Source organism: Monodon monoceros, unplaced genomic scaffold (genome assembly GCF_005190385.1).
Source record: "Monodon monoceros isolate NGI ecotype Baffin Bay Population unplaced genomic scaffold, NGI_Narwhal_1 Super_Scaffold_8, whole genome shotgun sequence".
NCBI classification, from domain to species: domain Eukaryota; kingdom Metazoa; phylum Chordata; class Mammalia; order Artiodactyla; family Monodontidae; genus Monodon; species Monodon monoceros.
In genome coordinates this window covers 70,609,537-70,718,326 of record NW_021703785.1, presented here as the reverse complement: position 1 = coordinate 70,718,326, position 108,790 = coordinate 70,609,537, and the positions used below count along the sequence as shown (strand labels likewise).

Here is a 108,790-nt window from a genome sequence, read left to right as displayed (position 1 = left end):
AGAGATTCATTATGAGGAATTGGCTCATGCAGTCATGGAGGCTGAGAAGTACCAAGATCTGCAGGGTGAGTCGTCAAGCTGGAGACCCAGGGGAGGCAATGGTATGATTCTGGTCCAAGTCTGAAGGCCTGAGAACTGGGAGAGTGAGTGTTGTAAGTTCCGGTCAGAAGGCCAGCAGGCTCTAAGCCCAGGAAGAGCCGATGTTTCAGTTCAAGTCTGAACACGGGAAAGAGCCAATGTTCCAGTTCAAAGGTTGTCAGCCAGCCTTTCAGTCCTATCCAGACCTTCAACTGATTAGATGAGGCCCACCCACATTAGGGAGGGCAACCTGCTTTACTCAGTCTACTGATTTAAATGTTAATCTCTTCCCAAAACACCCAGAATAATATCTGACTAAATACCTGGGCACCCCGTGGCCCAGCCAAGTTGACACATAAAATTAATCATCACGCCTCTTGGTGGTCCCCCTCTACGCTTCATTGGCCAGAAGTGGGTCAGGTACCCACTCATGAACCAATGGCTGACAAAGGAAAATGGGGTACCGTGATGCCTCCAACACTCAACTAATCCCCCAGGACTGCACCCAGCTTCTGAGTGGATACTGCTACTAGCATTGGACTAAACAAAGTCAGTGTTCTTCACCTATTGGGTAGGCAAGCAACAGCGCCACAAAATCGAGATCCAAATAACTATGGCTCTTAGCTCCCACCTCTACCACTAAGCCCCCTCCATGCTCCCATTCATTTCCAGCAGTCCCAAAGTACTATCTTTTGCTTCCTCACATGCAATCCAGGGTGCCACCAACCACCTCTACCCTCGAGCCCAACACTGCCATGCAGCCTCCACTACTCCAAGCTATAGATCTCTGTTGATGGACCTCAGACTCTGTGTGACCTAACGGCCTGGCAGACCCTGAGAAGTGAGAGTGAGAATGGCTCCCTCATCAGGTGTGTCTGGCCTTAAGAGATAAAGTGCTGGGAATTACAGGACAGTTCCATGGTTTAGGACTACAGTCTTTTTCTCCCCATAACACACACCTCATCCTTAGGGCTGGGTCAGAGCAGATCTACACACCACCCTCCGGCCTGTCCTGAAGACACCACCCCCGCCCCCCGTCTGTCTTGTACAGAACCCTCAATGAATCCTCTCGAATTGCCTCAGAGCCCCTCTTTACACTATGACTACCCCCCATCAGCTCACGCTCTTGCCTTGGTCCCAGCCTCATTGCTAAACACCCCCGAACTGTATGGAGCCCAGTTTCAGATGTAGTTTGTTTTCCACCGAGAGCTTTTCTGCCCTCATTTAAATCAGTAGCCATAAATAGATACTTGGGGTGGACGGGAAGAGATACCACGTATTCTGTGAGCCAGACATACCTCATCTCAGCTGTTTCAACATGGTATATTCAGTCATACATGAGTACGCAGTAATTTTTTATGTGGGTAAAGGTGGAGTGGGGGCTATGTTAAGAAATGAAGTTCAAGCAGAATGGAGGGGCCAGAATATTCTTTCACCCAGAAATTCAACAAGCAGTCAAAAATTCACGTCCAACTTTAGAGTCAGCCCTCCATATCTGTGGCTCTGCATCTACATATCTGAATCCACAGATTCAACCAACTTCAGACTGTGTAGGACTGTCGTAGGTTTTTATTGAAAAAAGATCTGCATATAAGTGGACCCGCACGGTTCAAACCGGTGTTGTTCAAGGGCCAACTGTATTAGAAAAAATATATCTAAAATCAATAATTTAGGTATCTGTCCAAAGAAACTAGTAAAAGAAAAACAGATCAAGCCCAAAGTAAATAGAAGGAAATAATAAGTGTCAGAGAACAAATCAATGAAACAGAAAACAAACACAACAGAGAAAATCAAGCAACCAAAGCTGGTTCTTTGAAAAAGTCAAGATTGATAAACCTTTTGCTAGACTAGCCATGAAAAAAGGAGAGAAGACATAATTATATGTCATGAATGAAGCACTACTACAGACTCTACAGAAAATAAAAGATGATAAATAGAAACAGAATAGAGCATTATGGATAACCTGATGCCAACTCCGATGTGTGCTTTTTTTCCCCACATCAGCAAGCAGTTCTCCAGCACCAGCTGGGCTCAACTCAATTCTGACACTATCTACCTGGAGGCAGCATCAGATTCTACAGGTTAAAGGTTCAGTCCTACAAGACTGCTCACCCTTCCCCCACTTCAGGAACCCATCGCAAGTCCAGGTTGTCACCTGTGCTTCAGACTGACTGGCCGTAGACCAGCCAGTGACACCCATGACCCCTGGTAGGGTATGATCAATTTGCTAGAGTCACTCATAGAACTCTGAGAAACATTCCGCTCACTAGAGTACCGGTTTATTATAAAAAGATATAATTCAGTAGCAGCCGGCGGGAAGAGATGCATAGGGCAAGGTATGGGGAAAGGGCCACAGAGCTTCCACGCCTCCTCCAGGCACACCACTCTCCCAGCAAATCCACATGCTCACATACCTGGAAGCTCTATGAAGCCATCCCTTTGGGGTTTTATGGCGGCTTCATTATGTAATCATGGTTGATTAGGTCATTGGCCATTGGTGATTGAACTCAATCTCAAGCCCCTCTCCCCTCCCCTCCCATGAGGGGGTGGTGGGTGGACTGAAATTTCCAACCTTTTAATCATGGGTCTGGCAACCAGTCCCCATCCTTAGGTTACCTAGTGACTTTCTAAAAGTTACCTCATTAACATAACAAGAGACACCATTATCACTCTCATCACTTAGGAAATCCCAAGGGTTTTAGGTGTTCTGTCCAGGACCAGGGATGAAAATCAAACATATATTTCTCATTAAAAACCATATCACACCAACAAATTACACAACTGAAATAAGACAGAAAAATTCCTAGGAAGACACAAATGATCAAGACTGACTCAAGAACAAATAGAAAAATCTGAAAAGACCTATTAAAAAGTTAAAAAGTTGAATTAGTAATTTTAAAAATTCCCACAAAGAAAACCACAAGCCTAAAGGTTGTAAATTCTGGTGGTAAAGTTCGTAATTTTTACCAAATATTTGGAAGGAAGGAAGAAATAATACACATTTACACAAACTTTCCCAGAAAATTGAGGAAGAAAGATTATTTCCCAACTCACTCTATGAGGTCAGCATTATCCGATACTAAAACTAAAAGAAATTACAAGAAAAGAAAGCTACAAACAAGTATACAAATTGTTAAACAAAGTATTAACAAATAGAATCCAACAATATATTAAATGGATAATGCACCATGGCCTAATGGGATTTGGCCCCAGGAATGCAAAGTTGATTCAACTTTCTGTATAATACTGTATAATTCACCATATTAGCAAAACACGGTAGCTGTGGCACCGGACACACAAAGGGACCAATGGAATAGAGCAGTAAATTCATAGATGATCCATGTGTGTACGACTGTAACCTAAGGCACTGTCATTGTCTTGGTGTTTCAGCCAAGGCCCCGTGGCCGAGAACAAGAGATGACAGGTACCCACGTATTCTAGAGATGCCGGGCCATCTACGTGGACATCGCTCAGAGGTGCCCCAGACACAGTCTCCATCGAGGTGGGGCAGTGATGGGAAGAGAGGGGAGGGAGGTGGTCAGCGGGGACTTGTCAGGGCAGCGGTACTGCCCCTCGCTGCCAAGGAGGAGGAGAGGTGCAGCTCCCCGCCACCACCAGCGAAGGGACTGCAGCCCCTGCCCCGGAGCAGGAAGCAGTGCCGGGGTGGGGGGCGTCAGACCCTGCGGAATGCGAGGAAGTTTGACGGAGCAGCTGAGGAGAGATTATTCCCTCTGCTTCTAAGCAATCCCCGACAGCTGAATGCGGGGTTAGCGTGCTCCTGGGGGTGTGCTGTGCTGGGGGGGGACCCCTCCCCGGCCTCTCCAGTCAGCCTCCTCCGGGATAAACCCGGGCGGGGGCGGGGGGAGGTCAGGTTACCAAGATGCCATTGCACCCGCCAGGGCTCTTCCTGTCCTGCAGCCTCTCTGAGCTTTCCACCTGGTCTCTAGTGAAGACAGGAGGCCGGCTGGCGTCACCTGATCCAAGTAAGCCCCAGGAAAGGAGTCCCGCCCTCTGCTCCCTCCAGGTATGGATTTGTTGGCTTTTACTGGGGCATTTCGCACCAATGTTAATACATTCACTCTGCTGTACGGACCCAGGATTGCAGCTGGGAGGCTCCAAACTGCTGACCGGCCCTAAGCTGGTCGGACGCCCAAGCAACACCGACAGAGGCCAACACTGGACGCCAGGAGCCCCAGATGATTCACTCGTCTTGACAGATGTGTGGTGACCTCCTCATGCCGACGCCTTTGGACATGTTTTTCTCTTGCTTGTAACTCCCACCTCCCGACTCCGCCCACCCCAAATCCTCGCAGCCCCAGCGCTTTCCCCAGGATACCTTCCAGCCTATGCCTCTCACCCGTGAGTCTGCCCAGATCACGGACACCTGGGGGTGTTTTCTCCAATTGTCTCCGGTTGGTTTTATCTCCAGGTCCCACTTCCCAGCTGGGTTTTTGTTCGCTTGCAGGATCTCAGTTCCCTGACCAGAGACTGAACTCGTGCCCCCTGCAGTGGAAGTGCAGTGTCCTAACCACTGGACCGCCAGGGAAGTCCCCCCCACCCCCAACTGGGTTTTTGATGCTGGCCCTAGCGTCCTTTCCTGACTGCCAGTCCCTGGGCTCTCCTACATGATGAGCTCCAGGTAGATATTTTCAACATTTAAAGAAGGAACATTTGTGTATGTTTGGAAAACTACATAATAAAAAGTCAGTTAATACATAAATGTGAGGCTCCTCAAAATATTAACACTGGCTCCCCCCTACACTCCACCCTGAGTCACTCGGGGCCACGTGGTGAGATTACTAAGTAATCACCAAGTAAACGCAGCTGACAAACCATTGCCAAATACAGTCCGTTGTGCTTCAACGTGACATCTGTGTTCCTAAAAACCACTGCTGGGCACAAAATCACTCAATAAACAGCACCGGGCTTACGGGAGTAAATGGGGCCCAGAAACAACTAAATACCAGGGACGCGTTCAAAACAGACAGGACCCGAGCGAAAACGGTAGCAGTTTTAACATGATAGATGGCTCATAAACACAAACACAGGAAAATGAGCACGGCACTTTACCTTGGAAATGACCTGAAGCGGGCTTGCGAACGGGGGGCTGGGCGGGGCTGCAGCCTCCGTGTCCTCGAGGACGGTGCAAAGTGTGACACCCACGGGGAACGGGTAGGGCCCCGCTGTCCTCGGTTTTCCTTGACACTGTCAAAGGGAAGCAATGTTTCCAGCCTTTTATCCTGAGGCATGTGTCTCTGCCTTGGGGAGAGAGGGCCTTTGAAGCAAGCGTTTACAGTACATATCTGTTTCATCGAAGTTGAAAATCTAAGCCAACATTATAGACTTCTTCTACAATTAACTTGGGAATCACTGCTGGACATCTGTCTTCGACCTTTTCGTTTTCTATCACCGGCGCTCCGTGCTTTGGCAACTGCAGCGAGGCCTGAAACCACTAAGCCAGCCAGGACGGCGTGGAAACGGATGGCTCCTGCAGCATTCGCGGATTTGGGTGAAGGTGTGCACACACAAACGATGCCTTCCCCGCACGTGCTCCCTGGAGTTGTGAACCTGGAGCCTTAGACGTGGGCGGCGTGGAATGACTGTTTCTTCGTTTTTCTTTAATGTAGAAAAGCTCACCTGTGCAAAAGCAGAGGAAAGCCCAGCCTTTTGGGACCACAGGCGTGGTGAAGTGAGCTCGCCAGGAGCTGCCTGAGGCGTCCGGCTACCTACGTACGCGTGCATTGTGCGTGCTCGCGCCTGTGCGTGCGTGCGTACGCGTGCGTGCGTACGCGTGGACGCGGGCTGTGCGTATGTGCGTGCGCGCCTGCGTGTTTGTACAGGAGTGTGTGCGCGTTGTGCGTGTGTGCGTGCTCGTGTCTGTGTGTGTACGCGTGTGCACGTGCGCATGTTGAGAACTCCTGCCCCGCTCAGTTCAGTTGGATACGGCTTGATGCTCACGGGCAAACGCAAAGTTCACGTTATGTTTTTCCCTAACCTATCAGTTGCTTTGGAACAAATTCACAAGAGTTATTAACAAAACTAACTGCAAGTGGAAACTTACACGGAGACATCCTTTCTTCTGAACACCACTCTCTCTTCGGTATATTATTTACTGATTTTGATCAATAAATACTTTATTTCATCAACACCTGTAACCCTCCTGAATATAGGTTTTATCAACTAGAAAAAAATAGATTTTTTTTTAAAAAAAACTTTAAAAAACAGAAAAGGAGAACAGGAGGAGGAGGGAGGCCTGGAGGAGGGGCTGCACCTGTTCCTGGTGGCCTGCACGTGTTCGAGGGGTGTGTGTGTGCACTTGTACATCTCTCTCCACATACTAAGCATAATTCCAGGGTGTTGATAGGAGCTTGCAAAATGCTCCGTCCTATCAATAGAGCATGCACAAAAGATACTGAAGATGGCATTAGTGGTATCTAGATGGCATTCTTCTCCTTCAGGCTAGGTACTCTCAAGTCATATCCAATTTCAGCCCTAAAGTTACCTACTCATAATGAGCGTGTCCTCTAAAATCCCACTCTCCACTCTCTTCAGTGACCCTGGGCTCAGCTCTCTCGCCCTCAGCCCTCACCAGCGCCTGTCAGCAGGAGAGTTAGTGTGTTTAAATACCCACAGACGTGTTTACAGTTTAGACATTTCCCAGGAGAGGCTGCCTCTGTGCTCTGCCCGAGTCCCGTGCCTTGAAGGTAGTAAGTCCTTTCAAAGACCTTACTATTCCTGGTGATAATAATCCCAATAATCACAATAATAGTGACAGTCACCTTGTTTTCAGCACATCCTCTGTATGTGCTGGGGTCAGAGATAAAGGTTTGAGGCACATGGTCACATTCTACATTTGCCACGACCCTGTGAGCCAAGTATTACTATCATCCTGGTTCAACAGATGAGCAAATAGACTCAGAAAAAGTAAGTAAATCACTTGCCCAAAGACACACAGTTAATAGGTGTGTGTTAAAAAGTCACCAGACACTCCGATTGCTTGCTGCTGCCTCTGCCCTTCCCCTCCCCCCATCTGGTAACCTATCTGAAACCACACCTCTTCCTCCATCTTTCCTTATCCCTTCCTCTGCTTTATTTTTGTTCACCGAATTTACCTGACCTGACCTCATATCATATCAATTATTTGTTTATTGTCAGTCCCCCCTTGAGACTATTAAGTCCTCAGAGGTGGGGACTTGGTTTTGTCGCTGCTGAATCTCCAACATCTAGAAGACGCCGGTCCACAGAAGTCACTCCAAAAAGATTTGTTCAGTGAATGAATATATCTCACACTAATTCAAATTAGGCAAAGTTGAAATGGTGTCATGCAAAATATTATTAAAGCTTCACTTTGCCAACGATTCGAATGTTTGCAGATCGTAAGAATTCATCAAGAAGCACACAATTTTGGGCTTCCCTGGTGGCGCAGTGGTTGAGAGTCCGCCTGCCGTTGCAGGGGACGTGGGTTCGTGCCCCGGTCCGGAAAGATCCCACATGCCGCGGAGCGGCTGGGCCCGTGAGCCGTGGCCGCTGAGCCTGCGCGTCCGGAGCCTGTGCTCCGCAATGGGAGAGGCCACAGCAGTGAGAGGCCCGCGTACCGCAAAAAAAAAAAAAGGAAGCACACAATTTCAAAGCTGGTAGGACAGGGAAACTAAAAGTTGTGTTTATACTGCAAACCATGGTTAAAAGAAGAACCTCGGCTTCTGTACTCCAAACACTTCAGATACTGAAGTGTGGGTTTTTCCACACCAAGCAACACTGACTGGGTGCCCTACAATTTAACTCATCTCTGACACTGACCGCCCAGAGTCAGCCCAGACACCAGAGGTTAAGGGCCCCATCCCACAAGACTGTCCCCAGCCTCAGACGCCAGTCACAGGGAGTGGCTCCCCAGGTTAGCCACAACTTCTGCCCAGCTTGGCTACAAATTGGATGTTCCCACAACCCCCAGTCAGGTTCAGTAATTTGCTAGAACAGCTCACAGAACCCAGGGAAACAGTTTACTTACTATTACCAGTTTATGATAAACGCTTCACCTCAGGAGCAGCCACATGTAAGGGATGCACAGGGCCAGGTGTGTGGGAAGGGGCCTGGAGAGTTCCAGGTGCGCCTCCCTCCCAGACCTCCAGGTGTTCACCTACCTGGAAGCTCTCCAAAGCCCTTGAGTTTGGGTTTTCATGGAAGCTTCGTTACAAAGGCTGATGGATTGCATCCCTGGCCTTTGGAGACTGGACTCAATCTCTGGCCCTACCCCCTCCCCAGAGGTCCAGGGGTGAGGCTGAAAGTTCCAATCCTTTAATCACAGGGTTGGTCCCTCTGGCAACCAGTCTCCATCCTCCCAGAGCCACCTCATTAACATAAATTTGAATGAGGTCAAAAGGGGCTTGCTATGAATAACAAAAGCTGTTCCAATCACCTCTATCGCTCAGGAAATTCCAAGGGGGCTAGAAGCCCTGTGCCAGAAACCTAGGACAAAACCAAATATATATTTTTATTATACATACAGTATCACCACGGGGGCACCATTTCAGCTGGAAACTCTGGGTTCAGGACCCCCTGAGCCAGGCTGTTCTTAAACATTGGAAATCCTGGGAGTGATTTTGATGATTCGTGTGCTATTATTTTCTCATTCACTAACATTATAATTTAAAGTATTTTGGGTGCCTATAAAAATATCACCCAAGTATTTACCATGTGCACATGGTGAAAAATTTGCCTGAAGTTCACCAACTTTGGAGCAGAAGTTAGATGAGATGAAACACTCTATAAGGAAGCCCAAACCGCACCCTGGACCCTACCCTGTTCATTTAGGGGAGAGGACTCCGAGAAATGTCAGAGCCACTGGCTGAGAAAACGGTGAAAAAGAAATTACAAGCCCCAGATGGAGCCATTTGTGCCTCACCCTCACCCCGCAGCAAACCAAGACTTCATGGCAGTTTCTTTCTTTTTTTTTTTTAAGAGTTTTTGTTTTTTGTTATTTATTTATGTATGGCTGCGTTGGGTCTTTGTTGCTTTGCGCGGTCTTTCTCTAGTTGTGGCGAGCAGGGGCTACTCTTCTTTGTGGTGCGCGGGCTTCTCACTGCGGTGCCTTCTCTTGTTGCGGAGCACAGGCTCTAGGTGGGTGGGCTCCAGTAGTTGTGGCTCGCGGGCTCAGCAGTTGTGGCTCACGGGCTCTGGGATCTTCCCAGACCAGGGCTCGAACCCGTGTGCCCTGCACTGGCAGGCGGATTTGTAACCACTGCGCCACCAGGGAAGCCCCTTAATGGCAGTTTCAATCCCTCCTAGAAATGTCACCTTTAAAGCAGCCAATCTGCAATTTCCTGATCAAGGTTGGTGAGGTACGACCCCTGCCTCCCCTTCTCCCAAAAGAGATCAGCCTGGCCTGGAACAATCCTTTCTTTTCTTTGGCTAATAGCTCCCCTTCCCCGCCCTCCTTCCCCCTATAAAAACCCCTCGAGCTCTCACCTGGATGGGATGCTGCCCAATTCATGACTCAGCTAACACAGCCAATCAGATCTTCAAGTTTACTCGGGTGAATTTTGTTTTTATAACAAAACATAAAGCAACCCTACAGCAACAATAATAATAGTTAATGACTTCTTTGCTTTGTCTTGCTACTTTGTATTTCTGTGGCAAAATAGGTCTTGAATCACGTGAGCCAAAAGTCACCTCTTGCCTGTAACGCGACCACCGGGCTACAGGGCCCCAAGTCTCGCCTTGTCTGTGGTTCCTGACTCAGCTGCACCTGCAGGGTTGGCTGCGGGAGACGGGACCCCGCCGTCAAGCCATAAGGGTAGTTTTCCAGCCACTCTGTACCCCGGGGGGGGGGTCCCCAACCCTTCACGGCCAGCCCTGAGCTGAGGTTTCTTCTCATCTGGATTGCAGGGGGTCCCATCAGCTGCCCAGGATAAGCTGGACGGGAACCCTGCGCAGAAGCCTTCGCTGATGCAAACCCGCGGCTCCCCTAGGCCACCAACCGTACGCGGGGCCCTGTGAGAAATAGGTCACTCCTTTGTCCGGAACCCTCCTGTCACGGGCTCAGCTAAACGTTTGCTGCTCTTTCAAACACAGAACCAACTGCCAACTCATATGCAGAAGAGAATAACTTGAATGCTAACTTCCCCCACCTTCTGGGGCCCCGCACAGGCCTGTAAGGAGGAAACCAGAGTTAGGTTTGAACCTTGAGGCAGCTCAGTCCATCTCCCTCAGACCCTCCCTGCTGCCTGGCTTCATCCATTGGCCCAGATCCCATGGCACTTTCTCCCTCAGGGCTGTCCAGTGATCTGACAGCCTGGGAGACCGTGGCATGCTGAGAAGGCCAGTAGGTGGCCCTGGGGGACAGTCAGGACACTGCGATGTAGGAGGAAGGGCAGGGGGGCGAGGAAGGAGGGAGGCTCTGTCCACAGCGAGCGCTTACCGCATTCCAGGTGGGGCTCGGCCCTGGGGTGCAAAGACAGCAGGACATGACTCGGCCGACCAGAGGGGCACAGCCGGGGGCCTAAGGCTTGAGCACGAGCAAGTGAGGCACCTACCGGGGATCCTGCAGAGCAAGGACTTTGGGCAGGTGTTTGGGCTTCCAGGACTGCCAGGAAAGTGTCCCTCTGTGCAAGGAAGAGTCGCCTCTGGATAGCTTCTCTGGAGAGCGGGAAATGAAACCAAGGAAATGAATAAGACAAAGATGGAAAATATGCCGGGCGGGGTAATGGACAGACCACAAGCCGAGGCCAGAAACACGAGGGCTAACGCTGAGCTCTTCTGGGGACTGGCTAGGGGGGTGGGGCAGAATTCTTCAGGCTCCGATTTCCTCAGCCATGCAAGGCTCTGGCTTGATGAGGAATAAGCCTACTGTGCACAGGGCCTGACCCCCAGGCAGGGCACTGAGAGGCAGCTACGGCTCTTAGCACGGGGATGCTCAGGTCCTGCCCGTGCACTGTCAGATGGGGCTAAGAGACACCCCAAGGATGCATCGACTTCAAACTGAAGTCACTGATTTCCACGATGCCTTGACACTATCCCCACAAACATGTACTGAACACACTCAACTTCAGAGGTAGGAACTCAGGGGGCAAAGCCCAGCTGACCGTGACATCCCTGGGCTGTGGGTCATTTTGCTTTCATCCCTAGAGTTGCTTCCAAGTTAAGGGAGGCGTTCAGCTGTATACCAGCTCCGTGGAGTCATGTCACTCTGACCAACGCCAATACTCACCAGCCATTTTCAGTGTGAAAATTTAGGTGCAGGCAGTGCCTTGCACTGAAGAGCATTTAATAAGTGTTTTGGGGAGAGGAAAGCATGCATCATACGCTCTGCTTCGGAAACAGACGGATTCTGGAGCTCCCATGTCTCCTAAAAAGGAGGAAGTGCTGCAGCCCAACCCAAGGTGGTACCACAGGGTCCATTCTGGAGGCAAGAGCCGGCATCTCCTCCCTGTGTCCCTGGCCGGCATGTCTTCTCTGTGTCCCTGGCGACGACGCACGTGACTGTGGAGGAAAAACTAGTTCTAGATCCCGGGGAAAAACACACAAGGAATGAGATGAAACGTCCTACTTAACTGGCCCCTGAACTCTCACAACCTGTTTTTCTGCTCTTTTCTACTTTATAAGCGTCCGTCCAAACTTTCTCCCGCTGTCACACCCACAGCCCTCAGGCCTGGACCTGCCTTCTCACATGTCCCCACCCTATCCGTCCATGTCCCTGCACACTGGTCCCGGCTCATCCACAAAAGAGCTAAAACAGGTTGTTGCTGTCTCACATCAGCCTCAAGGAGCTAAGGTCCTTTGTCTATAAATTCAAGACAGAATAAGGCCTGGAGCTCACTGTTTTGACCTGCCAAGTAATTTCTAACTATAGAAAAGAGGCATGCAGGCTTCCAAATACCACTCAGTGACACACACACACACACACACACACACACACACACACACACACACACAGAATGACCCAGCATGCACAGCCAACGGGCATCTAGGTCCTTGGGTGGAGATGTCATTTTGAAATTGCATCTGTAGATCTGGAGGAGAATCTAAGTTTACCCCTTTCTTTCCCAAAGAGAGTTTACTGAACAGACAAGAATGCCGGGCCGTTGAGGCCAAAGCACAGAGGGCCTGACTGAAGGAGTGCATTTGGGGTTTTAGGCTCCATATCAGATTTAAGATACATGAAGATTAAAAACACTGGAACTCACGCAATAAGACAGTGTTGGTTGATCCCATACTAGTGAACTTATTACTTACAAGGGCACAATTCCAATGACTGTGGGACCAGGGGACCGCTGATTTGGGGGCTGGAGCGCTCAAAGAAGGTAGGACGTTTCTTGGTGAGGTGGAAAGCCGGGCAGGTCTGGAAGGTCCCCACTTGTGAAGTGCACAGACGCACGTGGTCTCTCTGCTGACCAGCTTTAAGGTGACACTAGGCAGAGATGAGCAAGGGGGTGAGTCAGAATCTGGCTTCGGCCGCCGTGTCCGCAGTGACACGCACACACATGGAAGCTATGACCCGCTGGCCTGGGCCAGCTCCATTCCTGTCCTGTCGCCAAGCCCAAATTCCAGACTCCACCGGCCTCTCGGGGCAGCCGAGGAGCCTGCATCTCGGTTGAAGGGGTCTAGGCTCCTGTTCACTGCCCAGTAACAAGCCCTATAAGCCCCAGAACACCCTCCACCCCAGGCCCAGCTCCTGAGTCACCCACAGCAGAGCCCCAGCCTGAGTCACTCCACTGTCATAAATGCCTTCGCATTTCAAAGCTCCTCCTCTGAAAATACTGTCGACAACCACATCACAGCATAGAAACAAGAGCCTTAGAAACCGAATCTCAGAGCGGTGGGGTGAGCACGTGGAAAAGCCGTGTGTGGGCAGCTGACCCCCCAGCCAGCAGGTGTGCCGATGGGGAGCGCTGTCCTCAAGGCTCTGCTCCCCCCTCCCCGCCTCCTTCCAGTCCCCAGGAGGGTGTGGACTGAGGGTCCCCCAACCTCTCTGAGCCCCAAGGGCCGGGCGGCTCAAGGGGGTCAGCCTGACTCTCTCTCCTGCCCTCTTGGGCTCACTCAGCAAACTCACTCCCTCTGGCTCTCTAGGATCTCTAGGATCCTGGAGGCAACAAGGTTAGAAGTCCAAAACTGACTTCAAAGCAAAAAGCATCCACAGAGGGCTTCCCTGGTGGCGCAGTGGTTGAGAGTCCGCCTGCCGATGCAGGGGATGCAGGTTCGTGCCCCGGTCAGGGAAGATCCCACATGCCGTGGAGCGGCTGGGCCCGTGAGCCATGGCCGCTGAGCCTGCGCGTCCGGAGCCTGTGCTCCGCAACGGGAGAGGCCACGACAGTGAGAGGCCCGCGTACCGCAAAAAAAAAAAAAAAAACAGCATCCACAGAGATAAGAAGGGTCACTTCGTAATGACAAAATGATCACATTTGGACAGTTTCCCACGTGGGGCTGTCCGGTGTTACCGGCAATGCACAGTGCTCTTATCAACATTCTTGCGTTGAAATCAAAATTGTTTTGAATATGATCAATTGCCCAAGAAGATATAACAATCTGATATATCTAATAACCTAGATTTAAGTATATAAAGCAAAAAAAATGACTGAACTAAAAGGACAAATAGACAAATGTACACACATAGTAGGTGATTTTGACATACTCTTCTTATAATTAACAAACATGAAAGTCAGCAAGGATATAGATTTGGACAACCCAGATACCTCTTTGAAAAACAGTCCAGCATCACCTTTAAAATTACAGATATGCAAACCCAGAACTTCCATTTCGCAAGGTACAGCCCACAGAGAAACTGCACATGTGACTCATATTCAGAAATATTCATAACAGCATTGCCCACTGCCAGCAGCCCTGTACAACGGCCAATTCCCAGTCTACAGTCAAATGAATACGTAACTGTGGTCTACTCACTGGAGAGAATCCTATAAGCAGTGAAAACCAGTGCACTAAGTCTGCGCCCAACAGCGTGGATGAATCTCAAAGCACGATGCTTTGAGAAAGAAGCAGGATACAGGAACGGAACGTGACTCCATTCCTGTGCAGTTTAGAAATAACGCTAAAGTACAGTGTTTAAGGTACACACATGCATGCTCGCGCTATAAAGGGCAGTAAAGAGATGGTTATCACAGTCAGTTTGTTGGTCATTCTGGGAGGTCAGGGGGTTGACCAGAAAGACGCACACAGGGGACTCCTAGGCTGCAGGTGTTAAACTGTACCTATATTTTTATGCAACTTTAGGTATGCTGGTTGTTATTTACCAGTAAAAGCAATATTTTCAAAACTTAATAAAAGCTGGTCGAGCGCCCCCAGGAGCTGTCCTGCCTGGAGAAGCGCCACCCTCTCCTCCTCTGGTCCCTTCAGGCACCTGATCCTGCCTGCACCCTCAGCCCCCTCCCCACCCAGACGGCCCAGGGAGGTAGGCAGGCTCATCCTGGGATGGAGGCCCGGGCTGTGGCCTCTCCCTGATGGGCAGGCCCTTTCTAGGCAGGAATGCCTGTTTCCTACCAAGAAAGAGGCAGGTGTGGGCTGCGAAGCAAGGCCCACCTCAGCCTGTTTGGGTTCGGGGCCCTGACCTGCCTCCAGCCCAGGAAAGAGGAATCCCTCACAGGGGCCACACTAGATTGTAAGGACCCACGTGGGGCTTTCTTGTTATAAAAAGCACATGTCTGCCTTCACCTCCCTGTCTCGGGCTTATCAAGGGCAAGCAAGGCTGTGCTGGGGCAAAATTCAAAGATTTAGGATCTTCAACCTGTTGGCATTGGCTGTTCCCAAGGGCCGGAACCGAGGGGTAGAGGCAGAAATGGCAGAAAATTAAAGCCAGGCCGTCGGGGTAACATCTCTGAACCATGCTCCTTCTTCCATCCCTCCAGAAATTCCTGGTCCCCAAGGGTGGCCTGATGCAGGATATTCCCGGTCCACGCTAGGGACCCAGCCAGGTCCTGAGGCTTCCGGGAACTTGCTTTTTTTTTTTTAAAATAGATTGCTGACACCTGTATATAAAATACATTCCCATAACAGACATTTTCCAAAAGGCTTCCAACCGCAGAGCGTCTCCCTAAAGCCTGAGAAGTGTCAGCCTCTGGCTTGCTTTCCCTCTGCGGAATTCTGCTGAGCAGCTTCCACGGGCGGCGCCGCCAAAAATGGGCAAGAGCGGCCTGGGCCCACCTCCCAACGCATCAGCTGCGGAGACGGACGGAAAACAGGCTTCCTCGTCGTCGCTGAACCCAGTCCCGTCATCTTCCCTCTGATGAACTCAAAGGCCGCAGCACCTCGCCCTCCAGGGCGCCCCTCCGCTCCCATCCCCCCAGGACGCGCCCACCAACATCCCTGTCCCTTCCCTAAGCCCCCCCTCCCCCTCCCTTCCGTGTCCATCAGGCCGCTTGTAGGGGTCACTCCCTCCGCCTCCGCCTGCTTCTCTCGCTCCCCCGCACCTCCCTGGGCGTCCGGTCCTCCCTGCTCGTCCTCCTGGGCATCTCTGCCTGGGCCCTGTCTGTGCCATTTGTGACTTCTGGCTTCCACCTCTGCCCCTCTATCTTCAATTCTCCATACAGCAGCAGAGCGGCCTTTTAAAATGAGAAATCAGGGCTTCCCTGGTCGCGCAGTGGTTGAGAGTCCGCCTGCCGATGCAGGGGACACGGGTTCGTGCCCCGGTTCGGGAAGATCCCACGTGCCGCGGAGCGGCTGGGCCCGTGAGCCATGGCCGCTGAGCCTGCGCGTCCGGAGCCTGTGCTCCGCAGCGGGAGAGGCCACAGCAGTGAGGGGCCCACGTACCGCAAAAAACATAAATAAATAAAAATAAAAATAAAATGAGAAATCAGACCTAGCCAGGCTCCTTCCTCCCATCCCTCCCACCACGTGGCTTCCCTCATTTTCTGGGTAAGATCCAAAGTCACCCCCACGGTGACCTGGCCCTGCCGGTGTCTCTCCTCACCCCGAAGTACTCGCCTCCCAACCCGCTCCCCCAGGTTCCTTCAGTACGTCCAGCTCAGGCCCGGCTGGGGGTCTTGCCCCACTGGTCCCTCTGCCCCTATAGTCTTCCCTTTGATCTCCACGTGGCTCTCCACGTGATTCCCTCTCTGCTCTCACGTGTCCTCATTACAGAGGCCTTTCCTGCCCCTGCCTCCTCACCCCATCACCGGCTCTGCTCACCTGCACGGTTCACAGAGGTGCATGACGTCACAGGTATATATCACACGCCTGTTTCCTGCCGACTCCTACGCTGAAATGTACATTCTGAGCACAGGGACTTGGTTGGTCTGAATCACTTCTGCATTCCCAGAGCTGAGAACACTGACACATAGTAGGCACTCAATAAGTATGTGTTAAATGGATGAATCAGTGATTTAAAAAGTATATAAATACTTTAAACATTTTATTTTACCTTAAAACACATATATATGGCCAATTATTTGCCAGTATTTTAACCCAGGGCCAAAGCCTTTTCTTTGCGCAGTGCCCCAACTGGGGATTCTTGCTGTCTCCTTTTTTGCATAAATCACACCTATAATGTGTTATCTACAATTTCAAATTCTGATTACTTTAAACGGGCAGGAGATCTTACAGACTGCTGAAAAGCAATTTCAGTACAGAATGCTTCCGTTCTTAAATTATTTTCCCCCAGTCTCCCCTACACTTACTTTAAAGCAAATCTTTAAGTTACCTGTATTGAATCTTTCCAAATCATTCAACTTAGCTTTCAGAGAAGCAGTTCTCCCTTTTACACTCATTATGTTCACGTACGTAATAGTTAATGGGCTGACTTCTTAGTGTGTAATCACATTTCCTAAGTACAATAACATGAACCACGGGCATCAGCTGGTTTAGGAACAAACCCAGCTCCCCTCAAAGGTGTGCAGGTGAGCTGGGGAGACACCAGGTTCATTGCTACCTGCCAGCGAGTTTGCTCCAGTGAGACAGCATAGAGGAGGTCGGAAAATAGGACTCCTGTAGAAAACAAGTCCCTGACGCAAGCACATGGTTTATCTGATGGAAACCGGTCTGGGTCCCACAGGAGAGAATGAGAAAAGCAAAATTAGGGCGGCTAAATGTAGCGAAGATCCAAACACAGCCTAGGCAAGAGATTTCCTTCTGCCCCTCCTGGCCAAGGAACGAGCGTTCATGAGAAGGAACTAAAGTTAGTATCAGAGCCATACTGAATGCTGGGTTTCAATCAATACAGTTAACCTGTATCATTGGTCAGTAAACAACCTAGCTCTCACTCTCTAGTAAGAAAGACCGGACAGTCATCCTCAATTCTTTGGTGATCCTTTAAATTCTAAATAAATTAATCCTTTTTAAAAGACAGACTTCTGGGGAGTTCCCTGGCGGCCCAGTGGTTAGGACTCGGTGTTTCCACTGCAGGGGGCCCAGGTTCAATTCCTGGTCAGGGAACTAAGATCCCCCAAGCCACTTGGTGTGGCCAGAAAAAAAAAAAAAAAGACTCTGAACCCGAAGTGAACCTAACTTTGAGCTCCTGCTTTCCTCCCTGGGTAACATTTTATACAGCCCCAATGTCTCAGTCACCCTGTTCTTCTGGTCATTTGTCACCCACGTGCTGATGGGGAACGATGGCCTCAGCTGTGGGTCTCCTCCCATCCGGTCACTCACTGACACCCTCTTCCTAATGTCCCCCTGCTGGGAACCCGGCCCGGCAGGATCACATGCACATTGGTCATGGGATGTTCATCCTCTCCTCAGATGTACGGGCTTCAGAAGCTGCTGGGTCCTGGTCCACCATCCCCAACTCGGCCCAGATGTGGAATCAGTAACGAGCTCTACAAGCCAAGTTAAATGTTTATAATCCTTCAGGCAAAATTTTAGCCACAGCTTTCATGGCAGTTTTCAAATCTTCCTTGGGAATGAGGACAGAGCTCAAGGCCCAGGTCCTTTCCTCTGGGGCACTCATATGTATGTTTATGACGCCTGCTCTCATCAAACCAGAGCTACAGGGGCTTCCCTGGTGGCGCAGTGGTTTAAGAGCCCGCCTGCCAGTGCAGAGGACATGGGTTTAAGCCCTGGTCCGGGAAGATCCCACGTGCCGCGGGGCAACTAAGCCCGTGAGCCACAGCTACTGAGCCTGCGCTCTAGAGCCCATGTGCTACAATCACTGAAGCCCATGCGCCCTAGTGCCTGTGCCCTGCAACAAGAGAAGTCACCATAATGAGAAGCCCGCACACCACAGTGAAGAGTAGTCCCCGCTCGCCGCAACTAGAGAAAGCCTGTGCACAGCAACGCAGCCGAAATTAAAAATAAATAAATTTATATTAAAAAAAAAAAAAACCAGAGCCACGGTCCAGACCTTCCCCTTCTCTGATGGAATGACCAATCATTTTGTTAGACACAGATGTGAGCTAGTTCTGCTGCCTTGACTCCCATTCTGGAATCCATTTCTGAATGACCTGATAATGGTGACCTGCAAAGGTGATCTGGAAGCAAACCGACGACATGCCGTGCAGACCGATTCACGGGTGACAAAGGACCTGGCAAAGAGGGCCGGTGCATCCAGCCTTCCCAAAGGGCACATACCCTTCGTGGGATCTCAGGCCAGATGGCACTTGGGGCCACTTCCTCTGTTCCGAGTCCTTCCTCATCATGTGGCTTCCTTAGGAGTTTGCTTAGAGGGAAAAGATGCTGTTCAGGCCAACACGTATACTTGGTCAGTTTGACAGGTATATTTTTCATCATAAATTAATAAGACGACATTCAGACCTCTTCATTTGAATCTCACCATGTGTCTGTCTCTCCAAGACCAATGGCCTCGAGGGTTCTGATAAGATAGTTCTGAACGTATGAGGCTGAAGGCCAGACCCCAAGCGAATACGATTGTGAGGCTTCCTGACGTCTGGTCAGCCTGTCCCAGCTGATTAGGACGCAGAGCAGGGCTTCTCAGCCCTGACAGCGCATTAAGTGCATGCTTAGAAGAATGTGGAAACACAGAATTCCTAGAAGAAGACACGGGCTCTTTGACATCAGTCTTAGTAATATGTTTTTGGATCTGTTTCCTTGGGCTAGGGCAACAAAAGCAAAAATAAACAATTGGGACTACATCAGACTAAAAAGCTTTTGCACAGTGATGGAAACCAGCAACAAAATGAAAAGGCTGCCTACTGAATAGGAGAAGACATTTACACGCGATATATTTGATAAGGGGTTCATATCCAGAATATATAAAGAACTCACACAACTCAATATCAAAAAAACAAACAATCGTTTAAAAATGGGCAGAGGACCTGAGTAGACATTTTGCCAAAGAAGACATACAAATGGCCAATAAACATATAAAAAGATGCTCAACATCACTAATCGTCAGGGAAATGCAAATCAAAACCATAATGAGGTATCACCTCACACCTGTCAGAATCGCTATTGTCAAAGACAAGAAATAACGAGTGTTGGCAACGATGCGGAGAAATGGGACCCTCCTGCACTCTTAGTGGAAATGTGAATAGGTGCAGCGGCTATGGAGGTTCCTCAAAAACTTAAAAATGGAACTACCATACGATCCAGCAATTCCACTTCTGAGTATGTACCTGAAGAAAATGAAAACACTAATTGGAAAAGATATGTGAGCCCCTAAGAAATCTTGCCATTTGTGACAACATGGATGGACCTAGCTGGTGCTATGCTAAGTGACATAGGTCAGGCAGAGAAAGACAAATACCATATGATTTCACTCATATGTGGAATCTAAGAAACAAAACAAACATAACAAAACAGAAAAAGACTCATAGATACAGAGAACAAACAGGTGGTCGCCAGAGGGAGGGGTGGGGGGGATGAGTGAAATAGGTGAAGGGGATTGCGAGGTACCAACCTCCAGCTCTAAAATAAATGTCACGGGGATGTAACGTACAGCATGGAGAATATAGTCAATAGTGCTGTAATAACCTTGTACAGGGACAGATGGCTACTAGATTTACCGTGGTGATGAATTCATAATGTATATAAATTCAAATCACTATGGTGTACACCTGAAATCGTATAATATTGTACGTCAACTATTCTTCAATTGAAAAAAAAAAAGGGAAGAACACCCGGCCTCATCCCGGATCAGTTAAAAGCAGAATCTTTGGGGCTTCCCTGGTGGCGCAGTGGTTAAGAGTCCGCCTACCGATGCAGGGGACGCGGGTTCGTGCCCCGGTCCGGGAAGATCCCACATGCCGCGGAGCGGCTGGGCCCGTGAGCCATGGCCGCCGAGCCTGCGCGTCCAGAGCCTGTGCTCTGCAACGGGAGAGGCCACAGCAGTGAGAGGCCCGCATACTGCAAAAAAAAAAAAAAAAGCAGAATCTTTGGAGGTTTCCCAGGAGATTCTAATGAGCTGCAGAAACTGAGAACCACTGGCTTAGTGTATTTCCCTTTCTACGATGAAGAAAAAGCCCTTGGGTTCTGGAACCAATGTGTACAGTCTTCTAATCTGAGTTCTACTAAGCATTAGTAATAGTACTGGTTACCATAACCTGAGGGCCTAATCTTTGCCAAGTACTATGTTATGCACTTTTATATACAGTATCTGAACACCTACAAACAACCGTATACGGTAGACATTGTTATCCTCATTTTAAATGTTTTAATTTATTTCATTTGTTTACCTGAAAAAATAGACTCAGAAAGGTTAAGTAACTTGACCAAAACTCACACAGCTGGTCAGGTAAAGAATCCAGGTTGAGCTGATTCCAAAGTCCAAGCTTCCCCATTCTGCCATGTTGCCTCTTAGCCTTTAATGATTGTAGGAAGCGTGATACAAATGTTCAGATTAGTAATGTTTTGGCCAAAATTCCATCCATGGAAAATCCAAGCTAGGAAGGCTGTTTCTCCAGAGACAGTTGACGTGAGGGAAACGGCTTGTGTTTAAGAGAGTCAGCTCATTTATGACTGTAATCTAATTTTGTAGAACAGCAAACTAGAGGATGATTTTGAGCTGAATTACATTTGTATTTTTAATCAAGGGGCCAACATTATTGAGTATGTAATAACCCATCCTCTTAGTTTATTTTAATCCTTGAGAAAACAATAATTTCCCCCATTCAACTCACCCCCGCCTTGATTTTGGCGACTCACTGCCTGAGTTTGACAAGACTCCCGCATGGAACCAAATTATGTGCATAAAATATCAAAATGAAGGATTGCTCTGTTGCAGAAGCAGTTGCTGAGATGTAAAGGGTAAACGGCACTAGGCTAGAAGCACTTGTGGGGAGTGGCCTCCCGTCTCTCCACACCCCCAGTCTGCCCGCCCTGTTCCGGAGTCATCAGTGGATCGCGGCACCGGCTCTTGGTTCCATAACAATTGCTGGGAAACCAAAAAGCTGGGCTGAGCTGTGCAAACACTGCCCTGCACGGAACTCTGATCCCGTCTCACACTGCTCACCAAGGTAATATCCTTTCATAAACTGGAGAATTAGGCTTCAGCAGTCAAGGTCAATGACGTGCACAGCGTCAGGGGCGCTGGCGTCCACAGTGCAGGTGCAGGAAGGACCCTCCTTCATGGTTGGATGGTGTGTCCAGACATTTTACTTCCCTTTGCGAGTTTGTGATGATCTCTCCACTTTGATGCTCTCAAACCCTGGACCCGCAGCCTGAACCCCGAGACACTGTTCCATGGAAACAACGGGTAAATCTGATGTTTAGCCCCGTGCCTCGGCGGGAGGTTCGTAAGTATCTGTTGAGTAAACGAGGGAGATGGGGGCAGGTGTGGCGCGTGCCCAGGACTTTGGTGGGGGCCGTATTGCGTTATTGCATCACGTAAACGTCACTGCTCTACCCAGCTGGCCTCGCCGTGGCGGGTCCTGGGTTTGAGAGGCAGCTCCATACGTTCCTGAGGATCCATCCTGCCCGCAGGGGGCCCGGCCGGCCACGGCCCTCTGGTGGCCAGGAGAGCCCAGGACACGACGGCCCAGAGCGGCAGTGACATCCTGCTGAGGGATCCGTGAGGGTACGATGAGGATGAGGGCAGAGGGCACGGCCTGCTCTAAGGCCCGGGGCAGAAAAGCTGGGCCTGGGAGTGGAGGTAGGGTGAGGGCAGTCCACTGTGCAGGCTGCAAACTCGAGCCCGGCGTCTCCGGGGTCCAGATCCCAGCCCCCTCTTTCCCAGCTCCCGCAGGGGAGAAGCGCCAGGCAGTCCGAGGGTAGGGCGAGCCCCGGCCTGCTCACAAGTGCTCCCTAAGTCGCCCCGTCACTCCTGTTCCTGGGGCTGCAGCCACAGTGCGGCATGACTGAGGACAGGGCATGGGCAGAAGCAGCCTTCCACCCCAGCACTTGGCACACTGCTCGGTAGGTATTAGACATTCGTCGGAACACAGCCCCTGAATCTCCCACCCTTCCCAGTAAAACAGAGGGCGTGGCCGCTGCTCCAAAGGGTTGAGGTGGGGATTAAACAAGACGAGACACCTGAAAGCTTTCCTGCACGACACCTGGCCGGAGCAGGTGCAAGTAAAAGCCGCGTGAGTCTGACCTCCTCCTGGGTCAACAGGCCTGCTGGGCCTTTCTAAAGCAAGATGTACAAGTTCAGTATTTCTCAAATCCAGGGAATGCCCTGTGTTCCACGGGACGCCAATAGCGTTCTGTGAAAAAAAAAATCAGTGCCCAAATACTTTCTGAAATGTATTAAATAGAGACAGAAAGCACTAGGCATTCCTGTATGCTTGTCTGTATTATTTTTCACTGAAGTGCTACTAAGACGTGAAGACCATGGGGTTCACAGCTATGTGGTCCTGGGACTAGACAGGCAGGTCTGGAAGCCGAAGAGAGGGCCCCAGAGAGCTCCCAGTTCATGCGGGATTTCAGGACCTGATGGAGGTGGCATTTCTTCAAATCAATGGGGCAAAGAGGTTTTATCCAGGGAATGACATTGGAACAAGGAGCTGGCTGTCTGATTTCTCCCTTGACTACTTCCAGGAAACATTCTATGATGTGCACAGAAGACGGATGTAAAATTTTTAAGCCATTTTTCAAAATCTCCACCTAATGAATATTCAGACATTTGCACTCAGCAAAACACTTGCTCCGTTTAAGACACAGCAGTGAAGCGGCTCGTGTTGAGGATTCCCAGTGAATCAGCCACACGATCTCGTTCTGCAGTAGCTCGGTCCCATTTCATGTGTGCGTTTTAGATGAGTTCTTCCAGCATGTATTCAGGAAGTGTGCGCGCTTTAAAAAGAGCCCTCAGGGGCTTCCCTGGTGGTGCGGTGGTTAAGAATCCACCTGCCAATGCAGGGGACACGGTTTCAAGCCCTGGTCCGGGAAGATCCCACGTGCCGCGGAGCAACTAAGCCCGTGCGCCACAACTACTGAGCCTGCGCTCTAGAGCCCACGAGCCACAACTCCTGAGCCCGCGAGCCACAACTACTGAAGCCTGTGGGCCTGGAATCCGTGCTCCGCAACGAGAGGCCACCGCAATGAGAAGCCCGCGCACCGCAACGAAGAGTAGCCCCCGCTCGCTGCAACTAGAGAAAGCCTGGGCACAGCAACGAAGACCCAACGCAGCCAAAAATAAATAAATTAAATTTAAAAAAAAAAAAAAACAAGAGCCCTCAAATTTCACTGCGGGGAACAGATTTACCGAGGCCAGGACTGGAGGCCGAAATGCTGATTGGGAGGCACAAGGTGGTGGCGACCTGGACCAAAGCCATGGTCTAGAGATATCAAAGTAGGTGGGCTCAGGAGATTTAGAGGGTCGTCCTGAGAGGACTTGAGGTCTGGATGTATTGGCAGGATGGACATAAAGGCACGGAGGACGATTCCCAGTCTCTGACCTGTGTACGTGAGTGAGGGCAGGATGGGGGTTGAGCCAGTTGAGTCTGAGGTGTCTGTGTAACATCTGGATGGAGCGGCCCACGTGACAACTGGCTAGAAGGGCCTGGAGCTCAAGGCACCTAGGCAAGAGGTAAAGAGTTGTCACTAGCATCGCTGATAGTCGGAGGCGTGGCGTAGGTGAGGTTGCCCCACCGGAGCGTGAAGAGAGGGACCAAACGGCCTGCAAGAGAACCCGCAAGAACCCCACCACGGCAGTCACGTCCTAAAGATCCTATCTCAGCATCTGGTGTCCCAAACCCGCCCCCCATCCCCAAAGCCGCCCCTTGGCCAGGCTCTCACGCCTTCTCAGCTGGATGACCACAGCCTTCTCACTGGTCTTCCTCTTCCAGGCAGGAGGAATCTACTAAAAGGCTCTTCGTGAGCGTCGCTCTGAGAAATCAGTCCTCTGCTTAGAACCCTCCCGAGGTCCCCTCTCTGCCTTTTAGGAAAATCCAGACTCCTTACCTGATCAATTACGCTCTTGGATTTACAGCCCCACCTTCCTTGCCTCTTGGTTCTGGCCACACTACAGCCGCACCTCCCAAGGAGGCGACGTTTCCTGTCCACAGCACTTTCTCACATACTGTCTTCTTTATAATCAGAGGCGTCCCCTCTCTATCCCCTCCTTCTTCTGACTAACCCTCACTTCTCCTGGAAAGCTCGGCTCAAGTGGCGTTTCCTCTGGGCGCCTTCCCTGCCTGCAGTCTGATTTAGATGCTCTGCCTCTGTGTTCCTGCATTGTCTTACTTACGTCCCCATCAGGGCTCTCCACACTCTGTATCCTTGCAGTTAATTACTGGCTTGCCTGTTTCCTTCACTGAGCTGCACAAGGCCTCACTCTGTGTTCTTGGAAGCTGGTGGCACACAGTGGGTGCCCAATCACAGGAGCTGCATCAACAGATCCTCGCTGGCACTGGCTGAGCCCCTGCAGTGCAGTCCTCACCCCCTGGGCCCTCAGGCAGCATCCACAGTGATGTCTAGTTCACAGGCCAGGAGCTGAATGAAGCCCGGCGTTTGCTCAGCTGACACGTGCAGCGGGGCTGGGATGCGCTCTAAACCACATGAGTCTCCTCTGACAGCTCCTGTGGAAACTGAAGAACATTTTACTCACGTTTTGTCTTTCTCCTTCAACTATGAGCTTATTTTCTACACTGTGAGCGCCGTGAGAACAGAAATGGTGTCTTAGGCATCTTTACATCCCCTGCAACAACTGAAGTGATGCTTTTCACATAATAGCTCTCTTCAATATCTAAGAAATCAGTACTAGGTTTCCGCTGAAGTTTCTAGACAACGCTGTTGAGGGACTGTCGCCCTGAACTGTACCAGGTGTATCTTACATGTATCTCAATTCCATTTATGACATTCCTACAAGATAGCCTTACTTTTGCCATTTTATAAATGAGGAAAGCAGGCTTATGGGCTATGGGACTGGGTCCTGGGGCTCTGAAGGGCTGGCTCGCTGCCCACTTAATGTGTGTCTGATTAGGTCAGCATATAAAGGAGAAGGCAAGTCACCAAGTGACCACCAGTTCAGATCTAGATTGGTGCCGGGAAAGATACCAAGAGACCTGTGTCAGAGAAACTTGTCGCGTCAGCAGCTATCTCTGACAAGAGATCCCCCTGGAGAGAATGGAAGCATGTTCGATACCAGTGAACCCGGGACTGCAAGGCTGCCCTGGAATCAGCCCTCCTCCTATGGGACTGCAACGCCTGCATCTCACAGAGTGGCACCCGGCTCCTGGGGCAGGTCCATCAGATTCATCGGACTGGACTTCAATCTGTCTAGCAGTAAATTCACTTCACAAAACTTCCTTTGAAAACTTTGCAAGTTGCCCTTCAACAGCATTTTTTTTTCTCTCGTTCTAAAGCCCCTCCACGGTCCTTAAGACGTATCACCTTTCCATAGAAGGAAATTATTTATGCCAGAGCAGAGGATAGATACGATTCATTTCCAATAAAAGCTTTCAAGACACCCAACATTCTTCACCATGAGGCTGCTAAGCTTATCAATCTGTCCTCAGTTATTAAATACCTCGGAATCACTGTAGACCTTGTAACACATTCTGGGAGTTCCCTGGCCACAGAGTAATTATCTCAGAAGTACAAGAGCCATTTCAACTTTGTACCTAATCTCAAATTCTACTGTTAAAGCTTTGCCCCGTGGCATGTGGGACAGAGGCTAACAGATCCTGAGCGTGTGAATTCCAGTGACTCCCTGGCCATCAGGGCTAGGCCTCCCCGAACTGCCAGGCAGTGTGAGTTTGTTAAAAGCAAATGCTTATGGGGCTTCCCTGGTGGCGCAGCGGTTGAGAGTCCGCCTGCCGAGGCAGGGGACACGGGTTCGTGTCCCGGTCCGGGAGGATCCCACATTCCGTGGAGCGGCTGGGCCCGTGAGCCATGGCCGCTGAGCCTGTGCGTCCAGAGCCTGTGCTCCACAACGGGAGAGGCCACAGCAGTGAGAGGCCCGCGTACTGCAAAAAAAAAAAAAAAAAAGCAAATGCTTATAAAGAAACCGTGGTATTCATACCGTGGAGTACTATGACCTAACCCCCAAGCCTGGCCCTCCTCCAGGGTTCTCAGCAGAAGGCTTCTGTCTCGTAAGCTGTGCCAGCGACACAAATCCAGAAGTCCTCCTAGACACTGCTCCCCTCGCCTGCACCCCAGCCAGCCCGCGGCAGAGTCCTGTTGCCCTGAAGCTTCATCACACACACACCCACTCTGGCCCCTCCAGACCCCTCTCCACACCACAGCTCAGGATTTCCTTCTCAGAGCACAAATCTCCCCACCCCTGCCTGCCTGCTTTGGGATAGGATCTTAAGCCTTATCTCACTTGGTAACTACATTTAGTAAATCAATGTAAGTTCAAACCGGTTCTCGTCAATAGCTTAATATATGGTAAAAGAGTAGATATGATGTATAGAAGTCCAGACACTACATCGCTCATACTTGGGTTCACGATAGGAACTTAAAATATACATCTTTTGGGCAGAGTGCAATAATTGAGATGGCTTTTAGAATGATAAATACATGTAATGCGGGGAAAATAGGTAAGATGCTTATATTTTCTGAAGCTTCCATGATCCCATCTAATCATCTCATCCACAGACAGGCCATTTTGTAAGTCTACTTTCCTCACCATCCTATCATCACTTTTTATTTTTCCTTAAATAAGTGCGACACTCTGGCAGGTTATTAAAAACTAACCAGTCAAGTCCAGCCAAGAAATTCTTTTTTTTTTTTTTTTTTTTTGCGGTACGCGGGCCTCTCACTGTTGCGGCCTCTCCCGTTGCGGAGCACAGGCTCCGGACGCGCAGGCTCAGCGGCCATGGCTCGCGGGCCCAGCCGCTCCGCGGCATGTGGGATCTTCCCGGACCGGGGCACGAACCCGCGTCCCCTGCCTCGGCAGGCGGACTCTCAACCACTGCGCCACCAGGGAAGCCCAAGAATTCATATTGCATCCTAAAACAAACTCCATTTGGAAAATGGTTCCTTCCTGAAGGGAAAAGCCACCAGCAAACAGAAGTTTCAGTAAATAGGTTATAAACAACACAAGTCATCATTTCTTTTATCACCCCAAAATGTGCACAGACAGTATGCGATCACTGTCTTGTTCCTGGGCCTTGCAGCGGGTGAGACTTTGGAACGACATGGCCGAGTACAGTAAAATCACGTCTCTTCTTCCGCAATCTTGTCAATGACCCAACATGCACTTTGCAGGATTTACTGGGCAAGGGTTGCACCACCGCACAAGGTAAGCCATCGCTCCTCGGTCACTTTTTAATGTCTTCTATCAAGTTGGCCACAATTCGGAGGTTCCTAAATCTGAAGAACCAGAGTGTTCTCCAAAGGAAAGTATTTTGAGAGACGGTGGAGTGCGTCTTTAATGCAGGGTAGGTTCACCCAAGGCCGTTGTGCCCGCACAAACTGAAGGAATACGAAATCAACTCCTGCCACCTGAAACCTAGAGACTGGTGTGCTTTGCTCAACCCACCTACCTCTTTTCAAGTCAGGGACAGGCGAAGGGGTGCTTCCCACCCTAATGACCAGTGCAATCTAGATTCTCCCTGCGGTAAATGATAGCACCCGACGTCCAGCTAGTTTAAAAGATGCAGGGCAGTGTGATGTGGAGCTAATACGAGCCCTGGCCTAGGATGCATGGCTCCCTGTCCGCCCTGTCCCTGCAGCCTCACGTGGGAAGGAGCTTGTTTTTCTAGCACAACCTCCGAGCCAGTCTAGGCACCCCACCTGCCAATGGTAAGACGCGCCTGCTCGAGGCTTCATTTCTTATCTTCTCTCACTGCAGAACCAACAGAGAGCTCTCCCTTGTACTTAAGGGCCTTTCTGCTCTTCCCACTGCTCTGTCCCAACTCAACCCTAGAAGCAAAACACCCCCTAGACGGCAGCCCTTCAAATGCTGTACGTAAAGACAAGAGTTCTGTCCCTCTTAAGTATCCCATGAGTATTCCTTAGATGATTTCACTTTCCGACAATGCTCCCAACAGGTCAACTCCAGATTGGCAGTGAACTTATAGAAACCCTGATCTAGAACTTCAGGTGAGTTCTAACACAGGCCCAAACCTGGATGATGAGAATCACCTGGGAGCCCTTGAGAACTCGATTTCTCATCTTCAGTCAAAATCTTCGGGGATGGATCTCGGGAATCTGAACGGTTGTAATTCCTCCAGTGATTCTGCTAATTATCCAGATTTGGGAATGACTTATCAGTAGAGTGGGACTGTTTTTTTGACCTTCAAAGAGTTTTGCTTCTTTGAAAACAATTAGAAGGTATGACGTTTTCATTAAGTCCTAGATCAGTTTAATTATAGGGCACATCATTGACAGCAGGTGAGGAAACTTAAGAAAGGAACCCAGTATTAAGGTGGATTATAGTTAAGCGGTATATGACGAATCGTGTAAGCTTGTTTCTTCAGAAATCAGGGGTCCATAGTGGCTGCTTGAGGGAGAATTCCTGAGAGTAATTTAGAACCTTCCACAGGGAAACAAGGGGTTCAGGTCCTCTGACACCTGGATCTACTACCTTCCAGCTGAGTGACTTTGGGAAAAATCACTCAACCTCTGAAAAGCCTTAGTTTCCTCTTTTGTAAAATGAACCTCATAGACACTGTCTTCAAGATGAATCTTTTAAAAAGGTAAAATGCTGAGTCCAGGGCCTATCACATGCTCAACTCAAAAATGATGGGTTATTTCAGGAGCTCTGGAGATTTAAAAAAAAAAGGGTTGTCACAGAAAACACATCAATGAGGAGAAGAGGAAGAGCTTTCAAATAACAGGCACAGGTACTGGAAGACAAGGGAACTTGGAAAACGGGAGGGGGTGGTCCTGGCTTTTCAACAGTCCACGAAAAACTCTTGAAAACAGACAGTGTCATTTACTCAAAGTTCAACACGATACAGATGATTGTCTCAGTTCCCCACCTCCGGGTGCTGTGTCCACTCTGAGAACAGTCCTTCAGAGACGTGAATAAACAAGAGCGCCTCCAGGCCAGGCTTCCGAAGAATGGTGAGGATAAATAAACAGCAGTCCCTCAACAGGTGACGAAGCTTCCAGTCCTCAAGTTCAAGTGCTGATTTTACAGGAGCAAGTACTACCCTGGAAGGGAGGAGGGGTGCTAGCAACAGTGACTGGTAAGATATCTTGCCCTCTGAGATTCTAAGTTTACATTTCTAAACTTGGGATTTGGGGAAAGACAATGCTACTAAATAAAGACAAATAAATGCAAGGTACGTGCTGAAGAAACACGCAGGCACGTACGGAATGCTATTTTACACAAATGGGATGTGTTCCGGGAAAATCTCTTTGGGTCACAAAAGTAGTAACTTCTGAGCAAAACCAGTAACACAGTGTCCGAAGTGTGTACTTCTAGTTTGCAAATGCATCTGAGGAAAAAAGGAAAAAACACACAAAACCCCACAAGCACAAATAAACCAACTTTAATAGATATTATTTTGTATTTATATAGCGCCTTCTTCAAGAACCTTAGATGCTTTACAGACATTATATCTAATCAATCCCCACAACAACCCTGTGAGGTAGGTATTACTCCCATTTTACAAGATAGGGAGACTGAAGCACAGAGAGGTTAAGTGACTTGCCCAAGGTCACACAGTTAAATTCACTGAGGAGCCAGGACCTGAGCGCCTTAGCCTCCCAACTCCCAGGTAAATACCTCATGAGAGAATCTTTATTGAAAAGTAGCTTTAAAGAAAGTATCAAGAGTAGTAAGTTATGGGAGTGAGGTCTTTCTACTACCGTCAAGGAAAGAAAAAACCCTACACGGATGGTCAGAGGCGACGAGACCCATATCTTACATTCCTCACCTCTTCTCTTTGCCTAAAGTCTCAGGGCTCCTGTCTCGAGCCAGCTTCTAAAGGTAAAGCCGCCAAGACAGAAGCCATGTGACTTAGAAGTGAGACTTAATTTAGAATATTTACTTTCAGTTATGATAATTTATAGAAATTTTTATTCCAATATACAAAATATGGGATAGTCATCCCAACAAACAAGTACACAGTTAGACAGCAATCAGCCACCATTTACAACTGAAACCCGCCCCTCAGTTCCATCAGTCGGACCAGCACACAACCTCACAACGTGTTCTATATGGGTCACTTTTCTTACTTACTATATCTGCATTTTTCCCCCCGACCCTAACCCTACATGTTTTTAAAGTATACTGTATTTCTGAGAAGCTTCAAAACATTTTACGTAGGTGCAGCTGCACTCAGAGTGTACAAAGAAAATTGACAACCATCACCCCATCATCCCCTCCTGACAAGTCATCCTATTAAAAAGGGTGTAGATGTGAACAGTGTGTGACTACCATGGAACTCAAAAACAACGCTAGAACTTGCTTTAATAGGAAATTTAACCTTGGCTTTTACTTCACTGTATGTTTTTTTAAATGCAAAATGTAAAAACAAACACAACATAGTATCCCAATGCTGTACCTTTATGCAAATGACTTCATCTATCTTTTTCATACATGTTGCGGCCCAACGCAAGGAAAAACTGGTTCAGCTTCACGTTACTCCTCGTCTCCATACTGAAAGCTGCAGAAATTTCGCTTTAAATTCCAAGACAATTTGGCTGAAGCCCTCAAAATAAAAAATGCATCCACCTCCGCAGCTATCACCTTGCCCACATTCTTGGTTGTGATTCTCTGTGCCATGGTGGTAGATCAGGCAGGCCATATGATTTGTACCAGAACCATTCCAGCCAGGGTAAGGCTTTAGAAACTGTCTCTTAAAAAGCAATCTGTCAAAATATATCATCATTTTCTCCCAGTACATCTGTTTCAACAGTCCCATTAGCTAAGTGACCCTGTTAAAGATCGATCCATGGAACGAACAGGTGAAGTCATTTCCTGAGCTAAAAGATACAGATAATAAATGTTAATAATAGCAGCAGACAAAACATTTTTTTGTTGCTTGTTTTTCAGATTCAACAGTATTAGTAAAATAAGTTTACAAAATTACAACGATTAAAAGAAAAAGATTCCTGCCTGGAAAAAACATGAATAAGGAACATCTAAGGCCTGATTGCTATTATCTTGTATATATATTCAATTATTTTCAGCAAGTTACATTCGGCCACCGTCAGACAACTTCTTGATGCATGGCAAAGTGTCAACTGCAACGGTTTACATACATCTTACATCACACATATTACTTCTTGAAACTGCCAACAGAATGAAGTCTTAAACACAAAGTTAAATTCCAATAACATCTGTAAAGGTGGAAGGGGAAAAAAAAAAAAAAAAAAAGACTTGCTTTCAAAGTACTTCTGGTCGACCTCATTAAAATGTAACCCTCACAGGGTCTGTTAGCTCTCCAGGAGCTGGGGCTGGGATGGATCACTTCTTTCCAGGATAAAGAACATTTGAAAGTAACGTAGCTGCTATGACATGAGTTTTCCAAACGTGGCCTCAACCTGAAGCAGAGCACTGACGAACTCTCAAGGCCGCACACCACTGCTGCACCAGGACTTCTTAGATCATTCCACAATGACAGGGAATTTGGGATAGTTTTTAATTTTACTGAAATTAAAACTGCATGAAATAACTGACAACTAGGACAAATATTTAGCCAGAGATATCAGTTCCTCCCGAAAAAGAATATGTACCTCCTCTCATTGCAATTTTTCTTAAGGTAACTTATGATTTAAAACAGAGTTTAAAATTCACCTTAAAAACAGAAACAAACAAAAGGATTAGTTAAACTGACAAAAACTAATAAAAATATGCTGAAATTTACTGACAGAATCATGGGCACTTCATACAATACTTAGACTCTACCAGTTTTAAGTAAAATAAATAAGGAAAAAAATTATAATTACAAAGCCAGTCTTTCCCCTTGGGGAAACAAAAAGCCACTTTTGACCAACTGTTCCCTAGATATACATATACTGTATATTATTATAAGCTTCTTCAGAGAAGCAAACGTATTTGTCTTCCTGACACTGGATTCTAGTATCTGTTAGTTTCTTTACATCAGGAAGGCAACTGCAAGTGTTGGGCCCAAAAGTATTTCTGGTTTACGCTTGAAAAGACCACCCAGTATTGCTTCTCGATGTGTTCAACCAGGCAAATGTATGCAGTGTGTTCAACATCATCTCCTGCAATTGTCAGTACAACCTCACAGATTCCTTTTCTTTCTACTGCACCCCCAAGGAGTTCAATCATTATTGGTGCAATTAATGAAGAGAAAGTGCATGTCAATTACTGGAAGGCTGTTTTACAAGAGGAGCTGGTATCTCTGATTTCACTGCCTTGTATGGAACTGCGCAGACAGCATGATACCTGAGCAAATCAATCAACTACCACGGTAGGAACAGCGTGTTAATCCAGTCTTTGCTTTACTGTGTGCAAAGTGTGCTACTGCCCCCTGAGCTTCCTGCATTTCTCTTTTCTTGGAACACTGGTGCTTGATCCTTTCCCAAATAACCAGAGAAGAAATGAGGCAGAAAGTCTCTCTTTATTGCGGTTCCCTCAGTCCCGGGACTGATAGAAAAGGATGTAGCCAGACTCAGAGTTCTTTGAGATATCTGACGTCAACCCGTAGAATTCTTCGATAGCTTGTGCATCTATTTTCTGTGAGGCAAAACATAAACTTTAGTACAAAGACAAGCTCTTTGAACTGCTTAAATGCAATAAAATCTTCAACCTTTCTTAGAATAATGCCTTTCATTTTCTCATTCATAAAACAGCTCTGCACAATCCAAATGGCTTAAATTAAAAAGACGGATGATGCCAAGTATTGGTGAGAATGTGGAACAAATGGAACTCTCATTCATAGCTGGGAGGAATGTAGAATGGCACAGATGCCGGGGAAAATGTTTAGCATCATCTTCTAAGGCTGAACATCCAATTACCCTGTGTGTGACCCAGCAATTCTATTCCTGGGTATAGGCTGAACTATAGGAAACCACTAATTGTCAACCATTGGGGACCTACAAAAATGGCTGTCTCATATGGTTCAATCTAAAATATACCCAAGAAAAATGAGGGCCTATGTCCAACAAAAGACTTGTACAAGGATAATCAAGGCAGTTTTATTTGTAATAGTCAACAATGGACAAAAAGTCAAGTTTCTAACGTGGTATATCCGTACAATGGAAAATTAGACAGCAATAAAGAAAGAACTACTATTGCAGGCAACAAGACTGAGCTGCACAGGTACTGATGAGTGAAAAAAGCCAGACACAAAAGCAGTCACACTGGATGAGCCCCTTGTATTCAAACACAGGCAAAATTCATCACAGTAACATAGTAAAATTCAAAATAGGGGATTCCAGGGGATGGTGGGTAGGGGAGGAAAGCTGTGGGTACTGACCAGGAGGAGGAATAAGGGAGCTTCTTGGGGTGTTGAAAATATACTGTATCTTGATCTAGATGGCGGTTATGTGTGTGTGTGTGTGCATGTGTGCATTCACGTAAAAATTTAAGTTGTTTAAAATTTGCATACTTTACTGTGCCTTATAGCTCAAAAAGTTATTTTGTTAATAGTGTGGTTTTTTTTGTTTTTTTTGTTTTTTTTTGCGATACGCGGTCCTCTCACTGTCATGGCCTCTCCCATTGCGGAGCACAGGCTCCGGACGTGCAGGCTCAGCGGCCATGGCTCATGGGCCCAGCCGCTCCGCGGCATGTGGGATCCTCCCGAACCGGGGCACGAACCCGCGTCCCCTGAATCGGCAGGCAGACCCTCAACCACTGCGCCACCAGGGAAGCCCTAGTGTTTTTTTTAAAACTAGCTCTGTTTGAAAGATTTCCCTTGTTTTATTCTAAACATTTTAAAAAGTTTTATTTATTCATCTATCTATCTATCCATCTATCTATCTATCTATGGCTGTGTTGGATCTTCGTTGCTGCACGTGGGCTTTCTCTAGTTGTGGCGAGCAGGGGCTGCTCTTGGTTGCTGTGCAGGTGTGAGGGCTTCTCATTGAGGTGGCTTATCTTGTTGTGGAACACAGGCTCTAAGCACGCAGGCTTCAGTAGTTGTGGCATGCGGGCTCAGTAGTTGTGGCACGCGGGCTCAGTAGTTGTGGCACGCGGGCTCAGTAGTTGTGGCTCGCGGGCTCTGGAGCGCAGGCTCAGTAGTTGTGGTGCACAGGCTTACGTGCTCCGCAGCACGTGGGATCTTCCTGGACCAGGGATCAAACCTGTGTCCCCTGCATTGGCTGGTAGATTCTTAACCACTGTGCCACCAGGGAAGTGCCTATTCTAAACTTTTTTTTTTTTTTTTTTTGCGGTATGCGGGCCTCTCACCGCCGCGGCCTCGCCCGTTGCTGAGCACAGGCCCCAGATGCGCAGGCTCAGCGGCCACGGCTCACGGGCCCAGCCGCTCTGCGGCACGTGGGGTCCTCCCGGACCGGGGCACGAACCCATGTCCCCTGCATCGGCAGGCGGACCCTCAACCACTGCGCCACCAGGGAAGCCCTCTAAACATTTTAAAGGTTAGCTGACCATTATAGCAATGGGACTGGATGTTAGGGAGCAAGAAGTAGAAATCAGACTACAATCTGAAGACCTGTCATATACAATGAGAAGCTGGAAGGAAAAAGTTAAGAGCAAAATACACACACAACTTTGAAGAAAAACAAGAAATCAGGAAACTACTTACTTCTACAATGTCGTCATCAAACAACAACCAAAAATCATGACTCTTAACTATTGCAATATAATGGCCTCGATTGGGACCACTAAAACAAAGAGAAATAAAAGTTAATTTTATACAAAGTTTATTAGCATTGCTCTTCTATGCCCTATATTCCACGTTCTGTAAAGTAGAAAAACTGAAACAGATAAAAATATTCCTTACCTATTCTTTCCCCCGAAAGATCAAGCTACATTGATCTGAACTGGCATTCAATTTTAAGACCAAATAATCAGTACTCTACTTTGAGAGATATAACCAGTATTCTCTTTATATAAAGCTATACTATAAAATTCTTTGTGCCTTTTAAAATTATTATTATTTTTTTTTTTTTGCGGTATGCGGACCTCTCACTGTTGTGGCCTCTCCCGTTGCGGAGCACAGGCTCTGGACGCGCAGGCTCAGCGCGGCCATGGCTCACGGGCCCAGCCGCTCCGCGGCATGTGGGATCTTCCCTGACCGGGGCACGAACCCGCGTCCCCTGCATCGGCAGGCGGACTCTCAACCACTGCGCCACCAGGGAAGCCCTAAAATTATTATTTTTGAAGTAATTTTCCAATTTACTTCTATAAAAGATTGAAATAAAAATTTCTAGCATTTTTTGAGGGGAGGAGAGGTGATCACAGGCAGAACATGCTGAATTAAACTACAAAACAATGCATGTAGAGTTATTTCTGAGTCTTAACCCTCGGCAATAGTTTTTCTTGAGGAAGGATTCCATGTGATGCTGGAAAAAGTAAAGATATCAAATCCTTGGCTCTGAAATCAAGCTCCAACTTCATAAACTTCTTTAAACAAGTGACTTTTTTTTTTAGTATTATTGGTGCTAGCTTTGAGTACTTAACTCTTAGCACCATTATAATTATTATAATTGCCTCTGCATCTCATTTTCAACAAATCTGGAATACAGAAATCTAGAAAAATGTAAAAATAAAGGTGGGATTATTTCTTTTAAAAGAAATTCTTTTTTTTTTTGGCTGTGCCTCGTGGCTTGCAGGATCTTAGTTCCCTGACCAGGGATCGAACCCCGTGTCCCCTGCAGTAGAAGCGCAGAGTCCTAACCACTGGACCGCCAGGGAAGTCCCTAAAAGAAATACTTTACAAAGAACACGTCAAAGATTTTTAACCTCTCCCAGTTTAAGTATGACTCACTATAAAAGCTTATATATACTTTTTAAATCAAATTATAATTCTACCACAATTATTATATTACAGACTTTGAAGTAATTTTCAACACAGATTATTCTTTATGGTGAATACTATTTTAAAAGTAGCAACCTCAGATATAAGAATAAGCTGCCTCCAAGTTTCCTCAGATCTTTGATTCCATAGTTGAGATGAATATCTTAGGTGACAAAATGACACAAAGAGAGTACTTTTTCACTGTAGAGGAAAATACCTCAAAACTTAAAAAAAAAACACCACTTTTTATGCTAAAATAAACCTCCAGTCTGATCATTACACCAGGGCTCTGTAAGGTACCCGATGTCGTTTTCCTCTGTTCAGATGTCATCGCTCTTCTTTAGAAACATCATGCTCCAAAAATGGAAAACAAAGATTACTGCTGAGGATAAGAGGCAGGAGATGGGCTGACACAGACCATGGAGGTTAAAGACTGTGACAGAAGTGGACTCCCTCGCAGCTGTCCTGACATATTCTGAGCAGAAAGCTGGGAGAGGGAGGGACAGCTAAGGAGAGGCTGGAGTACAACACGCTGTTAGTACAAGTTTCCAACAGCCAGGGGGAAAAGGATGAGTGACCTGTTTTAAAATTATTACAGGAGGAAATTCCCTGGAGGCCCAGGGGTCAGCACTCGGCACTTTCACTGCCAGGGCCTGGGTTCCATCCCTGGTCGGGGAACTAAGATCCCACAAGCTGCACAGTGCGGCCAAAAATAAATAAATAAAAAATAAAATTATTACAGGAAATTCTAAATAGTCAATGAAGACTGTATGTTCCAAATATAAATGTTGATTATGTGACACTCCTGTGGTTTGAGAATTTTTTGAGCTATTCTATAAATTAAGATCTATAGATGAGATAGTACACTCTATTGGCTAACAGGAAACACACGGACTTATAAAATCAGGAAGCTTATCTTCGAAGATTATCTCCAAAACCTTTTAAAGTGTTTTTCACAATCATTAACATGATGAACATATCCAGTTAATCTCAGAAAGAACTTATTTTGTAAAATCGCTTTAAGCAGTGTTTTTTTTTTTTTTACCAATAATCAAGAAAAAAGGAAACGAAAAACTAACAGGACTTCAAGTTCCCAGAATAATATTTAAATAATAAGAACAAGTATCAAATCCAGGCAATAACACACTATTTTAATATGTAAAGGTTTTAAGAAGGAAATGGTAAAATGCATCTGAAATATCCATTTGAAATAAACTTATTTTCGTCCTACAGCACCGAGGGCTACGGAAGCCTCCAAAGGGCCTGCATATCCGAGCATCCTGTGCGTGCACCTGCCCACCACCGAGCATCCTGCCACCATGGCCCACGGCCCCGTTACCTTCCACAGTGAACCACGACGGCCACGAGGTCGTACATTCTGTCAGGATTGGTTGCATCGCCTGAAGTGTTAAATAGACGAAGTTCTAAAGGAAAAACTACCCGGTAAGAAAGTTTTGTGTATCGATGGAGTTGATCCATGTATTTAAATCTTTTCAGATGCAGAGCTAGAATCATGGGCAGCTTTTTAACTTTCATCCTGTTAAAATAAACATGAAAACAAAATTTCATAAGACGTTCACCATGTCCTTAAAAGAACTATCAAACTTCACGATTCAAGTAACAGTTGATAGTTTTCATAGCCTGGCACTGCCCACTTGTACATATTTCTACCCATGACTTTTGTATTAGCAAAGCAAAATTCTGAAAGTCTTAAGACGGCCCCTGCCCCCCATCATCACCAAACCACATAATCTGACACAGCACTTGGTACGGCTCCCAAAGAGATATGATGGCACATTCCTTTATTAACAACTCTGTACTTCTGAAATATAGGTCACTGTGCCCGCTGCAGGAAAAAGCAGTTCCTTAAGGCCGCTCACTCCTTCGGAGGTGAATGGAGGCTGAGATCCATTTGTTCTATTCAGCTATATAATTCAGTAACAGGCTGAGAGCAGGAGACAGTGAGAAAAGCATTAAAGACCATCCATTAAAGGCGTTTGCCAGAGACAAGGAACAGCTCCTTAGTAAGAGCGGTGGCTGCGTGCACCCTGGAAAGGGAATAAAATAACCTGGAAACGCAGGAGCGAGGCTTTCACCTGTAAAGCACGGGCCTCCCCATCCCCCCACGCCCTGAAGGACCCCTCCGGGCAGCCTCTCCCCGAGATGCCTCTGCTCCCCCATTTCACTTCAGCGCCGACGCCTGATCTTCTGGCGCAAATAGCTGCTCTCCTCAACCCTCCATCAGCACTTCACACAGTCACTTCACATCTGTACAGTTTATTACACTATAAAACATTGAGATGATTACGGGTCGTTCTCTTCTAGGGTCTGGACTCCGGACGGACAGGAACCATCTCTTTTATTATATTTATCCATCTAGCACACCTAGGTACTTGACAAACACTAGAGAACTGAATTCTGTGTGCGTTCAGTGAGGCAAAACACTTTTCGTGATTAAACAATGACACTTAGTAAACCTCTGCCTCTGCTGAAGTGAAAACAACTCATGTTATAGCGTCATTCTAGGTCTGCGTTCTACAGGTCTTACCTGTGGTGCGACAGCTGATTCCAGAAGTGTTTATTAACCTGGCTTTTGGAAAACATCAGCGAAAATAAACGTAAAACCTAATCCTTCCTGGAAAGCAATCGAGCAATACGAATCAACAGCCTTTGTGGCCTCTGCCTCAGTAATCGAAACTAGATATATCATCTCAAATACAAGACTTCTGAGAAGAATTCAGTTCTGGAGTTATTTTATATTGTGAAAAAGTGGGAGAATCCTAGCTATTCAACAACGTGAAACGCTGAAATACATTACAATACAAACACAACAGAATATTTTACAACTTCAAACAATGCTGTTGAAAGTTTCTAAATGGCATGGGAAAATACTTACGGAAAGTAAAAAAGTCAAGATATATATTTATATATACAGTAATCCAACTCTTAAACATCAGTTGTTCAATTAAACTGGTACAGAGTTGCTAAAACAAACTCTTTCAAAACAATAAAAGCAAACTATCCTTTGAAAATGTCCAGTGAGGTGCAAACCCACAAGGATTTTTCTAAGTGTTAAATATTTAGATACAGGCAGTTAAGATTAGGAAGAGGAGACAGATATGGCCTGGGGGTTAGGAAAAATGTGCTTTTAGAAATTAAGCCAGAGCAGAGGGGGAAAGGCCCAAATGGAGAAAACAGAACATGTCCAAATGCTGGCTTATAAAATACGCCCCATCAGACAACACGGGAGGAACACGAATCCTCCCAGCAGCACTTCTTCCCAGAGGAAACCCGACACTTGTGAAGAGACACAGGATAAAGTCAAACACAAATATTTGTGGAGCCACATTTTAAAGATGATGAGAGACTATCTCACAAAATTTTTCTCATACTGACATGGCTCAGGAAGAAATGAACACATAGATAAGCTGAGTCAAATTCATTATGGAGATTGTGAAGCAGAAGGAAGAACAAAGAAGTTGATTTCCTGCTTGAAACACCAATTCCACCAACACACCAAAGAATTGACAGGATTCTGGTTTTCCTTCCATTCAAACACGTGTGGAGAAAGGTGACCTTAGGGAGCTCCTGATCTGTCACTGTTGTTAAAAAAGTGGTCTCAGAATGTAATGTTTTCTCCAAAAGACAAATATGCTGAAGAAAAAAACGGGAGGACAGAGAACGTTTTTTTCCTTTTTAGTTAAAGTTTGAAATAGACATTGATTTTTAAAATGTATTGATTTATGTATGCATGCACGCATGCGTGCATGCTGTGCCGGGTCTTAGTTGCAGCACGTGGGATCTAGTTCCTTGACCAGGGATCGAACCCGGGCCCCCTGCATTGCGAGCACGGAGTCTTAAGCCCTGGACCACCAGGGAAGTCCCCGACATTGATTTTTATCTTCTGTAAACTGACCTATAAATTAATTTTCCATTTAGATTTTTTTAAATGGCATTTACACAATGATTAAAATTTGGATGAATTTATGATATACTTTTTCTTGCTTTTACATCTTTAAAACAATAAGGTGTGTTCATTTTGCACTAACGTAAGAGGTATTTACCTTCCTTTTATCTAATTATAATTAGATAATATCTAATCATAATTTAAAACTATTTTTTAAAAGTAGAAGGATGGAAAAAGACATTAACAAAGTCAGCAAAGCTGGCTCTGGCTGATTCTAATATCAGACAAAGTAGAACCCAAGCCAAGGAGTGTTACTATAGATAAAGAAGGACATTCCAAAAAAAAAAAAAAAAAAAAAGAAGGACATTCCATAATAAAGAGGGCCAACTAATCAAGAGGACACAATCTTCAAGTACCAAATACCAAATCTGATCGAATTAAAGAAATAAACAGATAAATGCACAGAGTTAAAGTCTTTAACAGACTTCTCTAACAAAAAAAGTCAGTAGGAATAGGGAAGGTACGAACAACCAAATTATGGATCTAATCAACATTTATGGAACACTCCATTTCAAACTGAAGAATATATGTTCTTCTCAAGTACAACTGGACATTCATTAATGTACTGGACAATGAAAGAAGTCTCAATAACTTCCAAAAGACAGAGATCACAGGATATATTTTCCTGACAAAAATTAAAAAACAAAAAATAGCAAAACCCCCCTGAAATATGGAAACTAAGCTATATACTTCTAAATAATCCATGGGACAAAGACAAAATCACAAGGGCAATTAGAATAGATTTTTAAATGGATGATAACGCAAATACAACATGTTAAAATTTGTGGGAACACAGCCAAAGCAGCGTTTAGAGGAAAATTTATAGCTTTAAATTTTTACATTAGAAAAGAAAAAGGGCAAGTCTTGACCACACAGAAAAGCTTAATAATTGTACATAAAATTCCACAGTTTCCTCTTATAAACTTAATGTCAAGCATGACTAACTGGGGCACATGGTGCAGGGGGTGAGGGGAACACGACCTATGACCATGTGTGACTGTCAGCAGACATTTAAGTTGCTTCCACCTCTTCTTGGTTATTGTAAATACTAGAGCAATGAACATGGGAATGCACATATCTCTTTGAAAATCCTGTTATCAGTTCTTTTGGATATGTACTTAGAAGCAGAATGCTGGATCATACGGTAATTCTATTTTTAATACTTTTGAGGAACCTTCACACTGTTTTCCACAGTGGCTGCAACATTTTACATTTCCACCAACAATGCACAGTTCCCTTTTCTGCATATCCTTATCAACACTCATTATTTTCTCTTTTTATTTGAAAGTGGCCATCCTAACTAATGTGAGGTGGTATCTTACTGTGGTTTTTTTTTTTTTTTTTGCGGTACGCGGGCCTCTCACTATTGTGGCCTCTCCCATTGCGGAGCACAGGCTCCGGACGCGCAGGCCCAGCGGCCATGGCTCACGGGCCCAGCCGCTCCGCGGCATGTGGGATCCTCCCCGAGCGGGGCACGAACCTGTGTCCCCTGCATCGGCAGGCGGACTCTCAACCACTGCGCCACCAGGGAAGCCCCCTTACTGTGGTTTTGATTTGCATTTCCCGGATAATTAGTTATGTTATCTTTTCATATGCTTGTTGGCCATCTGTATGTCATCTTTGGAGAAATGTTTACTCAAGTCCTTTGCCCAATTTTTAATTGGGTGATGTGGTTTCTACTGTTGAGTTGTGTGAGTTCTTTATATTCTGGATGTTAACCTCTTATCAGATATCTGGTTTTCAAGTATTTTCTCCCATTCTGTTAATATTCTGCAAATATTTTCTCCCATTCATATCATTTCATTCCGTTGTTTCCTTTGTTGCACATAAGTTTTTAAGTTTGATATAGTCCCATTTATCTGTTTTTGCTTTTGTTGCTTGTGCTTTTGGTGTCATATTCAAGAAATCACTGCCATACTCAACATCGTGAGGCTTTTTTTCCCCCCCTATGTTTTCTTCTAAGAGTTTTATAGTTTCAGGTGTTATGGTTAGGTCTTTAACCAATTTTGAGTTAATTTTTGTGAATGGTATGAAGTAAGGATCCAACTTCAATCTTTTGCATGTGGATACCCAGTTTTCCCACCACCATCTGTTGAAGATCATTGAGCATATAAATGCAGGTTTATTTCTGGGGGGCAGGGGTGCGGTGATAAGCCTGGCTACCTACAGGGGCACTGACCAAACTATTAAATATATAAGGATAAAATATATATATATATATATATATATATATATATATATACACACACACACACACACACACACATAAGGATAATGGGAGCCAATCTGTACTGTCAGAGGAGGGGCTTACAAATATTAAAAAGGAGAAAACCAGAATAAACCCTATGGTGTTGGATGAAACTGGAGGTACTGTTGTGAATTTGTGGTTTTTCGATACAGATAGACCAACAGATAAATAAGTACAGATGTAAATATGTGTACATATGTACACACACGAGCACGCATGTCCTCCAGCTCTGTTCACTAAGTGGGCCCAGGAACAGTGACACGGCAACGGCAACGAGCACACCTATACCACGGTCCTGGTTTTTAAACGTTATTCTCCCCCTAAAAGGAACCAGGGCTCCTTCGAGAAACGGCTGGTACCAGTGTGGGGGGGGCAAGGAAGGTACAAAGCGAGCCTGGACATCTTGTTGCACTACAGAGTAAAGAGGGGCTGGAGAACAAAGGGACGGGACAAAAGACACCAGAGGCAGCGGGAAGGGGCTCCTGCTGGCCAAATCGGGATAATGTGAACATGAAAATAAACGGGACAATCATCACCCACAGGATAAAACAGGAATCTCTGAGTCCTCACTGAGATTTAAAAAATGAAAAAAACTGTAAATATCCCCATTTCTCACCAAACTTTCAATCTCAAAATACATATGAATTACAACTGGGGAAAAGCACAGCTTCACAGTGAAGAATCCTGGGAGACAGCACCTTAAGTCAAGTGTCCAAAGAGAACAGTACCAGTCACGGGATGTGCAAGACAGAGTCCCAGAGCAGGCCTCAGACTGTCCTCGGAAAGGCCGGGTGCAAGGATGGTCCTGGGCTAACATCTGGGAACTTGATCGGGGGGTGTCCCCACTGTTCCCTAACTGACAAGCGTGTCTCGATGCCCCTGAGAACTGTCTGTGCAAATCATCTGGTTTATGCTGAACACCTGCTTTCCTTCTGGGAGCCTGGAATTTTGGTACATGCCAGGCAGAGGATGCCTACGTGTCCAGCCCCCAATAAATCTCGGCCACCGAGTCGGTGAGGAGCTTCCCTGGGAGACAACACTTCTCCCATGTTGTCACATTTGATGCTGGAGGAACTAAGTACGTCTGTGTGACTCCACGGGGACAGGACTCTTGCAAGCTGGCCTGGCTTCCCCTTGGCTGATTGTACTTGTCCCCTTTCCCTGTAATAAATCTCAGCTGTGAGCACGACTATATATGCTGAGTCCTGCAAGTCCTTCTAGTCAGTCACCAAATCCAGGAGTGTCTTGGGAACCCTGACACTTGACACATATGAGAATCGTGTGCCATTTAAAAGAACACAATGAGAAGAACACAGCATCACTTCTGTGTGATTCCTGCCCAAAATACATAACCTGAACCTAATCATACAAAAACATGAGACAAACCCAAAGAAGAACATTCTATAAAATAACTAATCTGTAATTTTCAAGTGCCAAGATAATGAAAGTCAAGAAAAGACCAAGGAACTGTTCTAAATGTAAAAAAGACTAAAGAGACATGAATACTAAATGCAATGTGTAATTCTGGACTGGATCCTTTTTTCTATAAAGGACATTATTGGGATATCTGGTGACACTAAAATAAGGTCTATGATAATAGTAACACATCAGCGTTACTTTCCTGACCTGGATGGATACAGTACATAGGAGACTTCCTTTTTGGTAGGAAACAGCTACCCAAGTGGCCAGGATCTCGGGACATCATATCAGGAACTCACTCTCAAATGGTTTAGGGTAAAAAAAAAAAAACACTGTTAGTATTGTTCACGCAACTTTTCTGAGCTTGATCCAAAATAAAAAGTAAAATAATCAGGATGATGATTCAATTCCTTGATACCAAAATACCGTCTTCATAATAATATACTGAGGGAAGGTACAAAATCCTATGTAGGAACAGTGGAAACTAGAGTGAGGGTGAGTAAAGTACTTTCCCCTCATCCTTCCTCACCAAGAAGAAGTCTACATTATCAAGAAAGCTTCAAAGCAAAATATTTTAACTGTATTGGTTTATGATTATTAAACAATCACTAAATGCAGAAAGTCACCTGAGGGTACAGAGTTGGATACTGTTTATCTAGGAATTACCTAATGAGTCTGAGCTGTTGGTGACGAAAGAATGTTTTCTCATCGCAAATTGTCATAGATCGCTTTCAGCTAGAAAAGCCCATCCACAACACTGCCAAAGAATCACTATAAATGTTAAAAACACTGACTTACCGTTTGTGTGCTTCCTGTTTGCTGCGGCATTCTTCACAGTAGTATTTGTATTCACTGCATAGAGTTTCTGTGTTGCTAAAACCCCTGTGTAAAACACAAAATAACTGTGTCTATACCAGAAAGTTATGTATTCATTTAAAAATATTCTAAACCCAAAGACAGTCATTACATGTCAAAATAAATAACTGCACTTACCTTAAGCAGTGAGTAATGGATGTGTTTTGTTCCACGTCAACAGAAAGGTCTAAAAAATCTTCATCTTTGCTGCTTATCTGTAAAAATAGGGAAATACTTTTGATTTCTTCTTTTTTTTTAAACATCTTCACTGGAGTATAATTGCTTTACAACCTTTGATTTCTTTAATCACTGTTCCAAAATGATAGAATTAAGTGCACTCTATTATTAGTATTATTAAGTATAATTAAAAGAATCCTTTTCCCCCCAAGTTATCCAAAAGGACACTGAATGAATAACTTTCATTATATGTAGAGGTAAAACACCGAAGTGCACCTGTGACTGATTTTCTTACTGGCAAAGGCTAGTGTGATGTGAAATTCCATTACTTCTCCTAATCTTGGTAATACTGTGAAGCATAAAACAAACTGTACCATATACACTATTTCTTAAAAAACACAGGCCAAGACTGAATGAGAATGTTTGGCAAAGGATGTGATATCTGTATTGTTTTATCATTTAAGAAAAAAATTTAGCCCAAAATGCCGAACTGTAATCTTCACTTATGACTTTCTTTTATTTTCCCCCAAAATTGAACAATGTTCTGTTTGAATTATGCATAAATCATCTTATAAAAATGAAGTTACTATTTATTCATCTGAACTGGAGTAGGACAGAACTTTAGTCATCATTTTTCCTACGTGCAAGGAGACGACGCGATGCAATGGGAGGGACCTCCGACTCGGTTCCCGGGGCCTCCCACTCGCAACAACTCTACACCCGCTGATGGTTTGTGATGACTTTTCAATACAACACCAAAAGCATTTAAAGAACATCGAAAGCATTTCCATGAAGTAAAAAACTGGACTTTATTAAAATTAAAATTTAATACTTAAAATTTAAAACTTCTCATCTACCAAAGACACGGTTCAGAGGATGAGAAGACAAGCCACAGACCGGGAGGAAATCTCTGCAAGAGACACACCTGATAAAGGACTGGTATCCAAAATATACGAAGAACTCTTAAAACTCAACAACAGGAAAACAAACAAACCTGATTTTAAAAATGGGTCAAAGACCAGTACAGATACCTCACCAAAGAAGATGTACAGATGGCAAACAAGCACATGAAAAGATGCTCCACATCATATGTCATCAGGGAAGTGCATATTAAAACAACAACCGGACACTACTACACATCTACAATAGAACAGCTAAAATCCAAAACGCTGACGACAGCACCCGCTGATCAGGATGTGGAGCAACAGGAACTGTCACTCATAGCTGGCGGGAATGTGCAATGGCGCAGCCACGCTGGTAGCTCCTCACACAACTAAACATACTCTTCTTACCACACGATCCAGCAACTGTGCTCAGCGCTGTACTGACCAAGGAGGCTGAGAAGTTATGCCCACACAAAAACCTGCACATGCACGGTCATAACAGCTCTGTTCATAATTATCAAAACTTGGAAGCAACCTACATGTCCTTCAGTAGGTGAATGGATAAACTCTGGTACCTCCAGACAATAAATCGTAATTCAGCAGTAAAAAGAAATGAGCTGTCAAGCTGTGACCAGACATGCAGGAACCTCAAATACGCACTGCTAAGTGAAAGAAGCCAATCTGCAAAGGCTGCATACTCTGCGGTTCCAACCACATGGCATCTGGAAAAGGCAAAACTATGGAGGCAGGAAAACAAGCAGCGGCTGCCAGGGGTTGAGGAGGAGGGAAGCAGGCATCCGTGGAGCACAGAGTGAAGCCACTCTGCAGGATACTGCAGTGATTGACACATCATTATACGTTTGTCAAAACAAAGAGAAATCAAAGAACAGACAGCACCAAGAATGAACCCTTATGTAAACTATGGATTTCAGATAATAACGTATCGACATTGGCCCATCAACTGCAACAAATATATCTTACTAATGCCAAGGATGTTACCATTAGGGGGAAGTGGGGAGGGGGGCAATGTGGGAACTCTCTGTACTTTCCACTCCATTTTTCTTAAATCTATTTAAAAAGAAAAAAAAAAAAAAAAGAGTTCCTTATTAGTCTCTGCCAGTATAAGTTTATCTGATTCAGTTAACCGAGTAGACTACGTTATTCTTTCCAACATCCATAAAGCATTTCCCTTACTTTTCTAGCTTGTGGACTCTTTTCTAGTTGACCACGCTACTCTCCTCCACTATTAAAAACTAGCAGTACAACCATCACAGTAAAGACTGGACTGGGCAAAAATCATCAGTGAATGCTAAGTCTGGGAGGAGATTTTGATGAGGAACAAGAGTATCTGTGTCTCCCACAGTCTCCCTACTAGTTACAAGGGCATAAAAAACAGTCATTATGAAGTGGAGAAACTGAACAACATCGTGAATCGGAGATCAAAATTAATTTTACCAACGAGGGGCAGAAGGAACTGTGTGCCTGTATGTGATATCCTGACGAGGACATATTAACTATGAATTGTTCCGGCCAAGAATGTACAAACCGGGGCTTCCCTGGTGGCGCAGGGGCTAAGAAACCGCCTGCCAATGCAGGGGACACAGGTTCGAGCCCTGGTCTGGGAAGATCCCACGTGCCACGGAGCAACTAAACCCATGCACCACGACTACTGAGCCCACGTGCTGCAACTACAACTACCGAAGTCCGTGTGCCTAGGGCCCGTGCTCCACAAGACAAACCACCGCAATGGGAAGCCCGCGCACCAAAACAAAGAGTAGCCCCCGCTCGCCGCAACTAGAGAAAGCCAGTGTGCAGCAAAGAAGACCCAACGCGGCCAAAAATAAAAAGTTAATTAATAAAAGAAAAGAAAAAAGAATGCACAACCTGCATCTAATTAGAAGGAAACATCAGGCAAACTTGATACGAGGAATGTTAGATTAAAAGGGGGAGGGGCACAGTCTTTAAAAATGTAAGTATCATAAAAGAGAAGAAGACTATGAACATGTTCCAGATTGCAGGAGGCTAAAGGAAGCATGGTGACCACATGCGACGCAAACCACTAAACTCTAAAACCAGACCCTGTGCTGAGAGGGGGCTGTGCTGTAAAGGGGGTCAGTGGCAGAACTGGATAAAGGTGCCTAAGTGAGAGTCTGACCTTTCATTCGTCAAGGGAGAACAAGGTAAGAACTTAACAGGAGGCCTGCGTTATCCGACCCTACGAGTAAATCGTTTTCAAGAGATTTACCTATTGCTCATCTTTACAAACTACCCAGCAAGTGGGTAGTTTCCCTCCTTAAGTGTACACAGGAGGCTTCAGCTTTTATTCCAACCATAAACAACAAACATAATTGTAGGAAAAGAAGCAACAAATTAATATACTTCCCTGACCTGTAGGTTTTACACGCTCAACTAAGACTATAATTTCCAGAATATGGCTCTACGGTCTCTTGTAGTGAAACAAACTCAAATAGTTCAAACAGCAGCAAGTGTTTCTCTGCCACCTCAGTATTCACTATTAACAAGCAGACGACTGAGAGGCACATCTGTCACAGTCATATACTCTACACCTGAGGATTACAACTTCCCAGTTCATCTCTCATACCCACTCTCAAAGAATACTTCATATAATGGATGAGATTTGTTCTACACGAAATTTTATGATATACTTACAGTCTCACAAGTAAGACATCTGGTTTCATTAGTTAATGTTCCCTGAAAAATCTCATGAACCCACGTTGGGTCTGGTGTGCTGTTGTTGTTTTCACTGTCAATATTCCCGTTGGGCAAACGACCATTCTGCTTTTCCTGCTTTCTCTCTTCCTGTAAGATGTCGGCGATCGTGTTCAACAGGTAATTCAAGAACTCGTGGGCATCCTGCTGCATGTAGTTGTCAAAGAGCTCTGAAAATAAGCGTATTTCAGAATTAATCACTTCATGAAAAAACTAAACTAAAAAAAAGAACAGTATTCCATCAGAGCTAAGTAAAATGTTTGGAACTGTTAGAGTAATGTACAAGAAATAGGTATCTTTCACATATACACATTATGACTGAATTTGGAGAAAACAGAGTTACGATGAAAGGGAATCTTTAAAAGAATACTAATAGGTCAATGAGAAAAGAGCAAAACCTATCCTCACACATAATGTACTGAGGAGATAAGAAACAACCGCTTTTTATTAACTCATTTAATCTATTACTCCACAAATATTACAACATGGCAAGTTTTTTTTATTTTTGGCTGCTGCATTGGGTCTTTGTTGCTGCACGCGGGCTTTCTCTAGTTGCAGCGAGCGGGGGCTGCTCTTCGTTGCGGTGCGCGGGCTTCTCACTGCGGTGGCTTCTCTTGTTGCAGAGCATGGGCTCTAGGCGCGCAGGCTTCGGTAGTTGTGGCACGTGGGCTCAGTAGTTGTGGCTCGCAGGCTCTAGAGAGCAGGCTCAGTAGTTGTGGCGCACGGGCTTAGGTGCTCCGCGGCATGTGGGATCTTCCCGGATCAGGGATCGAACCAGTGTCCCCTGCATTGGCAGGCGGATCCTTAACTACTGCACCACCAGGGAAGTCCCAACAGGGAAAGTTTTAAAGTAGAAGCTGGACAACCTCTTGGCAGTGCCAACGCAAATGCATAAGAACCACAGAGGAAGTTGTTAACATTAAAAAATACTGGGCCATACATGCTAGAAATTCTGATTAAGTCAGAGATGAGGCCTGGAACCTGCACTTTTCAAAGCTCCTCCAGGTGACTCTGCTGTGCAGTCAGGCTTAGGGAACAAAGGCATCATGAACTACCTATTTAATCCAGAGAATCTCTAAGGCCCCTTCCAAATGTGAGGTCTGTAACTCTGTGGAACGTTTCCTGTAGTTACAGGAATAAGTAAATGTCGTGGAAACCTGAGGGTCGCTAACATTAAGTGCTTGACCTGTGCTTGCATCACGCACCCTGAGCCTGAAGAGGAAGGACTTCAGGGGCAGGGTCTCATGCCCTGTGACATTGCTATTAACGGTATTTCACAAGCGAGGAAAGGGGATCAAGTGGTAAAGTCACTGCCAGGAAGCGGCAGGGCCCGGATTCAAGCCAGGCCGTCCGGCCCCAGCGAGCCACATACAGGCAGCCGGGGCCACCTGGCCACACAAGGCGCCCGCGGTCCAGCCAACAAAAAGCACTCAGATGACCACCCAGTCAGGAAGCTTCACCTTCAGAGCTTCCGTAAACATTTAATAAGTGCCAGGAAGTTCACAGTTTACAGTTTTTTAAACGATAGAATAGAAATTGAGAAGAAAATTTAAGGAGAGCCTTCCTAAAATAAAAGGAATTAAAAAATTACATTTTAGAAGAGCTACAGACATGACTGCATAAAACTAAGTTCCATGCATTAGAACTCATTGAAAAAGTTAAAAACAGTGAAACCTGAAAGTTATTAACATCTTCAACGTATAATATAAAGAGTTTATCTCAACACAACAGAAAATAAAAAGTTGGCAAAGGACTTGAAATCAACAGTTTATAGAAACAAAACTCAAAAGTTTAAATAAAACACATGAAAAAACATTCAACCCCACTGTAACGAAAAAGGTCTTGATTTTCCTGTCTCTAAAATGGAATACCATCTTCCTCTGCAAGGTTATTATAAAGATAAAATGGGAGCAAGTGAAAATATTCATTTTCATGAATATTAAAAGAAAATAATGATTTTAATCTAGGTGTCAAAAAAGATCTTTGAAAAGTATCACATTTAAGATGCAGGTGCTAGAGCAAGACTGTCTGGATCCATCCTGTGGTTCCACCTCTGGTCACGGGCATGTCACAGGCCAACACAATGATGCTAGGACTGCACCTGGAGCCACACTTCACTTCTCTGCTGTAAGTCTGTCCTGAGGGGTTTGATGATTAGCCTTAAACAAACTCCCTATGTTATTTTTAAGAACAATAAAAGCCCTGAGTCCTAAGAGTTCCTGCGTTAGTCCATGTGGACTTAACCTCTAACTGATCTTTAATTTGCTGTACTGCGTGTTGTGTCTTCTGGGTTTTGCCCACGAGGGACAGTGGATCCAAAGCATCTGACACCACTCCCACCACCTGCTCCGGCAGACGTCACTGCACACCACCCACACCGTGAGACGCCTGCACCTCTGCAAACCCTCCGGCCATCCTCTCCGTCTCCGAGATCAAGCCAAGTCATGCTCGGAACCCTCAGATGGTGCCGCCAATGGACTGGTTTATGCCAAAGCTGAGGTAACTGAGGTCAATGACTTTTCCCCTTGCCTCTCAAGGCAATAACCTCCATCCCTAAGAGCACCACCCTGCCCCTCACCCCAGTCTCCTAGTCGCCACTATTATTGTACCTCATTTCCTTCCTCATCCTTGGGATTTTCTTCTTTCGCAACCCTTTGTCTGCTGTTCCTTCTAAGAGCTGCTTTCTGTTCTAAACTCCCCATTTCTTCAACCTTTGGCATCTTCTAGCTTCCTGCTGCCACCCCTAAACCACGACACTTTCACTTGCATATAAAAACTCTCCCTCAATCAAGAAAGCGCGTAAGGTCTGGCCACCCTACCCTTAACCCTCACCCTTCTGTGGTCATGGCTAGCCTCCCCTCGCCCACTAATGGCCTGACCCATGGTTTCTCCATCCACCCCGACTCCTGCCCTAACCTGCTCTGTGTCCAGGCAGCTCCTGGACGTGAATGGGGCCCCTCAAAAACCAAGAGCTTCCATCTCTCACTCACCCCTCCCCAGGTCACAAAACTAGAATCACCAACCTCAGGAGGCCCACTAAGACGAGGACTGCAGGGAGATTATGCTAGAGGCGATCTCGGGGTCTTGAACAAAGTGGAAACAGACTGGGGGGTCATGGAGAATACAGAGGGAGGGATGATGGGAGAGGGCCAGGAGAAAGACTTGTAACCACTGCTAAGGGCCTGGTTAGGGTGAGGGATGAATAATTCACCACAGTGGGTAGTGATGGCTTAATGCCACAAGCTAGACTCACTCTCCCTCTTAAAGTATTTTAGCATACATGCATGTTTCTCAAAACAAATATGTTTTGTAAAGCAGAAGTATGCAAATGTTTTTATTTTTTTAAAAGATGAAATATCTTTTGGGGGGGGGATGTTCCTTTAATACAGAACAATGACATCATATTCAAAGAAATACCTCAATTGACCTGAATGCTCTACAAATGAGATGCAAAGTAAATCAGAAAATACTCTATTTTGTTAAAATATTTTAAATATTATCATCCATTTTCTATAAACATAGTAAACCGAACATACCAGAACCTTGCAGAGCCTAAACTAAGAGCAGCCACTGTAGTTTTAAACATGAACCAAGACCACATAAACATCCAAACATCATCGACTAAATGGCCTCACAACAATCCCTGTAAACTGTATTATATTTGATTTCTAAACTCTCAGCTTTCTTATGGGTGGCTTTCTTCTCTGCAAAGCAGCATAATGGGCAAGGCGGACTTCAAACTTGCTTTGGCAAATTAAACAAATTCACTCATTCATTCACTCATCCAACAAATATCTAGTAAGCACCCCCGATGTGCCAGGAACTGGATTAAGTCCTCGGACTACAAAGGTGCGTAGAAACAAATGGCTCCCGACACTGAGGAACTGACAGTCTAGCGGGAGAGACAGACAATGTCAATATTAAATAAACGTATATGAAACGTATAAGCTATCAAAGTCCTGGTACAGCTGTAACATCAATGCAAAAAAAATAAAAGAGGGAAACTGAATCACTGCCTAAAAGTAAGTTTTCTTCATAATTCAGAAATAGCTACAGCTTTTCATCATACAAAATATCTTTCATGCTCTTTTGGAGAAAAAGGATTAATGAATATGAGAAATTATTTACTAAAATCTATTTAATAGCTGTTATTTGTGAACAACTAGTTATTTCCTCGCTTGAGGAAGATGAATACTTGAATATGTGTTTATATTTTTGTATCTGTGTCTCTCCATAGCACCTGAAATGCTGCTGTGCACATACAGGTTCCCTGAGAAGCAGCACCCTTCCTCCTGCGTTCACTGCTGTATCCCCAGCACTCAGAACAGTCCTGCCACACATTAGACGCGCCTGACATTTCTTGAGTGAATGAATGAAGGAACAAACAACAGGGGTTGGAACAGCTAAGACAACATGAGAAGAATAAACTTGGCCCCAAACAACAATGTGAATAATGCACTTTGCCTCGAGCCAGCTGGTCTGACTTCAAGTCCTCCTTAGATGATCCAGCTGAGTCAACTCAGTTGGTTAGGTCACAAACCTGTGTGTTAAACTCTTCTAAACAAGGGAGAGCTGACAGGAGTCAACCGTCATAAGCAGACGGCTTCGTCTCCTACCTCCGCGACTGCAGGGGTCTCCAGGCCAGTCGCCATGCTTCTCGCGCTGCCCATGGGCGCCCCTTCCTGCCGCCAGGCCCCCGGCAGCCAGGGGACCTTCTGATGCAGAGCGGAGCCCTCCAGGGGCCTCCCGTGGCTTTCACAATAAACCGGGAGCTGCCTGGCCCTTCCTTCTCTCTGACTTGACCTTCATCTCACTCCTCTCTACCTGCAGTAATTTTCTTGCTGTCCTTCAAGCACTCAGGGCAAGTGCAGTTTCTGTTCTACCTGCTTGGAACAACCCTGCTTCTGATCTTCAAATGACTTGTCTCTCACTTCACATCTCTGCTCTCACACCACTTATCAACTCCCTCATCCTCTACCACCTTGCCCTGCTTACTTTTATTTGTAGCAATGACACATTATCTTACGTAACTGTTTGTCTGTCTTTCTCGCTAGAATGTCAGCCCCATGAGGGCCGAGGTCTGTCTTATTTCATTATCCCTAATTTCCGCACAGTGCCTGGAACACAGTAAAGACTAAGCATATAATCATTAATGCAATGCAAATATCCCTGTCATCAGAGACAACATATATATGGAGCAACTGTTGTCACACCAGGTGCAGGAGCACAGTGCTATAGTGTCTTCTGCTGTGATGAGGTAACATAAATGAAAATTTTAAAAACAAAAATCCATTACTGAAATTAAAATAGATTCTTTCCAAGGGATATCTAAATGATTAGTAATATAAAGCAATAGCGGTTAAAACAATATAGAGATAACATCCACTGGGAATACAGAATGGGAAGTTTTTAACATAACATGGAAGGAGATTGATTTAAGAACACTCCAGAAAATACATTCTAAGATGGCGGTGTGGGAAGATGCCGAGTTAGCGCCTCCCAACTAGGGTGCCTGCCAGCCACTTGTGGGGACCTTGACGCCCAAGGAGACGGGAGGAACCCCTAAGTGAACCGGTAGGGCGTCGGGGGACTGAAGCGGGAGAAGTGGAAGCCAGACAGGATCGGTGCCCCTGAAGCCGGGGAGATCAGGAGAGGCAGGCGGGAGGGGCCCTTCGGGAGGAGTGGGATAGGAACAGAGGGCAATGGCCTGGCCCACTTGCGCCGGGAAGCCTGCTAAGCGCCCAGGCTGGTACCCCCGCTCCAAAGCCCCCTCCAGGCCTCGTGGGCCAGGAGGGAGGCTGGGGAGAGCAGGAGAGGCAGATGGGAGGGACCCTCCCAGAGGAGAGGGAGAGGAGTGCAGGGCGTGTGCCCTGCCCACTCGGGCCCGGGGAGCCTGCTGGGCTCCCAGGCCGGTCCTCTGCCCTCCAGGGCCCACCCCTCCCCCTGGCCGCACTGGTCCCGGGGGCATAGGAGGGAGGCCGAGGGGAGAACAGGAGAGGCAGGTGGGAGGAGCAGGAGAGGAGAGGAGGGCGTTTGCCCAGCCCACTCGAGCCCAGGAAGCCTGCTGGGCTCCCAGGTGAGGTCTCTGGCCCTCTGAGACCAGGGATGGGGGGCACGCCTGGGCCCCTTCTGTTCCTTCAGCCTAAGCCCCACCCCCCACAGCCCCAAGGCCTTTTCCAGTCCTGTGGGTCCTAAGAATAGGCCCTGCCCACCACCCAAACCTCGCCCTTGCTTAGGCCCCACCCTCCACAGCCAAGGGCTTTTCCCCCTCTTTTTTCTCCTTTTCTTTCTTTTCTTTTCCTTTTCCCTCCTCCTCTTTTTCTACTATTGCAGTACTGATGTACTTTCCGGTTGTTGATTCATCTATATTTTTATTTTTATAGTCTTTCTAACATACCTGTTAGTTTCCTACTCTAATTTTATTTTTTACTTTGTTATTGTTCTCTCTCTTTTTTTTTTTGCCACCCCACGTGGCTTGCGGGATCTTGGTTCACAAGCGGGGGGTCCGGCTGAAGCTCCTGCGGTGGGAGCTCTGTGTCGAAACCACTGGACTAACAGAGAACCTAAGACCCCAGGGAATATTCATTGGATTGAGGTCTCACAAAGGTCCTCATCTCAGCACCAAGACCCAGCTGTACCCAACAGCCTACAAACTCCAGTGTTGGAAACCTCAGGCCAAACAACCAGTAAGACAGGAACATAATCCCACTCAAACAGAGAAAAAAATTTTTAATGAGACGGCAAAAAAATATGTCACAGATGAATAAGCAAGGTAAAAACCTACAAGACCAAATAAATGAAGAGGAAATAGGCAATCTACCTGAAAAAGAATTCAGAGTAATGATAGTAAAGATGATCCAGAATCTCAGAAATAGAACGGAGGCACGAATTGAGAAAATACAAGAAATGTTTAACAAAGATCTAGAAGAACTAAAGAACAAACAAACAGAGATGAACAACACAGTAAATGAAATGAAAAATACACTAGAAGGAATCCATAACAGAACAACTGAGGCAGAAGAATGGATAAGTGACCTGGAAGACACAATGCTGGAATTCACTGCTGTGGAACAGAATAAAGAGAAAAGAATGAAAAGAAATGAAGACAGCCTAAGACACCTCTGGGACAACACTAAACGCACCGACATTCAAATCATAGGGGTCCCAGAAGAGAAAAAGAAAGGGTCTGAGAAAATATGAGAAGACATTACAGTCCAAAACTTCCCTAACATGGGAAAGGAAATAGTCACCCAAGTCCTGGAAGCACAGAGAGTCCCATAAAGGATAAACCCTAGGAAAAACACACCAAGACACATACTAATCAAAATAACAAAAAATAAATTCAAAGAAAAAATATTAAAAGCAGCAAGGGAAAATCAAAAAATAACATGCAAAGGAATCCCCATAAGGTTATCAGCTGATTTTTTCAGCAGAAATTCTACAGGCCAGAAGGGAGTGGCAGGATATACTTAAAGCGAGGAAAGAGAAAAACCTACAACCAAGATTGCTCTACCCAGCAAGGATCTCATTCACATTCAACAGAGAAATCAAAAGCTTTTCAGACAAGCAAAAGCTAACAGAATTCAGCACCACCAAACCAACTTCACAACAAATGCTAAAGAAACTTCTTCAGGCAGGAAACACAAGAGAAGAAAAAGACCCACAAAAACAAACCCAAAACAATTAAGAAAATGGTAATAGGAACATACATATCGATAATAACCTTGAATGTAAGTGGATTAAATGCCCCAACCAAAAGACACAGGCTGGCTGAATGGATACAAAAACAAGACCCATATATATGCTGTCTACAAGTGACCCACTTCAGACCTAGGGACACATACAGACTGAAAGTGAAGGGATGGAAAACGATATTCCATGCACATGGAAATCAAAAGACAGCTGAAGTAGCAATACTCACATCAGATAAAACAGATTTTAAAGTAAAGGCTGTTACAAGAGATAAGGAGGGACACTACATAATGATCAAAGGATCAATCCAAGAAGAAGATATAACAATTATAAATGTTTATGCCCCAACACAGGAGCACCTCAACACATAAGGCAAATGCTAACAACCATGAAAGGAGAAATCGACAGTAACACAATAACAGCAGGGTCCTTTAACACGCCACTTGCACCAGTAGACAGATCATCCAACAGAAAATAAATAAGGAAATACAAGCTTTAAATGACACAACAGACCAGATAGATTTAATTGATATTTATAGAACATTCCACCCAAAAGTGGTAGAATACACTTTCTTTTCAAGTGCACATGGAACATTCTCCAGGATAGATCACATCTTGGGTCACAAATCAAGCCTCAGAAAATTTAAGAAAGTTGAAATCTTACCAAGCATCTTTTCTGACCACAATGCTATGAGACTGGAAATCAATTACAGGAAAAAAAAACTGTAAGAAACACAAATACACAGAAGCTAAACAGTGCGCTACTAAATAACCAAGAGATCACTGAAGAAATCAAAGAAGAAATTTAAAAATACATAGAAACAAATGACAACGAAAACACTACGACCCAAAACCTATGGGATGCAGCAAAAGCAGTTCTAAGAGGAAAGTTTATAACAATTCAATCTCACCTCAAGAAACAAGAAACATCTCAAGAAAACAATCTAACCCTACAGACTTAAAACAACTAGAGAAAGAACAAAGAAAACCCAAAGTCAGTAGAAGGAAAGAAATCATAAAAATCAGAGCAGAAATAAATGAAATAGAAATGAAGAAAACAACAGTAAACATCAATAAAACTAAAAGCTGGTTCTTTGAGAAGATAAACAAAACTGAAAAACCCTAGCCAGACTCATCAAGAAAAAACGGGAGAGAACACAAATCAATAAAATTAGAAATGAAAAAGGAGAAATCACAACTGACACTGCAGGAATACAAAGGATTATAAGAGACTACTACAAACAACTATATGCCAATAAAATGGACAACCACAAAGAAATGGACAAATTCTTGGAAAGGTACAATTTTCCAAGACTGAACCAGGAAGAATTAGAAATAATAAACAGACCTATCACAAGTAGTGAAATTGAAACCATAATTAAAAATCTTCCAACAAACAAAAGTCCAGGACCAGATGGCTTCACAGGTGAATTCTATCAAACATTCAGAGAAGAGCTAACACCCATCCTTTTCAAACTCTTCCAAAAAGTTGCAGAGGGAGAAACACTCCCAAATTCATTCTATGAAACCACCATCACCCTGATACCAAAACCAGAAACAGGTATCACAAAAAAAGAAAATTAAAGACCAATATCACTGATGAACATAGAGGCAGAAATCCTGAACAAAATACTAGCAAACAGAATCCAACAACACATTAAAAGGATCATACACCATGTTCAAGTGGGATTTATCCCAGGGATGCAAGGATTCTCCAATATATGCAAATCAATCAATGGGATACACCACATTAGCAAATTAAGGAATAAACATCATACGATCATCTCAGTAGATGCAGAAAAAGCTTCTGACAAAATTTAATACCGATCTATGATAAAAACTCCCCAGAAAATGGGCATAGAGGGAACCTACCTCAACATAATAAAGGCCATATATGACAAACCCACAGCAAGCATCATACTCAATGGTGAAAAACTGAAAGCATTTCCACTAAGATCAGGAATAAGACAAGGATGTCCACTCTCGCCACTCTTACCCAACATAGTTTTGGAAGTCCTAGCCGCAGCAATCAGAGAAGAAAAAGAAATAAAAGGAATCCAAATCGGAAAAGAAGAAGTAAAACTGTCTCTGTTTGCAGATGACATGATATTATATATAGAAAATCCAAAGATGCCACCAGAAAACTGCTAGAACTAATCAATGAATTTGGTAAGCTTGCAGGATACAAAATTAATGCACAGAAATCTCTGGCATTCCTATACAACAGCAATGAAAAATCAGAAAGAGAAATTAAGGAAACGCTCCCATTTACCATTGCAACAAAAGGAATAAAATACCTAGGAATAAACCTGCCTAAGGAGGCAAAAGACTTGTACTCAGAAGACTATAAAACACCGATGAAAGAAATCAAAGATAACATAAACACATGGAGAAATATATCATGCTCTTGGATTGGAAGAATCAATATTGTGAAAATGACTATACTACCCAAAGCAATCTACAGATTCAATGCAATCCCTATCACAATACCAACGGCATTCTTCACAGAATTAGAACAAAAAATTTCACAATTCGTATGGAAACACAAAAGACCCCAAATAGCCAAAGCAATCTTGAGAAAGAAAAACGGAGTTGGAGGAATCAGGCTCCCCAACTTCAAACTATACCACAAAGCTACAGTAATCAAGACAGTATGGTACTGGCACAAAAACAAATGTAGATCAACAGTGCAGGATAGAATGCCCAGAGATAAACCCACACACATATGGGCACCTAATTTATGACAAAGGAGGCAAGAACATACAATGGAGAAAAGTGGTGCTGGGAAAACTGGACAGCTACATGTAAAAGAATGAAATTAGAACACTCCCTAACACCATACACAAAAATAAACTCAAAATGGATTAAAGACCTAAATGTAAGACCAGACACTATAAAACTCTTAGAGGAAAACATAGGAAAAACACTGTTTGACATAAACCACAGCAATATCTTTTTTGACCCACCTCCTACAGTAAAGGAAATAAAAACAAAAATAAACACATGGGACTTAATTAAACTTAAAAGCTTTTTCACAGCAAAGGAAACCATAAACAAGACAAAAAGACAACCCTCAGGATAGGAGAATATATTTGCAAATGAAACAACAAAGGATTAATTTCCAAAATATACAAACAGCTCATGGAGCTCAATATCAAAAAAACAAACAATTCAATTTAAAAATCGGCGGAAGACCTAAATAGACATTTCACCAAAGAATACATACAGATGGCCAAGAGGCACATGAAAAAATGCTCAACATCACTAATTACTAGGAAAATGCAAATCAAAACTACAATGAGGGGCTTCCCTGGTGGCGCAGTGGTTGAGAGGCTGCCTGCCGATGCAGGGGACACGGGTTCGTGCCCCGGTCCGGAAAGATCCCACATGCCGCAGAGCGGCTGGGCCTGTGAGCCATGGCCGCTGAGCCTGCACATCCGGAGCCTGTGCTCCGCAACGGGAGAGGCCACAACAGTGAGAGGCCCACGTACCGCAAAAAAAAAAAAAAAAGAGTGTATAATTAATAAACTAATATGAAGAAAAAAGAACACTCCAACAATGAAAGTTAGTGGAGATGTTGAAATAGGTAATACACTTTCCAGAGATTTAAAACAAACCAGTCAATAAAATCTCACTAGAGTTATGCAATGGATACCTTATTAAATCTTCTTTGATTTGCATGCTCTCCTCTACATTAATTAGCGGGAAAAAAGTCAAAAGCCAAAAATCAAAACATATTTACAAAAGCCAGCAACATCAAGTAATAAACATGGTTGTCTATTAAATATTATTTCTGAGGTATAGAAAAATGAAACAAAGCTAATGAAAAGATGGGTTTGGAATATTCATTCTGGAATCAATTTCATTCAACAAAGTAATTAAGAAGTCTATTGTGTATCAACTGACTCTGCCTAAACACACAAAAAAATTCAAAAAAATTGAACTCCTAAAAAATAAGAAATACCGGAAAGATACCCCAGCTTGGATAAGCAAACATATGAAGCTGCAGGTATTGAACAACACAGAACTTTCAAAACACAGAAACGTGAACTCTGCGTTCAGCAGGAGAGTCGATCTAAATTTAAAAATCATTGTTCAGGTAAAGATAATGTTATGGACTGCATGCACCTGCCCGTCTCCAAATTCGTATGATGGGATCCTAATCGCCAGTATGATGCCATCTCGCGATGGGACCCTTGGGATCTCATTTAGGTCTTAAGGGCTGAGAATAGTGCTCTTATAAGAGACTCGAGAGAGCTTGCTTCTCCCTCTCTCTTCGCCCTAAGAGGCCACAGCGAGAAGGTGGCTGTCTGCAAACCAGGAAGACAGCCCTCACCCGTCAGTGAATCTGCCGGCACCCTAACCCTGGACTGCCTGGCCTCCAGACTGTGAGAAATAAACGTTTACTCTTTAACCCACCCAGTCTATGGTAATTTTGTTACAGCAGCCCAAACTAAGACAGAATACATGCGATATACTATTAAACAATAAGGTCAAGGAAAATGCACTATTACATGAAAAGGAAAATAATATGCATTCTGTATAAGTTTATGTTTCCGATGTTGAACATTTCTAAAATACTAACAAAATCACTGAGAAAGGATGGCATGTTCAATTATCATGTACAGCTGACCCTTGAACAAAGCAGGGGTTAGGAGAGGTGACCCTCTGCACAGCTCCAAATCCACATATAACTCACAGTTGGCCCCCTGTATGCGTGGTTCCTCTGTACCTGGCCCGCACCTGTGGATTCAAGCCACTGCAGATGCTGCAGTGCCACAGCATTTACTATTGAAAAAAATCCTCATATATGTGAAGCCGCGCAGTTCAAACCCATGTTGCTCACGGGTTAACAGTACATGAGTTTTCTACCAGGACAAAATTTTCCAAGTTTACTACCAACACAGACAAAAAGACTCTCTGAGAAGACTTGAATCACTCAGTCCACATTCTAACAGAGTTGTACTTGGCTTTCTTACCAACAGAAGATACTATACATATCTGCAATTCAAGAAAGTAAGTAGGTTTAGCTTTAGTCAGGGGAACACAAAAAAGATGTGTTTTTGTGAGCAATTAATCAACTGATCTATATTTGTATATGGAGAAAATGAACAAAATCTTTAACATAGGTATCAGATTCAAGAGTAGTAACCTAGGGCTTCCCTGGTGGCGCAGTGGTTGAGAGTCCGCCTGCGAATGCAGGGGACGCGGGTTCGTGCCCCGGTCTGGGAAGATCCCACATGCCGCAGAGCGGCTGGGCCCATGAGCCATGGCCGCTGGGCCTGCGCGTCCAGAGCCTGTGCTCCGCGGCAAGGGAGGCCGCGACGGTGAGTAGGCCCGCGTACCAAAAAAAAGAAAAGAGTAGTAACCTAGCGCCATATTATTTCAGCACCTTCATATGTTTTAGGGAACGAGATATGACCCATGCTCATCTCAATTCATGTGATAATGAACAGTGTCAACTGACTTAAGGGCAGGCCTCCCCACTGATGTGTTTAAAAACCAACACTAAAGACTTCTCAAGTCATATTTCTGTGCGCATCATTATATTTAATAGATAACAAATCTAACGAAAAATACTACTCAATTTTATTTCTACAATGATTGAAATGCCTACATCCAAACAAACGAACAAACAAGCAGAATTCTACATGTTTCTTGAGTCCATCTGAACCTTCTGAGGTAGCACACCACACTGGACAGAACACTGGGCTCAGATGTCAGGAAGAAGTGTGGGGCTTGACAGGTGACCTTAACGTCTCTGAGAGCCAGTGACATCACGTAAAGTGAGGAAGTAATGTCTAACTTATGCACTTGCTATGAAAATTAAATGAAAAATATTTTAAGAGAGAAAAGAGAAGTGGGATGCAATCAGTAACTATTTTTAAAAGTGGGGTGGGGGCAGGAGGTAAAGTTAAAACTACCTACCCTAAGCCAGAAAGTTTACTTTATTGTGTTAGGTCTTTCCTTTCCCTGGGGTGTGACTCCTGGCAAGTCTTTTAGCTTCTGTTTTTTTCACGGCTAAAATGGGGTAAATAACGTGCTCTCTCATCAGGTTATCGTAAGGATCAAATGAGTTAACATACACGAAAGCATTATGAGAACAACAAATGAACAATAAGTGAAAGAAAAAAACCCCAAACCCCCACAACTTTTCTTGATAGAAAAGCCAAGCAGGCAAAAAAGAGAAATTATGATTTCTCAGTTCCTGGCACACAGAATTTGACCTCTGTACAACCTACTTCAAGCAGCGCTCACACCTCACAGTAGTCACTGTGTGACCGTCTCCTCACTAGACTGGCACTGCATGAGAGGCAGCAACGTCCCCGTTGGCTTTTCAGCAGCTGAACGCAAAGTCAGCTGATGCTTGCTGCACCTGATCTTCCTGTTAAACAAGCAATACATTAAGCAACAGAAGACGGCTCCCCTTGGTGGCGCAGTGGTTGAGAGCCCGCCTGCCGAGGCAGGGGACGCGGGTTCGTGCCCCGGTCCGGGAAGATCCCACATGCCGCGGAGCGGCTGGGCCCGTGAGCCATGCTCCGCGACGGGAGAGGCCACAACGGTGAGAGGCCCACGTACCGCAAAAAAAAAAGAAGTAGAAGAATTACCATTTTCTTTCCGTAATCTTGTTATGAACTTCTTAGGAGGTATGACTCCAACCTTTTTCTTCTGGGTAGCGATGCTGTGGAAGAGGTCTGCTAAGCACGTAAGAAGACTCTCCTTCTTCCTAGGTTGACTCTTGTACGCGAGAACTTTTTCCCGAAATGGACGACAAAAATAAAGTGCTTGAAGAACTGAATTGCAGTAGCAAGTATTCCCAAACTAGAATAGAAAAAAACATTTTTGTTAAATTTGAGGCAACACAGCTTTCAGAGAAAGAATGTCTATGGTCTAAAGCTGAGAGAAGAGAAAGACAAGATAGGGAATTGATGATCCTCATAACTTAAAAGGTATCTGAGAGTACAAATAATTGTCCTGATTGCAAATTACCCATTCTAACATTAAATGGATGCTCTTGGCATCAGTTTCAGGTTCAAACGGAAGAAAAATACATGCAATAAATTTGGCCTTTATTAAAACTGAGTTAAAGAACTACATAGTTTAAATAGTGAGATTAGTTAAGGTTTAGGCTTCTGGCGAATTCCTTTTCCAATTCCCATTGTTATGATAGTACTGGTTGTATACAAAGCATTTTCTATACTGTACGTGTAAAAATGTAACTCTCAAAAATTCTTTTAAAAAAACATAAGAGTGAGGTTTACTATCAGGTTCTTCAGTGCCATCCAAAAAATAAACAAAAACAAAAAATAAGGAAAAACAAGATACTCTGAAATATTAGATGAAAAAGTCATCAACGTGACAGCCTAACAACCACTGAAATGCTGAAATGCCAGGTCACATTATTCTCCATCCGTCAGAAGGACGTGGACTCGGCTCCAGAGTTGAACCCTGAACTGCAGCCCCACCTCTCACTGGCCACGTGGCCTGGAGCAGGTGACTGATCACTCAGCCTCAGTTTCCTTCTCTTTAATAACAGGGGAGAAAGTCATCCTACTTTACAGAGAAAATAACACAGGGTTTAATAACTATTTTTCACCTTCTTTTTTCCTTCCCATTAATAGACACTGACTCCCAAAGCTGGCTAATAAAACCCCTAGAAGTCCATCACTGAGGAGCTGGGGAGTAGACAAGGGACGAGGACAGTTCTCAGAGAACTGCCACGGGGCGGGGTCAGGCATACAGTAACCAGAAACAGGCAAGTGGAGAAGAATGCTGAAGAACGGGCACTCTTCAATTATGTCCATAAATACATGCACACGTTTGCTTATATTTTAAAACTAGGAAGAATATATCAAAAGCTAATAAAAATGGTTATATAGAGAGAAAGGGAAAAGAGTAAGAGCAATGAAAGTGAGACTGCTGTACACGTACACGGTTATAAAAAGTTTACCTTGTAACCATATTTTTAAAAACTAAATTAAAATGAAAAAGACAGAATAAATTCCTAAAATTGAAAATAAATAGAAATAAATCAGACCTAAACGTGTACCAAGTTGGTGGTAGAACTACGTAAAGAAAAGAGTGAGGGCTTCCCTGGTGGTGCAGTGGTTAAAAATCCGCCTGCCAATGCAGGGGACACGGGTTCGAGCCCCGGTCCGGGAAGATCCCACACGCTGCAGAGCAACTAAGCCTGTGTGCCACAACTAGAGCCCACGAGCCACAACTACTGAAGCCCATGCGCTTAGAGCCCGTGCTCCGCAACAAGAGAAGCCACCGCGATGAGAAGCCGGCACCACAAGGAAGAGTAGCCCCCACTCGCCACAACTAGAGAAAGCCCGTGCACAGGAAAAAAACCCCAACACAACCAAATAAATTTTAAAATAAATAATAAAGCTTTTTAAAAAAAGAAAAGAATGACTTCAAATAACTTTAAAACACAGGATTTTTACTGTCCATGCCTACTGAACTACAGTCTAAGAACAAAGAAGTCTTAAAACAGCATTCAGTACTCACACTGTTAGAATTAACCCATTGATATTGCTATTTTGAAACCACTAAAGATATACTGTAAGACAAAGCAAGGAAGGAATTATGTTAATATCCCCTAGGAATCAAAAAAAATGTTTTAAAATTTATTTTTGGCTGTGTTAGGTCTTCGTTGCTGTGCACAGGCTTTCTTCAGTTGTGGCGAGCAGGGGCTACTCTTCGTTGGGGTGCGTGGGCTTCTCACTGTGGTGGCTTCTCTTGTTGTGGAGCACGGGCTCTAGGCGCATGGGCTTCAGCAGTTGTGGTGCACGGGCTCAGTAGTTGTGACTCGTGGGCTCAGTAGTTGTGGCATGCGGGCTCTAGAGTGCAGGCTCAGTAGTTGTGGTGCATGGGCTTAGTTGCTCTGCAGCACGTGGGCTCTTCCTGGACCAGGGCTCAAACCCACGTCTCCTGCATTGGCAGGCAGATTCGTAACCACTGTGCCATCAGGGAAGCCCATAATCAAATTTTTTAACGAAAAGGAAAAAAGATACAATAGTAAAAGTCAGAAGAGTAAAAGCCCTTTAAAGTTAAATTGGAATTAGAAATAGCAGTATAAACTCATGCCTCTTTGTAAATCTCAAAGTGTGTGTGTGTGTTTGCGTTCTCAGGTTCTGTCCACTGAAAAGGCCTCCACATCAATAAATTTCCCCTGCATCCAGATTGTGGCCTCTAAGAACCCTTTTCCCACAAAAAGGAACTAGGACGACTTACTGATATGGCTATACAACGTAATGGACAGGAAATGTACAATGTACAAGATTAGCCTGGAATATCTTTTTGTGTGGCTTGAAGAGCCAACTTTCATCAAAAAAGAATTACTGCAATGGATTAAAAAGCACATCAACTACACAAATATCTATGTGGTTTATTAGTCTCCAGTGGAAGTTGTAAACAAGAATATAAAAAAGGAAAGCATCAAAGTTTTACCCCACCTTTCTCATAAAAACCGTGTTTCAGGGGGCATTTAAAGTTATTGTTTAGAGAATAATTCTGGCTAATAAATCCAGAAGAAATCATTGTAAATAATGGATTGGGTGATAATTATCCCTGGATACCTAAAACATTTGGTTAAAGGTTGGGGGGGAACTTTAAAATGGGGGGCTCAGACCTGAACGCCCAATGCATTCCAGCATCACTCAAAATGAACAGCCAAAACTTTACATCCCGTGATGTGGTGCACCAAGAAATATGCAGCAATTCCTATAAAGTATTCTTGCCTTGAAAAACAAAATAAAATCCCTAAACTTTAACCAAGTGTCTAGATTGAACTACCAATTTACAAGATACTCAGGGAACAGAGGAAGAAGTTAAATACCCCAAAAAAGGAACAGGACAACGGACTCAGCGAAGATTTACAACTTCTATGTTCACATTGCTAGTCGGAGCCAAGAACTGATTTCGTAAAGACAGATGTGTTTACAGGCTTTCCAGAGAAATGCTAAAAGTATATGACAATGATGCATAGATATCATTGATCATGAATACAACCATGGATATCCTTCAATAAAGCCTATCCAGGGGCTAAGTACACCTGCAGTAGAATCTCCAATACTACTAAGATTATCTTACCAATTAATCAGTATTAATTAGTCTGAAAAATACTAGTAATTGTACAACAGTCTAATGACTCCAATGACCAACAAACTATGGCTTTGTAAACTGAACAGAAGATACAATCCCCATAATTTGGACATTTTATTAAAGAATAAACAACAGGGAACTCTAACAACTTCCACAGAGCAGGCAGATAAACAAAAGACAGCAGCTCACAGTATATTAGAAACATTTATGATGATGAAGCTTGACCCACTAATAAAATAGCAAATAAAATAAGCGATGGAACTGGCATGTGGAGAATGCTGAAGTCCGCCTCCTGCTAAGCTTCTGACTACAAGCAATAGGTAACATTACAACCAACCTTGGAGGCTTTCTACTATGGTCTTCTTTACTTACCTTCATCAACCCCATTAAAGAAAAAGTAAAGGTTGAAACTACTACTATTTCTCCAGAATAAACTAACTTTCAATCTTATTCGTAACTTTGAAGCTTTTCCTTCAATTTCCCTGATTTTTAGTAGTGACTTTCACTGAAGTTTCTGAAACCTAAAAACACATCGTTCAAGCATATAGCTTTCATGCAAAAGACTGTCTGGGATGATTTCCTCTGCACTCTTGCTTCTGAATAGGATTGAAACCTACCCTGTGCTTTTTCAGCTGGTTCTGAAGATCAAAGGCATGACCAGGTTTAAAATCAGGGGAAACAAATATTAAAGACCTGATCACTGACTTCTCAATTGTTTATTGAACACAGTGACCTATCCCTGCTTTCTCTGAGTCTTGGGGAAAAAAAAAAAAAAAGATTTCTCATATCCCCATCAATAAGATCATTTTGAGCACATATCCCTAATACATGCATTATTTGTTTAGAAATAATATATATACTACATTATGTACACTAAAAATATAACAAATGTGATTAAGATGAACATTTCAAATTATTATATTAATTTTTTATTTTCACTAAAAATTATTAAGTAAGAGCAATGAGACTTAGTATGCTTTTTTGTAAACTATGTGTTATAGATTTTAATAGAGTGATTTGACAGTTCAGTTATTTGGCTATGTAGTTCTAAGGGATATCAAAGTTGAAAAAGGTATCTTCGTAAAGATACATACATAGGTCCAAGTGGAAAAGACTCTCTCCTTGACAGCCTTTACTTTCTAAACTATGGTATTAGATCGTCGATCCTATCTATCAAATTTGTTTGAATTCATTTAAGTAATTATCTGTCTTGACAGCAGCAAAGCCTGGCCACTGAGCACACAGGATCTGAAAACAAGCTATCTAGGTTCAAGTCTGGTTCTGCTACCCGACCCTAGGAAACTACCAAGCCACTCTCTCTTCATCGGTTTCCTCATGTGTAAATGACATTTATAACAGCACCCACCTCTACAACCTTGTAAAGAATTAAATGAATGATCTGCATGAAGAACTTACCATGGTTCGGAATACCTCATCACTACATGGTTATTTTTGAAACAACCTTTTTGAGCCATCTGTCCCTTTTGAAAAATTAGCTTAGCTGAAATAGATTAAATCCTGTAGTCCCTAAGTCTACACTTGAATCATAATAGATTGCAACAGCACAAATGAGTAAGAGGGGTGATACTGTTAGCCTTTGGTACTATGCAACTCGCAATGACATAGGAACACTACACACATGGACAGAGTAGTATGGGTGCCAACGTCAACCAATTATTAAGAATTAGTAAAGCTTAACCTATATCTTTCCTTTTCAGATAAAAATAAACACTAGAAATGCTCATACTTTGGTCCCCAATGAATCACCTTACATATTTCATTTGGAAACTACTGGTTTTAATCACAATTATGTCAACAGTATTACCTTTAAAAAATGTTTTTAAATGTTTAAGTGCCCCACGGTCCTCCATGCTGGCTGGCGAGGGTGCCATCCTGTGAACACCCTCCCTTCTACGGGAAGGCCCTCCTCCCCCAACCACAATCTGTTTAGGTGGCCCTGTTTTACATAAGTCTACCCACCCCCTCTCTGCAGCCAGGTGAACCTAATCCAGATTCTCATGGACATCTGTTCCTCCCCGCTCCCTTGCCCCCCTGCCCCAGGCTTCCTCACGGGAACCGACTTCTCTGTGCAAGCTCTGTACGACTGTCAGTCACAAGCTCTTCTGTAGACCCTGCAACAGGGTCGGGCACTGGATCCAATCTGGCCAGAGGCCTTGGGGCAGAGTTCTTTGGTCAGGTTTGATATGGACGGTCTGGGATCTCTGATGACATAAGATGGCCATCAGCTGGAGAGAAGCTAAAGGAAAAGGAAACCAATGCAAAAGAAAACAGAACCAAGAGACACAGGCCTAATCAACTTTACAACCTACAACCTACAAAACCTTCCATTTTTATTTCTCACTCTCCTCCATAATGGCCCCTGTTCCCTGGGTTCAGAGTTCCAACTAGTGACTACTAGCAATTCAGGTTAAAAAGACTTTTATAACGGTCTAGCCCCACAAACCTACTTGTGTTTGGGAACCTATTGTGTTAGAAAATTAAAATAAAATCATATAATGAAATGATTTTTAAAAGGCTATTAAAAATGGAGAGACTGGGCTTCACTGCTGGCGCCGTGGTTGGGAATCCGCCTGCCAATGCAGGGGACAAGGGTTCAATCCCTGGTCCGGGAAGATCCCACATGCCGCGGAGCAACTAAGCCCGTGCGCCACAACTACTGAGCCTGTGCTCTACTAGAGCCCGTGAGCCATAACTACTGAAGCCCACGCACCTGGAGCCCGTGCTCCGCAACAAGAGAACCCACTGCGGTGAGAGGCCCGGGCACCACAACGAAGAGCAGCCCCCACTCGCCGCAACTAGAGAAAGCCCGCGTGCAGCAACGAAGACCCAGTGCAGCCAAAATAATAATAATAATAAAATTTTTAAAAAATGGAGAGACTGCACGGAAAGTAGGAAAGAGATACTACTAGTCTAAGTCACTACTATCAACTTTACTAAAATAAGTACTCATTAGCTACAAGACAAAGGAAAAAGGCAATCTGGTTTATCAGATTAAACAATTAGTTTTCAAAGAATTTAGCTGACTATAAACAGCAGACACGTAAGGGGGGTATTTCACAGCAAAAGAAAAGCTTCCACAGGCTCCTCTCCCTCCTCAAGGTGGCTTCTGCACCCCGAGCCACACAAGTATTTCCCCTCTCCTAACATCCTGTACCATCAGAAATACTAACGTGTTCACAAGAGTTAACCCAACAGGAAATCCCCACTCTATGTATTATGCAAATCACAGTGATGGCATCAGAGTTACCATTAAGAGTAAATGGCCATAAAAGCTATCATTTGTGAAAATATTCCTCCAAGATAAAAACATCTACAACTGAAAATAATGGAAAACAGACTGTTATTAACAAAGTGAAGAGTAACCACTCTGAATTTTCTGGTAGATTAATTAACTGTGGGGTTTTGGGGTGTTTTTTTTCCCTTCTCTCCATAAAAAAAAGAAAAAAAGTCTAATTTTCTAACTGCCCAAATACACACACTATTTCCCAAAAGCAAGTGCTATTGAGTGATTCTACCACTTACTGGTCGGTCGCAAAAAGGGATCCAATCAGGCAGATCTAATGGGAACCCTTTTCAGTATTAGCTTTTTGTAAGAGCAATTAAAATGAACCTGCACAGTTAGCTAAGAACAGACTGATGAAAAGAAAATATACATGTGCCTCATTTTAACAGAATCCAATTGCTAGGAAAGATTAACCCCCAAGTGCCTTAAAGCAGCTACCTTCCATGTTGTTTATAACACTAACTACTTGGCAGACAGGCACAGGGACAGGAGGAAGATGTTAAAATGTTCATCTCTCAGTTAACTAAGCCATCTCCCCGACCCCTCAAAGCTCCAACCTTAATTTTTAAGGGGCTCTATAATAGTGTGATAGCTCTACAAAGAAAAAAGGGGGAAGGAAACGAGAGAGAAGGGTGATGACAATTTAAGAGCTGAAAACAGAGCTTATGGAAACCGGTTAAAGGTACGCAACACAGCTGCAAAGTAGCCTGAGGGCACAGATCAAAGAAGAAGTTCATCACTATCCTAGTTCTGCTGCATCTACTCCGACCACCAATTTATTTCTGCGTGTAACTCAAGGTGTTCCTCAATCTTTCACAGCTGGAGCCCTGGCTACCTTAGGGATCTCAATTCCTCATCATAATAACCAGGCCCAGAGATCAGAAACTGTTCTCAGAAATTCCTGCTTTCCTTGGTTTTACTGAATCTCGGTTACTCGGCTTCAGGGAGAAATACAAATTCTACCTTTTGAATTTAGACTGATACACATGAAGTAGTAAAAATGATACCTTCTTAGAAACTTTTTTGTTTGTTTTTTTACACACAATCAACACTGGTATTTGGATACTGGTATCCAATTAAAAACAACATACCAGCAGAAGAAAAAATAATATAGAGAGAGCTTTAAGACTCGTTTACTTGTTTTGAGGTTATCTGCAAAAAAGTCAGTTAGACACAAAATGGAGAGATTGGAATGTTTATGCTGGAGAAGGTAAAGGGAAAACAGCCTTCAATATAGAAAATACTACTACTCTAAGGAAAATGGGTTCTTCTGGGACACTAAAAATGGGCACAACTTTTCTACAATTTAAGACACAAATTAGCTTTGGAGGCTGAGCCAAGTAAGGGCGGTAGCCACAGCCACAGGGAAAGGGCAACGAGACTGAAGAGCTGGGGTCTGCCACCCCCAGAACTGAAAGGAGGCTTCTGATCACTAGACAACTCTGTAAGTATGCGCATTTCAGATATCAGAAGTAGAGGCCAACCTGCTCAATAAACAAGAAAAATTAAATATATTCATTTAACTCTCCTCCCCACGATACCCTAATAAAATGACAGTAAAAGAACAGATTAGGCAAAAACTCAAAAGGCCAAAGACGACAATGAGAGATTAGAGGTATCAGCGAACTTCTAGAAAACAGAAGGCAGACGGAGGAGAAGTAGCCCAAATGTCTCTAAGAGACAAATGGGTAACAACGGACTCACCTCTAAAGGGTCAGAGACGTTTTGTGGGGTGGGAACCTCTGAGAACACCAGTCTGGTCCTCAGTCTTTAAAAGGACCATTTAGACCCCCAGGCACTCAACTCTTCCTTCAGCTGCAGGTTTAGTCTCCACAGCAGATGAAGAGGAGACTCTGGGTGGAGAACCCTTAAGGACAGCAGTGAGGCACCGAGCAGGAAACAGGACCAAATAAAACCCCGAATAACCCCCCACCCCCACCCCAGACAGGCGCTGGAGGAGGCTTCCCGGCAGAAGATAAACAGCCCCAGAGAGACAGCTCCAGCTACTGAACTGGGATGGGGGCCATGGGAGGGAGGGGCATTCGCCAGGGGCCACCCTAGACTGAAAGAGCAGCCCCACCACAACACAAGAAGCCCCAGTCATCCTTTCAGCATTTCACCCTTATAGATGAGTGCAATTTGAGGAAAGCTTCCAACAGGAAAGATACCAAAGTTTAAAAGGGGGCGGGGAATAAACTCCAAGGTCTCAGAAGCAATCCAGTAAGCATCAGAAAACCTCAGCAACAACAAAAACTATAAATGACACCCTGCGAAAAGGAACAGAAAACACTGCCCCCATGAAACAAGAGAAGAAAAAAAAGTAACACTGTAAGAAATAAAAAATGCAATGACCTGGACAAAAAAGTTGAAGATATAGTCTAAAATGTAGAATAAGGCAGGTGATCAAAAATGGGAGAATAAGAGAAATAAAGAATCAGACTAAGTGCTTCAATATACAGCTAACCATATCAAAAAAAGACAAAACAGAGAAATTACAATGATAGGAAGAAAATTATCCCAATAACAGTATCAGAAATGTTTTACACCTGGGGGAAATAAATCATCAGTCTGAATGGGTCCATAAACACTCAGCACAACAGGGTCCCCATCAAGACACAGGATTAGATTTCAGAACACTGTGGATAGAGAATATCCTTAAGGCCTCCCAAAACCTTTTTAAAACGGATAAAAAAAGCCCTGTACATAAGAGATCGAGAACCAGAATGGCATCCACCCTCTCAGCATCAACAGAAGCCAGAAAGCAGTGGAGTAAGCCCTGAAAAATTCTGAAGGAAAGTTGTAACCTAGGATGGATATCTAGTTCTAACAATAACCAAAACAGTCTTAAATATACAAGATCTCAAAGTCTGTATCCATGCACATTCCCTAAACAAGCATCTACAGAAGGTGTCCCACAAAGCAAGGGAGGAAAAACCCGGAAAGAAGTCGGGATGAAGGAAAGGAGACAAGTGCAGGGAATGTGAAGGGCGATGGAAGAGACATCGCCAGGTACAGGCTGCACAGAAGGAGCACGGGGGGCTGGGTGGTACCTGACAGGCACGGCTCAGTGGAAACGGATACTGAGAAGGTCTTTTTGGCTTTCTTTAGTTCTGCTGAAGGCTTTGGGAAGAATAAATGAAAGTTTAGGACATGGAAAAATAAAGCAATGATTAATTCCATATTGGGAGAACGGGGGAAAGTGAAGTTGGGCAGGGATGGTGAGAAAAGAGAGTGAAGTTTCTTATCTGCCAAAACAGGAAGTCAGTAGTTTGTCCGTTTTTTTTTAATGGCAGTGTAAGTACCTTATTTAGGCTGTAAGGATACATTCCAGAAAAAATAGCCCGAGGACTAATGAGTGGCCTCCTCTAGGGAGGGGAAGAGGAGGAGGGTGGGCACTGCTGACCCTGTGTTACTAGCTTATGCCCAGCGCAGACAGACAGAGAAGGGTCCCCAAGCAAGGCAAGACACACATACCACTGCAACTGCCCTCCTCAAATTGCACAAGGAATCTATCTGTACATAATGACGTGCTAGTACTCAGTAACACGCCAATCTGTTCAACATAACTTGCTTTCTTACCTGTATTATCACCAATACACCTATTTTAAAACACTCGCCATGGATCCATGTAACAGTACAGCACAGCGCAAACTACCATGACAACTACATAACAAAGATTTGTGGTGTTTCCTCATGGTTCAGGAAAGAGTTAAAAATTCTAAAGAAAGTTCTTCCAAAGTTTTAATAATGTATAATTACAATGATTGCCTCCATAAGGGCAAGGCTATGTTTTCTTCTTATATTTCACACTTTTAAATCTATACCACTGGAACAACGCCAGAAGCAAACTGACAAAGACGCTATAGACACATGGGGGCATTTACAAAACTATATTTATATCTGTACATTTGGACCACTTATATTTAGACACGTAAATAATTCTCAAAGCATCAAAGAGATCATTTGGTCTAGGCCATATGAAATTTTGGTTATGAGAAAATTCTGACACAAAATAGGAAAAAAAAATCAGGCTGACAAGTTAGAAACTGTTCCAAGACTCTTAAGACTTCAGGCAATGGGGACTTCCCTGGTGGCACAGTGGTTAAGAATACGCCTGCCAATGCAGGGGACACGGGTTCGAGCCTGGTCCAGGAAGATCCCACAGGCCACAGAGCAACTAAGCCCGTGCGCCACAACTACTGAGCGTGTGCTCTAGAGAGCCCATGAGCCACAACTACTGAAGCCTGTGCACCTAGAGCCCGGGCTCTGCAACAAGAGAAGCCACCGCAGTGAGAAGCCCGCACACCGCCATGAAGACCCAACACAGCCAAAGAAAATAATAATAATAAATAAATAATAAATTAAAAAAAAAAAAGACTTCAGGCCATGTTGTTTCCCTCCCATTAGAGATAATCTTGAAATTCCAAGTCATGTTTCTTGGCATTAAGTCTACTGATACAAAGGAACAAATTTCCTTTAATAAATTATGAACTGCATTCATCATTCTTAACACTACTTCCAAGCATAATTTGAAGGCTACGTATCAACGGATACTTACATTGACTAATCCAAAATAGTGCTCATTGACTGGAAACTGTTCTGGACCAATCTCTTTCTCTAATGCCGAGGCATTGGCGCCCTATAAAATGAAAAACAGACATCTTAGTATTTACAGTAGTTTCCCAATACTGTCACAATTATATACACATTACAGAGAAACCCTTAAAATAATTTTCTTGTTGGGGCTTCCCTGGTGGCGCAGTGGTTGAGAGTCCGCCTGCCAATGCAGGGGACACGGGTTCGTGCCCCGCTCTGGGAAGATCCCACATGCCGCGGAGCGGCTGGGCCCGTGAGCCATAGCCGCTGAGCCTGCGCGTCCGGAGCCTGTGCTCCACAACGGGAGAGGCCACAACAGTGAGAGGCCCGCATACCGCAAAAAAAAAAAAATAATAATAATAATAATTTTCTTGTTCCCTATAACTACCTAAACATTATGGAAAGAAAACAAAGGGTGATAGTGAAGAATAAAGGCTTTTAATAATATGACCAAAAACTAGTTTGCAGGAACATTCTCATGGACAAAGCCTGGATCAAGGAATTATATCAAATCCTGTTCCTTGTTTTAAGTAATGGATGTGAGCCCCTGCTGTATCACATGGTCTAACAGGAGTGTAATCTCAGAGCAGCCATCTCAGAGAGCTGAAATTTTGTGAAATTAAATATGCATATATTCAGTGACCTAACACTTCTTCAGAGGTATATACCTGAAAATTTCTCAGACAGAATTAAAGGTGACAAGAACGTTTGCTGAAATGTCACTGACGACTGCACAGCTGACTGCAATCTAGATGGTCTATAAAACGACAGCATAGTATGTAGCAGTCAGAATAGATGAACTAGGTTTACATACAAAAACATGGATACTTGTCAAAAACATAATAGTAAGTAAACAAAGTAAAAACGAGATCCACATATATATATAAAACAGTACATGGCAAACGGCTGGAAGAATGTACATGAAACACACTTGAGTGGGGCTGGAAGAGGGCCGGGATGTGGAACTGCAGGGTGAAGGACAAAAAGGAAAAAATAAAATAAAGCCCAACAAAAGAGGGGCCTTGCCCAGACAGTAACTGTGTGTCATGGTCTCAGGAATACGACCGACTCAATTCTGTGCATCTGAGGTCTCTGAAGGAAAAGGGACGGGGAGTCGGGGGAAGTGGTGGGCAGCACACAGGCCCTGAGTACCAGCACACACTAGCAAATGGGCTCAAGACGTAGCCTGAAAGGGAAGTAAAAGCAATTCTGAGAACATAGTAACTCTGCATCATTCTACCTGGAAATTCCCAAGAACACACACTACCAGACAAATACAACTGATTCTACTCACAAAACAGCCCAACACCACCTTGCGGAGCTGCACACAAGACGACAACACGACACACACACCATGCCTCCCCCAAGGGTGCAACCACGGTCACCACCACCAGGTGCCCATAGCCCACCCCTGCTGTTTCCTAAGCCTGGGAAGCCCAGACCTTTTTGTCAGACGATGCCTCTTCAACTTCCTGATGGGCCAGGCCTGAAATAAGTACTGATGAAAGGGACCGGGTGGGTTGGTGGTCGAGTTCCACCAAAACGAGACATTTCCTCTAAAATGCCCTCCAGCCATCCAGCACTTGGATATATACACGATACTGTCTTTATTTTTTTAATTTAGGAATTACTATTCAGCTTTCTGTAAATCCCCAGCACAATCACTAGTTCACAGATACTGTTTATTTCTAAATTTGGCTCTCCATGAACTGTTTTATAACAACATGAAATTCAGTTATTACAGCAACTTCAAGATCCACTGAATAGAACCGTCTTGGTGGAAGGCTACAAGCCCGCTCTCCGCCCCCGCCAGCTCAAGTATGTTGTCGCAGAATTTCCTCACATATATTGAAAACTATCACTAAGCCACATGTAAGAATTTAAACTGATATTGGTGTATTCAAATGAGTATAGCCCCTTTCCCACACACACAAAAAAAAGACAAGAAAAGGTGCTATTATCCAAAGTACAACCTCATGCATCTATGTACTTGGGACAATAAAATGCCAGTACACATACCTGGGGAAAGCATTTCTGGCCCTCGGGATGAAGCAAGAACAGAACACCATGCGAGCGTTCTCCACTGTAACACCGATCGCATGCCACACCCGTGTGCTCTGACCACCCCATGTCCCACTGGTGTCCCTACACGCTTCCAGGCGCTGCTCAGAAAGCCCTTCCCCCACCCATCCTGGCCTCAGGGTAGTTTTGACTACGGTTCAAGTTCTTAGCCTCTCTGTGCCTCAAGTTCCTAAGGGTAAGAGGGAAATGGCACCAACTACTTTACAGAGTGGCTACGAATAAACTGAGTTGAAGCTTTTGCAAAAGCATCTGGCTGTGCCTTGTACGTGAGCCGGTGTCCGTAAATGCTGCTTCTCTTCTCTCCCTTCCCTTCAATTCCAAGGGGAAGAAAAGCTACTCTCATTGGCCAGTAATATTAATAAATATGACCAGCTCCATGCAATAGCTAAGAAATAACAAGAGAAGGAAACAAAAATCAGAAGGAGAAAATGAGGAAGCTTCATTAAAAAAACAGATCATCTCCTCAATCTGGCCAACTCCACAACACGGCCCCTGGAAGAACCCTCACAATACTCCCCCAAAGCCGAACCACCAGCAGAACCACAATCCAACGAGGCTGGATTGAGGAGGAGGTTAAGTGCGATGAAGTGGAAACTCAGACCACTGTCATTTAACCTTTCTGGTAATTTAAGAATTTTTATTTGCAAAATAAAAGGGCCAGTCTCCTCAGCAATTTTCTAGACCCCCAGCTCTAAGCTTATCTGTTGGGTTTTCAAGTAAGCGTTTACACAAACTTAGGTTTTCACAGCCGAAGATCAGGTAATCTCTAAAGTGCCTTCTAACTTAACATTCTGTCATACTTGCAATCACTTTTATCGACACTTCTGAGGACACTACTGTATTAACACAAAGCTCCAGGGAATTCTAAGCCAACTGACACATGCCGAGCAACACGATTCGACAGGGAGGGATTGTGGCTGCAGATACAGCAAGGGCAGCAGATCGAAACGGACAGGACGGAGAGGACGGAATTGGCTTGGCGGCACTTCTAAAGCAAGGCACAGAGCAGTAAACTACACCTCAGCACAGCATAAGGACGCCGCAGAGCGGATCCTGTGAACTACAGGAGGAGAGCCCCACGGCAGGACTTCAAGACTTTCTTGCAGAAATGACCAGAGCACACGCCTACCTCTAGCCGAATGCTAACTACAAAGGCAGAGTGTAGACAAGGCAATCCAGTTTCCGATGAGCGCTTTTTTTTAAATTTAAGTGTTTTCAACACTAGAGTTAGATATAACTGGTGAAAAACCACCACGAAGCCGAAAACTTGCCACACAATTTTTAGTACGTTTACCAGAGTTCTCAAACATCATCCCTTGAAGATGTTATTGAAGGCTGACACTCCCTATCATGTCAAATAACAGTCAGTCAAGCTCCACAAGATTTCAATTGAGCCTAGAACAAGTCAACATCCAACAGTAATGGCTCTGAACAGCCCTGCATCCCCACAGTTGAAAAATAGGACCCCACTGCAGTTAACAATGCTTCACGAAATCACGATTCTTTACTGGGATAAAGGGAAGAAACGTTGGTGTTCTCAGGAATTTCTGCTCTAAAGCTTTCGTGAGGAACAGGATTCATCTGTTTTGCCTGAGAACACAGCACGCTCAGAAGGAAGAAGGCATTCTTTCTGACTGTTCTGTCTCCATTATTGTAACTTACGTAAGATTATTTTAGACTCAGTATCTATTACTACAAATTCATCAAGAAGAAGTAATTAGATAATAATAATTTACTGAGCTGGTGAGAAAATAAGGAATCTGCAGAAGCCAAAAAACGAAGCCATGGGAGAACGCTGGGAGATAAGCAAATGCCAAAGACAGATTTTACATGGAGGTCACCTGCCAACACTAGTGACCTGTGCACCCTACTCTGACAGCTGGATGGAACAGAGCGTGGTAACCAGGTGCTGAAGCTTAGGGCCCACCAAAGACAGGGAGGCCAGCAGAAGACCCCAGCATGACAGTGAGCCCAAGAGGGCTACGTCTTCAGCTAAGGGGGAACGAGAAATAACCCTGCACCACAGAAGGAGATGGCAACGAAACCTGCCTGACCTGTCCTTGGTGTGGGAGTGCGGGAGATGATAAATATCTTCCCAACAGTCATAACCACAAGCTGGCCATAATCAAAGCTTGTGACCCAAATTCACACGTGCTATATGATCTTACAAACAAACAAAATCAGGCAGAAAATGTAATTCAAAGAGGTCCTGAGTTGACAGTGCCCTCTTCCACCCTACAACTAGCAACCAACAGAATACAAACTCACTCTAGAAGACAAATTCAATCCACCCCACAAAGAATTCCCACAAATAAAACTCCAAGAGATTTGAGTTCACAATCAAAAATCACACATACACAGAAAAACAAAGCACCACGAGTAAAAGCCAGCAGAAGCACAGATGGCAGAACTAGATTCAAGATATTAAACACCAGGACTATTTCAGACATGATGTAAAACAAATGCTTAATATGTGCAAAGAAATAGCAGAAGCTTGATTATAAGAACAAAGACGAAAATTTAAAGCCTCAGCTAATTTTTTTAAAGAACCAAATAAAACTTCTAAATGTAAAAATTATAAAACTTTTAAATATAAAAATTAATTGAAAGTTAAAAACTCAATGGTAACTATGAAGACAGTTCAAAACAACAACAACAAACAACAGTGGTTCCCAGGGATTAAGGAGAAGGAGGGATGGACAGGCAGAGCTGAGAGGATTTTTAGGGCAGTGAAAATACTCTGTACGATACTATAATGATGAATACATGTCATTGTACGTTTGTTCAAACCCACAGAAAGTACACCAAGGGTACACTGTAGTGTAAACTATGAACTTTAGGTGATTATGATGTGTCAGCATAGGTTCATCAATTGTAATAAGTGTGCCACTCTGGAGGCGCTGTTGACAAGGGGTGAGGCTGTGCACGTGCGGGCAGGAGGTATATGGGAAATCTCTGTACTTTCCCTTCAGTTTTGCTGTGAAACTAAAACTGTTCTTAAAAAAAAAAAAAAAAGTTTAATTAAATAAATAAAATCAGAAAGAAAAAAAAACCTCAACAGCTGTGCTTGAGAAACAAGGTTAATATTGGATAATATTTTAAAATCAATATCCCTGTCAATATAATGCTACTAATTGAAACTAAAGGTTTATTAAAAATAGGAAGTATTGTTTTACGGAAAGAATTTCATGGAAAAATGGAGCCATTATGGAGCTACTGAGAGAGACCAGGGTACACTAAAAATAGCACTCAACTAGCAAAGCTACAGGCTTGAGTCTGGCTCTGGCCATGCCACTAGCTAGCTGTAATACCTTGAGAAAAAATGCTGCTCTCTCGGGACCTGGGTTATCTCGTATGTAAGATCTCGATCTCTATAGTACCTCCATCCCCACATTTCTAACAATGTGTGAACCTACTGGCTCTTCCAATCTTATTAAAACATTAAGGATAAAATGTTGCACAGTCTATTAAAGGTCAGACACTAACAAGGCTCTGGATGAAAGTCAGTACAGTATCATCCTCAGAAACAATCATCCCATGTAAGACTTTGCAGGCCATGGAGTTAAGTGCCTCCTTAAACCTACCTAGTATGATTCTTAGAAAGCTGGATCATGCCAAAAATAACCACCCAAGCGAAAGAAGAGTCAGTTGAAACTATAAGGATACCCTTTATTTGCTGATAAGGATACCTATGTTTTGAAGATACCATCTGCAAATAGGAAAAAAGAAAATCACTTGGGAGACAGCTGCTTCTGATTAAATAATGTCTACACAGTCAACCGTGGAAAACACACATCTGACTGCCCTGCATGTGCCATTATGAGAAAGAAGCAATTACACAAAAGCAAACTGATACCCAGGAATGTTCTCAAGAAAGTAAATTAAGGAAATCTCTTCCACAATCTAAAGCTAGACTATGGTAAAAAATGGTATCTATGAAGACATATCATTTTGAAAAGCTAATTATGTTCAGTGTATACTGTTTAAGAAGGCAGGGTACTTAATACATTTTAGTAGGAAATAAAAAAATGATGAAAACCTATAAGATGAACATCTCCATCAAGAAAACATACTTACCAAGAATACAGTCGTCCCTCAGTATCTGTGGGGAATTGGTTCCAAGGACCTCCACGTGTACCAAAATCCAAGGATGCTCAAGACCCTTATGTGAAGTGGTGTAGTACTTGAGTATAACCTAGGCACACCCTCCCGTATGCTTTAAGTCATCTCTCAGTTACTTATAATACTCAATGCAATGTAAATGCTATGCAAATAGCTGCCAACACACAGCAAATTCAAGTTTTGCTTTTTGGAACCTTCCAGAATTTTTTTCCCAAATATTTTCAATCCTCGGATGTGGAACCCACAGATACGGCCGGCAGGCACTTCCTTCTTTACATTAGATAGTTACAGTTCTTTATAGCAGATAATCTGTATTTAATACAAACATGAGAAAATACATTTTCCCCACTTCTGTGTTTCAAGTCATATCTTAGAATCCAGTGTTTACCATTCCAAGTTTAATACTGAAGTGGGTCAGATCAGGTCAGTACCCAAAGGAGAACTGCCAGAACAGGCAGGAAAGGCTTCCTGATGATCAAAGGAGCAAGTGACCTTAGCCAACTAAGAACAGTTCTGGAGGCACAGGAAGAGCTGACGTGAGGAAGTGAACACATCCTTTGACTGCTGTAAAAGGATGACTCCAAAGTACGAAGAGGTAAGAAACAAGTTTCTGTCTCCTAAACAAGAAAACGGAGAAGAGAAGGCTGAAAGTCCATGCCTGTTCTCCCGGGAAACGCTGTACCCCCGAAACTAAGTCAAAGACAACAAACGTTTTAATGAAAAAACAAACCATTTCCATACCCTCAGTTTCAGGCATCATAAAAATCATCTCAAAGCAGCAGTCCTTCAGAAAAGATGAACCTCAGTAAGCATCTGAGTACTTCTGCCCAGCCCTGTGCCAAACGCTGTGGAACGTTATTTTCAAACAGTCACACCCATTAGTGGCGGGGTGAGGACAACTCAGTGGGTCACAGCCACCAGTGTCTTTTTCAGTAAAACAGAACAGATGACAGTACATCTCCCTACCAAGAGTAAACAACGGTCTGTGGAACTTTGGTTCCGATATTCCAGTATGCATATATGAGGTCTAACTTTAAAGCTGATTTTCACTGTGGGTTCAAGTCAGAAAACTTTTGATATACATTAAAAAGGATACAGAGAAACTGCCGAAGTCATAACCCAACTGGGGAGTACACAGTGAAAAAAAAATTAGTTTTTCATGATGACAGGTAGAAAATTATTTTAAAAATAAATCTAAAGTTATAAAGGAGAGAACAGATACCAAACTGCTCTGCTACAACACAGTACGCGCTACAGGGTGTCAGGACAGGAAAGACGCTGAGAGCTGGAGAATTCGGGGAAGGCTTCACAAACAGAGGGAACGAAAAAAGCCAAGCCTCGATTTTCCTTCCGAGGTATTTTCATCAGCGCTCTGCACGTGCCCTGATGCACGTGAGGGCGCGTCCCCCTCCAGCTCAGGCTGTGCCGCACTGAGCGAGGCCCACAGACCAGGAGGCCTGCCTTCCTGGCCTGGTTCTAACACGTGAACAACTAAGCGGCGTCACCTTCTGCAAATCACTGCTCACTTTCCTCACCAGCAAGGTGAGAGAGACCAGATGTGTGGCACCTACTGAAAACCTAAAATGCTTCAATTCTAAAACAGCAGCAATATAGAGTCACACTGAAGGTGTGAATTTAGGGCAAGCTATTTCACCCCGAGCCCCACTTTTCCCATCTCCCAAACAGGGCAAACGACAGCCCCTCCGTGGCCTGTTTCCACCAAATGGACAGGAGGCGTTCAGAGCGAAGCCTGGCACAGAAGGCGCTGAACACGCAGTCCCTCTGCCCCTTCCTACTCCCACCTTGGGCTGGACCCCTCGAAGACCTGAAATTCCCACAGTGACTGAGGAAGGATCTGGGGGTCCCACACTCAGGACAGTCATTCTAAGAACCTTAGGCCCGCCACAGTGGCCTTCTCTGCTTGTAACTCTGCCATCAGAGTTACAACGGGCTCCACAGAAAGGACAGAGGACCCCAGGACTGGCCCGGACCTAAGACGGCGCTGCCCTGTTGCAGCAGATCACAGGGGCTGCGAGTGCTTTTGAGAAGCAGCGGCCCCACGGGGCAGAGCCACCCTGGCGAGACGGGCTGTGCTGCCAGCAACACGCAGCCGCGCAGGGAGGTCAGAGCCCAAGGCCAGCACACGAGGCAGGGCCCGAGGCAGATCCTCCGGAAGCCATCTCCGTGAGCTCCTCAAAGAAGGGGAAACCGTACAAGTTCACTGTCCAACGGTAGGTGTGCACACGTCCGTGTGTATGTCTCATCCTCCCTCCTACCCGCCTGACCACACCCCGCCCCCAGGATTCTTCCCAGAAGAAATTAAAGGACCTTACTTTCTCCTTCAACTGCCACCACAAGCACATATTACACGTGTAAAATTCCTCATCTAAGCTCTTCGGGAAAACTCAGTTCTATGATGGATCACTGGCCAAAGACTGAAAATTTACTCAGAAGTCGGCACTTATGTAATCCTCTTCACCTAAAAGTGATACATGTACAGACATGCCATGTAAAAAACAGAAGCTTAGGGCTTCCCTGGTGGCGCAGTGGTTGAGAGTCCGCCTGCCGAGGCAGGGGACACGGGTTCGTGCCCCGGTCCGGGAGGATCCCACGTGCCGCGGAGCGGCTGGGCCCGTGAGCCGTGGCCGCCGAGCCTGCGCGTCCGGAGCCTGTGCTCCGCAACGGGAGAGGCCGCGACAGTGAGAGGCCCGCGTACCGCAAAAAATTTTTAAAATTAAAAAAAAAAAAAAAAACAGAAGCTAAGCAACAAATTACACATCTGCATCACTACTGTAAATCAACGACTAACGACCACACCAAAAACAACAGGCATATGATTTTAACCTCTAAAAATTCAAATATCCACTAAAGCTCAATGTTCCTATCAGACGTGAGCTAAAAGCTACAACCTTCAAATTACCTGACCTAATATCTCCAACGAAAAGTTTGTTTATATAATTCGTGGCTAAATGTGTGTTACTTACAGAGAGAGAATATTTATATGAAGAGAATAAAAGAAGACACAGATTCACTTCAAATCTCTGAAGTCAGTCAAGGAATGGAAAAGTGTTGGCACTGACCTGGTGCCACAACCAAAAAACCCATGCTTTGACCTGTATGTGATCACGAGACAAGGAATTACTGAAAAAATCTCATTAATTCATCTCTGTCAAAGTAACAGCGGTGACACTGGACATCTTTAGCAAGAATTACTCTGTAACTCCTTCACATTTAGCTTAACAATAACATCAGAAAGAAAATTCTCCAACATGACCAAACATACTTAATGATTTGCATGGGCACAATGAATTTTACAAATCCAACCCTTCTACCAACACCAAATAATTCACAAAATATCTTCATGGACGGTTAAACATTTAAAACACAGCTATATCTGAACTCCATCACTGGCACCATACCTACGACCAAAAAAGGGGGCAAGGTTTGGTTTTCACAGCATCTCTGCATACCTTTCAATGCAGAGATTCACCTGCATGGCCAAAAAAAATTACAAGAAATGTTTCATCATTTTAAGTCCTTTCTACCACATTCTTGACAGTTTTAACATTCTGTGTTACCAAATGTTTCAGCTCTATAAAAAACAAGGGGCCCTGGACTGGCACCAGGCCAACCCTCAGACACCTGACTTGGATGCCTGACCTGTGCGGTGGTGCTCAATCAGAAAATGTGGGGCAATGCTCTTCCACTTGAGAAAACATGAACACCTCTATTTTCCCCAAATCCTATGTTACAGTAAAGTGAATTATTTGTAAAGTCCCTCAGATTCCTGAGAGGAAAATCACCATATAGTTAAAAGGTATTGTTAAGTCGAAGTGAAATCAAAATTATGTAAATTATTGACTGACTTATTCTGTTACTATAACAACAGAGTTCATACTCCGGATTCTAGGGGCTAACTGTAATAAAAAGTAAAATTATCATCAAACTTAAATAGTTTTGTCAAATACAGAAAGGAACTGGCTGCGGCTGGCACCACGTGGAGTCCTGTCCAAAACATCACTCAAAGTGGAATGATGTCACAGAAAGGACAGAGCCGGAAGTTCCAGGGGTCAGCCCCTCCACCAACACCGTTCAGCTGAAAAATCCTCAGCATCAACTACTGCAGAACACTTATGACCAGGGGTTGTAAAACTCTTCTGATAAATTGAGAACACTTTCTAACTCATTTTATGAAACCAGCACTACCCTGACTCTGAAGCCAGACTGAGACTCTATAAACTACAGGAAATATTCCTTACGAGCAGATGCAAAAACCTCAACAAAGCACCAACAGACCCAATTCAGCAACATATTAAAGGAATTACTGACCAAGTGGGATAAATATCCAGAGTAAAGAACTCCAACAACTCAAGAACAAACGAACAACCCAATTAAAAACTGGGCAAATGACTTGAATTGACATTTCTCCAAAGATGATATACAGCTGGCAAATAAGTACGTTTAAAGATGCTCAGTATCACGACTCATTAGAGAAATGCAAACCAAAATCACAACGTACCACTGCGCACCCAACAGGATGGCCGGAATCCAGGGGAAAAAAATGGAAAATAACAAGCACTGGTGAGGATGTGAAGAAATTTGGTGGTTCCTCCAAAAATTAAATACGGCATTACCATATGGCGCAACCATTTCAATCCTAGGTATATATCCCAAAGATGTGAAAACAGGACGTCAGACACTTGTATGTCAGTGTCCGCAGCAGCATTAGTCATTATAGCCAAAAGGCAGAAACAGCTCCAGATGTCCATCAGGGGAGGAATAAACAAAATGTGGAATGATATAACGGAATATCATCCAGCCATATAAAGAAATGAAGTACTGATTCATGCTACAACATGCATGAACTTTGAAAACATTATGCTAAGCGAAATAAGCCAGACATAAGAGGACAAACAGTGTATGATTCCACGTACATGAAATACCTACAACAGACAAATCCACAGAAGACAGAAAGCAGACTAGAAAAAACAAAAAAAGCAAGCAGACTAGAGGGCAGTGAGGTCTGCAGACAGGGAGGGCAGTGAGGAATGGGGAGTTTTACTGAACGGCTACAGAGCTTCCGGTTGCGGTGATGAAAACATTTTGGAATTAGATAGTGGTGACGGTTGCACAATATGCTGAGTGTAACTGTGTTACTGAAATCTACACGTAAAATTAAAATGGCCAATTTTATGTTATATATATTTGACCACAATTTTAAGAAAAAAAGAAAACGACCAGGTGATCAAGGGTCAAGGATGCTACACTGGGATCCCAAAACAAGAGTTAATAAAGACGCTTCCTTTCCCACCATCGTTTTCCTGGAGGGCAAGTCACTTGCTGAAATCCAAAATTTCTTGGGTGAAAAACATAACTGCAGGGATCAGATAAGGCCAAGTGTTGCTTGTTTAGTGTCACAAGCCCAAAAAGATAAGTTAATCCTTGAAGCAAACAACATCTACATCCAACTGCTCAGCAGGGCTGAGAGTAAGTGTCCTCCAGCTGCTGAAACAGCAAGAGGCTGAATGACACCCAGTGTTCATGGGTGGCACTTCTTAAAAACTGCAGTAAAATTCATCTTTTAAAATAAACACAGATTTACATATTTTAAATACAACTAGAATACAATTTTCAGAATGCAGGGAGAAATCAGTGTGGGAACCTGAGTTTGGCGACATTATAAACTTCCCGTGCGGAGGCAGCGGGACCAGCGGGGGCCCGGAATCGGGGACAGAGTCTGAGCCCAAGCTCCGCACCACTTAATGAGCCATGAACAAGTCACTGTAGCCGGCTTGGTCTCCTCACCTTTTAACACAGGGAAACACCTACTCTGCCGAGCTCACAGGCGTGGAAATCAAACAACAAGGGTGAAACTTCACTTCGTAAAGGAATTAGAAGCATCAGTCACTCAAATTCTCCTAAGTGATCGTTTTAGCAAACTGATCAACACAATGGAAAATTCCAATAGAAGACAGTGAAGTACTTTACTTGTACTTTGTTTTGGAAGCTACTTGTGTAGGTAGAAGGAAAATACGCAGCTCTTTTTTGTGGCCTCTCCCGTCGCGGAGCACAGGCTCCGGACGCGCAGGCTCACCGGCCATGGCCCACGGGCCCAGCCGCTCCGCGGCACGTGGGATCTTCCCGGACCGGGGCACGAACCCGTGTCCCCTGCATCGGCAGGCGGACTCTCAACCACTGCGCCACCAGGGAAGCCCCACAGCTCTTCAATCTATCCAAAAGTCTGAAGTTAGCTCCCTCTGGACAGCTGTAGTAAAGACTAGAACCAGCATCAGATCCCTTTTGTATGCCTTGTGTAACACTTTTATTTAATAAATACTGCAGGTTCACAAACTGAAAAACAATGCAAACTGTGGAGGGTAGAGAGTAAAACCTAAGTGTTAATTGCCACTCCCTCCCTTCAGGTCCTTTCCCCAGAGACACCGGCTGGGAACAGCTTGGTTTCCGCTCTAGGTGGTTATTATCACAGCTGTAAATAATCGTTATCTCGTCAACAGCTTTAAATCTGCCCTGCAAATGAAAAACTGGCACACACACACACTCCTCCAACTCTCCTTCCCCACGTCACCTCCTAATTTTTATTACAAATCATTAGATATAACACTGCTCTAGGGAATCTAGTAATTCTACATTTAAATCTCTAGCTAGATTAACCAATTTCATAAAGGACTAAATCCCCACTATGAAACCAGCTGCCTCTCCCTCTCCCTCTCTCCTTCCTCCACTTGTTTACCTACGCAGGGACCGTAACACTTACATTTGCTTCTGTAGTGACAACTAGATCTGCCACCCTTTACTCAAAACCCAAGAGCTCCACGGACAGCGGCCCAGAGGGCAGCTAACGCCGCTCAGGAACTTGGCTCGAAGCAGAAGGGGAGAAAGGTGCTGAACAACTTCGACGTAAGAAAAGCTTAGTTACGCACGCGAAAAGCTTTACAGGTGACTGCCAGAAAACAAAGAAAATATCATCCCTGCAACAAAAGGTGGTACAGGAAAGCCAAAAAGAACAAAGCGAAGGAACAGAAATGTGGCCCTTGGTCATCAAACTACTGCCACTTAAAGGAGAACCAAGTTTCTTGTTCTCTTTCAAGCTCCCACTTTTCCTTAAGTTTCTGGAAATCCTTGCTTAGCTGTTCTGACTCGTGAATGCAAGATGACCAGCATCGGTATCTCTGGCTGGGATTCCTCCGCATTTGTCCTGAAAGCGCTGGTTCCCAGTTCCAAGGGAAGCGGGTGCTTGGAGGAGTAGGGAGGCCGGGTACCAGGGGGCGTGGCTGAGGGTGGCTGCATCCCAGCCCCACGTCTGCAGGGACACCGGCCCACCACACGCCCCTCCCCGATCTCTCCACTCCTGAGCCCTAACGGCCTATCCGCCCCCCAGATAGAAGGTCACCCGCTCTCTGCAAAGACCACGTCTCTGGCCTGACCCCACGTGCCAGCTACTCTGTGTGAACAGGAAGAGAGAAGCCTCCCCTGAGCCAGCTCTTCCAGCGATTACCATGGTGATGGCATCACAGCCACACGCCAACCGTGAATGGCAGGCTCCAAATTCAAGCTTCCACAAGGGCTCTCCTGGGAGGACCACAGTCAATTGTTCTGTTCAGTGGTTCTTTTCTTTCCTGTCACTACTTTCCAATCCTCTAGGAATTCCTCAGAAAGATCTGGTCCATCGGTAGCACCATTTACCCTCTACCTCTGTTGAAGTTTAATGAACTAAGCACGAGCAGCCACTCAGCACACGCGTGCAGACACATCTTTCTGTTACTCCCACAGACACTGCTGAAGAGGTGGATGTGCACAGACTGGCCTCAGGGTCCTTTACGACAGATTTCTTATAAAACAGGAGTTTTTATTTTAACAAGTGTATTACTTCAAGTAGTCTACTCTCCACAGAATATATTAACTAAATCATATAAAAAACTTTACTAACAAACACCTACAGTAATGGAAGGAGCCTCTCTGGTGCTAAATCAATCTCAGCAGAAACGCGCAGCCCACACCAAAGGCTGTTTCAGTCAGACCACTGCTCCCAGCAATAATTTCCAACAATGTTCCCTTCGCTGTGACATATAGAAACGTATGAGAAATTTATAGATCAATTATCTACTTCAGAAAAATATTCAAACTTGTTCTAATTTATAAAAAATAATTTTACTAGTCATACATATAACTGAAATGTGTCACCACACTCAGACAAAAAGGACTAAAGAAGCTCTCTTTACAGGGTTGCTAAAGACCTATGGGACAGCACTTGGAGGCAATGTCCAGGGAAGTGCTTTGACCAAAAGCAATTCAATTTCTAAAATTTCTTTATCACATTTGGCTTGCCATCTAGACTCATCTTCTGTTACATTCTGAAACTGACACAGCAAAAGGGGAAAAAAAGGTCTCCCCTATTCAGTCCAAGAGGAGGGAGAAGTAAGAGTTCAGTGAGTCCAGGGTGAGAACGCACACATCACCTGCCCAAATACACGGGGTACCCTCAGAGAAGAGGGAGCTTCTTTCCATCCCGGTCCCCTAGAGTCTCTCCTATTACCAAAAAACACTCTCACAATTACTTCATTTTGAACAACAAAGGGTTATCCGAGGAAGTCTAAAACAACCCCAATAAATGATAATTCTAATTCCTTTAGAAAAGAAGTAAGAAATTTGAACACACGTATTAATTATGCTAGAGATACGATCTCATTATAGTACGTGATGGATGTTGTAACAAAGGCGCCTTTAAAATCACTTTCATAAAGGGTAGACTAGGTCAGCAATCAGTGATACATTATACGGCAATACTGGCAAACGAGCAAGCAGAAACCAGTGGTCAATGTTACATGAACAGATATGCCATTCCAAGCCACAGTACCCACCAATGCTTCAAGACCAATTTAGCAGTGCTGCCCGTAGGGATAGACGCACTTAAACGAAACTAGAGATGACGCGCTCTGACCAACTGCGCCGGATGTCACAAAGTATCAAGAACAAAACGCTGCTGCTAAAGATGCCTACGAACAATCCGAAGATGAGTCAGATTACATCATAAAATGAACGAAAACATTCACAATTTACTTTTTATCTCAGATCTCTATGGGTAACAAAACTTATAAATTAAATATAGGTAACCCTTTACTGTATCAGCCACATCCCTAAACATTTACATAGTCAAACACTTAAATATCGAGGTCTACGAAATACACAAATCCTAAGATATCTGCTGTTTTCTACATAGGATACAACCATATATCCACATGCGCAGCCAGGAGCAAGCTGGGGAGGGGGGCGAAGGAAACATGCTTCCTTCACTGTCAAGCTGGGTGAGACGCCCCACCCGGAACCCACAAGCTTTGTGTTCACAGGGTTCCTTCCGTCTACAAGTCAGGCAGAACTCCGGCTAGAATTCTTCCCACCAGAGGCCAGAGTTACTGCGGAGCTATGTTATCAGGGGACTGTCTCCCCAACACAGGTCCATGTGAAAAGCAACTGCGAAGAGCAGGCAAGGCCCCACCGCCGGCGGATTCTGAAATGACTTTGTGCACGTGTGTGTGTAGCTGCCTACCCACTAGGCACCACGAGGACAAAGCAAGGTATGGACTACACAGTCCATATCCGCAGGGAACATACAGTACAGAAGAGGAAGACCAGGATCCAGCACATAAAACGTTAAGTCACACAGTATTTCGATAATAAAGCGATACCCGCGATTTGCCTCAAAATAACCCGGGAGGTTTACAGTAGGTGGGACGGAAGGAGACAGGCTGGTCAAGAGGTGCTCTGGGCCGCGGCCAGTGGACAGGTGCACAGCGGCACGTGACACTATGCATCTACCTTATAGATGTTCGTTTTTCTATAATAAAAAGAGACTACGCTTGGTTAAAACAAAATGTAAAACACGATTAACTGCCAAATAAGTGATACAGATAACTGGTTAGTTCAGAAAGAGGCAGCCCCTCCACATAATATAATCACAAGTAAGATGTTTACCACACAAAGCAAGAATTAAACCTCAGTCAGGCTGAGACTTCTCACTGATTGTGAACGCATCATTGTGGTGGACAGAATTAAAGCGTTCTCCTCAAGTGTGGGCAGGGCCAGTGACTTGCTTCCAACCAACAGAATACGACAAAGTCACGGGACGACAATTCTGTGGTTGTAGAAGAGTCTGCATTGCTCCCAGGCTTGCTCTCTGGCTTCGAAGAAGCAAGCTGCAGTGCTGTGAGACAGCCCATCCCATGGCAGAGAGGGCCATGGCAGAGGGGGCCACATGGAGGAGAGGATTACATGGAGGACAGGTTCCATGGAGGAGAGGGAACTGTAGGCAACCTCTCAGCGCTAACAGCCAGCCAAAAGCCAGGGCCCTCACTCAGCCTTGCCCTCTGCAAGGCTGCAGTCAGTGTGTTGGCCAGAGCTCAGTTCTCATCACAGCCTCAACTGGCAGTGGATCTGTTATAGGATAAATGTGTGTTGGTTTAAGCTGCTAGATTTGTGGCTGTTTTCAGTTCCAAGGCTCTACATTTGCCACCTTTTGTGTCGTGTTTGCCCCTTTAGTTGTGCTACTATTCCTTCTCTTGAGTTTAAAGAAATCATGATTCTAGAACTCTAGGATACGGCAGAGAAATCCATGCTCACTCTGCGGTAGGACAACGACGCCCCGCCCTGCCTGAGACAGTGTGCCAGGTGTCACGGCACACCTTTCACTTCCAAAGGGCCCCAGGTGAGACAAGAAATGATCCTGCAGCCTTGTATTCACATTCTATATGTTAGTCATTATCTTTCCAGGCACAGTCACCTTATTCTTTTCAGTTTGCTCCTACTGAATACACTACACATCTCTATTACTGTTAACATTTCTCTGGACTTTTCCCAGACGGATGATTTCTTCGGCAAAGAAGTTCAGCATACAGATAAAAATATAACATTTAAGATGCAGACACACTTAACGGAGCGCCTTCGCTTACATCTGAATGGAGTATGATTAGTTCCTATAACGCTGATACACCCTACGTTCCTACAGCTGTGATAAATTTCCTACAGCTTATGCTACACACATGTATAAAGCTGTTTCAAAAACTGTCGTTCTTAGATACACTTAATGTCTGAAACTCCTTCAGAAAGACAGTTTTCCCACAGCAATTCTAAACATGCAAGGCCCACCTTAAATTATTTTACATGGTAGGATATAAATAAATGCAGGTAAAGTCATACACAAGTACTTGCCTATACTGATTCCGATATTTAATTTAAAAACAATTTCTTATATGGCTAATGTGTACTAGGTACTATGCTAAGGACGGAGCATACAAACTTGACTTATCCCTACAGAAAAGGAAACTGAAGTTCTGCCTTTGTTGTTCAGCATCAGTGTACAAGTGACAGTGAAAAAGATATTCTAGGATTATTGTCCCTCAAAAAGGCTCTACTAATTACCCTATAATAAGGTAAAATACAAATTAAAAGCTCACTTCCTACTTGCAAAACATATTACTAGTGTACTTTCATTAAAAACCACAATATGCAACGTAAAAAGCTATTTACGAAGCCCATTTAAAGTTTCTCATCTAACATAATTCTAATCTCAAAAACAGACTAGCTCTTTTAATACATACAGTATGTTTTTGGTAGGGCCTAACAGAGAAAAAATAGAAAAACTCCTGCACTGTCCCATGAAAGAGAAGATGGTGGGAAGATGGTGGGTAGTGACTGGGAGGGAACATGACGGTGGCATCAGAAGTGCTGATAATGTTGTTTCTTAATATTGGAGCTGGTACACAGGTGTATTTAATCTGAAAATTCACTGAGGTTTATACTTATATGTTAAGCAAATCAGTATAGTTATGAAAACATATAGAAAGTTCAAAGTTTTAGATTATGAAATCTTGATCTACATCAACAAGGTATATTAATGAAACAAATAATTTTTAAGGCTTATTATGTCCCCATCGGCAATATAAGCTACAATAATATTATAATAATAATAAGAGGTACCATTTATTAAGTATCTATAATGGGCCAAGGACGATACTAGGTACTTGACATATATAATCTATTCTATCTTCAAAACAACCCTTTTAGATATTATTCTAATTTTATAGATAACAAAACCAAAATTAGCACTTTGAATCCTTAAGAGACTGGAAATTTGACTAATACTACTCTTTCTTCATATGTAAATGAAGCTATATCTAGCTATAACAGATTCATTTTAAAAGATCTTAACTTGAAATTAAAAATTTTTAATTGCAAAATGTTCATTTGCTCCAGCAAGAGATTGGAAGATCTCACAATTATTTCCATGTCAGCTGACGGTGAGTATTCAGCCAAAACAACATACTAAAGCTACACATTACTACATAACTTCAAAACACTACACAAGAATTCCACTAAAGCCTTCTGTAAGCACTCCAATTAAAAAGGAAGAGGATTCAAAGAAGTTAAGGGGGAAAAACTAATGTTAAATCTGATTCGAAAATATTAATGTGAACTATTTAAAAATATGATTTCCTTCATCGAATATGTGTGTAACTTTTAATCTAAAGGTTAATTTTTTTCACTAGAACCTAAATTGAGAAACAGGTAAGTATAATTCAAAACTACAAAGAGAAGGCCCTACTCCCCGGCGGGAAGTGCTGACGCGTCAGGGTTTACAGGCGCTGATGATCCCTGACATCCAGTGACTCCACCACTGTGCTGGACAGACCCTTCCCCGTGTCTGTCCCTCCCCCTTTCCACTCACCCCAAAACTGCCTAAATCTTTTTTTTAAATAAATTTATTTATTTATTTTTGGCTGCACTAGGTCTTCACTGCCGCGTGCAGGCTTTCTCTACTTGCAGCGAGCGCGGGCTACTCTGTTGCAGTGCATGGACTTCTCCTTGCAGTGGCTTCTCTTGTTGCAGAGCATGGGCTCTAGGCGCACGGGCTCAGCAGTTGTGGCACACGGGCTCAGTAGTTGTGGCTCGCGGGTTCTAGAGCGCAGGCTCAGTAGTCGTGGCGCACGGGCTTAGTTGCTCCGCAGCGTGTGGGATCTTCCCAGACCAGGGCTCGAACCCATGTCCCCTGCATTGGCAGGCGGATTCTTGACCACTGCGCCACCAGGGAAGTCCCCGAAACTGCCTAAATTTTGACTGGGGATTTCCACCTGCAGTAAGAAGGTAATGTGTAGACAAATTAAGAGAAGTGCTAGTATGTTATTAAAACTCATTTTGCTGATACAGGGAATTCATAATTTGTGATTGAGTACACAGTGAGCCACGAAAATACAGGGTTGCTCGCAGACACCTAAGCAGTTGAATTAGGGACCTAACATTTACTGAACCAGACCCCTGACATACTATCTTATTTACTCCTCCTAGTAACCTCAGAGCAGTATTTTTGGACAAGCAGTTGAGTATGGCAATTATAAACAAAGACTCTGGATCCAGACTTCCAGGGATTCGAATCCCAGCTCTGTATGACACTGGGAAAACTCCTTAAGCTATCTGTGCCTCGGTTTTCTTATCGGTAAAAGATAACACCAGTTCCAACCTCAAAGAACTACTGTGAAAACTAAATGAATTAATACATGTAAAGGGCTTAGAATAATGTCAAGCACACAGTAAGCACTACCCAATTGTTACACATATTATTTTTGGCCCATTTTACATGTAAAATAAACTCAAGGGTTTAAGGTAATATGTCCAAAGTTGTAACTAATAAATGGCAGAGGGGAAACTTGAACGCGGGTCTGTGTCAGACACAGAACGCCTACTCTTCATCACACCACCCTCCCCAAACGTCAGGTTCTCCTCAAGTAACCATACAAGTGTAAGACGTTTCCCAGTGAGTCTCCTTCTTGAAGAATGACAAGTAGCAAAAGACATGAAATTCTGAGCCCCACTTTTCCACGTGGCAACGGTAGCCCTTCTGCGTGAACCATGTGCCACGATGCTGCCGAGCCAGAGTAACCGATCAGGGCTAAAACACACCTTGTCCGTTTGGCTAAGGAGCTGAATTTATACACTGTTTCTATGGGAGAATCAATAATGAGCGCCAATCAACTGACTTTAAAAAGACCTTTGGAAAAAAAAAAAAAAAAGAACTTTGGAAATCAGTCTGTTAGTTGAAGACTTCCTGCATAACCACTTTCTTCCAATGCTTGCTATTCCAGTTTGGTAGCTTCTCAGAAGGAAGGACAAATTAATAACAACATAAACTAGTTCCCACATAACTTCAATCTAAACCACTATGTTGAAGGAGTTCATTTAGAATCTGCTTATCACTGTGAAATATCGGGATCTCAGATTTAGCTCCCCTGTACTTACTTGTTACTATAAAGGGCTAGTTGTCATAAGGTCCTTTGTTAACTCCAAAACTCTCTAAATCTGTTACACCAAACTTTTGTTATCAATAGAGAAAATGAGAAACAACAAAAATAAGTATATCTTGGTTTCCAAGACATCACAGAATAGAAAGATATAAGAGCAAATATATTAAAATGTCTGATTTGAGAGCACTAACATTAATAATTAACTCAATTACCCACAGGACAGTAAAAGAATATTTAATACAAATTGTGTTTTAAAAACCATGTTTGCCACGTATGGAAAAGACCAAGAGAACATACAAAAAACATGTTGTCAAATACTAGTAATTGATTAATGGGTTATAGGTGACTTTTAGTTTCTTTACACATTGCTGTCCATCACAAACATTTATTCCTTTTATAATCAGTAAAACAGTAAAATTTCTTATTAAGTATCCATGTAACTAAAAGAAAATATTACACAGCTGTGAAAGACTTGGGTGTGGGAGGCTGGGTAGAAGGTGACGGATTGAGCAGTCACAAAGAGGAAAAAAAAAAATCAAGCAGTCAGCTAACTACTGATACATCGACTTCCAGAAAAGGTCAGCCATTATTAGTTTAATGCAAAATTAAGTATAAATTCCACCAACTACAGAGCTCCAATCCTGGCTCATAAGTGAGGTTAGAGATATTTAAACTAGTTAGTTTAAAAGATACCCAAACTAACTAATTGCTACTCCCCTTAAAAAACTACAGTTCCTTGAGTCCCTATCTTATTTCTGAAAGAACTTAAGATGGCAATACTCCTTTAAGCCATCTGTTATGAATTGAACTGTATCCCTCGCCCCAAAAAAAGATATATGGCAGTCTTAACTCCCAGTAGCTTGGATTGTGACCTTACTTAGAAACTGGGTCTTTACAGAAGTAATCAAGTTAGAATGAGGTCATTAAGGTGAGCCCGAATCCAATGACTGGTGTCCTTATAAAAAGGGGAAATTTAGACACAGACACACACAGAGGGAAGATGATGTGAAGGGACACAGGTAAAAGTGGCCATCGACAAACCAAGGAACACCTGAGGCTCAATACTTCCAAGTGAGGCTAGCAGAGGCTAGCAGAGGCCTGGAACAGATCTTTCTCTAACACCTTCAGAGGGGGCATAACACTGCCAACACCTTGGATTTGGACTTCTGGCCTCCAGAACTGTAAGACAATAAATTTCCCTTGTTCTATGCCACCCAGTTTGCAGGTCTTGTTACAGAAGCCCTAGAAACCTAATACACCATCTGAAAAACATGCAGCGGGACACTCTCATAACCACTGCCTTTCCAAAGAATTTTATCCGTAGAATAAATACACAGTGAAGCTAATCTACAGGCACCACAATATATAACTCATGAAAGGAATTCATACTATCATTTCATTTTAGTTTGTGTCCAATTTTCTTATGAATGTCTTCTGTGAGAATGTAATATTTAACTATAGTAATATATTCTTGGTTGAGACGTAACGATTTTGAATTAATCTAATCATTCTGACCTACAAAGTTGATATATTATACTATAACTGAAATGTTCCCCCCCCCCCAAAAAAACCACAAACTCCCAACTGAAAGGTACCGGCATTTAACACAAACCAGAATTTAAGAATATATAGGTCAGGGCTCCCCTGGTGGCGCAGTGGTTAAGAATCCGCCTGCCAACGCAGGGGACACGGGTTCGAGCCCTGGTCCGGGAAGACCCCACATGCCGCGGAGCAAGTAAGCCCGTGAGCCACAACTACTGAGCCTGCGCTCTAGAGCCTGCGAGCCACAACTACTGAGCCCACGAGCCACAACTACTGCAGCCCATGCACGTAGAGCCCGTGCTCCACAACAAGAGAAGCCACCGCAGTGAGAAGCCCGCGCACCACAACGAAGAGTAGCCCCCCGCTCACTCCAACTAGAGAAAGCCCGTGTGCAGCAACAAAGATCCAACTCAGCCAAAAGTAAATATAAATAAATTTATTTTTTAAAAAAAGAATATATAGGTTATAAACACAAAGAGACCCACAAACAGGCACACGATAGTGAAAATGCTGAAAGTCAAAGACAAGGAGAAAAACTTGAAAGCAGCCAGAGAAAAAGGATGAGTCGCTTAGAAGGGACGCCAGTAATACTGACAGCTGACTTCTCAACAGAAACAAGGCGGCAAGAAGGCAGTGGGGTAACATATTCAAAGTGCTCAAATAAAAAAACTGTCAACCAAGAACACTAAATCTGGCAAAGCTTTCAGACTAAATGTGAAACAAAGATTTTCCCAGACCAAACCAAACCAAACCAAACCAAACAACCCTGACAATTTTTTGCTAGCAGACGTGACTTAACAAGAAATACTAAAGGAGGCTTTCAGGATGAAAGCACATGACCTCAGATAATAATTGTTGTCCACATGAACAAAAAAAGAGGACCCGTGACAGTAACTGTTTCACTACAGAGGACACCATAAACACATTTTTTTCTTTCTCCTCTTAACTGATTTAAAAAGCAATTGTATAAAATAGTTATGTATGTACAATATATAAAGTATTACTGGGCCCATGATATAGATAAATGTAATATACGTCATACATATACCAGTAACAGCACAAAGGGGCGGGTTGGAGCAAAGCTGTAATGGGCTTAGCAAATAGATGGTAAAGTACTAATTATGACAATGTACTGCTGTGTTTATAACATTAACAGATGTAATATATATAAAAATAAAGCCCTAAAAGGGGAGAAAGGGAATGGACCTATATAGGAATAACATTCCTATATACCACTGGAATTATGCTAGTATAAATCTAAAGGTGATTCTGACAAGCTAAGATGTATATGGTAAAATTTATAATTTTATAAATTTTTTCCGACTCCTGTCTTTTTTCCTCTCTATTTCCCCTTTATTGCTTTCTTTTGCATTAAGTGTTTTCTAATGTAGCATTTTACTTTCATTATTGATTTTTTCATATATATGAAAAAAATATATAAAGGACTGCAAGTCCTTTGAGGACAAAGTCTGAAACTTAAATGCAACTCTAGCGTCTAGTACATAACCTACTTAATGAACATCATTGATACTGATTTGTAAAAATGAACCTGACTGCTCCATTGTTGCATTGGGATAAATCGTATCCCCCAATAAAAACATGTGAAAGTCCTAACCCCCAGTACCTCAGAATATGAACCTTATTTGGAAACAGGGTCATTACAAGGGTAATCAAGTTAAAGGTCATCAGGGTGAGCCCTAATCCAGTATGACTGACGTCTGTATAAAAAGGGGAAATGTGGACACAGAAACAGGCGTGGACCGAGGGAAGACGATATGAAGGAACAGAGACAAAGCGGAGGACATCAAGTGAAGATGAAGCAAAGACTGGAGTGACGCATCCACAAACTAAAGATTGCCTGGGAACCACCCGAAGCTATAGGAGAAAGGCAGAGAGCAGCCTCCCCACAGCCTCCAAAGGCGCCAGCTCTGCCCACCCCCAGCCCCTGCTGATTTTGGACTCTGGCCTCCAGAGCTGTGAGACAGTAAAACTCTGTTATTTTAAACCACAGTTTGGGGTTCTTGGTTTTGGCAGCCCTAGGAAACTAACACAATTGATGTTAAAGAAAATGAAAATATGCAATCAGTATCATATAATCCAACCTTTCTAGTATGATCAACACTGAAGATGATGGAGAATTAAAATGAGCACAGTTTTGACCTAGAATGAAGCAATATAATGACAAAGGAAAATGTCCATTATATTCAATACATTAAGTGAAAAGAGCAAGTTGCAAAATTTACTGGGGGGGGCGGTGATGACACACACAATACTGTATGTTTATATATGCTCAGGTGATGTCCAGCCACACAAACACACACACACACAGACTCTAACAAATAATTAACTCTTGGAAAGGGCTGCCCCTCCTTCTCTTTGCAAGAGATAGGTTTTTTTACTTCACACAATTTTGTACTTTTTAAAATAATAATTTTTTTTGACTTTCTGAAAATGAAGAATTAAAAGAAACTACTGTTTCCAAGGAAACCAAAGGTCATAATATTCTTTAACAATGCATACAGCTAAACCTGAGTGGTTTATTTCACTTTTAAAATCCTCATTTTGATAGTTCAAAACAATTCATTCAACCTCAAAGGCATATATACCACCCCATTTCTAAAAGTGACAACGTCATTATAGTTCAGAATCAGTACTAAACATAGGTTGGCTGTAAAAAAGACAGAAGGAAAATAAGACAAAAATAGGTCTATTAATAAAAATTTCCCATAGGAAAGTATTTAAAAAGGAGTTGTGCAGTATTACAAATAAATAGATGAAGAGATAAATACTTTCGAATACTTTTTTCTAGCATTTAAATTCAATAAAAATATATAATCGACAGCTTAAAAAAAAATAATATTTACCAACCACTCCATGTCTACCAGGAATACAATTCTGAAAGTTTTTACGAATATTCTATCATGAAATTTCATTTCTCAACTGGGCCACGCCTATTCAGCCCAGCCTTCTTCCTGTCACAGCACCACGTCCCATTTAGAGAGGGTTCATCAGCTTTATGTCAACCAAAAATGGACCCAAATATCCTAATTCTTGTTAATCATCCAGCCTGGATTTATCGTCTCTAAGTCTGCTAAACCGGTTTGCGAAGTACTCAGCACCAGCACCACTAAGGGCCACCGAGTGCCAGATCTCCACACACATTCCCCGGGAAGCCGAAAATTACGGAAGTCACCTCCCACTTCACCAAGTTTGCCGAGATGACCCTGGTCATCATTAACAGAACACACTGGGGTGGTATAATAACCACAGTGCGGTCCCAGAAGTAAAAAGGAAAGATGGTGACATGTGGGGTGAAACACTGCAACCAAGAGAGATAGACGGCAGGACATGAGAAAGGAAGGGCAAGGCAGCCATGCCACCTTGAAAGGACTAAAGTAGTCGAACAAACCACAAACAGAGACAGAATAGGTGGAAGAGTCCACTTGTATCTTTTCAGTTGAAAAGGGCAATCTATAAATGTCTTCAAAGAAGAAGACAAGTGAAGAAGATGCAGATTTCTTTCAAAGAAGATGCAGATTTTCAAGCGTGGTCATCAGGTGAAGGCTGGATTTTCACAGGGAAAACCCACCAGAAGTTGGGTGTTCTCTGCACGACCATAACCCATTCGGGACACACCGCATGGGAAGCTCTGTAAGGCCAGAGCTTACCATGGTCATCTCTGTATTCTCAGGACCCGCATACACCCTGACCGAATGCAAGCCTCCATGAATGCTTCCTGACAGTAGTCATGAAGAAAGGCACTTTACAAAAAAAAAAAACAAAAGAGAGAGAACACGTCGCTATTAGCTTAAAAATAATAAATCCACCCCTCCTTCCGTGAAAAGCACTTATATACTTATTCACCATCAGGCAGAAGGCTTACTTAGGTCACTGAAATAAAAAGCACTAAAATAAAATCAAAGGCAATAATATTCTAACTCCATTAAAGTACACCACTATTCACAAGTAGGAAATGCCGGTTGGTTCCTGCACCTATGAAGCATTTCAATAAGAACATCTGTCCGTTATCACTGGAAGAACATCCACTTCTTGTTTTAAGTTGGAAATAAATTTTTATTGGCATGCAGCTTTAGATGCACGGACGGCTACAGATGGAGATTCTAAGCAAGCTGAGACATTCCGTAGACACCACACAACTCTTAGGAAAAGCTAATGATCTTTCTTTTGAAGCAGCAGCAGCAAAGGATAAGCCTGTGAACACACAGGGGAGTGAAGATACACAGCACCTCACGCAATCACGTTCTATATTAAATATCACGTACTTCACGCTACATGATATCACAAAATTCTTTACTGAGTACTTTTGTGAAAGTAAAGACTTCATAGTTTTTCTTCCAAAACGAATTACTTATATAAACTGTCTCTCCCCTTCTAATACAAATTCTATGCACAAGGTTTTAAATGATGAAGTCTTATGTATAGTTATTTTCAACAATACTGGGTCTCTGATTAAATTTTTAAATTCAGCAACCCATTAACGCCTCATAACATCTAGCATTTACCCTTTTCTACCGACACCTTATTTTACAGATATTTAAATAATCCTCTTCTAAAAAAAGCAGGTTGGGTAACTGCACCGCAGGCCAACAAGAGATATCATTCCAGTGGGGGCAGAGGCATGAGTGAATCAAGTGCAACAATATGGCCTCAGGAAAGAACAGGAAAATCTGAAAGGAAATAAGGCCTGAAGCTAATTTTAAAACACACGCTTCATTCTAACAATGACAAAAAGTTGGTGTGCTTTTTTTTTTTAGTAGAAAAAGTAAGACTTTTCTTCTGAAAGTAGTATTCCCAACTTATCTAAACTTCTAGAACATATTTGAGAATGTTACAAATTAGAACATTTTTATTCCCAGACGAAAGGAATAAAATCTTTCTACAAAATATTCAAAACAGGGAAAAAAAGATAATCTACATTCTTAGTTTGCAATATTATAATCTAGCTCACTTAACTTCAGAGTAAATGTTTGCTTTCTCAGAGGCATATACTATTAATAATGTTTATATAATTTTTCTTATGATGAAAATGAACTAAAATAACTGCACTTTACTTTAAAGATTTCAATTTTGGTTACTAGCATTAGTAGTGCCAGTGAGTCCTTACCACACGGAGGGGAGCAAATCACTGTACAAAGGTAATAATAATAACTACAAACACTACAGGTGATTAACCCTGGGCCAGGTACCATTCTATAACCCTATGAAGTGGACATTATTTCACCCCCATTTTACAGATAAGAAAACCGTGGCACAGCGAAGTAACTTGTTCAAGCTCACACTCATACCCACAAAAATAAATGCGGAATCTCAAAAAGGGTACAAATTCAAATCTTTTTTTTTAATTTAATTTTATTTATTTATTATTTTTGGCTGCGTTGGGTCTTCGTTGCTGTGCGCAGGCTTTCTCTAGTTGCTGCGAGTGGGGACTACTCTTCGTTGCGGTGCTTGGGCTTCTCATTGTAGTGGCTTCGCTTGTTGCGGAGCACGGGCTCTAGGCGCCTGGGCTTCAGGAGTCGTGGCATGCGGGCTTCAGTAGATGTGACTCGCAGGCTCTAGAGCGCAGGCTCAGTAGTTGTGGCGCAAGGGCTTAGTTGCTCCGTGGCATGTGGGATCTTCCCAGACCAGTGATCAAACCTGTGTCCCCTGCATTGGCAGGTGGATTCTTAACCACTGCGCCACCAGGGAAGTCCCTCAAATCTTTTTTTTTAAATGGCATTGTTAAAGAAAACAACGTCAAAAATAAGTAAACAGCATGGATTAGCCTGTTAATGAATAAAATGGTGATATCACTGACCTCCAGTAAATGTTTTTGAAGGAAGGAATATATTTACTTTGGACCGTAATTTTCCATAAATTCTATAACATTAAAAAAGAAAAAAAAAACAGGGGGACCTCCCTGGTGGTCCAGCGGTTAAGACTCTATACTTCCACTGCAGGGAGTGAGGGTTCAATCCCGGGTCAGTGAACTAAGATCCCAGAAGCCAAGCGGCGTGGCCAAAAACACAGACAAACTAGGAAACTAAGTATAATTCATATTTAACTATATCTACTTCCACGCACCTTATATTATTTAAAACATTATCAGATGCAACCTACTGAATGGGAGAAACTACTGCAAATCATACATCTGACAAGGGACTAATATCCAAACACATAAAAGAACTCAGACAACTCAACAGCCCAAAAAACCAATGCGATCAAAACACGGACAGAAGATCTGAATAGACATTTTTCGAAAGAAGACATACACATAGCCAACAGTAACATGAAAAGATGCTGTACATCATTAACCATCACGAGAATACAAATCAAAACCACAATGAGATATCACCTCATACCTGTCAGAATGTGTCAAAAAGACAAGAAATAACAAGTGTTGGTGAGGATGTAGAGAAAAGGGAACCACACTGTGCACTGTTGGTGGGAATGTAAGTTGGTGCAGCAACTATGGAAAGCAATATGGAGGTCCCTCAAAAAATTAAAAATAAAACTACTATATGATCCAGCAACTCCTCCTCTGGATATTTATCAAATAAAACAAAAATACTAACTCAAAAAGATAAATGCATGCCTATGTTCAATGCAGCGTTATTTACAACAGCCAAGATATGGAAACAACCTGATGTCACCAATGGATGAATGGATAAAGAAGATGTGGTACATGTATACAATGGAATATTACTCAGCCATAAAAAAGGACTAAAAGTCTTACCATTTTCGACGACATGGATGAATATCATGGGTATTATGCTAAGTGAAGTAAGTCAAAGACAAATACCATATTATCTCACTTATATGTGGAATCTTAAAAAAAAAAAAGGCTCATAGAACAAAGAACAGACTGGTGTGTTTGCCAGAGGTGGTGGAGGTGGGGGGGGTGGAGAGAAATGGGTGAAGGGGGTCAAACAGGTAAAAGAAAATCAATTAAACACAATTAGCATTCCCAAAATGATGGTATCAACAATCATTTATAGGGCTTCCCTGGTGGTGCAGCGGTTGAGAGTCCGCCTGCCAATGCAGGGGACGCGGGTTTGTGCCCCGGTCCGGGAGGATCCCACATGCCGCAGAGCAGCTGGGCCCGTGAGCCATGGCCGCTGAGCCTGCGCGTCCGGAGCCTGTGCTCTGCAACGGGAGTGGCCGCAACAGTGAGAGGCCCGTGTACCGCAAAAAAAAAAAAAAAAAAAAAAAATTTATAAACACTCAAAGGATCAGAGAATACTGAGTTTTCGATCTAGAAGGAAACAAACACAGAAGGAATATTTACGCGTCTAGTCCAACCCCTTTATTTTACAGATGAGAAAAACCAACCCACAAAGTTTTAGGAGACTTTCCCATATGCACAGATCTAAATGTCAAAATCTGGATTAGAAGTTTCCTTCTGGTCCAACTGCTCTTTTTAATATACCATGCAGTAGGATACATTACAAAATACTATATTAAGTTTCTGGAATTGAGCTACTGAAAGAGAATTCAAAACAAAATCAGATTATTTAAATCTAAAAAATGAAGGTTTCTGGAAAGGAATTAATGCTAGCTAGCTAAACGAATGCTTAAATAATCTTTCCTGAGACAGTAAAAGTTTCAGGAGAGCTTCAATAAATCTGACTTTAAAGGCAGGAAGAAAGAACTTGTGAGAAAATGGAAGTGGACTCAGTCTCTGGGGGCCTATCAGAAGCCCAGAACCAAGGAAGAAAACTAGGTATGTTGCGATCAAGTCTGGCTGAACTGGCCACATGGGTCGTGGGACAGTAAATAATTAACCTACTCAGAGATCTATTATAAAAAGATTAGTTGGAGGTGGAAGGAGAAAACTACCAAGAGGTAAGCAAAGCCAAATGATATGAGACTAGAGTCTTTATACCTGTTTCACCTAATTGAACACGGTATTTAAAACGATACTTTTTAAGCATATGAAAACTTTCAAATCCCAACGGTCTTACCTTTATTTGTGGTAAGTGCCAATAATTCACGTGGAAAACTGAAATGTGAAATTTTACCTAGGGCATAGTTTTTTGAAAAAGACAAGACGGACTTCCCTGGTGGTGCAGTGGTTAAGAATCCACCTGCCAATGCGGGGGACACGGGTTCAAGCCCTGGTCCGGGAAGATGCCACATGCCACAGAGCAACTAAGCCCGTGCGCCACAACTACTGAGCATGCGCTCTAGAGCCCACGAGCCACAACTACCGAGCCCGCATGCCACAACTACTGAAGCCTGTGCGCCTAGAGCCCGTGCTCCGCAACAAGAAGCCCGCACACCGCAACGAAGAGTAGCCCCCGCTCACCGCAACTAGAGAAAGCCCATGCGCAGCAACAAAGACCCAATGCAGCCAAAAGTAAACAATATAAATTAAAAATAAATATAAAAAATAAAAATAAATCAAAAATAGACAAGACAAGCTCTGGGAGGGAAAGTAAGTTATTTTCTTTTCTGCTGCCTTAAGAGTTTCCAAACTCTTTTTTATAGAATACGTTCCAAATTTTCTATAATGAGAATGTGCAATTTTTAATGTCCAATATGTATTTTAGCCAAATTCGAATGATCAGCAGGATCAGCAGGCTTAAATAAAACTTATTCCAAAGGATCTCTCTGCTAAGGTCCTCAAACACATGTTCAAACATTCCTTATCCAACCATTTATGACAGAAGACTCCTTATTTTTGAAGTTTTCATCTCTCCTAAATTAACATTAAAAACAGCAAAATTAGTAAACCAATGGCAACTCACTTTGAATGTTCCCATCACAGAAAACACTTTTTTACTACTAAAATATTAATAAAAATTAATTAAATATTTCGCTAATAAAAGAATCACACCCACCCTATTTCTCAAGAAGGAACAAGGACTGCTATCATTTACTCTAATATTCGGACTACATGAAGAGCCTACCCCGCACCCCGACGAGCAAGGCACCGCGGGGTTTGAGGTTTTCCTCCCGCCCCTCCCTCTGGAATGATAAACTGCACTGACCACACACGCATCTGACTCTGCGTGAGTGACCCCAGCGAGACTCAAACAATAAGAAAGGACAAAGAGCCAGTCTCACCTGTGACTTTCCTGCAGTAAGTGCAGTCACCTTAAAGTTTCCCACGCGCAGGGTGCTGTGCTGGGTACAGGCTTTTTCAAAGCAAACCTGTCAGACCCACCGAGCAGCAGACTTGTGGCCTTGGCTTCAATGACACCATGTTCTAGGGGATCTAGCTGACACCCAGTGACTGGGGGTGGGCAAGGAGCCAGGCCACCGCACGATCGACCACGTTCCCCTGCAACGACTTCTCCTTTATCCAGCCCCCTCCCTGCACGGCCTTCCCCGCCAGGACTCCTACAACCCAAACAGGAAGCGAGGATGCTTCTCACATCGGTGTAGCCCCCAGCGCTGTGCTTCCTAACAACCCTGACCCGTATGGTCACTTTCTACTCCTGGGCCACCACAAGCTGCTCTACAACTTCCACTTCAATTTCAAAACACAGGCCATCCCTCTACATGCATTCGGTCACTTTCCCCATTATTTCACAATTATGAAGTATAATATTAAATATTAGGTAGCTACTCTGCGCCAGGCCCTGAAGTCTGAAGCTACTTCATCAGCAAAACAAGCACCACGTGACACTGAAATTATTTCATGGGCAAACAACAAGAGGCATTTCTAGAGGTACCCTGCAAACTGATTCATTGCAACCTAAACATAATCACTCACACTGTCAGGCTGTAACACTAACTTAAGAGAAACAAACTTAACTGACTTTCGCGTGTCAGAGGAACATAAGAATAAGACACATCAAAAGAGATTTGTTTTTAACAGTTACTTAATCCTATTAAGGTACTGCTATTTGCCCAGGTACCTTGTGTTGACATGTGAAAAAATTATGTCAACGTTATTACTTATAGAATAAAACGTCAACTCATTATAAGCGTTTTCACAGCTGCTGATTCTGAGAGATCATTCTCATTAGGACCAGCCCCTCTCCTCTGCATCACCCCACACACAACCCCAATCTCAGGCATGACTTTTACTCTATGCAGAAGGTACTGCTCCACCAAACTGTGAAATAAATGATAGTCCTTTCGCTTAAGGCCTTCAGAATCTAATAAGGAGATAACAGAAAAATTTACAACACAGCAAGTATGGTAAGTGCTACTGAGATCACAAAACTGCTGTGAAATTGTATGAGGGGGATGGAGGGTGGGGAGGGACAGGGCTAAGATTATTCAAGGAAGGCTACCTGCTTGAGAGACAGCTGTGACCAGGTCAGAAACCTACAAAGGCACAGAGATAAATACCTTTGCTTTTCTTGACTGTCAATTTTGTAGTATCTCAGAAGACAGACTGAAGTTCTCGTTCAAGAGTAAGATTGCAGGATACTTCGACATATTTAGCACTACCTTGGGAGCACATCAGAATGTATTCAAATATGAACAGAGGCACATACAATTTTAACTCTACTTTTTGGATCAATCTCATTTGGCCGGCCACCGATGTTTCCCTATCTGCCAACAATACACACACACCGCATGTAATTAATGCACCTGAGCAGAAGCCCTAGAGAGAGTTTTGGAGTCTAAAATTCTTGAGATCAAAATCCCACTTGCTCAGTGTTTGACTTGGCAAATCTCTCTCCGCCTCATTTTCTCAACCTGATTAGAGCATATATTAATACGTTTATGTGAATATTGTTTGTCTCTCTTAACTAGAATGTAAACACTATGAAAGCAGAGGCTGTCTTGATCACTGCTGTATCCCCAGCACTCAGCACACTCTCTTGTGCGTAGTAGGTGCTAAATGTATACCTGATATACTTGAGTGGATGAAACAGTGAAGAGCAACACATCACTCCACAAACTCTAGACTTTGACAGTGAACTATGACCTGACAATCTGTGTAGCTCAGCAATCTGGTAAGATTATCACTTTCAAAGACTTAATTATCACATTCCTTTAGAAAGACAATAATAACTGGCATATCTAAAAATAATTAATCTACCTGATCCTTGGAAATCCTTTTAATACGGTCCCTTTCAGCTTCCCTGGTGACGCAGTGGTTAAGAATCCGCCTGCCAATGCAGGGGACACGGGTTCGAGCCCTGTTCCGGGAAGATCCCACATGCCGCGGAGCAACTAAGCCCGTGCGCCACAACTACCAAGCATGCGCTCTAAAGCCCTCGAGCCACAACTACTGAGCCTGTGAGCCTCAACTACTGAAGCCCACACACCTAGAGCCCATGCTCCGCAACAAGAGAAGCCACCGCAATGAGAAGCCCACGCACCGCAACGAATGAAGCACAATGAAGACACGACACAGCCAAAAATAAATTAATTAATTTTTAAAAAAATTAAAAAAAAATACAGTCCCTTTAACATCAATGGTTCCTAAAATATGAATTGTGCAAGAAAAACAAACATCCATTTGAGGAAATGGATTCTTCATGATTCATTCTTCAGTGTGATGTCTTTAATACTGTAGATTTTAATCCCACTTGATTTCAGCCATTTTTATACTGTTCCTCAGCGTGCAGTACAGAATCTGCTTCTAAAGCATCTTTTCTATCTGATTCACCGCTCCTAAAGAAAGGTATATGAAACGTACCACCCTTAAATGGAAGATTGCTGGGGGGGATCTCCCACATGCATAAAAAGGTCTGATAAGCCATAAAACAGAAGGAAAGATTTCAGAAGTCTTTAATAACATCATCACTAGGCCCACGTGGTGAAAAATAACTTTTTTTCTGTGATGGCTCATACTTAAGATGGCAAGATGTAAGTCATAAGGAGCTAATAAAACGAATTCGCCCCACCGTGTGGAAAACTGGTCCTTCTGACCAACCACAAAACACCAAGATTTAAACGCACCCACGTTTTGCTCAACTCGGGACTTTTCCACAGGCATTAGTACTTTTCTCTTAAAGGCGATTTAAAAGCCCCAGTAAAACACAGACAGCAACCCTTGCCGTCAGTTCCTGCACAGAAACACTTGAAGCCACACACTGATGCGTCTGGGGCGTTCAAGTAAACAGATGACAGGAACGCTTAAGCTGCGTTGAAGATCAACGTGGATTCCCAAAGACAAGATTGCCACCTTGACACGCGGCTGGAAACGGGAGAGCTTGTTCCTCTCAGAAGAGCAGAAAAGGGGGAAATTTTCGACAGCACTTATTTAAAGTTTCCACCTTCACACACACCCCCTTCCCCTCGGCGCCGGCGGGGACTCGGCCTCGCCAGAGGCGCGGGGAGGAAACCTGAGCCGACTTCCGTGGCCTCGCGGCCGATAAGGGGACCCTGCCTTCCCGCCGCAGCCCCTCGCCCGCTGGGGACCCTCCGGGCCCGGCCAGCCGGGCCCGAACCCGCGCGCCGCCGGACGGAAACGCGGGCGCCGCTCGTGTACTTCCACCTCCGGCCCCGGCCGGGCCCGCGGCCCGGCTCGCGCGCCCACAGCCCGGCGCCGCAGGGACCCGCGGCCGAGCCCGGGCACCGACGACCCGCGGCGGCGCCCCGGGTCGGGCCCGGCTGGCCGGGCCCGGAGGGTCCCCAGCGGGCG

General features: G+C 44.0%; 1 protein-coding gene across 1 annotated transcript; it reads right to left on the bottom strand.

Annotated features, from left to right (window-relative positions):
- Positions 1-31,887: 31,887 nt before the first annotated feature.
- Positions 31,888-80,428, bottom strand: USP12 (ubiquitin specific peptidase 12). Its single transcript, XM_029210320.1, has 9 exons — positions 80,342-80,428; positions 74,145-74,225; positions 62,781-62,994; positions 48,421-48,650; positions 44,828-44,904; positions 44,633-44,716; positions 37,540-37,737; positions 34,986-35,064; positions 31,888-32,956 (listed from the first exon to the last, which is right to left on the bottom strand). The coding sequence occupies exons 4-9, from the start codon at positions 48,631-48,633 to the stop codon at positions 32,855-32,857; spliced, it is 753 nt and encodes a 250-aa protein (XP_029066153.1). The 5' UTR covers positions 48,634-48,650; positions 62,781-62,994; positions 74,145-74,225; positions 80,342-80,428; the 3' UTR covers positions 31,888-32,854.
- Positions 80,429-108,790: the final 28,362 nt, after the last annotated feature.

Coding starts and splice junctions, on each gene's coding strand:
- USP12 (XM_029210320.1), bottom strand. CDS start 48,633: ATGCAGCAGGATGCCCACGAGTTCTTGAATTACCTGTTGAACACGATC. Junction 44,905..48,420: donor GATGTCTTACTTGTGAGACT/GTAAGTATATCA, acceptor CTATTTTTACAG/ATAAGCAGCAAAGATGAAGA. Junction 32,957..34,985: donor TTGATGACGACATTGTAGAA/GTAAGTAGTTTC, acceptor TTTGCCTCACAG/AAAATAGATGCACAAGCTAT.